This window comes from Xiphophorus hellerii, chromosome 8 (genome assembly GCF_003331165.1).
Source record: "Xiphophorus hellerii strain 12219 chromosome 8, Xiphophorus_hellerii-4.1, whole genome shotgun sequence".
Taxonomy (NCBI): Eukaryota; Metazoa; Chordata; class Actinopteri; order Cyprinodontiformes; family Poeciliidae; genus Xiphophorus; species Xiphophorus hellerii.
The window spans coordinates 24,740,416-24,884,594 of record NC_045679.1 but is presented as its reverse complement, the minus strand read 5'-3'; the positions used below and the strand labels follow the sequence as shown (position 1 = coordinate 24,884,594).

Below are 144,179 nucleotides of genomic sequence, written 5' to 3'. Positions count from 1 at the left end.
GGCAATTTCCTTCTCTTCCAAGTCAAACCAGTTTAAATATTTTGCCTCTTCTCGCCATTGTGGCCATCTGTAGTGAATAATTAACTGAGTTCTTTCTGGGTCTAAACAAAGGTCCGTGCACGAGGAAGCTGGCTATTGTTACTTGCTCCTGACAGTTTTCGGTGTTTGCCGCGGAGGAAAACGTCCTCCATCTTTCTGGTTTCCGCGGGAGCTTTCCGTTTCCCTCCGACTAATTGAAGTCGTTTTTTTAACAAATGACACAGAATCTTGTGGTTTGTCCTAAAGAGAACAGACTTTATGAGCGTCAGTGGAGGATAAATCTGAGATCATTAAGACAGAGCGGTGGAAGAAAGTCGCCCGGCGGGTACTTCTCAAAAGATTTACCAACATACCAGAGCTGATAGCAGAACAGACTCCCACACACCCATTTCCTGGAAGACATTCCTATTGCTGTAATGCATTTGGAAACCATAACTAACTAAAATTGGGCCATTGCCTGGACTCAGCGGGGCCCAGCACTATGTACCAAAAACACAAAGGAGCTTGTCAGCTGTGCTCAGGTAGTGCACCTTCAAGACTCGCAGCATGAGACGTGACTCCAGATGCACCGGAATGCGAAATAAGACCTTACAACCCAAAAGATTTGGCACATCCACTCCTCTGCACACTTCCGTCCAATCAACCGACAAAACACAGCATATGAGGGGCAAGCAGATGGCTCAGTAACAGGAGGTCAGGAGACAAGGTGATGTGACACAATGCAATAGGTGGGTTTCTTTCCTGTGACTTCAGTGCCAGTGCCAGAGGCAGGTTTCCTCCATTAAAACAACTTGGTCGAGATTAAAGTAAAATGTAAAGCAAGGAAGCTCGGAAACTTTCTGTAATCTTTGAAGTGGGGCTTTTAAACAATATAGGAGCGAATTATGCTGAGATTGTGCAAAACTCAGCTTAGGTTTGAATATGGAAATGGTAAGTGAATTAAAAACGCTGTGGCATGAAAATTGCTTGGCCACAACAGATTTACTCTGTTCTTGTTTTTTTTTTGTCATACTTAAATGTTTCAGATGATCGAGCAAATTTTAATATCAGACAAAGACAACCGAACAAAATTCAAAAAGCAGTTTGTGGATAATGAATTCATTTATCAGGAAAGAAAACCCATTCCCACCAATCTGACCATTTGAGGGAAAAATCAAAAAAACAAAAACTAATGGACTCCCTTGGTAATTACAGTTAATGTTGTTTAACCACAGTTTTGGGAAGAAGTGTTTCATTTTACTAGCTATCCCTACGTTACCTTATGAAAAATCTCATAATGATCTGACAAAAATAAATAAATAAAATCAAGAACTCAAGAGAAGCAAAGTCATTGGGGTTACAAACCATTTCTAAAACTTTGGGAAGCCACTGAACCCCAATGAGAGCCATCATCCACAGCTGGAGAAAACATGGGAAATTGTCAGCTTTCCCGTGGCGGCCCTGTTATCGAGGACTCATCCAGGATGTTACGAGCCCAGTGGACCTTACTTGACCTTGCATTTAGGGTCAAAACTCATGGTTCAACAATAAGGCCAAAAAAAGGGAGTCAAAGGAGAGTTCCCAGGCCGACCAATAAAAAGACAAAGGCCAACATAGCATTTGATCCACAAGAGTTTAGGGGAAAATATTCTATATTCATTATCTAGGCAATAATACACTGCAGATGTTCTGTCTGAAAAAAGAACATCACAGTGGTAGTATGATGGTCTTGAGTTACAATGCTTTTCAGGACCTTGATGATAAAACCATGAATTCTGCTCTCAACCAAAACACACTTGGGTTATGCTGCAGGACAACAAGCCAAAGCATAATGGTGAGTCTGGACCGTCAACGTTTGGACTTTAATGTAAGAGACATCCGGTGACATGAACTTTAACTTGAATTAAAGTAATTCTGCAAAAAGAAAAATTGGAGTTGATGACAATTGATGTTAGGATTTGATTGGTAGACAATATAGCCAATCAGAAGCTAGTGTTGCTAAGTGTGGTTGAAAGCACAAAGTTTCTGCTGAGTTTCGTAAGTTTAGTTTGTGGTGGATACGTCATGGTTGTGACAGTATGCGTCGTCAATAAGTGAGTATTGGTTTAACAGTAATAAAACAGTGAAAAATATATGTATAAAAGTTTAGTAATGAGTTTAGTAAAAGGGTGTTAGGACCATAATACTCATAAGTTTTATATGCTAAATGCTAGGATGTTAATGGTTGTTAAGCTAATTTACATTTCTACAAGCTATTCTAGTTTCTGCCATTATTGCATTGTTTAGCGATTACCAAGTCACAGTAGCCTGGAACAAAACTAACCCTGGAACAAAACTAACCCTTTGTTCTGCGCTTCGCTTCGTACAGAAGGTCTGGACCTTCAGCTATGGAGAAACGGTTGCTTGCTGGAGGCTTGGACTCTGCTGAAGTTGTAGCAGAGTTACAACTGACGTGTTACACGCTGTAACACTGCTACACTGTGGCCATTGTGTAGCCATTGATACACAATGGCTAACGTTCGGCTGTCACATATGTAATAGCTAAACTATGAAATAAGCTATGCTGTGGAGCTCATAGGAAATTGAGTGGCTGTGAATAGCCACATAGGAAGTAGAGCCTCGACATCTCTGCTAGCAATAAAGCATCTTAAACTTTCCCCTTACTTTGACTTTAATTGTTTGATATTTGGAAATGTGTCCAACACAAACTGAATGGCTTCGTTCACTTCCTCTGCTGCCATCACCAAGCTACAACCGTATACAGGCAGACTACAATTGTGAAAACAACCCGGAAAATCATTTGCAACATTCCCAACTCCAGGATGAAATGCATCGGAGTGGGACAAATCCCAGATGGTGTATTTAGTAGCGGGACAATATATATATATTTTTATATCTATTCAAGTTCTTCTGTAACGAACCATCCAGGAATCAATCAACTTTAATAAAGAAAACTGAATCATCCCGACTGTGCATTCTTGCCGACGCCCCCTGGTGACCACAAATTTTAAAGCTACGTAATTAGCTCTTTCCCAGAACAGCCCCCAAGGGCGGCACTACCAGTTATTAGGCTCAGGGGCAAATCACTTTTTTTCCACACAGGCGGCCAGGTGGGTTTTGGCTAGCTTTCTTCTCTTCAAACAAACAAATTTGTCATTTAAAAACTGCCTTTTGTTTATTCGCTCGAGTTAACGTTGACTGAAATTAAACTTTTGTTTGACCATTAGGAAAAATTCAAATGTGACAACACAGAAACAGAAGACATTTGTGAGAGGGAAAATACTTTTCACAGCACCGTGTGTAGCGCCCAGAGCACACAGTCCCAGGTACCCAGGTGCACTGACAACAGGCACCTGCATGCCTGTTGTCAGTGCACAATCGCAGCTGAAACGTCGTCTCACTAAATATGATTTTCATATCTACTGATATGAAAATCACTAGATACCTGGAGATTAAGTGCTTTGCCCGTCGACATTCGGTGGGGGAAACTGGAATCGAACTTACGTTTCCACTGAGCTTCAGCCAATCTCTTACTTAGCAAAGCTAATAAAAGAAAATTGACTTTTTAAAAATAGGTCAGAAAGGTAATAAAATCTTTTCTGACAGATTTACGACTCACACGAGAACGTGGAAAACCTTCAAACATTTAAAACACTGTACAGTGCAGTTACGCAACTGAAGTGAAAAATACCGTAAAACCTGTTTAGGTAAGGGGTGATTATAGGCTTAAAACAGGGCTGGGTTGTTGAAGAATAACTTCAAGCTCTGATCATCTCACAAAGCTCTGTTCAGTCGACCATAGAAGATTGAAGGAGTGTAGCACAGCTGCAAACCTGCCCAGACATGATTGTGTGTTTAATATAAAGCTGCCAAACAAGAAGATAAAAAGAGGAAGCAACTGAAGAGGCCCGTGGTAACGCTAGCTGGAGTGTCAAACTCCAGTCCTGGAGGGCCGGTGCCCTGCAACTTTTAGATGTGCCTCTGCTGCACCACCTGAATAGAATAATTAGGTCATTAAGGCTCTGGAGAACCGATCTACACAAGGAGGAGGTCATTAAGCCATTTCATTCCAGTGTTTTGTACCTGTGGCACATCTAGAAACTGCAGGACAGCGACTGGAGGACTGGAGTTTGACACCTGTCTAGAGAAGATGCAGCTCAGGTAGATGAATCTGTTGACAAGACAACTAACTCCACAATTTTGTGTCCTTAATAAAATAGTAAAGGTGTCGCGATACAACATTTTCACTTAGCGATACGAAACAAATATCGCGGCTTTGAGAATTTGACGATACTGATATTGGCCCAAAACGATATCAGCGTGAATCTTGCACACTTTTTACTACTTGTTTTTCCATGTGGAATGTTGGAAAAGGTTTGATCAAGTGATTTTATCCAACCAGAGAACAACAGTCAACAATGGCGGACTAAATACTGGAGCAGAGCGCTTATATCGGAGATTCTAGATGCAGACGTAAATAATCCGATACTCGTTTTTTGGCTGATAACATATCGATTTTTATATTGATATCAGATCGGGACAACTCCAAAAATCGCAGTCAGAAGAAAGTCTTATAGTTGAACAAACCAATGGAAGAAGGTGGACTGGTCAAATAAGACATACTGACACCGGACGTCTCCATGTTCACACCATCCACATGCTGAAACATGGTGGCGGCATAATGATGTTGAGGGAATGTTTTCTTCAATAGTGACAAAGAAGCTGCTCAGAGCTGATGGAAAGATGGGTGGAACTGACAAAGGAGTTGAAACTGGGGTCGAAATTCATCCTCTAATGGTACAACAGCCCTAAAATAAACCCAGAGTGACGGTGGACTGGTTGAGATCAAGTCATAAGTCTCTGAGTTGAACTGAGAATCAGAGACGTTAAAGTTGCAGGTCGTATGCTCTGTCAATCCGATATAAAGGGACTTGACACATTTTGCAAAAAAAAAAACAATGGCAAAGATTCTGGTCTCAGTGTGTTCATACCTCTAAATTCTTGTACCTGTAATTGTACAAAAATTGCAGGTACTGGATTTCAAATGCAAGTCACAGTTTTCAGATTTTTATTTACTAAATAAACATAGTCCTGAATCATCTTCTACTCACTTGACAAATGATTTTCTGGGGGGTTTTTTGTTGTTTTTTTGTCTTCCTGTCAAATGAAATCCCTGGAGAAGACGTTTCAGGTTTTGGTCGTGACATGGGGGAAAAGTACCGATTGTGTGACTACTTTTACTTTGACTCCTGTTGCTCAGCTCATTAGCACATGGAACTGTTTGTTCTCAGGCCACAGTCTCAACAGTGGACTCAGTCTCTGGGGAACTGTTTTAATATAGACCACACATCCCTGTTAGTGAAATGTTGTCTCTGTCAGCTGGAAGATTACCAAACATTTTCAGCTCTTTTATGGAACACCAAAATTAGTACAGTGAGAATATAAAAGGGTCAATTTGTTTAAAAAATGGAACTGCCTCATAGTAATATTTCACCAATAATATATATACATATATATATATATATATATATATATATATATATATATATATATATATATATATATATATATATATATATATATATATATATATATATATATATACTGTGTATACATATATATATATATATATACAGTACAGACCAACAGTTTGGACACACTTTCTCATTGAATTCAATGAGAAAGTGTGTCCAAACTTTTGGCCTGTACTGTATATATATATTTAACTTTTGTTAGACAAGAAAGAAACTCTTTTTCTGTTTTCATCTACCAAAACACATCTGAGATTTTCTCTTCTGTTTTTTTTTTTTTTTTTTTTGTTTTGGCAAAATAAAACACCCACCTTACTCCCGGGTACCAGGCGCCACGTGAACCGCCTCATCAAGCCATGTTGAACGTTTCGGCTCAGAGTTGTGTGAAGCAGCTCCAGTGATGTGAACACTGATACTTGGACGATCTGGTGTCATCACCCGAGCTCACCGACGTCGAGAAGAAACGCCGAAAGTGCTCCCATCTTTCCTCCCTGCTCCCCTACACTTTCTTTACGCGCAGAAAACTTCGGACCGCAGCTGAAACGTCGCCTCGCTGACACACATCATTGACATTATTTTCAGAGCCAGAGAGAGGGGAAAGAATCCAAACAGCCTCTTGGCCGGTGATGACTGCGCGTCCGCGATGCCATGAGTTGGATCACTGTAACCCGGAAAGAGGGAGGACCTACAACATGCACGTTGCGGAGAAGAAGATGTTGCGCCTCCGTTTTGCGGACCGACGGGGACGATCAGATGCGCCGAGGCGTGAATAAAAGCGCCGATCAACAAGTGGAGTTAGTTAGAAGGAAGTTCCTGAAGTCATCCTGAACTGGCCGAGGGAGAGACGAGTTGGTGTGACGCGCAGAGGAAACCCCAAAAAATAAAAAAGGTTTTAAGGGAAGGGAAATGGGTTGATGTTTGGGTAAACCATAAAAGGAACCAAGAGGAATAAAGCAAAAATAAGAAAAACAGAAGAAACAATTCGAAAGATTTTATTGGTAAATGTGGGTAAAGGGAGATCATCTGCAAATGAAGGAGAGGGTCTGCTCTCAATGCCCTCATTGTCTCCGGTCCTGACTGGGTCTTTGTGTGCGGTAGGGGGGGAAAAGAAACTGGAAACTTAACTGCAGACCCACAGGTATTTTATTATTGGGAATATTGTCTTACACACAGAGAGGAGCAGCACCAATCACGCCAACTTTTTTATTACCACACGTACATATGCAGCTCGGTCGATCAAAGAACGTGATATGGAAGTCGTTCATTTGCAGCTCCATAATTCAGCTCCATAACTGAATTGTGTGACATTAAACAACGGAGCCCTCGTTTGGAAAAATGAGAGGAGAGCAAGAACAACCAGAGGTTTCTTTTAGGTACAGTTACCAAACTTACAATGAGTCCATTTGTAAATTCCTCCGGCTCTATTCCAACACTTGATGGTGTTCTTTAAGAACATTCAAAAATAAAACTATTGATAACCCTGCCGAAAAGGGTTACCGTTGCTAAGACTCTCTCTGTCAAGCAGAATCAGTAAAACTGTGTCCTGAAACTGATGTAGCAATCAGGCGACGCTGATCAATGTAGTTTCATCATTGAAATCATATTTACCTATATATGAATAACTATCATTGCACAGAACTTGTGAATGTGGCCGTGGCGGGACCTTGAACCCTCTAGTGGCCAACATACTGTAAATGCAATTTTTCAAAAACCAAAGTTATAAGAAATGCTGAGAAATATTAATGTTTGTACAAATGTTCTAGACATAAATGAAAATTAATAAATAAAAGGCAATTTTCCCCTGAAATTGACTTATTTGTCATATATATATATATATATATATATATATATATATATATATATATATATATATATATATATATATATATATATATATGGAATTATTGTAGAAAACTAGATATAAGAACAAAATTGTGTAGCAATGGGGCCTTTTATTTTCATAATTTGATCTGTTTAATTTGAGTATAGTCATAAATCAATGTGTAGCCTACAGCATGTGAAAAAAAGTTTTCAGAAATTATGTGTAATGTTCTTCCTTCTTCAAGTAAAAACTTAATGGGAAGTACACGTCAAAATTCAGCCAAATGTATAAATCATAATCTCAAACCAATATATGATCAATGCATGTTTTGGTAATTGACTTTTCATATGAGAAACCAGTAATGACAAACAACAAACAAACAGCAAAATTATTTAAAAGAAGGTTATTTTTGTTTTCAAAAGCAAAATATTGAATTTGAAAGTTTTTTTTTGTTGTTGTGATATTATTGAGTTTTTTTCGATATTAGGTGCACGTGCATATTTTTAATTTTCATTAAAAATATTTTTTTTACATTCTTCTTTATTCAACAATCCTTAATCAAGCTCTACCACTCGCTTTATTTGTGAAAAATGTATGTGGCACAACACCTCCGCGGCTGAAATAAACAGCGCCTCCTACAGTCAGACTGTAAAACAATCAAAAAAAAATCTGATGCGTGTGAAGGAATATAAGAACTGTGACAATTTTTCGTTTTTCTCACCAGGAAGTTTTATTTTTTGTTACATCACGCATGAAAGAGAAACAAACCAAATTCAATGTGTACTTTATTTGTTTTTGGCCAACAAAAGGCTTTAATTTCGATCTATTAATTTGCTTTAAAACAGAAATCAAATATCTACTTGCACTTTTGTTTTTACTCTATACAGAACAAGGCAGTATTACAAAGTCGGAGTGGCGCAAGGATAGACTTTTGCGTAAAAATAATACAAAATGCAAAGAAAAAAATTGTACCTTTGATATTTTTTATTCATCTATTCTCTCGATAAAACAACTTGCAACAAAAACTGTTTTAAAGGTGAAAATAAACAAATAAATAAATGAATTCGAAAAATTGTTGACGTACTTCCTGTCCTTCAGGCCCCGCCCCGTCACGTCTCCGCGGTGACGACAGAATGAGGTCAGGAGTTCCGCGTCGCCATGTTGATTTTAGTTACGTCAGTCTAGCTAGCAGCAGCGCTGCCACCACTATGAAAGAGACGCTCTGACCGCGGCGAAACTCACCATTTGAGGTGCGTAGGAGCTCTAATGGCAGCGAACAGGAGGTTTTATGAACGTTTAAGGCTGTAGGATAAGCTTCCTCTGGTAACAGGTTATGTCAGATAAGTTCGGGTGTGACAGCTAATGTTGCTAAGGCTAACAGCAGGCACTGCCAGTATCTCTCAGATTTAGAGAAAATAGATACAGTTTGCTTTTTTTTGACTAAATAAAGAGGCGTGTGTACAGTGAAAAGAAAAGTTCCTCTGCTGCGTCAGTCGGCCATTTTTGGGCGTTTTAAACCTTCCAGTTAACCTCCGTCTTTTGGTTTCAGGGGTGATATTGGCGCCTTACAGATGAAGCTCCGGTAAGCAGGCATCTCCACATCCACGATGCTGGCCCGTCTTTTCCGCCTCCACGGCCTGCTGGTGGCCTCCCACCCCTGGGAGGTGATAGTGGGGACCCTGGCCGTCACCGTCTGCCTCATGAACATGAACAGCTCACCGACCAGCAGTCAGATGTGCAGCTGGAACAACTGTCCCAAGGTTGAAGAGGTGAGACGGCTGTGAACGTAGCATTTCTGAAGGCAGGAAGTTGTTTTCCTTCACGCTAACAGGAGGTTATATGTCCTGTTTTCTTTCAGGAGGCCCCCGGTAGTGATATAATCGTTTTGACCATCACTCGCTGCATGGCTATTATTTATATCTACTTCCAGTTTAAGAACCTCCTTCAGCTGGGATCCAAATATATTCTGGGTCAGTATGATGACAGACTGTGACCATGTTCTAGAATCACAGCGCTCCGTGTTGGAGTATCTCCATCACCTTCGTTCTGATTATTTCTTTTTGTAGATTTTTTTTTTGGCATATTTAAACAGCTATACCCTCTGGATTTTGGATGGTAGGGAGCTGGAAGGATTTTTTGCTCTCTCCTTTTTTCTTTCTTTCTACTTTTAAACAGTTGTTATGACGTGTAACCGAGGTAACAAGATATTGTTTTTACAATTGGAAGCAACTTAGTAGCGTCAAAAACTGATTACTACCGGAGATCCTTGCTGCCCACAGCATCACCATTACACAACGACTCCTTAAAGATATGAGTTATGACAATATTCACCTCGGGATAAATAAAGTATTTTTGAATTGAGCTAAATGACCGGCGGCTGCTTGTTACACATCCCGACACTAGTGCAACAATCTTTTTTTGGGGGAAAAAAAAAAAAAGAACATCCAAAAATATCTAAACACATTTATTTTTTGCTTGTTTCTGCAGGTATTGCTGGATTGTTTACAGTGTTTTCCAGCTTTGTTTTCAGCACAGTGGTCATCCACTTCTTCGGGAAAGAACTAACCGGTCTTAAGTAAGTGTTATTTTAGGTTCTGCTTTAGAAAAGTGTTCATACGCCTGGTAACTGCCTCACTTTAGTCATGAAGGAATCACAAACGTAGGTTAAATTTATCTGTATTTTGTCTACCAGATGAACACAAAGCAGCAGATTATTGCCGAGTGGAAGGGAAATGACACTTTTGTTTTTAAATGTCCTTCTTTGCAACGTTGCACAAGTTTAGTCATATTAGAAAGAGTCAAATTTAAAATTTTCCTAAAGATTTTCACCTTCGCCTGTGTCATTCTAACTCATGGAGTTACTTTAACACAAGCTTCTGTTGTGGTTCTGTCTGTATGTTTTGGCTTGTAGACAGCTCGTCTTTATCCCAGGTTTTCTCGCCATTGGTGTGTTCATGGTGATGTTCAGTGTCCGCTTTATGGCCATGTGCATCATCTAGAGAGAAAACCGCGCATTGTTTACCTTCTACTTAATAATTATGCTCCGCTTTGTGTTGGTTTTCAGGTAACAAGCGATGATGATGTTTATGTGTGGTTTTTGACTGTATCTACATTAGAGCCAATATGTACTAAATGACCCCTGACCTCCAGGGTTTAGCAAAGTCGTTTATAATACTTGCTAGTATTTTAGAGAAAGATCGCCTTGTGTTTCTGATTGAAAAACGATGAGGGGTGTAATTCAGTTCTAATCAGAGACGGAGTATTATTTATAATTTAAGAAAAGAAAATGACTAAAATAAAGTCTTAATAATAACAAGAATGAAGTCGTGGTATTTTGATTTCCTTCTCGTATCATTATGACTTTATTCTCGCATTTTGTTTCTTTATTTTTACATTTTTCTTAGTATGGCCTTAACGATCTGTCAAACTAATCAGACGCTCCCGTTCTGATCTCTGCCCAATCTCATGGCGTTTCTCTAGCCTCCTGGTGTGATGCTGGCTTCCAACTCTTTAAGATATTAGTACAAAAGGCTACTGCTCGGTTGTTTTTATTATTATTATTGTTGCAGAAATCTCACCCTGTCCTGTTTTTCCTGCAGTGAAGCTCTGCCGTTCTTTCTCCTGCTCATTGACCTGTCCAAAGCCTGCACTTTGGCTAAATTTGCCCTCAGCTCCAACTCCCAGGTAGTGTTTCACGCCCGTCGACGCGTCCGAACTTGCACCTCGACCCAGCCGTAACAATCTGGTCGTGATTCTGTGTAGGAGGAGGTGAGGGAGAACATATCCAAGGGCATGGCTATCCTCGGCCCCACATTCACCCTCGACGCTCTCGTTGAGTGTCTGGTTATAGGAATTGGCACCATGTCGGGTGAGAACGGCTTTCGGTTGGTTTTCAACTCCCCAAAACGTTTGCTGGTGTCAAACAGAGATTTTAATCAGGACCTGTTTTGCTCTCCAGGCGTTCCTCAGTTGGAGATCATGTGTTGTTTTGGCTGCATGTCTGTTCTGGCCAATTACTTTGTTTTCATGACGTTCTTCCCAGCGTGCGTCTCTCTGGTCCTCGAGGTAAGGGTGAACCCAAAACGTCCTGTTGAAGCAAGCTCAGTCTAATGACGAGAATAGTTACTATCACTGATATATATTGCTGGATTGGACGGCGCTATGGCTAGTGACGTACTCTTGCAAGCGTATGCATTGAGCCATAACAACAAAACTAAACTGTTCCGATGAGCAGGAATCTGTCACATAAATGGTCATGGCGCCCTTATTTCTTACCCAATTTCTGGAAAATGAGGGTTAAATTAAGGCTGAGAAAATTGCCTATTTTAATATGTAAAATATTTATACTTCCTAGAAATAGATCCATAAATAGTTTGGTTTCTGTCATTTCTAGGTTAATTTTTCATTTTTTTTAATATTGAAAAATAACTTAATTTTACATAATTGTTGCTGTAAGAGCCATGGTTCACTAAAATTGAACGAACTATGACTCCTGTGCTTTATGAAACATTTCATCTTATGTGGTAGTTATGAACATCTCCACTTACTGCGCACAACAAGGAAAATTAGTCCAGTTTTCGTCGTTTATTAAACTTTTAGGAATAACGGCGGCTGCAAAAAACCAACTCAAAACCATGTTTAGTCGCCATGGCAACTGACTGACAACAGCTCTGCTAGGTGACAGCAGAGATCATGTTCAAGTGCATCAGGAGTCGACGGCAAACAACACGCAGACGTTTCCCAAACAAAGAAAGCCCGTAAAAACCTCAGATCCAGATTTCAGACTCGATGCGAGTTTTGCTATCATTAAGAATTGGCCAACTAAACACTAGAGTTGGTAGATTAGCTAATTTACACACATCCTCTACTGATGATCTGTCAGAATCCAGGCGTGTGGTTTGCCTTATTTTAGTGTCAATTGAACCAAAACATACCGAATTCCTCAGCACATCTACATGTTAAAATTGTCAAGCTGGCATAACTGACCTACTTCTTACTTTCTCACAATTTTTTATTTTTTATTTTTTTAGTTGAAGCCTTTTCCTCTCCTGTGAAATGCGATTCACTTGGACCTTGTTATCTTAGCTGTAGTGTTGACAACTGCGTCCATTTTTCAGATTCTTGGCAAAGATCGTGCCATTTTACCAGCTGCCGTTATTCCCAGACTCGATGCGTAACGCACAACAAGTCACGCGACGTCCAATCCAGTCATTTATGTCAGTGAGTTACATGTTCAGCTGTGGATTCTCCTGCTTTAAAGCTGTCCAGGGAAAGTCGGGAAGGCCATCCCATCTGGCAGATGAGCCACTTGGCTAACGTTCTGGCTGAGGAAGAAGATAACAAGCCCAACCCTGTGACCCAAAGAGTTAAAATCATCATGGTGAGAACAAAAAAAAAAAACTTTCCAGAGTTTTTTGCTGCTGCCTAAAGATGGTTTAGTTTTACTTTCCTCATGTAAAGTTGGAACGATGAAGCAAGCGTTGGTCCGTTTCGCTTTCCCATCTTTCAGTCTCTCGGTTTGGCCTTGGTCCACGCCCACACTCGGTTAACAGCTGAGCATTCGGGTCGCAATCGCACAGCAGAGGGACCCGTAGCCGAGAGACTGGAATCAGCTGGGACCGCGTGGCCCCTGAAACTCACCAGGTAAACACAAAACCAGCTTTGGATCATTTTATATTTGTAAGAGACATTTAAAAACATAACATTTTCCTATATTTTAGTTTACCTTGTCCTTGCTGCAGGATGTAGAATGTCATCACAAAGAAGGTTAACATTATTAAATTATATCATAATAGTGAATTGAAACTGTTATTTGCATTGTTTTTATCTCCAGTTTGAAATTGTACCTTGAAAGTGCTTGAACTTTACAGATGAAGTGTCTTTCTGTGCATCTGGTTTGTCCTGCTCCGCTCACGTTTGCTGTTGTCCGTCTCGTCCCACCAGCATGGAGCTGGAACATGTGATAACTCTCGGCCTGGCGCTGCTCCTCGCCATCAAGTACGTCGTCTTCGAGCAGGCGGACACCGAGTCCTCCCTGTCTCTCAGGAGTCCCATTAGCGGCGCCTCTCTGATTCAGAAGCCCCGGGCAGCCGACGGCTGCTGCAGGAGGGACCAATCGGCTGCCAGGAAAAGCTCAGCGGGTGTCTTAGCAACCGGGGTTGCTTCCTCGGCGGTCTCAGACGTTAAACCGTTGCCTGAGGGTGATACTACCTGTAAAGGTGGGTGAGACAATGATGTCTTAGTTTGTTGGTTTGGTATACTGCCTTCCAATCACACCCTGTATAGTTCCTGTTAAATTCACAGTGATAGAACATCCAAAAATAATACCAACTTGGACATAGAACTATATTAGCTCTAATGTAAAACATTGTTTCTAATCAGTAGACATCTAAAACATTTCCCCTTTCTGGGTAACATAAACTTACAAATTATATAATATTTTTTTACTACATTTGATCCCATTTGATAGCTAAACTAGTTGAATTGATTAAATCTGCAGCACTTTCCAACCTACAGAGACATTTTTTTACTCTCAGGCCGGCCAAAGAAAACTCATTTTGAGCCGCAAATGTCACACGTTACATTTTTAAAATTATTTCAGATCGGAAATTTGTCATTTTCAAAGATGCACGATTTATCCCCTATTTTTTTAGAATTTAAAATAAAGATGAGCATAAAAGTTTAGCAAAAAGATGGTTTTATTTTCTTCTGTAAGACAGAAAATGATTTAAACACTAAAAAAGCACAGAGATTACCGACCTAATGAGCAGAAAAACGCATTTAAAAACGTGTTACTTGCGCTTTTATCGTCATACTTTGTGGAAATTCACTTCAAATATTGTAGGACTAAACTGAAAAACTGTCAAAAAGTTTAATATATCTAAATTTAGAAACGATAGCTGGTTCTTTTTAAATTTTTTTATTAAGATCCATTGTGGGAGGTCCAGAGAGCCACAGACCAGCACAGTAAATGAACCCCAACATGACGTGTTGCTCTCTGTCATTGAAGTGAGACGAAGCGTTTCAGTGGAGGCCGGCGGCTGTGGAGCAGAACCTCGCTCACTGGAGGAATGCATGGCCGTCCTCTCAGACCCTCAGGTGACTCACCAGACCACACTGACAGCTCAGGTAGTTTTTGATGACGTGGAAATAGTTTTTGATGCTTATAAAAAAAAAAATGTATTTTTTTTTTCTAGAGCGGTCCAAAAATGCTGACGGATTCAGAAGTGATCGACCTGGTGACGGCTAGGAAGATCCTGAACTACAAACTGGAAGCGCTGCTGGAGACTCCAGAAAGGGGCGTGGCCATCAGGAGAGAGATGCTGGCGCGTAAACTTCCTGTCAGCTCAGCTTTGTCTGGTCTGCCTTACAAAGGCTACGACTATTCAAAGGTATTTACAGGTTCCATCGTACCTTAAAGGGGCGGGCAGTATTATTATTAATATACAGTATATACACCCACATAGTGCCATTTTATAGTCTTGTAACTGTTATCTTCAGTTATAAAAATGCTGTATATCTCAAATATCACTTATAAGAAATTTGACTTTGTAGCTTGCTAATTGCTGCTGGCTAGTCTGAAGGAGCTGAGTAGGGGAGGAGCTTCATCCTCAGAGGCGGGGCTAGGTCCACCCAGCTGTTTTGCACAACTGAATGGTTGCCATGGAAATTAAAGGATTTCTCAAACATGCATGAAAGAATCAAAGCAACACTCCGGGAATGTTTTTGATGAGGGAATAACATAACATGATGTAAAACTCATAAAGTTGATTTTACATAACGCTTCCCCTTTAAGTTGTCCTGTTTTTATTTTGCCATAGAAACGGTTCCAGCATCCTCATCCGCTGCTGTGTGTTTCATTTTGTGTCACTTTAGGTGATGGGCGCTTGCTGCGAGAACGTCATCGGCTACATGCCGGTGCCAGTGGGCGTGGCCGGCCCGCTGCTGTTGGACGGCCAGCAGTTTCACGTCCCCATGGCGACCACGGAGGGCTGCCTCGTGGCCAGCACCAACAGAGGCTGCAGGGCCGTTTCTGTAAGTACACCGGCTCCTGCGTCAGTCGCGTCCGGGGCTCTCGGTTGCTAACCGTTAGCGTTCTTCTTCCCCCCGTCCAGCTGAGCGGGGGCTGCAGCAGCAGGATCCTGGCCGACAGCATGACCAGGGGTCCTGTGGTGAGGCTGCCCTCGGCGTGCCGGGCCGCAGAGGTCAAAATGTGGCTGGAGACCTCGGACGGGTTCGGCTTGGTCAAGGAAGCCTTCGACGAGACCAGCAGGTGGGAAACGGCCGCGGAGGTGATTTTTAATTTTTTTTTGTTTCACCTGAGAGGCAGAAAGATCAAAACTAGATGTTTGTGTTTGCAGGTTTGCCCGTCTGGAGAAGCTGCTGGCCTGTGTGGCAGGAAGAAACCTTTACATTCGCTTCCAGTCGCAGACGGGCGACGCCATGGGGATGAACATGCTCTCTAAGGTACAACCAGACGTCCCAAGCTCTCCTTGTTAGCAACACTGAACATTTTCAACACCTTTCAAAACCTTGAAGTATTTTATGTAGAGCTGAGCGATCGATCAAATGTTTGGTTTTATTATTGTTTAATTTTTCAAAAGTTTTTTTTATTTTTATGGTATTATGACTAAAATTCTCGTAACCTCACCCTGATACTTCGCCGTGCAACTCACAGGAGGGTTGATTGAACTAAGAAGTACACTCATTTGTAATTTATTATTATTTTTACTTTTTAGAAAAGAAATTGAGAAAAAATGATGTGATTTCAAATCGGATCTGAGATTTTTCACCAAGCTCTTGCTTGACTGTGGACTGAAATGAGTTGGGGGTTTTTTCCCCTTCATTTCTCGAAAAAGTTCCCAGTGTGTCCAACACCATAGATAAAGGTGTGTGTGTGTGTGTGTGTGTGCACACCTTTCAGGGGACGGAGCAGGCTCTGAGTCGGCTCAAGCAGCACTTTCCAGACGTGGAGGTCCTGTCTCTCAGTGGTAACTACTGCACTGACAAGAAATCTGCTGCCATCAACTGGATCCTGGGTCGGGGGAAGTCCGCTGTGTGTGAAGCCACCATCCCTGCCAAGGTGGTGAGGGAGGTAAAGGATCCAACAGGAAGCGATGTCAGCTGGAGCTTCCGTCATCCCCAGCTGAGTTCAACGTGTTGCGTAAATGTTCTGCTGCAGGTTCTGAAGAGCAGCACGGCCGCTCTGGTGGATCTGAACATCAGTAAGAACCTGGTGGGCTCGGCCATGGCCGGCAGCATAGGGGGCTTCAACGCGCACGCCGCCAACATCGTCACCGCCGTCTTCATCGCCTGCGGACAGGTAGAGCAGCACTGAGCGCGCTCAGACTGGAGCTGCTGTTAGTTTAGTGGTTAATGGATGGACTCGGCGTGGCCAGTTGTCATCCCAGTTCCTCACCGGTGCTGTTGCTATGGTGCAGGACCCGGCTCAGACTGTGGGGAGCTCCAGCTGCATCACTCAGATGGAGGCCGCCGGCCCAGACGGAGACGACCTGTACATCAGCTGCACCATGCCGTCCATGGAGCTGGGCACGGTGGGAGGAGGCACCAACCTGCCGCCACAGCAGGCCTGTCTGCAGGTACCACCACCACCACAGCCACCAGTCCTCCGTCTGAAAACCACCAGTTCATCTGCGTTAATATGCTTTCATCTTTTTAGTGGTTCACAGCTGTCAGACTGCAACTGTTTAATCCAGGGGTCACCAACACGGTGCCCGCGGGCCCCCGGTCGCCCGAGGGGACCTTGTCAGTCGCCCGCAGAGCAAGTTCTAAAAATAGCCATTGTCATTAGGGAGCACTGCCAACGAAATTATTTAATTTAATGTTTTTACATTGAATTAATAACATTTGTTTATATTAGAATTTTTTTTAAAGCAAATTACAAAAAAATGTTAAAATTAATTGCTTTATGCATAAAGTTTTTTTTCTATGGTTAAAGTTCAGAACTGCGCAGACGCCTGCAGGATTTTATCGGAGGGCAGCAGCGCCTGCAGCTGTACGGCTGCACCCAACTCTGCCTACCTTAAGATTTTCCTTGAAGTAAAAAAAGAAAATAATAATTTCTGAAAGTTTTATTATCGAACCCTCTTTACAATTCACAAAATTGTGGAGAAAAAAAAAAAGATCTTATGTGTCAAAACATCTTGTACGTAGCGAACGTCTGAGTCTGTGGGGGGAGGGGAAGGGCACGCCAAAGCTTAAATCTGATTGGTCAGTTTGATTTTGTTTAGTTGGCGGCTTGGCGCTTTAGATAAAAATGAATGACAGGAGTTTGAACCTCCCGTAGCTCTAAGAGCGGTCGTTTGGATCCCGGCGGAGCTTTTTACCGTGTCGGTTCTGGCGGGTCGTCGGTTTCTCAGCTTCTTTGATGTTTCCCGAACTGGAGAGCTGATGGTCGCCTGTCGGCTGACATCTGCTGCTCTTCCTGAGCGTCGCGCTAAGACTGCGAGTTAAACAATTTAATCTAGTCGAAACGTTCCCCAAAAGAGTAGAAATTAAGCAAACATTGTTGCTTCACCTTCTCCTCCTTTGGACGTCTGACACCACCTGAACCTGGGAATCAACATCCTCCTCTTTCCGTGGATCACACGGGTCGGCTTCGCTTCCATGTCTTTATTATTTAGCATCGTTTGTGTAAAACGAAAAAAAGGGTGCGCTGCTTTAGTGGTTTAGGTTTGTGCGGCTTTTGTGCGACGCCACATGATGAGCTTTGGAGAGGTGGTTGTGCTCTTGCAGGTCAGGTGCAGTGATAGTTTTGTACGTACCTTCCAATCTGTCGGACAGTTTTTTTTCCGACATCTGCTGGTGTCAGCCAGCTGGTGACCCGTCAGCTTTTAAGTTTGTGAAACCACAAACAAAGCTAATAAACCGGCGACTCGCCAGAACTGCACACTGTAAAAAGCTCAGGTGGGATCTTAGAACCATGGGAGGTTCAAACTCCACTCATCATTTTTAGCTCACAGAAAAAGCATACTGACCAATCAGATTTAAGCTTTCGCGTGCCCTTTGACCCCCACAGACTCACAATGATGTGCGCTACATACAAGATGTTTTGGCACAAAATAACTTTTTCTTCTCTCCACAATTTTGTTAATAGTAAAGAGGGTTGGATAATAAAAAAATACAATAACGTTTCTTTTTTTATTTAAAGGAAAATCTGTACAGCTGCACCAATCCAGACTCTTCAGTCACTTGTGGGCAATTTAGAATCACACAGAAAAGCTCCAAAAGGGAATCAAACTGAAAACTCTGAACTAAGAATTTCTGATCACATAATAGCAATTAACCATAGCTGCCATGGTAAATTATTACTGCTAACTATTGTCAGTAGTCCCCAACATTAATATGATCAGGCAGCATGCAATCATATGTCCATATACTCTTATTATAATGGCTGAGCCAAGAAAATTTATGTCTGTATCAAACAAGTAGCCCTTCGTGTTACTCTGTACCCGTGAAGTAGCTCCCAGTCTCAAAAAGGTTGGTGACCCCTGGTTTAATCTGTCTCTCACTTCATAAAGTGTTGTTTGATAGAAAACGCTTGAAATATTTTTTCACAAGGTTGGTGCTAGGACTGAAAGGATTAATTCAATTAATTGTCTGATTGAGTAATTGATTAATCGTTAACTGGAGCAAAGGCTCAGGAAAAAAAAGATAATTTGCTGAAAGAATAACATATTCATTATTCATTAAATATGCCCAAACTGTACAAATGTATATGTATATATTTGGCATTTATGATAAAAATAAACCTTTGCCTGTAAATATGTTCTACACAGAACTCTTTGAGCCATTATTGCATTTAAGGCAATAAGATGTTTTTCTCATTAAAAAATTAATTGTTTCATTTACACCTTTGAATGTATTTTCAATGTATAAAAAAGGGCTTTAATACAAAATATGCAGAATGTGCCAGTTTCTTTAATCTGATTTATTGTCAGAATAATCGATAACTAAAATCCTCATCAGTTGCTACTTGGTGCAGCTGCAGTGCAGGAAATGTTTTGATGCGTTTCATTCGTTCTTCCTCTGCAGATGCTCGGTGTCGCCGGCCCCAACCAGCCGGGAGAGAACGCTCGCCAGCTGGCCCGTGTAGTGTGCGCCACCGTCCTGGCGGGGGAGCTGTCTCTGATGGCCGCTCTGGCAGCAGGACACCTCGTCAAAAGTCACATGACTCACAACAGGTAGGGTTGTTTTTTTAGTTTTTTTAAAAGGTTTTGTTCCCAACGCTGCCTCCACCACCTTTTTCGGCCATTTCTGACTGCGTCTCTCTCTCTCCCCTTCCAGATCTAAAACCGACCTGCCGGAGATGGCTTTCCCAACGGCCGAGACAAACGTCCCCAAGCGTTGACTCTTCGTCCAAAACTGCTATAAACACAACCTGTGTTTAGTTGCTCTCTGACTGCAAATGTTTTTTTTTTTTTTGTTTCCCAGTCGAGATGTTACCGTTACTAACGTGTGCTATTTATTTGCATCTGACTTTTTTTTTTTTTTTTTTTTTCCCATCCTGGACGATCAGCTAACTGAATCAGAGATGTGAGAAAACCTGCATGGTTGTTAAACAGGTTTAAACCTGGCTTTGCATTTGCCAAAAGCTTGCTGGAGATGGCGCCGCGGACGTGTGTGAGGCCATTTCTGCTCACGTTTCAAACCCTGAATGTGTGATTTTTTCCTGCCAGTGTTACAAGCTCCCATTCGTGCCATCCTCCCTGACTAAAAGCGTGCTGCTGTATACTGTGTATACTGCGGAGCGGCCATGACTGCCGGTCTTCTTGGTTCCCGCTCGGATCCACTAACTAGTCGTTACCGCTGGGAGACAAGAAACTTAAAGCAATATTTATTTATTTTGAACATTTTCATGTGAAAGTATTAGATTCCTGTAGGTGGTGAATGTTGAAGAACGGTTGTGATGTCTCAGTGGGTTTTAGATCGGACAGATTCTTGTTTTGCCATCCTCAGAAGTGGCCTTATGTGTTACAAGTGGAGCTTTACATAGAATATCCAATTCAAAGAAATTTTTTACACTTGTAATCATATTTAAAAAATAAAACACTACCTTTCTACTTGAACTCAAATTTATAAAACAAGTGAAGCTCAAGTTCTTCAACACCTTTTATTTTTCATATGTTTTGTTTGATTTCATTTCAAGATCATTTTCTCTTCGATTAAAATAATTTTTCCAAGTAATTTGATGTAGTGAAACAGATCTATGATCAACGATGTTCCTGAAACATCTTTGACATATTATCACAAACATCGCGCTTGTATTCAGTATTTGGCAGGAGGTTTTAAGAAAACAATTTAGTGGAATATGATGAATAATCTGGTTTTAATCAGTTCACTCCATAAACTTTGATTTCATTTTAGGAGTTTGTGTTTTAGGCAAACCCCCAGTACCTTCTCTACATTTGGCGATCGCCATATTTGTTTTCCATCACTACATCTATAAAATTTACAATGCAGAAACAGAATTTCTACAAAAAAAGATTAATGTGCTTAAACTGTAAATTAATGGACCAGAGTTTGAAAAAAAAAAGAAACGGAGGATAAACGGCTTTATTTCACTTTCAAAACAGGGCAGAAGAGATGCCACGTCACAGTACATTTACAGGCCGATCCCAAAGCGTTTAGTATGAACAACTTTACAAAAGCCCAAGTACATTCAGTTTGACCAAAACACAGAAAACTAAACGTACAGGAAAATGTTTGCTTTCAGATTAAAACAGCCTAACCCTGGCATCTTTCCAATGAGCAGCGGGGTGAGCAAACTCCTCAATCGCATCTTTCAGACAGAACGTCTGAATTCACAAGCTTAGGAATAACCGGGAAAGAAAACGTAGAAAAACGTAGCAGAAGAGACAAGCCATATTTGTTTTCCATCACTACAAGGTAATGCAGTACAGAGAAACAAAAGAAAGCATTAAAAATCAGTAAAATAGAAATCTGTTGATTTGCCTCGACGTTACAGAGAGTAACATTCTTCCACATGACCAAGAAGAAAAAGCTGCTGTCCAAATAATTTTTTTAAATGACCTATTCAAATTGTGCCAGTGCAGAGCTTCATGTAACAAATCCCAGAAAAACTGACACTGATTGTGACACTTTTATTCTAGAGTTTGGAATATTGGAATATGCATTCATCTGTGGACAACACGACTAACCCCTCGCCGGGTCCATTTGTTCAGTCAAAAACACGGCAAGACCAGATTTGAGTCGAACAAAACGAACGCACCCAAGAGGCACTTTCTCTATCAGTGACCTTCTACGTCTTCCTGCGACACTAAGGCATCTGGGCTCGAGTCAAAGCTTTGCAAACCGTCGGCGGAAACCATGACAACTATTTACATTCGTAACAAAGCGCGGCCGCGGAGAACGAAAGCGCAACTGGAGCGGCATTGTTCACACTTGCTAAATGTACAGCCGTCGTGATAATCTCTCGCTCCTCCTTCAAACACCGGCATGTCGGGTGGTTTCATTAGAGAAACGTACAGCTTCTGTCATCGGGCTCGCACGCTAATGGGAAGCCCTCTGGAGATCACACAGACGAGATGTGGGGGGGAAAAATATATATATAATAATCGGCTCAAAATATGACATTATCCACACAAAAATAGTTTCAGTCTAAAAACTAAAATTTTCTTTGTTTTGTTTGTTTTATAAACTTCTTTCCAGAGTTTCTAGACATTTAGATGCATCAGGGGAAGCAGATGCAGACCGTTTCCCCTTCACTCTGATGGGTGGAGAGTCTTCTCAGTGTCATTATTAAATAATAATAATCACGTCTTGTCCAGTCAGCTTATAAACGTTCATTTTCTTTTAACTTAATTTTTTTTACAGGTTATTGGTGTTCTTCTCTCTATGATCTAGCTGGGTATTCTGCTGCTCTGTCTATCATGCACCTTCTCTATGTTTTAGCTACAAACCAGGACAAAAAAAAAAAAAGAAAGACCGTCTCTTTTCTTGGAGGGATGCCGTTTGTCCCTCCAGTCCTTCTGGCGCAGATCTGACCTCATTTGTCGATCCTAAAAAAGACGGAGAACGGTGATGGCATCATTCTGTAATATATATTTAAATGTAAAATGAAGAAAACTCATTTTACCCGCATGTCTCAGAATAAGATGGGCTTGCCGCTGGTTTTTTCTTGCACGTAGGAAGTGAAGCGCTTGAGGAACTTGGGGTACTCCCTCTTAGCTACGGCCCTGAGTACGGAGGCCGGAGCCCAGCCCCCCGGATTCACTGCACACACACACAACACATGGAAATATTTAAATTATTTATAGAATAATATCCAACTATTCCACCATTTTGACAACAAGTCAAAATGATGTCAAAGATTTTAAATAGGGAGGGAAAAAGTTCCCATCAAGAGCTTGTGCTTAAATTTGCTGCATTCATAGATTTTTCTCCAATTAACACTTTTGTTTCATTCACAGTTTGTGTTTATTATTACCATTTACATTAGATAGCATAATTGGACTAATTTCTCCAAGATTTGTCTGGAAGCAATTAGTTTTCATTTATCTTGTGGCATTTTATTTTGGCTTCCTGTCCTGGCTGCCTAGGCAAACAGCAGGGTGGGTCTGGTTTCCTTGTAGTGTCAAATATAAATGTATTATTTGGTTGGTGTCTCTGCTGTAACTGGATACAGTCAGAACAACTGTGTGAACAGACAAAAAAACTATTTCTCGAAAGTATAATCGAGTGATTAGTTTGAAAAATGTTACCTTTTATTTTTCAAAATATAAACTTTTATTTTTAAAAATAAAATTAGCAGACTAGAAGTTTATGTTTACAACTAGTACACAAAAATATTACAGTTGGAAAAGGTATAGAATAAGGTATAAACAAGGCCAACTAATACTGTGCTCTAAATTAAAGTTGAAAATGTAAATATTAGAAATAATGACGTTAAATAAATAGATAAAGGTGTCAGAAAACAAACTAAAATCTAAATGCAAAATTTGAAAACAACAAAAAAATTGAATAGACTGTATTCATTACCACATATATTTATTTATCATCTGCTGTGAAACTATTTAAGCTCTTACTGTGCATCACTAACAGGCCAGCAGCTGATTGGTTACCCAGTAAAACCAATTATCTATATCTGAGCAACGTTAGTTGAGTTGACTGAATATATTCTGCATCTATGACATAATGTAGTTTTTTTTTCATTTAGGTTATATATTTAATGTAACATACCCTATTCTCACATTGAATTTTAGTGGGCACATTAGAGTGACCCGTTACCGTTTTTTTATGATTATTTTTATTCACTGCATTGTGGCACTGATTGTCTTCCAGATAAATGAATATGCAGTAGTATTACCATTGGCAACATAGGTGATTTTGCACAGGATGTTGTCCCTGCCGATCTCTTTGTCTCCCTCTGGTGGACTGACCAGGGTCTGACAGATCATAGCGATGTTGATTTTGGCACGCACACACCTGCTGCTCGGCTGAACGAGGGAAGAAAAACAGAAGGTTACAGGAAGAACTCGGTTGTTGTGGTCTGTGGGACTTGGAGCGGATTTGGGTTCTGACCTGAGCCTCGTCGTGATCCACAGAGAAGTTGCACACCAGCCAGGTGTCGGGGTCGTTCTCGTTGTTGGCCAAAATCTTCCTCATGGAAGAAAGGTACAGCACGTCCCTCTGGGATGCAGGCCACACCCGCTGGAACACAGGTTAGCTCAGGCTTCAGATCTACAACACCAGGATGACTAGTTTGGGACTTGTTGCATCCCGGCCTCTGGCTCTTACCTTGTGCGTCTGGTAGATTATCGCTGCGCTGTCTGAAAGTCTCTCCACCACATTGAAGTTTTCAATAGTAGCTGCAGAAAGAAGAAAACAATAATTTTCCATTTCATTTCAGGAGCTGATTGTCTGAACACGGGGTTCATTCAGGGTGTTTTCACACCTGATAGTCCGGCGAGTCGCGAATGCACAATCAAACTCTGATACGGAGCAAAAACCTGGGTCTCAGCTCGGTTGAAGTGAACTCTCAACTAATTCAAATGCAAATGTGAATGCAAAACTGACCGGAGACAGCTAAAACAGCTCCAGTCTGCCCTACTCAGAATGGGCAGGGCATTCTGGGTAAAATACAACCAAAACAAACACAAACGTCTAGCGCTAGGAGGAAAATGGCTCACTGTCTTTTGCCAAAGATGAAAGAGTAATCATACAACCACTAGAACTTAAGTCCACTCCATTTTTGTTTGCTTTTTGTGAAAAAGGAATTTGCTTCCAGTTGTCTTCTTCAGAGGATTTTATGGCGTTTCCTTCGTTCTTGGAGCAGCGCCACCACAGGCGAGGAGGGTAAACAGGTTTTTTAAAGGGCTTGGTTCGTTTGACACCAAACTCTGTATATGTTACCAGCTGAAAATGTAACAAACGCTGTAGTCTACGGGACTGTCAGACCTCAGAGACTTACTTTCCCAGTCGTTGCGGTACATTGTGTCCCAAAAGTAGTGGCACACTTCATGACCTGTGACTCCCTTCACAGAGTGGGTGGCCTTCAAAGGATCCAACACAATCCCGTTTTCCTCCACTTCTCTCCTGTAAACCTGCGTTGCAAACATGTCGGGAAACCCTTTTTATTCCTTACACCAAACTTAAAATGAGCCTCTCATTTATTTATGCTTTTTGGAATACCATCAGTTTCTGTGAATATGGCCTTACCTTCATCTCTCCCTCTTCTACGACCAGTTGCCAGTTGGCGTCTCCACCGACATCCTGCAGCGAGTAGGTCATGTGATTCTGCACCATCTCCTCCACCTATAACACAAGGCAAGCAACAGGAAGAGGGAATGAATAATTTACACCGCCTTAGGACGCCTTTTTTTTTTTTATGTTGCCGCATTATCGACAAAGTTTTGTGCACATTTGTAATGGAAACGCAGCTGGTGATGCAACAGTAAAGATGGACAAAATGTGCGAAACGGGATTAGAGGAGGAGGAATGGAAAATGATTAAAGTATCTTGTAAGGAGAACAGTACTCCAACCTTATCGGAGAACCGGTGCGAGCCAGAGGTGGAGTAGATGTCTTCAGGGGGAGGTGGGCTGGATCGCTCTATCCTCGTCTTCTCTGCCTGAGACTACAGCCAAACAAACATTGGAACTTTAGTTGTAATCATGATAAAAACAAGAAAAAAGTGACAAATTGTTTTTTTTTCTGATGGTTTGTTTTACCTGTTCTTCAATTTTATCCTGTCTGTCGAGAGCAGCTTCCACCGCATCAAAAAATTCATCCTCATTGATTAAACTGTTTGGTCCTTCCTATCAAGGAGACAACTAAGTATTAACTCATACAAAGTCAGTTATTTCTATTGCACAATGGAGAAATATTACAATTATTTTACCTCATAATCTGGACCTCCAAAGTGAGACTTCTTCTTCAGCTCATTAAGGGCCGATTTATAGCTTTCCTCTATTCTTCTTCTCTTTTCCATTTCCTACAGAAACACACGTTACAGTTGCGGTAAAAGAGATTGGAAAGCAAAAAAATCAAACGTGACCTTTTAGACTTCACAGCAGCCCAAATGTTACAGACCTTGTCCAGTCTCTTTTGCCAGCTGTCCTCTCTCTTTGCCATCAGGTCGATGCAGTGGGACAGAGTGGCTAAGATCCCAGCCGTGGTGGCCTTGAATGTGATGGCCTCGCCCTTGAAGTCTATTCCATTGATTCCCTTTGGATTCAAGGACTGAAACACTGAGCAAAGAGCAGAGAAATAAAAGCAAATGCTATGAATGACAATGACTTAGTTTATAGGATCAACATGTAAAGTTTTCTGTTGTGTGGGGTGTTTTATTCCTGGTACACGTTCCAGACAGGAAGATTATTTGTGGCGCACTGCCTCTAACATACATTACTGTCAAATGCGATAATGGTTAAAAAAAAATGTTCTTTTTGGAAGATGGTGGAAGTTCACTTTGGCAATGCCATCTTTTGGATTTTATATATATATAAAAATGTTATCCAAAACTCGAGAGAACTAGTTTTAGCTTCACCCAGTTCAAATTTTGTAAAAGAAAATCTGTTAAGTACCTTTTGCTATAAAATTATTAATCGATTCATCCAATAAATAATCAATAGATCAGAAAAAACACTATTGATGATAAGCAGAAAGGGCTGTGCTTTTCACATGATGATGTTATAAGTATTTTGTTTATGCATCCGTTGCTACAAATGATCGTGTGTTCACTAAAGGAATGCTATGTTGTTATACTTTAGGCAATACAATGTTTATTTTCTTATGTAAAAAAGAAATTTAATTATTTATTAGCATACTTTAATGCATTTCTAATATATAAAAATGGTTCAAGTGAAGAATTTGCAGAATGTGCCATTTTTTTCCTGATTAATTGTCAAAAACAATCAATTAATCGATAACTAAAATAACTGCGAGTTGCAGCCCTATTAAAATTACAATAATTTATAATAATTACAATAATTTTACTGTAATTTGTTATACTGTGTCCAAAACAAAAAGATAAAATAGTCACTGAAGGACTTTTTAAAAAGAACTGTGAATTACTCACATTTTTCTTTGCTACCGTTGTTGTTGTGCAGAAACTCTCCGTCTGTGCGGGTGTTTGGGAAGTCGTCTTCATCGTCCTCCACAACTGAAACAACAAAGAAGGATTCAGGCTGGACGGCACAAACCACAAACAGGTTATTTGCTACACAAAGTCTTTTCTTGTCAGCGTCCCTTAAGGTCAGCGTTTCTGGACAGGGTCACGCCTAGTGCCCCGAATCATAACCGACTGCACAGCACAACAGATCAACGGGGCTGACAGCACTCTGCTGCCCTGGACAACATGACAATGGTCTGGTTTCATCCTCAGAATGGAGAGAGAGTCGGAGAGGAAGACCGGGAGGGAGGTCAGGAGAACAAAAGCCGGGTTTCATTCATTGTGGTCGTCCAAGTGAAGACTGCCATCAACGAATGCTAAGCCGGCCAAGATGGAGAAACAGTGAGGGGGCTGATCGAATCACTGCTGTCTGAGTCACAAAACACATTCCTTCCAAGATTTATTGCATATTTGTTCCTCCACAATATTTCAATCCCTCCAAAATGTTGCGATGATTCTCTTTGTGATTGTTGCGGCCTAAAATTATTGATTTTGAGGCATCTTTCTTCCTGGAGGGGCTGATATTTACAACATTTCGCTGTTAAGTGACAGGAACTCTTAGCCTTAAGTTAGTTTGAAGCAACTTGTACCAATCTGTACTTTCCACAGCCATTGACAAAGAAACAGTGGGTGGCCACCTAAAGGCTAACTCATACATATATTATTGTGTAAACTGTTTATTATTGCTTTTTTTATTGTCGTATTTAAAGTTCAAAAGCTCTAACTTTGTTGATTTTTTGGGGGCCAAAAGTAAAACTCTCTTATTTTTCTGAAGAAAAAGAAAATTGCATAAAAACAAGGTAGCAAATTACTAGGAGCAAATTAAAAAAATTACTAGTAGAGCACAATTTCCTGACCTCATATTTAACAAGAGAAAGAATATGCTTTGAATTCATCTTTATTGGAGAAATTAATTTCATAGTCCACCTTCCTGACCATTTTTAGAGCTCTACAAGTTACTCTGACCCTATAAAGTTCATGTTACTGTCACATTATGTTGCTTCTTAGTGGTTCTTACTTTTGTCTCTCTGCAGCTCGTCCTTGGACACATCGGCACAGCTATCAAAGTACTTCTGCAGCGTGTCCACCTGCCTGCACAAGATGTCTCTGAACGTCTCCATCTCGGCCAGCTTCTCTCGTAGACTGTGACCCTTCTGGGGAAAAAATTTTATACAAATTATGACCCATATAGAGCCTTTGTAATCTGGATGACTAACTTTTTTTTTGGTGAAGTTCAGGGAAAATCATGATTTTCTTTTTGCGCCAATTCCAAATTCTGAAGAACTATGACAGCACTTGTTTTCCTAGCTTTTTCTGTTCTAGATAAGTGTAGAGGCGATGAAATATCATTGTAAAAATAGGGTTTACTATTTAAAATAATTATAGACTTGCCATATTAAACTTGTTTTAGTATTATGTTACAATGCAAAAACAGTTTGTATATTTTACTGAATTTAGATGTTTAACTCTGGGATTGTCAACTTTGCATTACTGTGCTCTTGTTAGCTGAAAATCTGCCTCCCACTCTTTTGTCACCTGAACAAACAGCAAATATGTCTTAGAAAATACAGCTTACCAATAAATAGCTTCTTACATCTCTGCTCTTTGACTTTTCTTTTTTTTTTTGTCCTTTTTTGAAAGATCTGATCGATACTAAAAATAGTCAACTTTGAGTAGGTGCACGGAAGAGCGCACGTACTGGAAAAAACATCTGAGTTTTCACTTCAGAAGAGTAAATACCAATTTAAAAACCTGTCACCTTGAAGGAGGACGTGGAGGTGGCAGAATAGCCACTAGTGGCTGACGTGAGCGAAAGCATGGAGCCGTGTCTTCGCAAACTGGACTCGGAGCCATACCCAGAATCTGCCTGAGAAACATATGAAATAAAAAATATTGATTATTCAGGTATCAGATTTAAGTTGTGTTATTGCATTGCTAACTTTATTTTGTTTAAAATATTTTATTATTTCTGCTAGCTTTCTAGCATAATTTACAGTTCCAGTATTAAATACTAGTCATCTTTAAGTTGCGATAACAAAAAAAAAAAAAATGCTGACTACATTTGGATGTTTTTTTCATGAACATCTGACAGTATGAGGTGACATCAAAACACCTTTCCTGTTATACAACAGCCTGGCTTTAACATCAACAGCCCTCTGACAGAACAAGCAGAAAGCTACACATACAGTAGAAACACAGATGAGTCCAGTTTCTGCCACTAGGGGGCAGGATATGCAAACGCACATGACTGGGGATTTAGAGGAGATGGAGGTAACTATCGGTCAATGACCAAAAGTAGCTCTGTCTGTGTTCACATGGATGTCAGAGAGTGGTGCTTGCCCTTTATCCAGCATACTGCTGCCCTAGAGACTGATTTAGTGTTTGCATAGAGAACCCCTGATCTATTAAAACAGGAAAAAATAGAAAGCAAATAATGATGCATGATTAAAAGGGGGATTTATCACATGCTGGGTCAGCCGTAGTAGAGCTCCAACTCTGCAATAACATGCTAAGATGCACCAAAGCAAACTATGAGCAATGGTAATGACCACACTTTCCATAACGATAAATGTTTGAGGCATAAGAAAGCATTGTAGTTTCTCACAAACCAGAAAATACAGAGAGATTTATGTTTTTGCATTATTATTATTTTTCAGTCTCTGGGAAGCGAGTGTTGTTTCCTGTTTAAAGGTCGCAGGTCATTCTGGTGTTTGTTGTGTTCACGTTAATGTTTTGGGTCTCCAGGCGACACTGGCTGGTCTGAGTAATGGTGGCTGGGAAGGAAAGTGTGGGGCCTCTAGAAGGTTTTCAGTAGTGAGTCATGAGGGGAGGGATGACTGTGCAGAGCAATGTTGCTTGGATAAGTGGGGGGAGAAAAGAAAGGGGTTTCCCCAAAGCGGGCGGCGTATGTGGGCAGCATGTGGTCGTGATGTGAACCTTCACTTTCTGTCAGACAGACCAGGTCTGTGGTAGGAATTTTAGTTTGACTAACGGTCAAACTTTCTGGGTTGGAAATGCTGTAAAGGGTTTATTAAAAGTATTCACAACCCTGACATTTTTTTCATATTTTGTCACAGCAAAGCTACACATTATAATGGAGTTTATTGTTTTGTTTTTTTTAAAGGGCTGTATTATGCATTTTCCAGGCACATATTGCCATTTCATAGCATAACTATGTTGTTTTTAGTTCATAAAAAAAAGAAAGTTTACTTTGTAATCTGACACCTTGAAATTGGGCCTCTGTCTCTTTAAAAAGTCCTGCTCTTTCTGAAACTCTGCCTTCAGGAAGTCATCACAACAAGACTCCACTATTAACACTTTAACAACGTTTTTATCAGCGCTGCACTGAGGAGTAGCTCCTAAGATAAGCTCAACAAATGCACAATTCTACCAGGTGTTTGCTAATTGCTACTGGCTAGTCTGAAGGAACTGAGTGGGGGAGTCATGGGAGAGAGATGCTCTGTGAGTCGGAAGCTCAGAAGATTGGAAACTGCAACTCTGAGGAGCTTCGTTGTCAAAGGTCCACCCAGGTGTTTTTCACAGCTGAATGGTTGCCACAGGAGATTAAAGGATTTCTTAAAAATGCAAGAAAAATGTAAGGCAACACTCCAGGTTGTTTGTGATGAGGGAATAACATTTTAAAATAATGCAAAGCTCAAACAAGTCATAATGCCCCTTTAAGAATTTTTGTATGCGACTCTTATAATGTACCATAATGTTTGCATTGTGGGGAACATTTGTGCTACATGGATTTGTATTCTTTTTTGACATTTGTAACCAGGTATGTTTTTATTGATAAAAAAAATACTTGTTTATTATTATTCTGTTTTTGGTGGAAGAAACTTGTTAACTTGTCTGTATTACTGTGCAATATTTTGTATTTATGTTGATTGTACCCTGAGGGTACAGTTAACAAGCTGGTATGTGTTTAAATGCGCACAGACTCTTTGGAACAAACAAACTTTTTCGGAAAGAAAAATCTGAAAAGGGAGCTGTTGTTTTGTAAGGTACTTTAGTGTCAGACCAAAACTAGATAGGTGATATTTCCATGTTTCTGAAAGGGTTGGGTCATCGGGTTTCTCTTGTTGCTCGTCAACAACAGGAACTAGAAGCTGCTCCTTTTGTCAGCTACCCTAAATAAAAATGAAGACGGCACATTTCACACTCCCTTCCTCACCAGGTTGTTCACCCTTTACACCAACAATGAATCGGCAGAACGATAACGAAATAATCAAAACTCATGCTGCTCAGCTGGACTTTTTCCATTCCTTGCCACCTCAAAAAATCTGGGATTAAACTGCTCGATTATTAATACATGATTACGCAGTTGGTTTGTTATTAATATTTGATCAATCACACATGCTTGTTATCAACAGTGAACAAAGCTAAAGACACATAGTGACAGAACTCCTCAAACGCACCAGTGGTGAAGGGATGATTATTGTTCCCTGGATTCCTCCCTTCTGCCTCCTCCCTTCTCTGATACTCTAACAGAAACACACACACACACACACACGATGAACACACACATTCACAAATCCAACCAATGTATGATATGGTACCAACTTGGCTCTGGTGTTTTGTTGAGGTCGGCTGCGTGTGTGAAGGAACTTACCCTGTGTAGCTCGATGAACTCGATCCACTTGTTTCGGCGCTCGGGGTCTTGAGCTCGCAGGTACCACACGCTGTCGTTCACGCTGATGTCCAGCCGGCACTCGTCAAACTCGTGTGGCTAAACACAGAAGAAGAAAAAAACACACACACACACACAAAACAATAAATAGGTTAGTTACTGAGCCTTGTTTTGTTAATTAGATGCATGTCTAAATGATTTATATGACTGTAATCCAGAACCAGACCCAGTGGAGTGGGTGGAGTTTGGGGGGCATTGCCCATCCACAGCCCTGGAAGCATTTTTTTTTTTAAACCTCAGAATGGCCAACTTTTTATTATTTCTATCTTGATTTCAAACATTAAGGGCTCCCACACTTCCTGTACCTGTGCTCTCAGACACCAGCACCTTTTTTAACCGTTACGACTGTTTAATCCATTGTTATTGTGTCGTAGGAGGTTTTTTACGAGCCGCCTTTAAACGCAACATGAGAGTTAAGATGCTGCCGCTGGTTTTACACCTGTGTTATGAAGCAGCGACGGAGACCTGCTGCTGTTGTACAGTCGATGGACAATGTTAGCTAAATGATTACATCCACGCCATATCATGGATATATTACATCCATATATCATGTTAAGCTCGTTAGCAAGTGCAGGCTACTAATGTTATTTCTGATTGATTTTGAATTTAAAGACATTTACTGGAAACATTAAATTCTTAGATTTCTGCAATGTATGAGCTAATGTTTATGCTCATCTGAACTCAACTACTCAGCATTTTCTACATGTCACTGTATACACAACTATTGTTGATTTTGTATTAATTAATTAACATGGTTATTTTACTTGAAAGGCTACATAAATGTTGTTCAGATATACAGTGTTTTGGAGAAGTATTCATACCCAGAGAACTTTTTATTTTCTTCATTTATTTGTATTTTTTTACAGTAATAAATGTACTTCATACGTGCATTTTGCAGCTCATTAACATCTCTTCTGCCAAACGACTTTTTGTTAATTGTGATGTACATGTAATGCATCAATGAAGAATCGGTTCTTTAATCTGACTTTAACTGGAAGCACACAAAAAACAAAACACTCCATTACTGGAACTTGAAATGTATCTTGTAAAGCTTATCTTTGATCCTTACAGCATTCCACTGACAGAAGCAGCTATTTTGCAGTACAGAGCGCGTTTCTGAGCACCACTGTAAATCTGTGCTGTGTGCCGTGTGTGTGTGCACGCGGCCGCGTGTGTGCGTGTGTGTGTGTGTGTGCGTGAGCTCAGAGATAGAGGAGAGGGAGGAAGAGCAGTTATCTATTTAGCATTCAGAAAATAAACTGGGATGTTTGAAAGGACAGCTCTACCGTTAGCACCAAGGTTAAACTGCAGCAACAGAGCAGAATGATTTACGGTCGAGACCCTGGCGTGTTTAAGCACAGTCATGGACACAGAGAGGAAATGAAAACCGAACACACACACATACACATACTTTATTAGCAACTGTTAGCAAGGAGGGAATAAAAAGCAAAACTACTGTAAACGTAAAAAAAAAAAGAGGGACAGAGACTGAAATACTGCTGTTTAATTTAATTAATGTCCCTTTGGGATCAGAAAGGTGTTTTTGAATTGTTTTGGATTCATTTCACTGAGAAAGTCACTATGACAAATATCAGCGGTCCTTGTTTAATCATTGCTATCATCAGCTTTACATCTTAGCAAATCAATAGAATATTGACAACATTAAAATGATACTAGATGCTATTTCAGATATGCTGTGTGAGACAAGAAAGCCCATTTAATCTTTAGCATCCTTGCAGAGATGCAGGAAGGGGAAGAACAATCGAGGAAGGAAGCAGAGGTGACGGATCCACAATCGCAGCACAAATCTCCTTTTGTGCTGACATGTTAAAAATAATAGTACTAGCTGGTTGCAGACAGAGAAGACGTTGGATGTGCACTGTGGTGGAGCATTTGGTCGCTAGGTAACGGTGACAACATTTCTGCTGATTGATCATCTGTGGTTGGCACGGTGATAAACATCATGGACTGTAAAGCGTAGCTGGCGGACAAAAAGAGCCTTTTGCACATACAGTCGCATTGCAACACCACACTGTCACGGATTTTATTGATATTTTATGGAGGAGAAAAACTATTATTGTGTTCAAGCAGCTCTAAAAGACGTTAGCCTATTAGCGAAGCTATTCAAGCCTAAATTAGCAGATCAATGCTAATCATGTAGCAGCAGCACAGACACCTCCAACGCTAACTCCAGCGTCCACAGTTCACATTTCTAAAGTAGTATTTATGTCTATTTATGTAATAATTCAACAGCAAAAATAGTTTTTGAATTAAATATGTTTCTTATTTTGTCAATATATGGATTTCGATTAAAATGAGTTTAATTACAATTAATTAATTACAGACCCTGCAACTAACTTGATTAAAATTTTGATCAAGTCCCACCTCTAGTAAAAGCATTTGAGACCAATGTTTATTTTATTCTTTTTTCGCCTGGTATTTCTACGCTACCTTTTACATCAGATCCCAATCAAAAGTGAAAAAATTGAAAGGGTTATGCATACTTTTGCATGGTACTGTAAATGCACAGCAAGTAAAATCTAACACTAATAAAATAAAGGAAAATAAAAACAAAATCTACTACAAAAAGGCTACAAGATATTCCAAAATAACGCCTTTATTAATCTGTATATAGCTGTTGCACAAGTTTAAAGTGCAAGGAGTTACCCAGAAGAAACGTTGGTCTTTAAGGTACAAGGAAACAATCTGATTAATTCTTTTTAATGTAGAAATTCACATTTCAGACATGTATCAGTGGCTGAATTGGGACATGCTCCTGAGTAAAAAGGAAACAAATGAAATGAGGAACACATGCAAAGCAGGAAGCGATCCACAATAATGCCCATCTGACTCGCTTTGCAATGCCATTAAGCGTTACGCCCTCAAAACCGAATGAGGAAAGAGGACATTGTGACCATGAGGCAAGGTTTAAGAGATTTAAAACTCTTGTTTACCGGCAGACACATATCAAGTGAGAAGGAAACCTCACTCGTCCTCCCATTAAACATCCCCCTTTAGCTCACATCTAATTAGTATTAAAATTATTTAATGCTAGGCTCTAACTTTCTCCACCTGTATAGGAGGAAGTCAGGTTTGAACATTAGATGGTCGTGCTCGGGTATTTAGCGCAGGAAGTAGCATGATCCAAAAAAGTTAAATGATGAAGGTAGGACATCTTGACCCAGTCTCTGTTCTCTTCAGACATAAACTTCCTACTCGGCTTCAAAAGAACCCCCTCCTGTCCTCTCCCATCAAAGGGAGAGGACAAGACGCCGTCTTAAAGCAGCGTACGTGTCTGCAGTCACAAACAAGCAAAATGACAGAAACCAGAGTGGCTGAAATGGTTAAGGAACACAGACACACCGAGTTTAATAAATTATCTAAACTTTATAATTGTTATCTTGAAAATTTATTCAAACCTCCTAAACATTTTCTTATATTAAAACCACAAACTTTAGTGTATTTTATTGGATTTTGATGTGACAGACCCATACAAGTAAGTTTAAGAAAAATCTAAAAACTGTGCTGCTGGTTTGTATCCAAACTCTCTGGATCACTTAAATTAGATACAAATCCTCCTGGGTGTGTTTCCATCAGCACCTCAGTCATGCTAGATTGAGAGCATCTGTGAACAGCAATGTTTGATTCTTGCCACAGATTCTCAATTAATTTTAATTCTGGACTTTGATTGGGGCATTATAAAAACGTGCATATCTAAACCACCTCACTGAACGCTCTGGCTGTAGGCTGTAATGTAATACTAGGACCTCGTAGATAAAAAAAAATAGTAATAAAAAAAGAGGAGTAAATTTCTGCCAAAAACCTCAAAGTTTGAGACCAATTTCAGAAGTTTTCAAGAAAAAAACTTGGAAGTTTTCCAAGTTTTTTCTAGTAACTTTGGAAACTCAAACGTCTCTGACATTGATCTCGAAAATTCTGACATTTTTGACTTTTCAAACTTTTTTTTAGGCACAAATTTACTCCTATATTTTCATTATCTACAATGACCCTAATACACTGCCCTCACTATGGGTCACAGTGAGGATTGTGGGTTCCTGGTGATGTGCGGTTTTATTTGCTTCCTCCTAATCCTGCTTTAATCCACAACTCCTTTTTTAACTTAAAAAAAGTTACCATGCATCATTTTTCTTCCCCTTCAATTTAACAACTTTCTATTGGTTTATCACACAAAATCACCAATAAGAAGCATCAAAGTTTGTGGCTGTAACATGAAAAAAAATGTGAAACAGTGAAAGTGATATGAATACTATCCAAATGATTCAGGCTTCTCCATATGACAGAGCATGAGGAATATCCTTTTGCAGAATGCAGAACACTAAAATGGGATCATTACAGCTCTACAGGAGGGAGCAATGAGTCACAAAGAGGTCAAGAGAAAGATGGCAGAGCAATCTCCACACACACACTCACACTGAGGTTTGTTTATCTTGACCCCTGTTGTGAGGGGAAGTGCTATGAGGAACAATCACATTTCCTGGCAGAAGACACGTCACATATTTCCTCAAAGCCTTGCCCCGAGTATATCTGACTTCTATTTCATCTCTTGGTTTTTTGCCCCCCATTCTGCGAGTCTGTTTCAGAAACGTCCAAACAATCCAGGTCGAATCAGCCACAGATGGAGCCAGTCTGTGTTACTCACCAATTCCACTGAGGGGAGAAATTACAAGTAGGCCAGAGTGCTCCCGTTAGCTGACCATGGAGCTAAAAATGGCAGCGGCGGTTGTCAGGGTTTGTAGAAACCGTTGCAAACTTTTTCTTTTTTTGGCATCAACAGAAACATTCACAATCACATAAATTAACAAAAAAAAAAAAAAAAAAAAACTGAAACGCCAGCAAAAACTCTTCAAACTATAATTTCAGTGATTTTTATGACAGCCATAGTTTTGTAAACATTCAGAGGAACAGTATTATGTATTTTCCAGGCACATAGTGCAATTTTACAGGATAATAAAGTAACTATGTTACCTTCAGTTGTTATAAAATTCTATATAAATATATCAAACATGACTTTATAATTTAGCGCCTTGAAATTGGGCCTGTGTGTTTAAAACCTCCTGCTCTTCATGAAACTCTGTCATTACAACATGGCTCCTCTATTATTCCTTTAACTACATTTTTACCAGCGCTGCACTGAGAAGTAGCTCCTATAATAAGCTCAGCATGTTTGCTAATTGCTGCTGGCTAGTCTGAAGGAGCTGAGTAGGGGAGGAGCTTCGACCTCAAAGGTGGAGCTAGCCCCCCCCCCCCCAGCACGGTTGAATGGTTGTCATGGGAGATTAAAGGATTTCTAAAACACGCGTGAAGGAATCAAGGCAAGACTCTAGGTATGGTTTTGAAGAGGGAATAATATTATTAAAAAAATACATAATTCTTCCCCTTTAAAAAACATTTGTATTTTGATACAAGCTTCTTAAAACAGGTTTTGCTTGCTATATATGGTTTTTATTAGTCTTCCTGTATTTCTCAGTTTTTATGTATGAAATTGTACAAATGTTTGTATTTTGTGTTGTTTTTTTGTTGATGGAAATTAGCATTTTTCTAAATCCAGTGTATTTAATATGCACTGTAAGTCAAATGAATAAATGTTAAAACTTAAAACCACTGACCAACGTCCAGCCTACATAACTCACAAGTGAACCCCATCTTGTTTGGAAACTTATTAACCTAATTTAAAAATCAATTTCTTCGACACAAAACAGATTCAGACCTGGAAACTTTTTTAAAAAAGTTTACACTACCATTTCTAGTCTACAACTAAATAAAATATGTATTGCAAAAACAACTGTTATGCTCAAAAAAGCTACCATTACCAGGCGTAACATTTCAGTTTATCTGCTGCCGACGGGTGGAAAGTGGAGCGAGAGGTCAGGGCCACAGAGCAACACATGGGGGTTAATATTTACACATGCTGGGGAAAAGATAAAGCTGAACAAATACAGCCAATAGCCAAGCCTGCTTTTCAGTGCCTGGAAACAGTCATTTATTAATTTCCCTTCGTCACCAGACTAAAAAGACACATATTGGGTTTCTGTCAGGAAAAAATACAAACAGAAAGGCCCACCACACTATTCAACTAGTTTTAGGTGAATCTTTAGATGCTTGGAAATGTAGTACAGAATGATGGGATAAGCTTGTGGGGCTTAACCTCGATCACTACGTCATGCTAGCAGTCTGCTGCTACATTTCCAGCTTTATCCTGTGCCGTATTACAGCACACTGAATGTGGTGGCCGTTTCCAAACAAGCGTTGCCACATGCTCAGAACACGCCACCTGATGTGTTGCTCGTCATCAAGCAGAACTGAGGACATAATTGAGACTTCTTAGTGGATGTTAAAAACGGTTGCAGGCCACCTGCAGTTTGAGAAGCTTCCTGTTTGAGATTCAAGAGTTTATGGTGTGAGAGTGAGACGGACTGGCATGAAGGAAGAAACGTCTGTCTTCATTTTAAAAAATGCTGAAGGCCCATGACAGAGTATTAGGGCCATACAGAGGAAAAATAAAATTAAGAGAATAAAGTTGTAATTTTACCAGAATAAAGTCATGATTTTATGACTCTGGTAATTTTATGACTTAGTGAAAAATGGCAGGCGTTTTAATAAAAAGCGACCCAAACTCTGCTCAATTTGTTAAATCAAGGCCAAAGGAATTTGAAAACAAGATTCCTCTTTTAATGCAACAAACATTTAAAATCCTTTTTAAAATTTTGAAGCTACAATCAATAACTTCCCTTTCCTACAAAAAAAATAATAAAAGCTGGACTACATTTGCTTGATTTTAGTGGGGGGTTTTGTTTAGTCTTTTTCTTGCTGTAGACGGTACTCACGGTAATCACAGCTTTGCTCAGGCAGAGGGAACCCCGGCAGCCGTACTCGGTCTCATCCTGGGACTTGTAGTAGCTCAGCGTGTTGTTTTTCAGCACAACCCAGCGATCCTGCCAGCCATGGATGTAGTTCGTCCACTAAAAAGAAAGAGAAAAAAAAAGACACAAAATTATAGATAAACAGCTACTATATTTAAAATTTGAGAACCAAATTTGAGCAAACAATTAAACTGGAACACTTCAGTTCACTGAGCCTGGCCTCAAATGACATAATGATACTTTAAAATGTCTTATACCTTTGTTTACATGTGTTACATGTGCATGAAAATGCTATATTCAGCCCATTGCAACAGTAGTCACACCTGGTTTTTTTTGTTGTGTTTTTTTTTTTTCTTGCATTACAACCTAAACGTCAGTGTACTTTCTTTGAATTTTGTGCCAGATAAACACAAAGATGACTTTGATGGGGGGATTAAAACAATTAATAACATTCAATGATTTTTTACCACTACATGCAAAAACCAAACAAGAAGCTGGATTATGCTGAACACAGTAATACTGGAAGATAAGATGTGAATCTGTAGTAAGACTTGAATTGGTTCTCACAGCCGTTCTCCATCTAATTTGATTGTGATTCACATATTTATCAAGCAAGAATTGGTAAAAGTTTCAGTCTGTAGATGTGTCAAATCTAAAAATTCTCACATTTATATTCCAACTTTGTTGATCTACAAACTAAAATGCAAGTAAAATACATGCAGACTGAGGATTTTGGGTTGAACATGGCAGAACGTGATGAAGCCTGATGGATTTGAAATACTGCAGTATGTGTTTATGAGTTGGTTGCGTTTCCCAGGAACATGACATGGGCTTTCATGCAGCGCCCAGAGTCATTCATTTCGTTTGAATCTAAGACAGGCATCTTCACTTCCTCTTTTCAAATCTCTTTTAAAAACTTTTTTTTTCCATTTTGAGTTGATAAGTTCTTTTTCCCTTTATCTGATGTGTGTGTTTTGAAATGTGAGCGTTTTTAATGTTTTATGCCTCGACTTTTACTCCATTATTTGTCCTATTTTTGACCAGCAAATTGGTCATACTGTAAATGTACTTTATCAACAAGTTGGATTTGGCTGAAACTTTTTTCAGTACAACTTTTGAGATTTTTGTGACTCTATAGCGGGATTTAGATGATGGGCAGAGAAAAAAGGTGAATATATGCAGGGAACAACTGCTTTAGATTTAACATACGGCACGTCTACTCTACCTCTGAGCCATGTGGCGTAGATTAATCATTAGTCCTTACCGTAGTTATGACGTGCGTGGGGCTCAGACTGATCAAACAGGTGAGCTCCACTACATGTGGCTTTGCCTAATCTTACAATATGCTTGGTTAGCAGGTCAGCCTGCAATCTGTTTGGAGATAATCAGCGCATGGCGAGACTGATACCCCATTAGTTTCCTGGCAGCTTATCGCGTCAAAACTGTGGTCAGCCTGCGCAAAACTGAGCTTAAGACAACAGAGCAGAGGCACATGGGGAAAAAAAAACACAGCAGTGAGCTTCAAATGTTTGACACAGAAAAAAAGCAGAACAGAGGCTAACAACCTGTTAGTGTTGTTTTAAAGACGATACACTCACCTACATAGCCAATCCCTTACTGCAGCTCGCTATACGCCTGTCGCAGTGAATCAGTTAATCGCATGATGAATTAAAACAAACTCAATCTCCATTTGCATGATGAATCGTTTTCCTCTTTTTTTTTTTCTACAAAAACTATCTGACAAAAGTCTTCCGTCTGGGACCTTTGGCTCAGCTAGCCATTTTTTATTTTTTTTGAAGGACAGTTTTGCATCATAATTTACATGATTTGTTGTTTCTGTTTTGTTTATTTTGGATATTTAAAATGTCTTCCAGTTCCAGAGTTAAAGGTTCATTAGAATTTAAAATTTGTTGATCTTTGAGAATGCAATTTTGCATTATTATGCCATTATCATTATATTACTGGAAAATGGTTTCAGAACAACAATATTATCGTTTATCACAATAACTTCTGGGACAATTCATTGTCCAGCAAATGTTTTATTGTGACAGGCCTACGTAACTGCAAAGCCAATATCTACAGTATGCCATCTACTCATACCTAACAATGCGATTTGAGCGTTTTAATTGTATTTACAGTAGGGCTGAAATGATTAATCTGATTAAATGATTATTGAAGTAATTTTCAACTACTCAATTAATCGATTAATTGTTAACAGACTAAACAAAAAACACAATTCGCTGGACAAAAAAACAAATAAAAACATCCTCTGTCTGTAAATACATCTTACCCAAAATATTTCAAGTGTCAGTTTTAGCTTCACCTGTTTCAAAGCAATACTATGTTATTGTGTTTTAGACAATGAAATGTTCATTTTCATGTTAAAAAGAGGAATTGATGGGGTTAAATGAAAAATCTGAAGAATATGACAATTTCTTTATCTGATTAATCAATTAATCTAATTAGAATAATCGTTTACTAAAATAATTGTGAGTAGCAGCCATAACCTACAGCAGCCATGAAGCAGGGTTGTGACATGGATCTCTAGTAAGCCCTTAAGCAGCACAACAACCACATGATTAGCAAATATGAAAGACTTCAGCCATAGGTTTGGCTTACCTTTATTTTTCTGTGCCTACTTTAGCTTCTACAATTGTTCGTTCTACAAAATCTGAATACATCTGTTTATAGGCAAACGTCACATGAAAACACTGTGCCATCCCTGGCACTGCAGTTTTGTTTTGTTTTTCCATGTTGGACAGATATTTGACTACAGGCCTCCCACACTGTCTGAAAAAGTACGGAAGTTTTTACAGACCCGGAAAAGTTTCATTCCCTGTCCAAATATCTAAACATTTTATTCATCCGTTGTTTGTCTATTACAAATCCATCAACACACCCACTTTTCCTTCATTATACATCCATCCTTCATTAAGTAAAATCTACAAGGATATGGGCCCCTGGGCTGCATTTGGTTTTGGTGCCCTATCTAATACAGGAAAATACTTCTACTAATCCAATTTACAATGCATTAATAGAAGGTCCTATACATGAATATGGTAGATTTAATACCTCCCTTGAGGTAGCAGTAGCTCCATGAAATTCCCAAAGAAATTACAATAACTTCATAGTTTTCAGATATTTGAGTATTGCTTATGTTCATAAAAATCTCAAACTATTAATACAAGTAATGAGTTCAATATAAAATGCAATGCAAATAAATAAATAAATAAAAATGGGGCTAGTACTTTCTAATGTCTGGGCCACTATATATTTATCAGTCCCAGAGGTGGGTGAAATGGACTTAAGAATTTTATTGTAATGTTTTGTAGTAGCACAAAGAAAATATGATCAAAACGACTATTTATTGCTTCTGTCTTAGGTTTGAAATGCTGTTCTTGCAAAACGTTCATATATAAAATGTGTTTCTTCGGGACTCCTCTTACTTATAGAAGTGTGATTTAAATCACTAAGCCGCAGAAAGTATCTGTGTTTATTACATTTTTGAATTTACTGTTTTTTATTGGTGAAGATAGTGGAGAAAATAGCAAAAAAATAACATTTCCAATAATATTTTTATTTAACCTCACTGATTGAAATTTATCAAGACATCTACAAATCAAAATACAGGATAAATGCCCATCCTGGTCCCTCCCTCAGTTTATTAGCCCACTGTCCATCCATAAGTTTATTACACATTCATCCTTCCACCCATTATCCATCAATGCATTATCAATCATTTTGATCATTCTTCATCTATCCATTTTATTCATCTGTTCATTTTTTAAAAAATCCTACAGGATTTAAAAAGCCATCCATCGTCCAGCATCGATGCAATTATCATTCTTCCCATCTTACTCTGTGGTTTTTGCATGTCCCACTATAATAGTGATCTTTCTCGGGAAATTTGATCTCGGAAAACTCCGAAAATAAGATCTGCGCTGAATCCCTCCCTACTCACTGGGGAGCTAAGAGGCATGGCAGCAAGGTATATATTGCATAGACCGCTCATGTAAGGGCTCTGCTCTGTGATCAGAGGGGGATTACCAGTCCCACTCCGAGATAACCCTGCCCAGAAACAGACGGGCTATGATTTGTCATCGCTGTGACTTAATTTCCCCACTGATGTGAACCTTCCTGGACTTTGCAGTAATGGTACTCCCAGCTGGTAATGAAACTGAATGAATTGGGTAATGTGCGGTTTGTAGGGAAACGCGGCTTACCTTACTGAGTACTCCGCTGAACTCGACGACGCCAACAGGGTGCCCGTAGTCCTCTCTGGGCTCTATGTCCTCCTCCGAGCCGGAGGAGTTCCAACTTTGGTTGTCTGACATTATTTCTGAATACAACAAACAAACCCAACGAGGCAAATGAAAGTCAGAGGAAGCAACAGTTCAAGAATCCATGCTGGGCTGCTGTCGACTGATTAATAGCTCCGCGCGCTCGGCGAGTTAAGCAAAAAAAAAAAAAGATAAAATAAATACAAAATAGCCGGGAATAGAAAGAAGAGTAGCTCCCAGCGGGCAGCGTCTGCTAGCTTCAGAGGTTTCCAGCCATTTAGTGGTCAGAACAGCGCAGGTAATGAAACCATTAGCCGGGCGATAGCTGTCAACTCCGCTAAACAGACTCTCCTCTTCGGCGGAGAGAGGCAGAAATGAATAAAATTAAATGAAAACGCGTTGAGGGCACGCTTCGCTGGTCACGAACGATACGTCGCGGCCTCTCGGAGGAACGCAGTGTCCCCGGGTTTGTTTTGTTTGTGCTCCGAAAACCACTGACAGCTCTAGTCTCCCTCCGTCACGGCAGTCGGCGCTTCCCCCTTGACGGCTTGAAGGAGCGCGTGTTCCAACTTGTGTGTTACGCAGGGGCGCTGGCCCCCGAGTGACGTCACCAAATCCACTCCTAAATTGGAAGCAAGCTCCTCCCCCTTGTTTATGGTTCTCAAAATAAGTCGGAAATGCACGAGAATACACCAAGAGTTACTAGAAGGGACTCAAGAGGACGAGTGGCAATGATTACAAAACAAAAAAAGACAGAAAATGTATTTCAGGAGGATTTTTGTTTGACTGACATACACGAAGTGGTGCGTAATAAAAATTGAAGGACAGAAATTCAAAAACAACGTCTCAGAAATAAAAAAATATATAAAAGCTTTGCATTGAGCTCGACATTCTTTTGAATTGTTTTACTGAGAACAGTATCCTTATTATTTAAAGGACATTAACAGTGCTCCCTCTGAACTTCCAACACACTGGTCAGAACATGCTATTTTAAACCTGTTCTCAGTTTTAGAGTCTTTAAAAAATTTACGAGATACTAGCAAGACACTCGTTTCACTTATTTCAGAATGAAAAGGCAGCCACTAACATAATTTACTTAATCAATTTTAAAATTGGTTAAGAGGAGGGAAAAAAAAAACAGTCTGTGCTCTGATCACATGGGCTGAACCTTGTGGCACATAAGCAGGAACTACAGCTATCATGACTTTTCTGAGTTAAGCACTGCTGAACTCTGGTTCATGAAAACACATGACTGGACTTTATGCAAGTAAGTTCAACATTCCACAAGACCAATGAGAAAACTTGGCACGGATATCACATGAAAGAAATGACTGAAAGAACTTGCACTTGGTGTTGATTTAGAGATCATTAGGAAAAAAAAATATATATATATATAAATCACACGGCTCTTTAAAGCAGATAAAACGTCGACAATTATCTAAAGGTGTTCAAAATGGACAGTCACCCTAATCATACCAAGAAATTACTTGCAAAATGGCTTCAATATTTTTTTCATGGATTTTATACTGTACAACCACAAAACTGGTTGTAACCAAACTACAGTTTTTAGTCCCGTAGAAAATGTCTGGTCAGAGCTGAGAAGATCAGTTTGAGCAAACCAACCTTAAAATCTGACTCGATTCTTAACTAACAAAACCAGAACCTGTCATGGCGGAAAGGCCGTGATGTTTTTCAACATTATTTATCCCGTTGATCCTTTTCGTTTTCTCTACCATGTCATTTTTTTTTTTTATGTCCGTCGTTGCCTGTTCAATCCATTGCACCATTCATCACATAAAATTAACAGTGCAACAAGGATAATGTTGCATTTTTTTCTGGATCTGTCCTATCACTGCAACAAAACCAAACCTGGCATGCTGTTTTTCTAAGCTACAGTACAAAAAATGAAAAAAAAAAGAAAGAAAAAACTGTAAAAAGTTCAACAAGATAGTTAAATCAACAAATACTAATCATTGAAACGTGTCTTCTGGACACTTAAAGTCATATTGACAATTCATTGGACTTCACGGCTACTCAGTGGTGCCAGCAAATATATATTGATCCCATTTAGGATTTGTAATGGACCATTTGATGGAGAAAACTCTTATGTAATTTCTTGAAATATTTCTGGCAACATCCACGCAAAGCAGCTTATTGAGGACTGAAATACACACTGAGTGTGTAAACCATATTTAACGCTATAAGTCAGTGATGTAAAAGTTTCATCGACGACAAATGTTCATTTCTTTCTTGTCCTTATGCTAACCGCTGGTCATGTCATAAGCCTGAGGCGATTTACTCTGCAGCACGTAGACCAACTCATGCTTCCCAGGAAGCACAAGCACACAAGCACAAATGCATACGCATACACACGCACACACACACACACACACCCACACACACGCACTGTGTTTGGTGAATTTCAACAAATTAAAGGAGAGAAAAGAAAGAGTGTTCAGGCAGATCATGAGGTTTGTGGGATTGCCTGTTTTCAAGGAAGCCATAAGATTTCAATTAGCAGCACAAGTCGACTCCCTGCACTGGCAATAAAAGGAAGTTAGAGTGGGAGAAAGCTGAGGTTTCACCCACATCAGTGTTGTGAGTTTTAAATCACTTTGCCGGATTCTACGATGGCACATTAGGGCTGTTGTCAATGGAAAAGAAAAAAGGAGGAATTTCTGCAAAAAAAAAAAAAGACAACCAAAAACCCCAACAAAAAACAAAGAACTAGGAAATTGTGAGGTAAATCTCAGAAATTTTCTAGAAAACAAAAAAAGGACATTTCTGAGTTTGAAAAGTTGAAAATTGAAATTGAAAAAGCTCCGAAAGTTTCAGCTCAATCTCAGAAATCTTCTAGAAAAAAAAATATTGAAATTTCTGAGTTTAAAATGTTGAGCAGTTTCAACTTTTGGACATTTTTGAAGTTTGAAAAGTCAAAACATTTTTTGAGGTTAATATTAAAATTTCTGATTATTTTTTTTCACAAATTTCCTTTTTTTCAGGCAAAGTTTTGACTTTTGAAACTCAGAAATGTTCTTGTTTATTCTATAATTTTTCAGAGTTTTTCGGCAGGAATTTGCTCTTCCTCTTTCTCTTTCTTTGCCCAGTGGCCCTAACATCCCATCGCCGGATCCACTTCAGCTTTAAAGTGCTTGTTGTCAGCCTTTCAGACTCAGTCATTTGAACTTGAACAAACTAACAGGAATCAGAAGGAGATTAGAGCGTTCTGTTTGTTCTAGACAATCAGGGAACCAGATGGCCTGGCATGTTCCGACTCTCTATCCTCCAAATCTCACAGGTTAAAAAAAAAAAAAAAAAAAAATCAGATCTGGTTTTCCCTCAGCCAAACCTTTTTGTTTCACATTGCCAGCCTGTAAATCCTGCCGGTCGCCCCAGCAACGTGCCCTAACTGTGTTTTCTGGCTCCGGCTGGGGAAAAACAAACAAACAGGGCTCGCTGTTTGACTGGAGAGGATTTAGGCAGTTGATGTAATGACATACAAATGGTTCCTGACTCAGTGAGTCTGTGATTCATTTACAGAGCGGGAGAGTCAAGGACCATGACTCAGGCTGGGCTGATCGAGGAGTAAACTGATTAAATCACATCCTCTTTTCAGCCCCGTGTTCCCCTTGGGTCAGCAGCTCCGAGTGGCCAAAAAGGAAGGGAGCAAACAAACGGAGCGATTATCTTTCCTCATATCAATCTAGGTATAACTAGACACTTTTTTTTTTTTTTTTGCCACACAAAAAGCTAGTTTACTTTGAACCAGCTGTGTAAAGTGACTGCTGAGAAATGATTTCAGGGAAGCCAGTATCCATTTAGGTGTCTTATATAAGGAATCCTGGCTAAACAGAGCTGGAAGGAGATTTTTACTCCCACTGCTGGTGGATTTGGGTTATTGCACACAAAGAAATATTTTCTGCTCCCTAAACTCTTGTTTTGTTTTGGCCGGTCCAAGGTTAACTGCAAAAAAATATATATAAATAAATAAATACAAAACCTTACCAAGTAATTCTATGTCCAGTTTCTGGTGAAAATATCTTAGTACACTTGAAATAAAGAGAAAACCAACTCATAAGTAACTTTTCAGAAAGATGAGGAGCTTGTTTAGAGTCAATAATTCCTTAATATTGGTTAAAAAGTACTTGTTCCGTTGGCAGATTATTTCAATTATAACATAGGGAAGAAGTCTTGTTATAAGAAAAATAATCTGCGAATTTAGCAAGTAATTTTTCATCAATATTTAGGAATTATTAATGGTGAACAAGTGCTTTCATCTTGCTGGAAAGTTACTTGTGAGTTAGTTTTGTCTGATTGCAAGTGTACTAAGATATTTGCACTAGAAACTAGACTTATTTTTTGTTTTTAAAGAACAATCATTTCTGTTCTTAGAAGAGATGGTTTCTAAAATAAAGGTGAACATAAAGTTTAGCAGAAAGAGAATGATTTTTTTTTTCTGTGAGATGGAAAAGGATGTAAAATAATTGGACAAAGTCCACAGATTCCAACTTAATGACAAGAAAAACAAATTGAAAATCATATCACTGTTACCTTTAGTGTCATTCTTATTATTCAAAGCAAATATTGCAGGAAAATAAATAAAAATGGACAAGAACCTGAGCTTTTTATTATTATTATTATTATTACATCTATGTTTAAAAGATTTAGCCGGTTCTTTTTATTTTTTAGCCAAAGTTATTGAGAGCCACGGCGGAAGATCCAGAGCTTCATTCGTAAACAAAAACGGGAAGCTGTGGATAAACTGTGGAAGTTGTGGTACTGTTGGCACGTTTTGCTCCGACGGTCTGAGCAACTCTGAGTTACGCAAAGTTGCTTCTGCAACTCAAAAGCGTGCACGCCCCTGTTAAATTGTCAGGTTTTCGTAAAGTAAAAAAACCAAGAGACCAAGACAAATCATTTTAAAAAGATTTCTACATAAAATGTGACATATTTTGTGTCCTTCCTAAAAATAATTTAAAAAAGAAAATCAGTCTGGGAGAGTCATCATCTGATAATCCATTTACAGTCATAAATTCATAGCTGGCGGGATTTAATTATCTAGCATGTTCCTGTCATCTTGTAGGATATAAATCATGCAGTCGTTGTTTTTTTATCCGGCAGCATGTTTTATTTAATGAAAAATCAGTTGTTAATTTCAACAAACAGTGCCCAGATTCATATCATCATCATCATCATCATCATCATCATCATCATCATCATCATCGTCGTCATCGTCATCGTCATCATCATCATCGTATCAGACAGTATGCTCGTCAAAATATGCTCCGAGTATGCAGTCACTATGCAAATTATTAGCAGTTTTGTAACAAAGACATTCTGTATTTCTCTAAGAGTTCAACGTCTGTGTCTTTGACTGCTCTACCAAGCGGAAGGGAAACCAAAAGAGTAACAAGTAAAATAAAACATCTTCAAATTTGATCTGGCAACAACAACAACAACAACAAAAGATCCTACCAGTATCAATATGACGTGTCTGTGATCCAAATAAATGCTGTGTAATATTTTTTTTGGTCCAAATTATGAGATGTAAAACCAACAAATCTGCATTTCACAGAGATTGTAGACAAATGACGTATGCATAAAAAAGTATTTGGTAAAAAAAAAAAAAGAAGAAGAAGAAAAAGGATACACATGTACTAAGATATCAAAACATCAATCATTTAATAATAATAAAAAATACATAACATAGACAGACTGAAATCTAAAGTTATGTGGCGATGTCAGTATTTTAAAGTCCAAAATGAAAATAATTAATATCATTAAAATAATAACAAAATCAGGCAATAGAAAAATGTTTCCAAATCAGATTCTTTCAATATACAACTGAACAAAAGCTACACGTCTGTCTAGTGAATTTTTGGTTAAAACATTATTGCTCTTCATTCAGTGAAGTTAGTTAGGGATAGTTTACTCAAGCAAGAGTAGTGAGACTTCATAATAAAACAAAAAAAGCACACCATAGAAAAAACACTCCTAAAAGTGCATTTTGTTTCCAAAAAGTCACTCAAGTAACTGAGTAAATGTAACTAGTTACTACCCAATTCTGGTTTGCAAAATACTCACCGATTAACAAACAACCGAGGCAAAAACAGCTGGATTTATACTGAGAAGAAAGGAAATTTTAATTTTACATCAGAGTATCAGAGTGAAATGGGTCGAAACTAGACACTGTCTGAACATTTTGTAGATGTTTATCCAGAAAATGTCTGAAAATACCTTGTGTGGCCTTATCGCGTACTAATCCATTAAAACACACCAACGTGACAATACATGAAAAAGTTCAAGGGTTGTAAAAAAAACATTTGCAGGCAAATGTCAGCCATGCTGCTGAAAGGGAACCGTATACGTTAAGACCAGTAGGAGGCAGTGTGGTATTTTTGGTTGAGTAGCCTTAAGTAGCACAGCACTCCATTTAATAGCAAACCTAACAATTTTATTAAAGCTGCACATCTCTGTGTAAAGGCTGAGGGGTACTCTATGCTGTATCTGTGTCCTTACAAAACAATTCGCCTGAACCTTACAGAAAAACAGCAAACCTGCTAAATCATACCTCCATATTATTTGTTACATTTGATGACAAATAGTAACTTCATGCTTAGCCTAAGTCTCTTCAGCTTCCTATCATAATGGATTAGACCAGTTGTGTATTAATCCATATAAGCCTTGGACTCAGAGGCCCGCTGTATCATAACCCGCTGATCAATATCACACAGAGCACTGAGTCACTCACACTGGCAGTGTCTTGAGTCCTGTACTGAAAGACTTTGTCATGCTACACTTACTGAGCCATAATTGATGTAAAGATTCTGGGCTTGTCTCCTGGAAGAGGATGCATCGAGCCGTTGAGCTGAGGGAAGCGTCATAATGAAGAGAACCGGTGATAGATGTCATAAAGAGAACGGCTGTGTTCCTCAAAGAGGAGCTCAAAGTAAAATGGAGCCTCTTATCTTCATCCAATCAGTTATTGTAGGTTATCTGCTTCCTTGAGGTTCTTCTCATGTTAAGTATTTGACGTCACGGGCTATGATAAATTGAACACATGAAACTCTAAACTTGTGAAAAAGTTAGGACCCGTATGAAAGCTTGTGTAGTCTTCCAACATATTTGGACATGTAAAGTGCAATTTTAAAAAAAAGCAATTTTCGGTGAGGGAACCATAAGAAAACCATTCTTATTACTTAAGATAGCTAAGATTACACACTGGCTTACCATGTCAGACACTGAGCGCAACTTCCTTCTTCGCAAAATGTAAACAACATTTCAAATCTTTGGACACACAATCAGGATACATCTGGAATGGAACGATACAGAATATCAGGGGGAAAAAAACCTCATTCCAGCTGTCAAGCATGGAGCTGGACATGTCATGGTTTGGCGATTCTGTGCAGCAATGAAACCTGATCACCTCATTAAAGACGTTAAAAGTGATAAACATCATCATCTATCACACAATCCAATAACGTCCCGGCCAAGTCCAGGCCTCTCTCCCTCTCAATTGATCGCTGGTTGGTGCCCTTAAAAGACCTCCATTTGGTCTTAGAAGTGGTTCAACCACTTCTAATTTTCACACCTGCCCTTGTTGTCCTTTATGGGCTGCTTTTCACTTTTTCAAGCTTCTCGCAACAGTGCTCTGCTGTTTTCTGCTGTCTTTGGGTAGCCATCAACAGAGTCACTCTTACGCAACCAGTGGCTCCACCACCTCGCCAATCGGTGACTGACTATCTTAGCCAGAAAAAGCTCACTTGAGACCCCAGCCAAGCAGGTTCCAAAGAAGGAGCTGGTACTAAGTAGCTATTCTGAATGGAAATGGTATTAGTCTATTAGTAGGCACTGTAGTAGGCGACAAACTACGGTAGGTTTCAGAGGAAATGGAGTATGAGACTATCTGTCTTGGATGAATACAAGAACCGGTCTTGGATGGAGTCAAGAGCGAACAAGGCCAAGACCAGACTTTCAGAGACCAAAACTAAAACCAGACCTTTCGAGACCAAGACCAAGGCCAAATGTTTAGAACTTTGTCAAATATTTTAGGACATTTGCTTTTTGTACACCACAAAATGCAAAAAATATGGGAAAAATGTTTAATTACTCAACCAAAACTCATTTCATTACTCTACTGTCAGGATTCAGTTTGGAGTGAGGGTTCTTTTCAGAGACGAGCTACGCGGAGGAGTTTGACGCACCTGCAGCGGATTCCGGTAACCAGCGGCAGGCTTCTTAAGAAGCGGTGGAACCACCAGTCATCGCTCGATGGTTACCACTTGTTGGTCAGACTCAGCCCTAAGATCTCTCATAGTCCATGTCAAGTATTGTCAAGTCATTTTGTCCTTTTCTCTCTGTTACCTCACAGACCTTGATCACGTTTCCCGGAGCCAAGCCTGGAACTTCGCTGGTCGGGCGCGTCTCAATGGTTGGCCCTACCAAGCCGGTCCGATCCGCTGCTGTCCCGGACCCCCGAACCTACCTGGACCCTCGTTCCCCTTCTGACGTCCCCTCTTCTCGATTCCTGAACAATCGTTTAACTGATTAAAAGCAAACCCTCTTAACAGTAAAGTCTGTTCTTTTGTGCGCACCTGCATGTGGGCAAGGAAACTAAAATCCAACATGACATTTACGTGCAAGAAACTCTTTAAACATCTCACCACTGAAAGTGAGGAATGGGGCAAACTTTCCTCAAACTCATGTCAGAAACTGGCAGATGCCTACAAGAAGTAAACCTCTGAAGGGCTGGAAGGAGGAAGACCAGATATCAGAGGGTGAGGTGTCCTAAAGTTTTCTTGTCAGTATAAACGCCCCATGCAAATATAAGAATTTTACGAACATTTGGGTTGTGCAATATATAAAGAAACTCAAAATAAATTTTTAGTAAATACTTATCTTGATATCGGCATTGATAACATTGTGAACATGATAGGGGTCAGGTTGAGGAATTTGATTTTGACCAGGTTGGCTTCTCATAGGCGGCTACAGACAGTCTGAGGTGTGAAGCGAGACAAATAGTCTTATCAGCTGTATGTGTCGCTGGCCTTAGCCGATCCCGCAGAATCTGGACGAGCCGGATGTGGCGATCTTGTGGTGGAGTGGTCACACGTGACCGACGAGGATGAGGTCAACTTGCAGTAATGCCAGTCTGTTGGAAACAAACTCTACGGCCGATGGTCCGATTGTGGACATTGAGCAGTGCAGCTACTGCTCTGGTGGACATCCCTGCATCCAACACGCCAATTGCACGCTTCCGCATAACTTGCGACATCTGAGGCATTATTAGGACTTGTGACAAAATTTGACATTTTAGGACGGCCTTTTATTGTCCCAGTCCAAGGATTGTCCAGTTGTTGCTCATTTTGTCTGATCACCCAGTGGACATGCCTCACCCATGCACGGAGTAAAAAAACAACTCACTGAGCAATGCTCACTGACAGCAAGTTGGATTAAAAATTATACACAGATCAAGAGAAATATTACTTTTGTACAATAAAATGTCAGAAAATGCTCATTTTCAGTTGTTAACTCCACGTGGTAACAATATTTGACATGGGGGGTTTATATTTGTGTTGAGTATACATTTAGTTTCTTTTATTTGATGAATAAAACCAGATACTGTTTACAATAAAATAACTTGCAGAGCTAAAAAACAAAACAAAAACAAAACTAGATTAGTCAATGAAGTGGGAACACAAAAGCATGTGTTTGCGAAGGTCTGTCGCATAAAATCTAATAAAAAACGTTGAAGTTTGTGGCCATAAAGCGACAAAATGTTAAAAAGTTAAACCAATAATGATATTTTTTGTGAAGCACCATATGTTTTAGGCCTCACAACTCTCCTCCCTGGATCCTGGGTTTAACGGCAGCAGAGCAGAACGGCAGAGAGCAGCGGCCTGATATATAGCTCATTTGTCAGTGACGCGGGAATGCTTCGACCTTCCTGAGACAGGCAGGCTTTGCCAGCTCAGCACTTTCTCTTTCTATGGCCAAATTACAGTCATCACCCGCACAACTGAGCACAGGTCCCCCACATCCTGAACCGCTACGCCTTTCGAGACGTCAGACTCGTTTCTGCTGCGACCAGAATCAGAAAAAACACAAAGCAGGATGAGTTTGTGAGAAACTCCAGTCCACTGATGCGTTCGTAGAAATTGAGAGAGTAAGTAGCCGACAGTGCACTGAACAAGTGGTCATCTAAAGGCAAGTACCGGTAACCTCCTTTAGATGACAAGATAAAAAGGAAACCTGTCTTACTTTCAGACCAATTACAGTTTGTCATGGCAGACTTTGACTGCTGTCTCTTGGCTTTTTATTGTTATGATAGATTTTCATATCAGAGGAGAAGTCTTTGAAAAATGACTGCGCATTAAATGTGTTATGATCCTGCAGAGGGATCAGTCAGGTCAGCAAGACGCAGACGACTCTAAATCTACCAAACTGAGTGATGCAAATTACAGCTTTCACCGAAAATCCAAAAGTATTGATGCGATCAGCAGTGTGCACGGTTATGTTAGGTTATAAAACTAGATCCTGTTAACCTGCCTATTGTTGTCCACCTAAACTGACCTGCTTGGCAAAGATTAAGGCTAAGTATCCAGATATCTGGGGAGACTAATGCATTTTTATGTGTTTTGGCCTTTCATTCACACGTAAAAACTGTTTGTTATTGCTAAAAACGATTGTTTATAAAAACTCTGACCAAAATAGAGTTGAGAAAACTCAGTTTTTGTGTTTGTTCGTATGGTTCCCGGCATTACAGTCTGTGACAATTAATGTGCTAATATGTCCAGATACTTGCTTTTACATGATTCCAAATTGTTGTGTTGTATTTTAATAACTTTATATTCTAATACGATACTTAAAAGTACTTCAACCTATATGTCTTTCCACCCAAATGAGCCTGCTGGCAGAATGTTTAATTTCTAACAGGAAGTCGTGGTTGTTTTGAAGCGATCTGATAGATTTTAGTTTTGTGCTACACTGCCCCCTATGGGTTTGGCACGTTTAAAACATCACTCAGGGTTGGATTTCTGTGATTTCACATGGAACGAAACTGTTCTAAAAACCAACCCCGTGTCCACGATGATATTTTGTTAAACGAGATATTTGCTTTTATAAAGACCCGGCTACGTGTGGACAAAGCAGCCAAGAAGGCCCTTGATACACGGTGAAGGAACTGCTTTGGTGCACTGCTCAGGTGGAAGAATCTGTTATTTTAGTGATCAGCATGGAGGATGCAAAACTAAGCAAAGAAGTATTTTACAGAACAAATATGAAAGTCGCCTGCCTAGAGGCAACTCATGTTAAACTCTAAGAGATGCACTGCAAAAACAAGCCTCTTAAGCCACAGCGTCTGGACTGGAGAACAACCTTCACACCTCACCGGGCGTGCTGTGTTCTCACCATCACAGGCAGGTTTCTGTGAACACAAAGAAGCCCATGCAGCACTGCAAGGCCAGAGGAAGAGCACAGCGGTGAAACGTAATAAATAAAGTCCCTGGTAAAATAAACAACACTAACCTTAGCAGACTGCTCGCAGTATTTAGTTCTTTCAATTTTCTGGCTCTGAAATATCTCATGCAAAAAAATTTTTTAAAGAGTTTTAGCAGAGAATCAGCACGGTGTAATTAGCTAGATTAACTCATCCTGATTAATGTATGGTAATCTGTTTTAGGTTTCATAAAAAAATTAAAATAAAATTAGGGCTTTAAAGCTGCGGTGGGAAACTTCTACAAAAAATGTTTTTACATATTTATTAAAACCATCACTATGTCCTGACAGTATAATATGAGACAGATAAAAAACAAATCAAGCTCCTCTGGTGTTTTCTGGTGGACCGCTCCTGATTAAAAACAACCAATCAAAGCCAGCGGTGTCAATCACGCTCCTGTATGGGTTGCTTACACCCTGCCTCTTGTTCTGTGCTGCGCTATGGCTACTTCCCCTTAGCATAGCCACCAATGAGGATGGATAAACAGTTTTTCTGTAACGTTAGCTTGTTTCTCCACCATTAGCATAGGTGTAGCAAACTGGCAGTCTTGAGCTTGTACACACATACACAAGAATGATTGACAGCTCTTAGAGCCTCCTCCTGGTGCTGATTGGTTGTTTCTGACTGGGTGGTGTATTTCTGCAGATGGCAGTAGGACCAACAAGTCGAGCCAGAGGAGATTGTCTGTCTCATTCTACCGTCAGGACAAATATGTTTCACCAAATATGTAAAAAAACAAATTTTTATAAACGTTACCTACTGCTGCTTTAAAGCCCTCGTTATTCATTTTTTAATTAAACCTAAGCCCCATCTACACCCTGTAGTCCAGCAGTAAAATGGCGTTGGTGCTAGAATGAGGGGAACTGTCAGATTTTGAGTTAAACCACTTTCTAATCAAAACAAAGCTAATCTTATTTGCTCCTATTATGCGCTAAAATGTCAGGGAAAATTAATTTTAAGGGAACTAATTGCTCTAAATTTTACATCAAAGCTCATTATCTTAAAGTGAAGAACCCCGAACAGCTTTACATAACACAGAGGGTAAAAAATTCACGAGTCTGGGTTTATTTATGAGTTCGGCTTCCTGTGCCACAGCAGAGGTATCCTGCTTACATAAGAGGAAGCCCTGCTGTAAGCTTGCTTACATAAGAGGAAGCCCTGCTGTAAGCTTGAAGTAGGTGCCGCTTACGCATTAGGGATTCTGCTTGAAGACTACCTTCAGATCTTGGGAGAACGTCGCTCTCAGCTCTCGCTTCCTCAGTGACAGGCTGTGTGAACAGCACCCAGAACAGTCACGACTGGCCTTTCCTGCATGTTTGTGTCAAGCGACAGCACACTGATAATGAGAGCGCTTGTGAAAAGCAATGAATGATTAAGAAAACGAGAGGCGTCTCAAAGCTGTCAAAGTGTTTTCATGTCCTATTTGCGCCTGCTTGGTTTTAATGCACCTTTTTACTCAGATTCACAAGGATCTTTTACAGAAACAAAAGCAGGAAATGCTTCGCCTCAGAAGCATTTCTGAGGCGAAATGCCTCAGAAATGCTGGAAATGAACCTGCCTCTAAAGAATCTCCAGCAGAAGAGAGTCGTAAGATGGGAATTACATGGTGCTGGAGACCGAAGCTAAGGACAAACCCTTTATCCAAGTAAACAGAGGCAGGGAGAGAACCCCAAAATTGTACTCAAGTAATATATTGCTACTACAACATATTTTTACTCAAGTAAAAGTAAAAAGTAGCTGTCCAAGAGATTTGTATATGGTATAAGTACTCAAGTACTGAGTAACTGGTCAAATTATCTGTCAGTTAATATTTAAAAATTACATCATCAGACAGACCAAAATGACAATAACTCATGTAAGATATGAAAAATAACAAAATCAGGCAAAATAAATTTTTTCCAAATCAGTTTCTTTCAATATAAAACTTATTAAATTTGAACAAAAACTGCAGGCGTGTGTCTGTGTCTGGTGATTTTTTTGGTTAGAACATTGTTGTTTTTCATTCAGTGGGTAGAGAAAATCCAGAAACTTTACTCAGGTAAGATACTGTACTTCATAATAATTTGACTCAAGTAAAAGTAAAAAAAAAAAAAAAGTACAGAGTAGTAAAAATACTCCTAAGTGTTTTAGTTGCATTTTTACCCCTAAAACAGCCCTCCCATGTGCATCCCACTCGCGCATGGGAGTGGGGAAGCCGTTTTCAGGGAACCTTGGTTAAAATGGTCAACAATGTTACTCAAGTAAATTGTAAAATGTAATTGAGTAAATGTAACTAGTTACTACCCAAGCTTCTTAAGCTGTAAATAAAGTAAGTTTTACAAACTTAATTCAATTACATGGAACAAATTAGCAGATTTTTTTTTTCCAAGTTGGAGCTCTATTCTATTTTTTCAGTTCTTAGTAAAAAACAAAAAAAATTTGATCAGAAAATAAGATTTTTTTTTCTTTTTGGTAAAGTTTATCCTGCTTTACTTTTATGGTTTGGTTGAATCCATCCATCCATCCATTGTCTGTTCACCCTTGTCCCTAATGGGGTCGGGAGGGTTGCTGGTGCCCATCTCCAGCTACGTTCCAGGCGGGAGGCGGGGTACGCCCTGGACAGGTCGCCAGTCTGTCGCAGGGCAACACAAAGACATACAGGACAAACAACCATTCACACACACACACACACACACACACCTAGGGAGAATTTAGATAGACCAATTAACCTAACAGTCATGTTTTTGGACTGTGGGAGGAAGCCGGAGTACCCGGAGAGAACCCACGCATGCACAGGGAGAACATGCAAACTCCATGCAGAAAGACCCCGGCCGGGAATCGAACCCAGGACCTTCTTGCTGCAAGGCAACAGTGCTACCAACTGCGCCACTGTGCAGCCCGTTTGGTTGAATGTAATGTACAATTTCTCCACAATCTTATAAATCAAATATACCATATTTTTCGGACTATAAGCCGCTACTTTTTTTCCCCACGCTTTGAACCACGCGGCTTATCGCCCGGTGCGGCTTTTCTGTGGATTTTTCTTCAACCACCAGGGGGGGCTCTTTAGCAGGAAGTGAATCGTTGGAAGTCAAAATTGGAAATCAAAGAAGAAAGAGCTAAGTGTCATTTAGAACAAGCAGATGCTAGCAGCAGACACAATGTTCATATGAACATGAAGAAGTTCATATGATGCCGCTTTTAAGTTGAGGAGTTTCGACCTGGGAGTCCAGGAGGGAAACAGAGCCGCTGCACATATTCAGCTCGGCGTGAACGAAACCATGGTTCGGCGTTGGAGACGCAGGGCTGCGTCCTTAATAGCAGATTTGTGGAAAACCAAGAGAGGCGGAGATACCAGCGGCTTATAGCCCGGTGCGGCTTATATATGTAGGTTTCAGGGGTTTTTAAAAAAAAACTTTGTGGGTGCGGTTTGTACATATGAATAGCTTAGACATGAACAAACTATTGCAAGGGATGTATGGCTTCCCAACATTGCCAATGTAAACCCTAAGTACAACGGCTAAAGGTGTGAGTGATTCTGCTGAGATAGTAACGGCTGCAGAGGGTTTCCAGAGCTCATTAGGAGCCCAATAATGATTGTAAACCGGGTCTAATGAATGTGAAGGTCCATATTCATGCGACTGCTAATAGAAACGAAGAGTCTCATGTGCTTCGCCTGCGGCGTATAATTGCTGCCTGTCCTGGAAGCCACAAATACAACTAGTTTTACGTGCAGGCTAAACCTGTCAGCTGAAACTAGATTAAAGTGCTGAGGTTAGCTTGCGCCAGACTGCCCACCCGAGGATTTCTCAGCTATGAGTCACACATGGTTTATTAATGTGTCTGAAGCATGAGCGAGTGGGAGGGGAAGCCGTCTTGGGGGAACCTTTGATTTCCCTCATCATTCATTTAAAAGGAAAAAGAGAGATTCCCGGTGTGATGTGAATAAGCTCTGATCTGTCAGGGAAGAGAGGATAAAACAAAAAAAAGTGACAATATTTCCCTCTTATGCATTATTCTCCTTTTTTTGTGAAAAGGTTCCCTCCGACATTATGACCGTTTTTTTTTCTTCTCCTATAGTCTCTCTGCAGCACTTAACAGCATCTGCCATATATCTAAGCCGTCTTCGCTAGAAAGTCTGACTATTACTTAAATTGAATCCATTTGAACAAAAATAAATAGCAGGATGTAAAGCTTGGAGTGATAACGCCTCTGCTTTCAGGAAGGCTGTAAATACAATCCCGCCAAGGTGCAGTGAGCACGCTGAAAGCACCTCTGGTCTAGCTACTACTTGTGTACATGGATCACGTATCTTTTCAATTTCTGGCATGATCACACCCTTCAGCTTTTTACAAAGCCCCCCGGCTCATTAACTTTGGGGAGAACTTTGCAGAATAGCCTCAGGAGTCTTGGCCACCGCCGCCGCCGACACGAGTTCAGTTTGAGCAGCATTGTGAAACGTAGCAGATTGTCAACAGCGAGATTGCACATGGGCCTTATGGTAAACCGTAAATACTAAGATTCAAAACACATTTGTGGCTTTTTATAGTTCTTTTTGGAGATTTACATATAAAAAGCCTAAGGGTGAGCACTGAAGCATTCTGCTGATGTACAGTAATTATGAAAAACAAGACGCATCTCTTTCGATGTCGATAGCAGGAGGACTAATGCTAATGTGTTTTAGTGGAAAGCTCAAGATGGCCTTTCTGTGCAGCAAAATGTAATGAATGGTGGAATCTCATTAACCCCTTTGGTACAATTTAATGCAAAAACTATTGAGACTCATTTCAATTTTTAGCCTGTTTTTAATCTGAAAATGATTACTTATATATTTTATAAAACTATGACTTACTCCTAATTTCTAATCTTTAATTGTAAAACTCAAAATGCAATTAAATACAACACATGTTAAGGTAAAAAAACACAACACAATAAAACATTTTAGTCAGATTTCTGGATTTATTTTATAATACCTTGTGTGACCTTATCGCGTACTATATAAGATATATATATACACAGTATATATATATAAGTTCATGACTATTTGGTTGTTCCGCAAATAATTTGGAGTTCCACAGAAGATCAGCGAATAGGTGAGCCTGTGAATACTTAACCGCGAATCGGCAGGGGTCCACCGTCCACCGTATATTTAATGGCATTTGCTGGAAAGAAACTGCTAAACTCTGAAAAGTAAAGTGATAAATGTCAATGTGACTCGAACTCTCACTTCCACAAAGCGTATCTTTGATAACAAATACAATGCTGATACCACACCTTTTTGTGTACTTCTGGTTTTCGCTCTATCACTGTTCAGAAAACGTCAGATAAAGCAGAACGTCACTCACACTCTCCAAGGAATGAGTCACTGACACTGACTGTCTCCTGTTCCTCTAAGCTGCTGCTGCATCACTGCGACGTTGTTGAAGAATGTCACGAATATTGTTATAATAGGATTATCCCGTTTCTAAAAGGGATCTTCTCTGTAAAACTGGTCATGCTGACTGAATTTAATGTATTCACAAATTCACACTCCCGCAACTCTAACACGATCACACACCACCACCATGTTCCCTTTAACAGGGCAGCACCAGACAAGAAAATCTGTATTAGATTGACAAATGCCTTCCATTTGCGCTGACCTTCTTCGGTTTGTTTTCCAATGAGCAATGCTTGTAGAGTTTCTTTAACGCTCTTTTATGTTTCTTTCATAACACCTGGGGATTGCCTTGGACATTAAATCAAAGGTAAATTCCTCCGATGGGAAGTCAATATTTCATAGTTCTGCTGTCTCTCTGTGCTGAATAATTCACCCTTAGGTGTGCAGACCTGATGAGTAGGTTTTGCTGAATATTGCCTAACTGTGAAATTGGTTTTATTCAGGTGTTGGCAGGTGATTCTATTAAAATGACATTTCACCATCACAGTGTTTAAACCTATTGGGTTTTAAAATTCACAGACTTAGGAGTGATAAATGTGAGAAGAAGTAAATCTTTGGAGAAAAGGAAGTTAAGCTTGATGCAAAGCATTTTACAAATGTCTCCAGTTAAAACAATTAGCAATACTTTTTAATTACTGTTGAAAAATGTTCCTTTTAAATCATTTTTATACTTTGTAATCATACAAAAGCTCAAAATAATGCTCTATTGGTAAGTTGGCTTACTTATTGATAAGCTTGCTTACCAGTAATTTTGCTAACTTATTGGTAGGATAGCTTGCCAAGTTTATATGCTATCTTACTCATAAGCTAGTTTACTAATAAGCCTATTGGTTAACTAGCTTATTGGTAAACTAGCTTGCAAGCTTACCAATGATTTTACTAACTTAGGCCTTACTAATTTATTGTTTTGTTAGCTTACCAATAAGTTATTTTACTAGTAAGCCTATTGGTTAACTAGTTTATTGGTAAGTTAGCTTACCGGTAAGACATTATTTTTGAGCTTTCATATAATTGTAAAGTATAAAAATTATTTAGTAGGAACATTTTTCAACAGTAATTAAAAAGACTCTTTCAGTGTTTTAATTGGTGACATTTGTACAAGTTTAAGGTACTTTTCTCCAAAGGTTTACTTATTCTCACAAGCTTATTGATAAGCTAGTATAGCTGATGCTTTGTAAGTGTTAGCAATATGTCCAACTTGGCTACTTTCAACGAATAATGAACAGCTCTTTTGGGTGAGTTTTTCGTCCAAACTAAAGGTAGCTGAAGATAATGCCTGATCCTACATGTTTTAAGCAATTCAGCTCAGAGCTAAAGCTTGACACATAATTCATTTGCCCCTGCTTCAGCTCTCCAGAAAAGCAAAAGGTAAAAATCGACAGGTAGGCCCACTGCATCTTTTTAAGATGCTGAATGCACAGTGAACAGCTCCAGGCACTAATTCATAGCATCATTTTGTACCTACATAGCAAAAAAATAAATAAATAAAGCCTGATTCTCTAATGTGCTAATTTTGTGTCTCCTGTCTCCCAGATACACTAACTTAAGAATTTCCCTGAGCTTTTCACAGATTGTCCCTTGGCTCTGTCAGCAGCACATTCAACACCCAGTGGACGTCAATGCCTTCCTCTATGGGTCTGCTGGTTTTACTGCTACTTTCTGCAGCACAGTAAAAGGAGAAGCACAACAAATCTCAACACTAACCTATCCCAGTCTGCTGTAGTCTCCACTAATTCTCTAGCCATTCCTTTGACTCAGTCCACCTGGAAAGGCAAGTATATTAAGTACAAACTACCTATCAATATTTAAAGGGGCAGGCAGTATTATGTAAAATCAACTTTTTTGGAGCTTTATAATATTATTACATCATCAGAATCAAAGCAACAATCAAAGGGTTGCTTTGATTGTTTCAGGCATGTTTGAGAAGTCCTTTAATCGCCTGTGGGAGCCATTCAGCTGTACAAAACGCCTGGGTGGACCTAGCCCCGCCTTCAAGGACAAAGTCCCTCCCCCACTCTTCTTCTTCAGAGTATCCAGCAGAAAAGAGCAAACATTGTACAAACTACTTCTGCTGTGGGTATGTGGGGAGATTTTTCCCAATTACTCATTTTTTATTAAATATTTTTTATTGTATTGTCATTATTTTGTAGAAATTGATTTTCACTTTGACATTAAAGGGAGTTTTTTTTCTTTTTTTATACATTTTTGGTTTTGTCCAAAAAAAGCCAAATTATGTTGATCATGATTGATTTGTAATAGCAATAAAAAAATGATAAAACATCCAAGGGTCTGATTGCCTTTTATAGGCACTGCATCTTAATAGTAATTCTGCTAACATTAGTTTAATTAATGAGATACTTTACACCCATCCAGAGACGAGGGGAGTCATTACTGGGACCTGCAGCGTAGCGTAAAACACTCATTTAAAAACAGAACGTATGGGCAAAAGACGATGTAAAGAAGGCATTTCTCTTAGCGGCGTAATTTTGAATCGCCGTGGAAAAGCTCAGGTGTGGTTAAACTTTCTCTCTCCTTTACTTGTTTCCCTGCCTCCTACTTCTTCTGCCGTCTTTTCCTCCAACCTCTGGCTGACAAAGCTGGAAAAAGCAATTAGCATCACTGTCACTATCCATCTATTATCCACCGTCCTAATAGAAGATGACAAATTATAGCATGCAATATGGGACGCTATGCCCACCTCCTGCATGCGTGCGTGTGTGTGCGTGTGTGTGTGTGTGTGGGAGGATGGAGCAGAGTTGTTTCCGACTACGACTCAGATACTGTTCCATAAAAAAGCGGGCCTGTGCAATTTGTGCGACTGTTGTTGAAGATATCAGAGGGAATTACAAGGCGTGGAGGGCAACATCACCTGACATACAGAACCATCAGCATTCTCCAAACTTGACATGAAGCTGAATGAGAAAAAATGTCATAAATGACATATGAGTGATGCTGCCGTGACATTTCTGTGAGGTTAAAGTATATCCAATTGTATCCACCTCCAAAATGTCACCTAATCACCAATTGACAAGAATCTGGAGGATTTTTCCGTAATCGCGCTTAACCTGAAAACGATGGCGGCACTTTAATAAATAACGTAAACCTGCTGATTTTAAAGAAAGCGTCTAACTAAAAACTGAACCCAGTCATGTGTTGATTTTTCTGAAAGTTGACTCAAACAGCAAAAGTGTTGAGTGAATTTCCTAAGGACAGAATATGATATGTATTGAATATGTAAACACAAAAATTGTAGATTTTTAGCTTTGTGTGGACTTTTGGAATCTGAGGAGCCCTCTATTGATATTTTTCAGTCAATAGAAATATATGTTATTGTCCCAAATGATGGAAATTTCTGAGCAACAGCAACAATGTGACAATCAAACCAAGTACAGTCACAAATATTGACTATAAAAGTATCTATAAGCAGAATGAAGAATAAAAACCCCAAATTTCAACACAAATATCATGTGGCTCTAAAAAATAAAACGCTAGGAAAGTAGCAGTAGGATTTTTTATTATTCATTTACTGTTTTTATGATAAAGGATGTGCTTGCTAATTTTCAGTGTCAGTGTTGCCAATATTGTTCGCAATATTGGCAACAAAAAAAGTGCAACATTGATATCCCGTGAGGCTGGATATTTCTAGCAAAGGTAAACATAAAAACTGTGAAACACATAATATGAAATGTAAAGCTATTTTTGTTTGCATTGTAAATAATGTGTTGGCTTAATACCTTCCTGCAGGAAACATGAGAAATTGTGTTCCTCCAAAGTTTCACTTTTCTTCTATTTTATCTCGAGTCAGACTTCTTCGTATCCTGCCTGGTACATTTATTGACTGTATTCATGCCAGGTTTGACAAGTAGATAAAGAGAACAAAAGTTCATATTAGTGAATTAAAAATTTCCGAAGTGCTGTCTAACAAAACTCATGATACAAACCTTTTGCTTCTGAAGTTCTCCTCCAATGCTAACATCCTTTGATGCCGCTTCCCTTCCTCTTGTGCTAAGAAAGGTAATTAACCTTGCAGTAAGCAGATAGGCTCATCCGGAGGCCATTTATCTTGCTCCTTAACGACACCCAGGTTATCTCAATGCCTGCCCGCATTATCACACTCTTTTCTGAAAGGCAGGATATACTGTAGGAGCCGAGAACGTGGCAACGCAATAGCGTCAAACTGAGGCTAAACAGCTTTGTTTTTATGACTGTATCCGAGTTACACAACTGGAATTTCACAGTGTTCTTTTGTACTTGGGGACATGTATCCATTATGTCTCTTTTATTTAAAGATACCCACACATCCCTGTCTTCAGCTCATTGGAAGTATAAAAACAGCAACAACTACTATTCCAACACCAATTTGTTAGTGCAGTAAGATTTTTCTTACAGGCAAATCGTGGCAATTGTCTGTATACGACGTTGCGAGGGGGTTCATGGGAGTATTTGACCCTCATCCAGCAGAACATGCATGGAGTCAGGCACTGATGTTGGACAAGAAGGCTGAAAATACACGCCCACTCAGCAATTTATTATTGAAATCCCCATTTTGTTTCAGGAACTTCATCATTTGTGAAGCAAATTGTATAAGTACTGTACACACAGATGGATGTTTGAAGGACTTTATTTCTTTGAATGATTATCTGTCAGATTTTTCCTCTGATAGATAATAAAAACATGACATTTAAAAATAGAATATTACATCACACCAAAAAAAAAAAAAAATACAGAAATGCAGCCTTCATGAAAAGTATGCTTAATATCTAATTAAAGGTTGTCGATTTTCAAAGGACAATTTATTGAATATGGCAGCAATAATAACACAAATAATAACATTACTTGATCTTAGTCAATGTTCTGCCCTATGCACAGAAATAAAGATGCCAGATTATTGAAACTGAAAGTGAGACTGGAGGTATGACCAACTTTCTGATTAATCTGATTAAAAATGATCAGACTACTAACTTCACACTCAGAACATTGAAATCTATTCCCCAAGGGATGAGCAGATGCTTTGATATACACTTTACACATCCCATCCTGATGCACAACTTTGCTCCCAAGAGACGCGCACTATTCAAACGAAGAAAAACAAAAAGACAAAACAAAAGACACAAATTCTTTGAATGCATGACAGAAAATGATCTGTTTCATTTTGTCTCGTCGGGAACGGCATAACAAGTGTTTTTTTCCATGCAACAGCATTTATCGTAAAGTAGGAAACTGTGTCAGGAACCTAACCTAGCAAGAGCTTTTTTTTTTTCTTTCTCAAAAAAAGACAAATATGTCAGTGAGTAGGAGTTCTGCATTTTGCCCAGGTACGCTGCACACACAGAGGTACCAAGGTAAATATAGCGTCTCTCTGATTTCAAAATTGTGGTAAAAAAAACAAAAAAACAAGCGACAATGTATTTTTCAAACTTGCGTTAGTGTGGGAGGTATGAGCTGGAGGACGGATTCATAATTTGAAGAAAAAACAAAGCAGCCCGTCCTGATGCATTTACAAGCAGACCTCTCCAACAACCCCTCTTTGTTTTAATCCACTGAATTATGTGCTCTCTGGAGCACATAAATAGAAATCAATTAAACTCTATATAACCCATCCAACTAAACAACTCGGAACCAGGGTTTTCTTTCATTCCAGAATAACTCGTCTAATTAGACGTTTTTGCAGAATATTGCGTCGTCGTACAACAATTATTGAAAGAAAAGTTTCTGCATTTCTCACAGTCTTTCCCCACCAGCAGCAGCTCTAGTTTACTCATCCTAACAACACGCTAACAAAAGCTGGTTCGATTTTCCTACTTTTGTTTGGATTTAGGAGGCTGTTAGAGAGGGAAACATCTGCAAGCAAAGCAAACATTAGGCCAGAACACTGCTGCCGCTGGCAACGGCCAAACAGCTGCAGCAGGAGGAAGCGTCTCCGTAACGTACTGGATGTACGGTGCACAGACGTCGACTCATGACGAGCTGAAAGCGAAATAATCCAGCATCGTCCGATGATTGGACTGCTGTGTTTCAAACACATACATTTTTTTGTGTGTGAAGGAAATACGTGTTCTGCTTCAGGAAACACTGGGTGGCATAGATGATTAAGAGGAACTCACCAGAATAGTTTAAAGTCCAGGTATATAGCTTTTCTCTATGAAGCATTCGTTCATTTCCGTTGTAGTTTTTTTGTTGTTTTGTCATGTTTTGACCACAAAACCCAACATTTTGGAGATTAACGTCACTTTATAATGTTATTCCCTCATCAGAAACATACCTGGAGTGTCGCTGTGATTCTTTTATGCGTGTTTGGGAAATCCTTTCATCTCTTCTCCTCTGAGCTGAGATTTCCAAGCTCCCACCTCACAGAGCAGCCATTTAGCAAACGCCTCCTGGAACCCGCTGAGCTCTTTACGCAAACTACTCCTCAGTGAAACGCTGGTGAAAGTGTGGCTAAAGGGTTAATAGAGGAGCGACGCAGTCATGACTTTCTGAAGGCGGAGTTTCGGAAAGTGCAAGAGTTTCTTAAAGAGACAGAGGTCCAATTTCCAGGCATTAAATAACAAAATCGAATTTCTTTTAGCGCAAATTTTCTATTTATAGCATTTTTATAATAACTGAAGGTAACAGTTGGTTGTTTGTGTTATAAAATTGTACAGTGTGTGAGGAAAATACATAATGCTGCCCATTTAAATTACGGCCGCAGGTTATGAAAACATTTTTGTTTTGAACATCTCACCAAGCACCGGTCAAACCATCATCTTTAAATGTTACAGAAGGTACAACTGAACCTACCAATGGCTGTTCAGCTAATTATGCTGACCTTAAGCCCAAAGAAGAAATAAATAAAAAGTAGAACTAGAAAAGCAGATTCTTTTCTCCCTTTTTTTATCAGCTTGGTCCATAGATTTTCAGGTGAAGAAACAGGAAACTTCTTGCCAAGATCCGCACTCCAGTCCCGCAGGTTTCTCTCCTCCGCCAGCTTGTCACCCAACTCATCTCGTGACTCTTGTCAGCGGGTATTAAAGTGCATTAAAGGGATGGAGACCTGCTGATACTGATCTCAGTCTGTCCACTACAAACTATAGCTAGCCCCCTTCCTCCCTCTCTCCTCTCCTCTCCTCTCCCTCCCATCGCACTCACGCTTCCCCCGCAGCCTCTCTCCGCTTTCTTGGACTGCAGCAGAAAAATCCGCTGCATCGCACAGGAACAGAAAGCAGAGATCTGGCTGCGATGTCTGCTCCCTCTGTGTCCGTGTGAGCGAGAAGGAAATCGGGGAACGGAGCCGCCGGACTCATCGGGCTCGCAGCGATGCTTTCTGGTCCCCCCGGAAATTGTAAGTAAAAACGCTTCATCTTTTTAAAATCATATCCGCATCTATGAACTCATCTCCGTCCGTCCGCTGCATAGTTTTTTTCCCCCCTCAAAACTGTATTTTTTTTTATTACATATTTCTTATCCATAAACATATCCACCTGGATATAGCCTCTCATAATTTGAGAGCTAACTTGGGATTTGAACGCGGCTGTAAAATTAGGAGGTATAGTGGTTTGGTATGATTGACGGAAAAGTTGGTTAGAACTTTTCTCGCGAATGTTTGCTCGTGCTTTCGTGTTTTTTCCCCACACAGTGTTTATTATTATTATTATTATTATTATTATTATTATTATTATTATTATTATTATTATTATTATTATTATTATTATGTGCCACGCATTTCATCTGTCGGTTATCGAACCCGTCAAAGTTTCGACGAATATGCTGGTCGAGGGGGTTCATTTTCGGTGTTGAATCGGGGGAAATAAATAAAGAAATAATACCGAACCGGTCCACGCACGAGCTTCTCCGTCCTGTACAGTAATCACTGCAGGAAATCAGTTCCGTCAGTTCCGTTTGGTCGTAGTGTGGCGTCCTCGGCGGATTGATTCCCAGGGAAGCAGGACAGCAAAACCCCCCGGAAATGTAATTATGGGAAGCGCGCGACTCCCGCCGCGGTGATTGATGCTCCTTCGTGTAAGTGACGTGTTCCGCTCGCGCCCCGTGGCGCCGCTCTGCGAAGCCCGCAGTGGAAACGCTGGAAGTGGAACAAAAGAAGCTGGGTTGGAGTGGGAGGGGGTGACAGATGAGTTCAGCATTAAGCCTCCACCAAACTTCTCTGTCAGCTGTGTTTCCAGGTAGGTTTTTGTTGTTGTTAACCATTTGAACAGGTGTTTGTCCAGTAATGAATTTTATGTTTGCTCTGCGAGAGCAGTATTAGTTTCCAGTCCAGCCTCTGTGTTGTGGCAGTTTAATATCGGAAGGGAAACAACAGGGTGCAGTGGCAAAGAGAAAAAAGCGTGGAGAACGTTTGAACCTTTCCACAAGGGCGTAAATCCCATCTCATTATTTGGGGGCGGGGGGGAACCATAAACAGGAAAATTTCTTAAGACCAATTTTGGTTTAAAAACTTAAAAAAGTTTTTAAATCACATTCAAGCTACAGGACCAAAAATGACTAGTAATGCACATCAAATGTGTTTTTCTAAGTAAGCAAAGTGTTGAGAAATAAAACTAAAATTCAAATGTTGCTTAGATATGAGTTTTGTTCAGTCTGACTGATCTAATCTCTGCTACACCTTTACAAACATTTAAGGTTCTAAATAAAAAAGCTTTAAGGAGTAACTGCTCTTAATACAATTCCTCATAAACATTGATTTATTGAAATGGCTTCCAATAGAAGTCATGAGCTATTTAAATTAAAACTTAAGTTGCTTTATTTTTAAGCCTTTTTTACTTTTGCCATGTCCTGGATGACTGAGAACCAACAAGTAGATAGAAATTAATATCTGGGGGTATTATAACTAAAATGTAACATTTAATTTGTCATAATGGACTCCCTTGGCGTTGGTGGTTGAAACGGTCCATGGATCCACTGTGTCGTCCTCACCGGCGCCATCTGCTGCCGGGCCGCTGTTCGGCGCAGCATTGTTTGCTGACGGTGGACATCCTGCTTTGTAGTCCTGACCAGTCATCTGTTTGTAGTCCATTTTCAGCTTCAGTAGCAGCTGGACAGCAGCATCAACCTCAGCCTGCAGAAGAATAAATAAAACAGGGACAAGAAAAAAACAACAACAATATCATCAATTAGGCAAAAAATAAAACCAATTGAAAGAACTTATCAGTGCTTTGTGTGTTTGCCTTAGGTACCTGAGTTTGCTGTGGTGTGCTAGTTTATGTATGTTGTATTATGGTTAATAAATTACATTTTGAAAACTATGTTTGATATTTATCCTTACAGGACTTTAATATAAGGTAGCTATGAAAAGATAGTTTAAATCCCGAGGCCCCTTACCTTTGTGAAATGAAGAGCAAATGTTTCCAAAGCACAGTTAAACACTTCCTGGTAAATTAATTTATTCCCATGTTATAGAGTGGGAACGGATTATATCAGGTGGCTAAAATATTTGGTTCCCCTCCTTTAACTTTGGCAAATAATAATCAAATGTCACCAAATCCACAGGATTTGTTGTTGATGAAGAAAGGAGTCGACATAGTTAAAGAGTTTGTGAAAAAATAATAAGGTCCCATGTCATGGAGGGGGAAGGAATTTTTTCAAGTGGCTAAAATATATGGTCCCCCCCCCCAAGTAAGTTTGGTGAATAAAGAGTAAATATGACCAAATTCACAGGATTTGTTGCTGATGAAGATGAGACTAAGAACAGTTAAAGGAGATTGTGAGAAAAACAATTATCTCCCATGTTATGTATGGGGAACAGGTTATTTCAGGCAGCTAAAATATGTGGTTCCCCCTCACAGCTTTGGCAAATAATGAGCAAATGTTTTCAAACTTACATGATTTATTGTTGATGAAGAGAGGAATAAACAAAGTTAAAAACTTGTTGGTAAATTAATTTGTTCCCATGTTATGGAGGAGGAACGGATTATTTCAGGTGGCTAAAATATTTGGTTCCCCCCTCATGACTTTGGCAAATAATGAGGAAATGTCACCAAATCCACAGGATTCGTTGTTGATGAAGAGAAGAATAAACAAAGTTAAAGACTTTTTGGAGAATTAATTAGTTCCCATGTTATGGAGGGGGAACGGATTATTTCAGGCAGCTGAAACATCCATTCTCTACTCTCCTCCTCCCATAACTTTGGGAAATATTTATTCTATGCTTGTTCTAGAATTGCTTTATGTTAATTCTGATTTGTTCATTTTGTTGACGTCTGTTCATTATTTATTTATTTATTTATTTATTTATTGGTTGGGTCGTTGCACATTTAGACATTTATTCCACCAGGTTTTGGACACTGTTGTTGCGGATGGATTTCTGCTCCAGGCTACCAGGGCCAGCATGCGGATTGTTGCTCCTGAATAGTGTTTCCACTCATAAGTTGGGCTTAATTTTCCTTTTAACTTCGTCGTATTATCTGTGGGGTTGCACGTAGCAACATTCATCCTAGTGTGAAAAAAGAAAACCCAACTGTCTGCTCTTACTTCAAACTTTGGAATTTGCACCAAAGACCCAGCATAAGGTCGCCTCTGTCCTAGACCAGAGAAGTGCTTTTGTTAGCAGCTAGGGGCGGGCTCGCTGGAAACAGCAGCCAATCAAAACATTTTGTTTCAGATCGTTAGAATTTAAAGCATGAAAAAGTAAAACCGCCCCTGAAAATAAATCTGAACGTCCGATTAGCGTCAGAACGTGTAACTCTCGTCTCCCTGCAGTTTATTTTCAAATCAAACCCTCCCAGAGTTTAAATAGGTCAACGTGCCGCTTATAGCTGAGGATGTTCCGCCAAATCCATAAACTTTATTTCTGACTGTGTTCTCGAGTCCTGTTGGTCTTTCAAAATCACCAGGTGGCGATCATAAATCTCGCTCCGAAAGCTGTGTTTAGCTCCCGTTTCCCAGCTGTTGGCGCCGATGAGAGATTAGCCGATCGGGATTGTGAAGCGTTCACAAGCAGCGCTGGTGGTTTCGAAACAGCTTCACTGAACTGACGCTGTTTCAATTCACTGAAGCTGTTTCAGTGGTCGGGGATACGAGAGCATCTATTTGCAGGGACACAATGGTAATTCGTGTGGTTAAATTGTCTCCATGCACATCTCTCACAAAAATACAGAATAAAATTAGCAAAATAAAAGACTTATAGTGATGTAATGGCTTTGACTTGGCTGTCGGGTGACGGATAAGTCTTTTGGATCCTCACGATGTCTCTTGGCAAACGAAGGATGAATCCTCGTGGTTTCCTTCTTTAGTCAGTAGTTTTCTGGCCGTACAAGTTTTTGTCTAGTCTCTACCTAATGTGAGACTTGCAAAGATGTTGTTCTTGGTTCTAATTTGACCTCCAAGTTGATTTGTATGTAGCACATTTCAGCAACAAGGCAGTTCAAAGTGCTTCACATCAGTGGTTTATTACCACCACGGACCGGTCAAGGCTTGGGGGAGTGGAGGGAGGTGTAAGCAATTTTACTGCACCCCCCATCCCCATACCCCCACACCCCACCCCCCCACCCCAGACTATCACAGCCTGTGGGGGTTTTCCCTGACAGTGAGCGAGAAGGCAGCCTGTTCAATGTGACAGGCAGCCAATCAGACAGCGCAGTGACGTAAGAACGGAGGGGAATCCCAAACAGCTGACTGAGAGCCCGGTCTTGTGCGAAATTCTGCTCCCCTGTGAAAATCTGTCCCCCCCTGTCGGGAGCGCGCATTGCAGCCAGAGAGGCGAATCTGGCCGATCTGACCATTGTCACGGCTCTTCTGATCGATTTCTCATATAATCACGTCAAGGTTGTAACATTCAGTTTAATCGGCAGCTGTTGTTTTAAAAAAGAAGCAATAACAAAATGATAAAATAAATAAATAAACGAGGTCTTCTTGCGCTGTTTTGTGTTATTTTAAACGCCAAGAGAATCGGTCTTTTTCCAACTTTTGTCACTTAAGCCTGACAAATAAAAGTAAGTCACCAAACACAGTTTTCTAACACGTAGTGTTTTATTTCTAATTTTTCCTTGCTGAGGATGGAAGCTGGCTGCTAGCAGGGCACAAAAATTAAGACTGCCTGAAAAGATGAGAGTGTAGACTTTCTGGTAAATCCCATTTTAATGTAAAATATGACAGATTACAGGATTAAGGAAATTTCTAGTACACTACATGCTATCACACATAACATTTTTTGAGAATTTGGAAACAGTTGCTCTTTATTTCCCAAAGTTATGGGGGGAGGAGAGGAGAGATTGGATATTTCAGCTGCCTGAAATTATTTGCCAAAGTTAAAGGAGGGAAACCAAATATTTTAGCCACCTGATATAATCCGTTCCCACTCTATAACATGGGAATAAATGAATTTACCAGGAAGTGTTTAACTGTGCTTTGGAAACATTTGCTCTTCATTGCACAAAGGTAAGGGGCCTCGGGATTTAAACTATCTTTCCATAGTTACCTTATATTAAAGTCCTGTAAGGATAAATATCAAACATAGTTTTCAAAATGTAATTTATTAACATAATACAACATACATAAACTAGCACACCACAGCAAACTCTGGTACCTAAGGCAAACACACAAAGCACTGGTAAGTTTTTTCAATTGGTGGGCTTCCGACACATGCCTGATGGAACCACCTCAGGCACATGTCACACTGGATCTAGGAAAGAAACCAAAAATTAAAAACCTTTTTTTAGAAAAATGTCTTTTCAATTACAATATTCAATCAATAATTTTAGATTCCCTTGTTTTCTACTGCTGGAGGATCACGAGGGGAAATAACCAAAATACAAACACAAAGGAGTAAGTAGACTAAATCAACCTAAATAGAACAAACAAAAATAACAAGAAACTCGAAATAAACATAATTAGACTCACCAATGAAGAACAGATGTGAAAAATAAGGCAGAATTAAATGGAAACAACAAAGGAACCACAAAAGAATCTGAGAAGGACGCTGGCGGAACAGCAGTCTTGGAAGATGCTGGCGGAGGAGCAGAAACCTAGGAGGATGCCGGCGGCAGAGCAGGAACCTGGAGGCCGATGGGACTCACGACGAAGCCCTGGAGGTCAGCCTGGAGAACAATAGGACTCGCTACTAAGCCCTGGACGCAGGCCGCGAGACCGACAGGACTCGCTACGAAGCCCTGGAGGTCAGCCTGGAGACCAACCGGACTGGCTACGAAGCCCTTTACGCAGGCCGGGAGACCAACAGGACTCGCCATGAAGCCCTGGAGGTCAGCCCGGAGACCAACGGGACTCACTATGAAGCCCTGGTGGCAGGCCGTAAGACCGACAGGACTCGCTACGAAGCCCTGGAGGTCAGCCCAGAGACCAACAAGACTCACTATGAAGCCCTGGAGGTCAGCCTGGAGACCAACGGGACTCGCCACGAAGCCCTGGAAGCAGGCCGGGAGACCAACATCGCCACGAAGCCCTGGAAGCAGGCGGGGAGACCAACAGGACTCGCCACGAAGCCCTGGAAGCAGGCCGGGAGACCAACAGGATTCGCCACGAAGCCCTGGAAGCAGGCCGGGAGACCAACAGGACTCGCCATGAAGCCCTGGAGGCAGGCCAGGAGACCAACAAGACTCGTCACGAAGTCCTTTAGGCAGGCTGCGAGACCAACAGGACTCACTATGAAGCCCTGGTGGCAGGCTGCGAGACCAATAGGACTCGCCACGAAGCCCTGGAGGTCAGCCCGGAGACCAACAGGACTCACTATGAAGCCCTGGTGGCAGGCTGCGAGACCGACAGGACTCGCTACGAAGCCCTGGAGGTCAGCCCGGAGACCAACGGGACTCGCTACGAAGCCCTGGAGGCCAGCCCAGAGACCAACAAGACTCACTATGAAGCCCTGGAGGTCAGCCTGGAGACCAGCAGAACTCGCCACGAAGCCCTGGAAGCAGGCCGGGAGACCAACATCGCCACGAAGCCCTGGAAGCAGGCCGGGAGACCAACAGGACTCGCCATGAAGCCCTGGAGGTCAGCCTGGAGACCAACGGGACCCGCTACGAAGCCCTGGAGGTCAGCCGGGAGACCAACAGGGCTCGCCAAGAAGTCCTGGAGGCAGGCTGCGAGACCGACAGGACTCGTTACGAAGCCCTGGAGGTCAGCCCAGAGACCAACGGGACTCACTACTAATCCCTGGATGTCAGCCCAGAGACCAACAAGGCTCACTATGAAGCCCTGGAGGTCAGCCTGGAGACCAACGGGACTTGCTACAAAGCCCTGGAGGGAGGCCGGGAGTCTGACAGGACTCGCTACGAAGCCCTGGCCCCAAGCTCTTCATCCAACGCCTAACTAAAATAAAAACAAAACTAGAGTTTATAATATAACTCTATGACCCTGGCGACAAAGGAATCGTCTGGTGACGAAGGAGACCTGAGTTTGATGGCCTCAAGTTCCCATGGCACTGCAGTCCTGTGGGCCTCAAACTCTCCTGCCAACATCTTTCAAGCATTAAGCTCTTCCGCCATCAGCCCCCATGTGTCCCTGACACCGCAATCCTGTTGTCCTCTAGCTTTTCTGACACCAATAATCAAGCAGGAAGCTTGAAGCCCTCATGACTCTTCTTAATTTAGAAGTTCAATCTTTCAAACCAATACCTGATAGTGTCAATACACATTTTCAGGAGTTTATTGGAGAAGCCTCCGATCACGCGACTCAATATAGACGGCTGCTCCTGTGGCTGGTCTGAATCTGACTGAACCTGAATGTCTTCGTGGATTTCTTCTTCAGATCCCTGCTGGCTCAGCTGTTCCATTCTGTTCCTCAGGCTGTGGCTCAGCTGTTCCACTTCGAGCTCCAGGTCAATGGTCATATTCTCCAAGGCAGCGCTTTTCTGCTCCAGGGCAGCGTGTTCCTGCTCCAAGGCGATGATTATATTCTCCAACGCGATGCTTTTCTGCTCCAGAGCGGTGGTTTTCTGCTTCAGGGCAGTGTTTACCTTCTCCAAGAAGGAGCTTTTCTGTTCATGGGAGATTTTTTCCTTCTCGAAGAAGTTGCTTTCCTCCTCCAAGATGGAGTTTATCTGTTTCAAAGTGCAGTTTTCCTGCTTCAGGGTAAATTTTTCCGTTGCCATGGCAGTGTTTTTCTGCCTCAGGGTGGTGTTGTCCTCCTCCAGGGTGGTGATTTTTTGCTCCAGAGCAGTCTTTTCTGTCACCAGGGTGGTGATTGTTTGCTCCAGAGCAGTCTTTTCTGTCACCAGGGTGGTGTTTTCCTGCTTCAGGTTATTCTTTTCCCTCTCCAGGGCAGTGTTTTTCAGATGCAAGGCAGCAATCTTTTGCTCCAAGGCAGTGGTATTCGGCTCCAGAGCAGTCTTTTCCATCTCCAAGGCAGTGTTTTTCTGCTCCAGAGCTGTCATTTTCTTCTCCAGGACGGTCTTTTCCTGCTTCAGGGTATTTTTGTCCTTTTCTAAGGTCGTCTTTTCCTTCTCCAGCGCAGTGTTTTTCAGATCCAAGTCTGTGGTTTTGTGCTCCAGTGTGTTGATATCTTCCTTTAAAGTTTTGATTAGGTCGAACAGTTTTTTTAACTCCTCATCCTTCTCCCGAAGCTGCTTGTCTTTTTCATGTGTAGCTTGTTCTGTCTTTATAGCTCGGATCTTTAGCTCCTCGTTTGTTTTAATCAGAGAATGTCTCTCAATAGACATCAAGTTGACCTCTTTCAAGATGCCTTGGAGCTTCTGAGTCTCTCTAACTAAGGTCTGCTGGTCGGAATCGGAAGACGACGCTTTGCTGCTCTGATTCATTGTTGATCTTTTTTGTCAAAAGTTGCTCCAAAAGTCCAAAAGTTGCTCAATGGTTTTCTTTATTTGTTTGTTAGGATTTGCCTTTTTAAAAGCTTTTGTTGTCAATTTCTTGTTAAAAGAACAATCCTTCTACGTGCTCTGGCTCTCTCGCTCTCTCGCTCTCTCTTCTGTAGTGGTTATGACCGTAGAATTCAAGAGTGCAGCTTTGTGATGCATTCTAGCTCAAAGTGTGCATCACTCTTTGTGACATCATTTTGCGTGATGTCACAAACTGATGTCACTACCTCAGCAGAACAACTAGAAAACTGCCGAAGTTTGAATAAAAACAGACTTTATGGCTTAATGCAGCTCGGCTTAGCTGATGGCTATTGGAGACAGTTCAGCTGGTAATATGTCACCAAGGCCGAAATCCGCGCTTGGGAGACAGCGGCTCTTGAGGACAATGGACTGGCACAGCAGGGTGCGAGGACCAACGGTCAAAAGGAAACATTGTGCCCGAAAACAGAAAAAGGGGAAACGGGCGGGCCTGTTGACCCAGCTGATGCCTAGGAAGCCACCGGTTCCGACTCTCTTTCTGACCAATGTCCGCTCACTGGATAAGAAAGTGGATTTGCTTATTCTTTTATTATGTCTATGGCTCAACCTCTCTCTAGCTAAGCAAGGTTGGTGGAATCAAATAATGTTCTCACTCTTTGGTTACCTAGCAACTCACTAATTCTTTGGTTACCTAGCAACAGCCTGTTGAGTCACTTACGCAGCAGCAGTTTCTGGTTTCACCTCCATCCCTCATAATTGCATAGAAATAAAAAAAACAGAAATAAAAAAACATTGGAATGTGAAAACTATGAATAAAACAAGAAAGTATTCCAAATATTTAAGATAGAAAAACTAATAAAAAGTTATTGATACAAGTATAAGACACTTATTTCATGATATTGTAATATTTTTCCATCCTTACCATAATTCGACTATTTCTGTGTTTAAAATCCATTTTAGTTAGTTATTATTTAGGATTATTTTCTGAGAAATTGAGTTTGATTAGTTTGAATGTAATTACTGAAATTCGTGGTTATCATTAACCAAATCTATATGACTCACAACAACATTTAATTTCCCTCTGGGATCAGTAAAGTTGAATTTTGGAGGCAAAATTTTACCAAGTATTTTTTTTGTCCAGTTTCTAGTGAAAATATCTTAGTACACTTAAAATAAGACAAAACTGACTAATAAGCAACTTTTAAGCAAGATGTAGAAGTTTGTTTAAGTAAATAGTTCCTTAAAATTGCTGAAGAATTATTAGTTCCATTGACAGAATATGATACTTAAAACAAAAAAATTTTCCCCAGTTATAAGTGAAATAATCTGCCAATAGAACTAGTATTTTTTCATCAATATTAAGGAATCACTGACTTAAAACAAGCTCCAATACCTGAAAAGTTACGCATAAGTTAGTTGTGTCTTATCTTAAGTGTACTAAGATGTTTGCATAATAAACTAAACCAAAACGACTTGGTGAGATTTTGTGTTTTTGCAGTGAGGGAGCTGGAAACAATCGGAAATCATTTTTATTCCCAAAAGATGTAAAAAATTATGCTAAATGATGCACTAAAATAGAGCATACTGAAGTTCATAGTTATAATGTGAAAAATTTTGTATTAATATGTCAGTTATTAATTGGAAGAACAAACACCTGTGTGAGAAGAAAACTCCTCTTCGTAGGAAGCGATGGGGCTTCTGTCCGGGTAAATTAATTTGTTCCCATGTTATGGAGGAGGAACGGATTATTTCAGGTGGCTAAAATATTTGGTTCCCCCCTCATGACTTTGGCAAATAATGAGGAAATGTCACCAAATCCACAGGATTCGTTGTTGATGAAGAGAAGAATAAACAAAGTTAAAGACTTTTTGGAGAATTAATTAGTTCCCATGTTATGGAGGGGGAACGGATTATTTCAGGCAGCTGAAACATCCATTCTCTACTCTCCTCCTCCCATAACTTTGGGAAATATTTATTCTATGCTTGTTCTAGAATTGCTTTATGTTAATTCTGATTTGTTCATTTTGTTGACGTCTGTTCATTATTTATTTATTTATTTATTTATTTATTGGTTGGGTCGTTGCACATTTAGACATTTATTCCACCAGGTTTTGGACACTGTTGTTGCGGATGGATTTCTGCTCCAGGCTACCAGGGCCAGCATGCGGATTGTTGCTCCTGAATAGTGTTTCCACTCATAAGTTGGGCTTAATTTTCCTTTTAACTTCGTCGTATTATCTGTGGGGTTGCACGTAGCAACATTCATCCTAGTGTGAAAAAAGAAAACCCAACTGTCTGCTCTTACTTCAAACTTTGGAATTTGCACCAAAGACCCAGCATAAGGTCGCCTCTGTCCTAGACCAGAGAAGTGCTTTTGTTAGCAGCTAGGGGCGGGCTCGCTGGAAACAGCAGCCAATCAAAACATTTTGTTTCAGATCGTTAGAATTTAAAGCATGAAAAAGTAAAACCGCCCCTGAAAATAAATCTGAACGTCCGATTAGCGTCAGAACGTGTAACTCTCGTCTCCCTGCAGTTTATTTTCAAATCAAACCCTCCCAGAGTTTAAATAGGTCAACGTGCCGCTTATAGCTGAGGATGTTCCGCCAAATCCATAAACTTTATTTCTGACTGTGTTCTCGAGTCCTGTTGGTCTTTCAAAATCACCAGGTGGCGATCATAAATCTCGCTCCGAAAGCTGTGTTTAGCTCCCGTTTCCCAGCTGTTGGCGCCGATGAGAGATTAGCCGATCGGGATTGTGAAGCGTTCACAAGCAGCGCTGGTGGTTTCGAAACAGCTTCACTGAACTGACGCTGTTTCAATTCACTGAAGCTGTTTCAGTGGTCGGGGATACGAGAGCATCTATTTGCAGGGACACAATGGTAATTCGTGTGGTTAAATTGTCTCCATGCACATCTCTCACAAAAATACAGAATAAAATTAGCAAAATAAAAGACTTATAGTGATGTAATGGCTTTGACTTGGCTGTCGGGTGACGGATAAGTCTTTTGGATCCTCACGATGTCTCTTGGCAAACGAAGGATGAATCCTCGTGGTTTCCTTCTTTAGTCAGTAGTTTTCTGGCCGTACAAGTTTTTGTCTAGTCTCTACCTAATGTGAGACTTGCAAAGATGTTGTTCTTGGTTCTAATTTGACCTCCAAGTTGATTTGTATGTAGCACATTTCAGCAACAAGGCAGTTCAAAGTGCTTCACATCAGTGGTTTATTACCACCACGGACCGGTCAAGGCTTGGGGGAGTGGAGGGAGGTGTAAGCAATTTTACTGCACCCCCCATCCCCATACCCCCACACCCCACCCCCCCACCCCAGACTATCACAGCCTGTGGGGGTTTTCCCTGACAGTGAGCGAGAAGGCAGCCTGTTCAATGTGACAGGCAGCCAATCAGACAGCGCAGTGACGTAAGAACGGAGGGGAATCCCAAACAGCTGACTGAGAGCCCGGTCTTGTGCGAAATTCTGCTCCCCTGTGAAAATCTGTCCCCCCCTGTCGGGAGCGCGCATTGCAGCCAGAGAGGCGAATCTGGCCGATCTGACCATTGTCACGGCTCTTCTGATCGATTTCTCATATAATCACGTCAAGGTTGTAACATTCAGTTTAATCGGCAGCTGTTGTTTTAAAAAAGAAGCAATAACAAAATGATAAAATAAATAAATAAACGAGGTCTTCTTGCGCTGTTTTGTGTTATTTTAAACGCCAAGACAATCGGTCTTTTTCCAACTTTTGTCACTTAAGCCTGACAAATAAAAGTAAGTCACCAAACACAGTTTTCTAACATGTAGTGTTTTATTTCTAATTTTTCATTGCTGAGGATGGAAGCTGGCTGCTAGCAGGGCACAAAAATTAAGACTGCCTGAAAAGATGAGAGTGTAGACTTTCTGGTAAATCTCATTTTAATGTAAAATATGACAGATTACAGGATTAAGGAAATTTCTAGTACACCACATGCTATCACACATAACATTTTTTGAGAATTTGGAAACAGTTGCTCTTTATTTCCCAAAGTTATGGGGGGAGGAGAGGAGAGATTGGATATTTCAGCTGCCTGAAATTATTTGCCAAAGTTAAAGGAGGGGAACCAAATATTTTAGCCACCTGATATAATCCGTTCCCACTCTATAACATGGGAATAAATGAATTTACCAGGAAGTGTTTAACTGTGCTTTGGAAACATTTGCTCGTCATTGCACAAAGGTAAGGGGCCTCGGGATTTAAACTATCTTTCCATAGTTACCTTATATTAAAGTCCTGTAAGGATAAATATCAAACATAGTTTTCAAAATGTAATTTATTAACATAATACAACATACATAAACTAGCACACCACAGCAAACTCTGGTACCTAAGGCAAACACACAAAGCACTGGTAAGTTTTTTCAATTGGTGGGCTTCCGACACATGCCTGATGGAACCACCTCAGGCACATGTCACACTGGATCTAGGAAAGAAACCAAAAATTAAAAACATTTTTTTAGAAAAATGTCTTTACAATTACAATATACAATCAATAATTTTAGATTCCCTTGTTTTCCAACTGCTGGAGGATCACGAGGGGAAATAACCAAAATACAAACACAAAGGAGTAAGTAGACTAAATCAACCTAAATAGAACAAACAAAAATAACAAGAAACTCGAAATAAACATAATTAGACTCACCAATGAAGAACAGATGTGAAAAATAAGGCAGAATTAAATGGAAACAACAAAGGAACCACAAAAGAATCTGAGAAGGACGCTGGCGGAACAGCAGTCTTGGAAGATGCTGGCGGAGGAGCAGAAACCTAGGAGGATGCCGGCGGCAGAGCAGGAACCTGGAGGCCGATGGGACTCACGACGAAGCCCTGGAGGTCAGCCTGGAGAACAATAGGACTCGCTAGTAAGCCCTGGACGCAGGCCGTAAGACCGACAGGACTCACTATGAAGCCCTGGTGGCAGGCCTTAAGACCAACAGGACTCGCTACGAAGCCCTGGAGGTCAGCCCAGAGACCAACAAGACTCACTATGAAGCCCTGGAGGTCAGCCCGGAGACCAACAGAACTCGCCACGAAGCCCTGGAAGCAGGCCGGGAGACCAACATCGCCACGAAGCCCTGGAAGCAGGCCGGGAGACCAACAGGACTCGCCACGAAGCCCTGGAAGCAGGCCGGGAGACCAACAGGACTCGCTACGAAGCCCTGGAGGTCAGCCCGGAGACCAACGGGACTCGCTACAAAGCCCTGGAGGTCAGCCCAGAGACCAACAAGACTCACTATGAAGCCCTGGAGGTCAGCCCGGAGACCAACAGAACTCGCCACGAAGCCCTGGAAGCAGGCCGGGAGACCAACATCGCCACGAAGCCCTGGAAGCAGGCCGGGAGACCAACAGGACTCGCCACGAAGCCCTGGAAGCAGGCCGGGAGACCAACAGAACTCGCCACGAAGCCCTGGAAGCAGGCCGGGAGACCAACAGGACTCGCCATGAAGCCCTGGAGGTCAGCCTGGAGACCAACGGAACCCGCTACGAAGCCCTGGTGGCAGGCCTTAAGACCGACAGGACTCGCTACGAAGCCCTGGAGGTCAGCCCGGAGACCAACAGGACTCGCTACAAAGCCCTGGAGGTCAGCCCAGAGACCAACAAGACTCACTATGAAGCCCTGGAGGTCAGCCTGGAGACCAACGGAACCCGCTACGAAGCCCTGGAGGTCAGCCGGGAGACCAACAGGGCTCGCCACGAAGTCCTGGAGGCAGGCTGCGAGACCGACAGGACTCGTTACGAAGCCCTGGAGGTCAGCAAAGAGACCAAGGGGACTCACTACTAATCCCTGGAGGTCAGCCCAGAGACCAACAAGGCTCACTATGAAGCCCTGGAGGTCAGCCTGGAGACCAACGGGACTTGCTACAAAGCCCTGGAGGGAGGCCGGGAGTCTGACAGGACTCGCTACGAAGCCCTGGCCCCAAGCTCTTCATCTGACGCCTAACTAAAATAAAAACAAAACTAGAGTTTATAATATAACTCTATGACCCTGGCGACAAAGGAATCGTCTGGTGACGAAGGAGACCTGAGTTTGATGGCCTCAAGTTCCCATGGCACTGCAGTCCTGTGGGCCTCAAACTCTCCTGCCAACATCTTTCAAGCATTAAGCTCTTCCGCCATCAGCCCCCATGTGTCCCTGACACCGCAATCCTGTTGTCCTCTAGCTTTTCTGACACCAATAATCAAGCAGGAAGCTTGAAGCCCTCATGACTCTTCTTTATTTAGAAGTTCAATCTTTCAAACCAATACCTGATAGTGTCAATACACATTTTCAGGAGTTTATTGGAGAAGCCTCCGATCACACGACTCAATATAGACGGCTGCTCCTGTGGCTGGTCTGAATCTGACTGAACCAGAATGTCTTCGTGGATTTCTTCTTCAGATCCCTGCTGGCTCAGCTGTTCCATTCTGTTCCTCAGGCTGTGGCTCAGCTGTTCCACTTCGAGCTCCAGGTCAATGGTCATATTCTCCAAGGCAGCGCTTTTCTGCTCCAGGGCAGCGTGTTCCTGCTCCAAGGCGATGATTATATTCTCCAACGCGATGCTTTTCTGCTCCAGAGCGGTGGTTTTCTGCTTCAGGGCAGTGTTTACCTTCTCCAAGAAGGAGCTTTTCTGTTCATGGGAGATTTTTTCCTTCTCGAAGAAGTTGCTTTCCTCCTCCAAGATGGAGTTTATCTGTTTCAAAGTGCAGTTTTCCTGCTTCAGGGTAAATTTTTCCGTTGCCATGGCAGTGTTTTTCTGCCTCAGTGTGGTGTTGTCCTCCTCCAGGGTGGTGATTTTTTGCTCCAGAGCAGTCTTTTCTGTCACCAGGGCGGTGATTGTTTGCTCTAGAGCAGTCTTTTCTGTCACCAGGGTGGTGTTTTCCTGCTTCAGGTTATTCTTTTCCCTCTCCAGGGCAGTGTTTTTCAGATGCAAGGCAGCAATCTTTTGCTCCAAGGCAGTGGTATTCGGCTCCAGAGCAGTCTTTTCCATCTCCAAGGCAGTGTTTTTCTGCTCCAGAGCTGTCATTTTCTTCTCCAGGACGGTCTTTTCCTGCTTCAGGGTATTTTTCTCCTTTTCTAAGGTCGTCTTTTCCTTCTCCAGCGCAGTGTTTTTTAGATCCAAGTCTGTGGTTTTGTGCTCCAGTGTGTTGATATCTTCCTTTAAAGTTTTGATTAGGTCGAACAGTTTTTTTAACGCCTCATCCTTCTCCCGAAGCTGCTTGTCTTTTTCATGTGTAGCTTGTTCTGTCTTTATAGCTCGGATCTTTAGCTCCTCGTTTGTTTTAATCAGAGAATGTCTCTCAATAGACATCAAGTTGACCTCTTTCAAGATGCCTTGGAGCTTCTGAGTCTCTCTAACTAAGGTCTGCTGGTCGGAATCGGAAGACGACGCTTTGCTGCTCTGATTCATTGTTGATCTTTTTTGTCAAAAGTTGCTCCAAAAGTCCAAAAGTTGCTCAATGGTTTTCTTTATTTGTTTGTTAGGATTTGCCTTTTTAAAAGCTTTCGTTGTCAATTTCTTGTTAAAAGAACAATCCTTCTACGTGCTCTGGCTCTCTCGCTCTCTCGCTCTCTCTTCTGTAGTGGTTATGACCGTAGAATTCAAGAGTGCAGCTTTGTGATGCATTCTAGCTCAAAGTGTGCATCACTCTTTGTGACATCATTTTGCGTGATGTCACAAACTGATGTCACTACCTCAGCAGAACCACTAGAAAACTGCCGAAGTTTGAATAAAAACAGACTTTATGGCTGAATGCAGCTCGGCTTAGCTGATGGCTATTGGAGACAGTTCAGCTGGTAATATGTCACCAAGGCCGAAATCCGCGCTTGGGAGACAGCGGCTCTTGAGGACAATGGACTGGCACAGCAGGGTGCGAGGACCAACGGTCAAAAGGAAACATTGTGCCCGAAAACAGAAAAAGGGGAAACGGGCGGGCCTGTTGACCCAGCTGATGCCTAGGAAGCCACCGGTTCCGACTCTCTTTCTGACCAATGTCCGCTCACTGGATAAGAAAGTGGATTTGCTTATTCTTTTATTATGTCTATGGCTCAACCTCTCTCTAGCTAAGCAAGGTTGGTGGAATCAAATAATGTTCTCACTCTTTGGTTACCTAGCAACTCACTAATTCTTTGGTTACCTAGCAACAGCCTGTTGAGTCACTTGCGCAGCAGCAGTTTCTGGTTTCACCTCCATCCCTCATAATTATGTAGAAATAAAAAAAAAAGAAATAAAAAAACATTGGGATGTGAAAACTATGAATAAAACAAGAAAGTATTCCAAATATTTAAGATAGAAAAACTAATAACAAATTATTGATACAAGTATAAGACACTTATTTCATGATATTGTAATATTTTTCCATCCTTACCATAATTTGACTATTTCTGTGTTTAAAATCCATTTTAGTTAGTTATTATTTAGGATTATTTTCTGAGAAATTGAGTTTGATTAGTTTGAATGTAATTACTGAAATTCGTGGTTATCATTAACCAAATCTATATGACTCACGACAACATTTAATTTCCCTCTGGGATCAGTAAAGTTGAATTTTGAAGGCAAAATTTTACCAAGTATTTTTTTTGTCCAGTTTCTAGTGAAAATATCTTAGTACACTTAAAATAAGACAAAACTGACTAATAAGCAACTTTTAAGCAAGATGTAGAAGTTTGTTTAAGTAAATAATTCCTTAAAATTGCTGAAGAATTATTAGTTCCATTGACAGAATATGATACTTAAAACAAAAAAATTTTCCCCAGTTATAAGTGAAATAATCTGCCAATAGAACTAGTATTTTTTCATCAATATTAAGGAATCACTGACTTAAAACAAGCTCCTATACCTGAAAAGTTACGCATAAGTTAGTTGTGTCTTATCTTAAGTGTACTAAGATGTTTGCATAATAAACTAAACCAAAACGACTTGGTGAGATTTTGTGTTTTTGCAGTGAGGGAGCTGGAAACAATTGGAAATCATTTTTATTTCCAAAAGATGTGAAAAATTATGCTTAATGATGCACTAAAATAGAGCATACTGAAGTTCATAGTTATAATGTGAAAATTTTTGTATTAATATGATTAATATGTCAGTTATTAATTGGAAGAACAAACACCTGTGTGAGAAGAAAACTCCTCTTCGTAGGAAGCGATGGGGCTTCTGTCCACAAACCTTCTTTATCCATCAGCTCCTGGTCGATTTTACTGCCCCCAAACTTCACTAAAAAAAATAAAATAAGAGAAAGCATTGTTTATCAATCCGCCACGGTGGATTATCCCTCCCCTCAGACTTAAAGCTAACTGGACTCTCACCTATTAAAGCACAAGGGTTTATATAGAAAAATATTCAGATTTTATTTTGTGCTTTTGAAGACAGTGAGAAATAAAGGCATAGCTTTTCTTTTTTTCTCTCTTCTGCCCAGACTCTGAGCTGGATCCACCTGCTCAGCCTCTTCCTCCCGTTTCAAACTCTTCTAATTAACTAAAAGTTGAAGAGTTAAATGTGAATGAGATGTTTGCTACCTTTGACAAAAAAGCTAAAGTCTATGAAAGCAGTGTAGCAGTTTTGCTAATGAGGCAGTTTATCATGATTCAGCCAAAGTAATGAAACAACAAACTGCAGTCTGATCTTTATTGTTAATGTGTTTCTTCTTATTGAGCAGTGAAAGTAAATAAAAAGTATTATATGTCTTTTGTTTTAAGTATTTACTTACTGGAGGGTTTTATGTTTGTGCAGCAGAGCCACAGCTAACAGCTAACAGCTAGCTTAGCATATAAACCAAGCCTGTATCGTTCAGCGCTGCTGTTGCTCCTCCTTCAAGTTGGACTGAACCATTGTTCTAATAATGGTAGAGGGGGCCTAAAAATTAATTCTTATTTTTCATTAGATAAATGGCATATTTTGTTCGTTCTTTGTTGATGTTTTTTTGCCTTTTGATATTGATATTATTTAAATGCAAACGTTTCTTCAATGATTTTTTTTGGGTGGGACAATTCTAGACTTTTCCAATATGGAGGGGCGTCCGTATGTGATGAGATAAACTCATCCATACGTTTACCTTTAGTTACTGCAACAGCGGCTGCGTTTTCATTACAAATATGCACAAAACGTTGTAAATTTTCCATTAATGTTGAAAAAAAACCCACGAGTTTGCAATTGTGGCGTTTTCATTAAATAAGAAACGCAATTACAAACACGTGTGAATACGTTTGTTCACGCAATAAGTCATTAAAAAACATTGTCCTCCAACTGCTTCCTGTTGCCTTGTTTTTCGTGGTTTTGCGCCAGCGGCAACATCCGGTTGTTGATCATGTGACTTGTGTGGCGCGGAAAACGTCTTTCCCTTGTAGTTTTGCAAAGTAAACCAAATTCAATACACCTTATCCTTTCAGCAAAAACATTTTTTTTCCACAAAAAAAAGTTTTTCCAAATTGCTGTGTTTTCCGTTAGGCAAATGTATTTTCAATGTATATAGTCAATGGAAAAGCAGCTAGTGTCTCCACATCAACCAGACAGCTGCAAGTGATCCATCCTAATTAAAACCAGGAAGATAGAGTATAGAGTATCTTATCCCAGTTATAAGTACTTCCACTGGCTTCCTGTAGCTCAGAGAAGAGACTTTAAAATACTTCTACCATAATAAATACCTTAATAAATCACTAAACGACTTAGCACTGCTGTTGTATCAGTCTTCCAGACCTCTCAAGTCTTCTGGTACTAGTCTTCTGTCCAACCCCAGAACCAAACATGGAGAAGCAGCTTCCAGCATCTATGCACCACAAATCTTGAACAAACTTCCGGAAAACTGCAAAATTCACGAAACACTGAATTCCCTTAAATCAAGGCTAAATCCCCAGTGTATGGTAAGCCTGGCGGGCCACCAGGATTTACTTGACCCCCCACCAGGTTAAACTTTGTTTATTTATTTAAATACATCAGTAACAGTGATGGCAAAGACGGGTTTAGCTAGGCTTATATGTAATAAAACATCATATCTCTTTTAAAAACATAATGGCATTTGATTATACATACAAAACCAACAGGAAGACTAGTTTTATTTAGTGCACTGCAATATTTTCTTTATTGTTGATGTTTTATTTTTCAGATTTCCTGTCAGTTTTCAGCCTGTTCTTTTAAGACAAAAAACTCGGTGGAGTGATTTCCCTAGCACCACCAGGCTCAGCTAGTTTTCTGGAGGAAACCTTGTATATTGCTTCGTTCTTAATTGGTTCATGTATTTCGTTTCTATGATGTTAGGCACTTTGAATTGCCTTGTTGCTGAAATGTGCTACACAAATAAATTTGACATAGTCAGTCCTTTGTGGAACCATTACAGGAACGCCAAGATATTTGAAATATACTGCTTTCTCACTCAGATAGGATGCATTTTTAAATAATTTTTTACGTACTCCCACAGATTACCAACTGGATTTAGGTCTGCACTTTGACTGGGTCATTCTAAAAAAAAAAAAAAAAATGATCTTAACGATGCCGTTTGTTCTCAATCTTCTCTAACAAACCTCAGAGGCCAGAAACAAAACAGTTTTACACTGAGAGTAAATTATACATAAGTGGACTCTTTTTACTAATTGCATGACTTCTAAAGGAAAATGGTTGCTCAGGATTTTAATCAGGAGCACCACGGTATCCGGGTGAATACAAATGCACACGACTCTTCTAGTTGTTATTTTGTAAACCATTTTAAACACTACGCGTCACTTCCATGTCAGAATTACGCACTGCTTCATGTTGGCCTGAAATCACTCCTGTTGTTCTGTTTTTGCCTTTTGAATGAATGGATGTGCAATTTAAGCAACATGGTTTAGTGTGTTACTTTTATTTGCATTCATCCTCACCGTACAACAGTAAAAATATCATAATTCACTTGAAATAAGGCAAAACTAACTTGCATGTTACTTTTCAGCAAGACGTAGGCAGATTTTTCATTTATTTTTTTTACATGGGAAAACCATCTTGTTTTCTAGGTTTTCTAAACTTGTTTTGAGAAGGTTATTTTTTTTGTAGCGTATAAGACACAGGAAGAAATTTTGGTTATAAACTAAGTTTTCTTCTATTCTTTTCATCTCTAGGAGACCAAAGAAAATCTCGATTTTCTAAATCATGGTTAAATGAAACAATTATTTTAACTCAGAGCAACAGAAGTACATGCAAAACCTGCGAAGTTTGAGTCAAGAAAAAATTATATATGAGTGAAACATTCACACAGAAACCCCAGAGCAGCTGAACAATCTCCTGCAGTGTGTAAACCCTCACAGCCATATTGACATACATGCAATCAAGCAGGTCACTGTGTGTGTGTGGGGGGGTGCGTGTGTGTGTGTCAGCATAAACAGGGGAGACCCCCACTAAGCACTGGGTTGTTCAGCAGCTCCCTCTGCGTCAGAGCAGCTGTTAATATATGAAATCGTGCGCTGCTGCCCTTCATTTGTACTCAGTGGATCTCTGGACCTGGAAGGCATGAAGCCCGTGGTTAACATAGTGTGCATCCATCGCTTTTAATCTAAACCGCCGCGCCGCTGGCACTCTGCTTCTCTTAAGGATGGTTGAGTGTCAGATGCTTTCCAACACGATAAACCTGCAGAGTGCTCCGAAACCTGAAAATGCTCAACTCCCGTTGTTTAGAGTTTTGATTTCATCGAAGGAATCAACCTGCGTTCGCATCAGATGTCCCGAGGTGTATGTTAATCAGTTGTTTTTTCTCCAATATCCAGAGAGAACAACTCATTTTGCAAAGAGTGTAGCAAAACGAGGATGTTGTATGAGATAATTTAGTTGTAATGTTGGTTCCATGTACTTCGTGTCTTTATTTTTTCAATATGTTTTGCTTTTTCATGTGCAGAAGTGTTTTTAAAACCTCACACTAGGATTTTTTTGTTTACCTTCATCAACCGTAATTTTTTTATTTTCTTCTCTAACTAATGGGCAGCTGTAGGGATCTCTCTACCCAGGTGTTATGTTTGTTTTTGTCCTTTTGTGTTGTTTGGATGGGCTATACTGAAAAATCTTTCGCTGTGGCAGTTTTTTTCATCCACTGTATTTTACAGTGCATGAAGAAGATTGACAAAATTGTATAACATTTGTCAAATGAATTAAAAAATTGCAAATGCCTGCCACATGTCCACCAAGCTGGACTCTACATGTAGATTTTTCACTCTGCTGTTCGTACGCTTATTTTCAAAATCATCTTCACCTGTTAATGTCAAGAAAGTGAGAATTATGGCTCTTATCTCTTTCACTCTTTTGAATCTAATATAAGGATTTGCTCTTACAGACAGTCGTAAATTCATTCTGCATATAAAAAAATAGTCTTACTATTGTGTGATTTTAGAGCAAACTTTAAGCTGTGTGGCATCTGGAGAGCCGGTTGTGTAGCTTTATTCACACGATGTGCATGAGTAGATGTTCACCCCAGCCATCTGGGGGGACCCGACCCGAGAAAGCCTGCGGGTCTCTGTACATGCAACTGCACGTACATATTTTCATCTAGTGTAGCCCAAGCATATGGAGGATTTCATCTGGGTTAAAATTACATATTTAAAACCACTGGTTTCTTTTGATTGAGATCGTTTGTTTGCTTAAACCAGAAAAAAGGAAGAATGTAGTACGGATTTCAGGAGGAGAAAAGATTAATCGGTTGTCCAATTAACTGGTTGATCTTTGCTCAATAATTGGCATCAGAAACACAGAAATTCACTAATATCATCAAAATGGGAGTGGAGTGTTGCATTTCTTAAGATGGCAATAGGAGGAGGAGAAGTCCTTTTTTTTTTCACAGATCATCTCTTATATTATACATACTGTCATGACATAGTGGCAGTTTGAACAAATTGGTAAAAAAAATATATTTTAGCAAAAGTCACATACTGCAGTTTTAAGTGCTGAATAATTGGCAATTAAGCTTTTTAAGCACAAAATAGATTTTTATATATGACTATAAAACATGTATACTCATGGGCCAAAGTAAAAAGAAAAAAAAAATGGATTCACAAATCAAACATTGGCTGCTCGATAATCTAGATTTCAGAATGACAAACCCAAATCGATGCGTCTCCAGTCCTGGAACATGTACCAGGCGACTCTGTGAGTGTATAAATGGCTGCGTCTGCTGCATTTCTCTGTGTTATGGAAGTGATTTATGAACGCATATCCAGATAGTGTCAGCAGGCCACGACTGCACGACTACTGGAAAATGGTTTCTCCGCAGCGTATAAACTGCTGATTCAAGAGAGTTCTGCTGATTGCTAAAATCCTATCAGAAGAGGGCTATTATAAGGTTAGCATTCGCTTGTAATAACCTCAATCACAACAACACGACGGGTTGTAAAGGGAATTGCCATCACAATGAAGTGAAGTGGCCATAAACAATATTAGCTTGACTTTTTATGGGAAAAGACCAAGGAGTTGGGACGGAACGGGGTTGCTTCTTACGGGAAAGTGCTGCCTAACTTGGTATACAAAAAAAAAAAAGAATAAATAAATAAAAAAAAGACTGGACACTTGGCCTGCACTTGCAGCTGTATCTCAAAATGCAGTGAAAGACTTGAAAATGTCATCATTAGCAGGCATTTCCATAAGAAGAAGAAGAACGTCTAGCCAATCGTGAATAGTGAAATGTCAAGAGAAGAGGCGAGTCTTTCATATTCTGAGCCTCCATCAAGACTCACACTTTGAAACTCTTGGCACAGTTGGATAAGAATGTCAAAAGACGAACAAAGGGGAGAAAAAAAGACTGCGTGAAAAAGAAGAGAGACTGCGAGACTGACAGTCGCAGAGAAGGGATAGGATGGGAGGGATTTACGCAGACCTGGCTGCCTGTTATGCACCATTATGCATTTTCTCTACATCATTAAAAGTTTTCTTAGAACTGCAGAGCAGCAAGTTGATTTCGTATTTTCTTCGTGGCCATATGCCGCAGAATCTCGCAAAGCATATCGTGATGCACATCTCGGAGACAATCCTTTGGTTAGAGATGTGAAGCACTCATGTAAAAGAACTGCGCTGGTCGATGTGAGATTGCATAAGATTGCAGAAAGGAGAATATTTATGTGACTTCTGTACAAAATAATAAAAAAAAAATTCAATCATCCTTCTTACAGAATGTTTATTCTACTTTGCCTTTTTTTGAAGAAAAAAAGTACAGAAAAATAAACAGAACTGAGAGAAAATGACCAAATTTAATCATATAATCGGCATTGAAATAAAACGTTAGTTGATAGACTGTTCACCTCCATTTGCAGATAAAATTCTTAAATCACACGTGATAAAACTATAGAAACTCCTCTGATTTTTGTCACCGCTTTGCAGGTTGGTGTGTTAAACCTGAGTCCATCCTTCAAATGCATACCGTTGTGCACAAAACAGCGTTTATTTTCGCAAGATTTGCTTGCATTTTTCTCAAGAAAACCATCGAGAAAAATGTGCATAACGTCAACTGTGGGCTTCTGTAGTTTTCTGGCTCTTGCTCTTACATACTGCTTGTGATTCAGCAGCGCAAAATGTGATCACATGGTCTTAAGATTTTGAATTGGCATATATGTAATACAGTGTTTGGATGTGCATATATTAGAGGAAAATACAGTTATTGTTATTGCTAACACAAGTTAGCACAACAGTTAGCAAATCCCATTGGATTCCTGAGCAGTGCAGAACTTCATGTAGTCGGGTGTGATAAAGTTTCCAGGCGCGGTACAAGTTCAGACTTCTGGGTAAATGGAGTGTCGCTTTATACTGAAGATGAATCATCGGTTTCCAACAGCGACAGAGTTGATGTCGAACTTGAGTTTAGTGCCGGTCCCATGACAAATAAAAAGAAAAGCACATTTACCCAGCAGCTGGCGATAAAGGACTGTAACTCACATAGAAGAGCAGTGAATATTTCCAATCTTACTACACACTTATTCAGGAAATTAGAATATTCTTATTAAAAATGAATTCATTTTAGCAAGTCACCTCACTAAGAAACATAAAAATAAATTACAAACTTATTTTGAAGCGTTTATTTCTGTTAATTGTGACGATTTTTCATCACAATTAAAGCTAATGAAAACACGACATGAAAGGTCACAACAAAAACCAACAGAAAGACCTTTATGAATATAGAAATGTGGGGTTGTTGAGAAGTTTGCTTAATACCCGCTAAAAGGCAATTTATGGATGTTGCCGTAGAGTGAAAACATCTTGGCACAATGACTTGGCCAGAAAAAAAAGTGTCAACTCCAAACAGTCTTTTCCACAAACAGAAAACACACGTTATGTTCTCATCCTTGGACAGTATTACTGGTACGAATGAAAAACTAACAAACAACGTAGGCCTAATTACTCAAGCACACCAACAAAAACCTTGCTAAACGTCTCCCGTCTCACTTTCCACTCAAATTCATTTGCTTACCTTGATACACGCGTATAAAAAAAAGTACATTTAAAGCCGCTGTTGTCTAAAACCTGCTGAGCACTGAGAATTCTCTCTTTGGCTTCACGCACAGATGCATTCATAGCCTCAAGCGGTTTGTGTCCCATCATCTGGCGACACACAAAGTTAGTTAGGACACTTTTCATTTGGCTGCTGCATTGCGCCACGCCATCTCGGGGCAGCTTTATGCCCAGCCCCTGGTGCTTGGATGTTCAATGACAGATCCCAGCCGATGTCTTATCTAATCCTGCCGAGCAACAGAGGTGACCAGAAACGCCATTTATCAACCTGCCAAGCCCCAACTGGAAGCTAAACCCACGCTTAGCTCCTGTTAAAGACTTAAGATTCTTCTGGAAACATTGAATTGATTCTGAAGGATTCAGCATTTGGTAAAATACTAATCAATTTTTTTTTTGCACTAGACCTATTCCTAAGAAGGGGAATTACTTGATTGTTTTACCTGCCTTCCATCAGTAATAAAGTAATGCTGATGTTCCAGATTGCATTGCAGTGTTCCACCGTGGGAACTAGGAGACACACTGATGTATCGACTTGGCAGGTTTTCTAAGAGACCATGCCACTGTCATGGTTCAGAAATCCCTGAGGGAAACCACTCTTACAGACTGACATGCATTTCCAGCTGTGACATAACCCAGAACAGAATTTTACAGATTGGCATACTTCTAATAATTTCATAATTATATTAGGTATGGCTTAGAATAGGTTCTCATATATGCTAACTTGGCAACCTGCAAGACAGAACATACATATTTTTTTCAGGTCTTCACTTTAGACCATGTTAAGACTTTTCTTAATTGTAATTGGTCTGATGAGAAATTGGTCATAAACCATAGTTTAAGTCTTCATTTATAGCTTGATGCTTTAATGGCTCTGTCTTAGTTTTTGTGATACCTTTGCATTTTTCTACAAAAGGCACAGAAATGTTAGTAATAAAAGATAAAAGTTTCTTTACTACTGTTGTTCCCCAGGCAAATATTTTCTTGAACAGATGTAGAAAAGATTCTATCCAAGCAACTTGAAGGGTTTCCGTCAGTGCAATATGAGTCTGGCGGGCTACCAGGCTGAAGTTTGAACTACAGGAGGCGACGTCACTCTTTCAAATGCACTTTTCTAATCAACTTGCTCAATGAGGTGACAATCATCCTCCAGCCAGCATGTGAAGTTTTGGGCTTTCACACGTAGACTTGTACAGAGACGTGACGCAAGAAAATAGAAAAACGTTCAACTTGTGCCGCTGCCGCCGCAATCGTCTATTGGGTTTCACCCTGGGTGGCTAAAACCGTAACCTGTCGTGTCATGTATCAAGCTCATTAAAGTTGATGCACTAAACTAGGCAAGAGCAATCACAACGTCTGTTCCCTGGGACGGCCCGTTGTCTCGCAGCCTGGTCATGCATCCTCAAATTTTTGTAACTTGGCATGAATCGTGGACGCCATCTTTGAATCGAGATAGACCATTTGGAAAGGGGCTCAGGAAGCTCATTTTTGCAACAACAAAAGCATTTCTAAGCAGTTCTTATAAATGCTGATGGAGGTGAACCTGCTCTGCAAGAGCTCCTTCCAATTAGTCCATTTTGACTATAAAGGTGATGCGCCTTTATGTAAAACGGATTTAGAACAAGGACAACACAAGAAAGCTTTATTCAATAAATTACATTTTAAGAATATTTAATTTAGAAAACAAAGAAGCATACTCATTATTGTCAATTTTATTTCATATTTATTTTACTTTTAAATGTGACCAGAATTACATAGCGTGTTTTAAAAATCCATTTAATTAGAATTCAACTGAAGTACAAATAATGGATATTTATTTGTTTTAATTGTGCGTTTTGTGTTTACCCTTTTAAGACTATAGTTGGTGTTTAAGTATTGTCAATAATTACCTTGTTCGTATTTTAACATTTCCTGCCAACTTTAAAACATTTTTTTAAAACACAAGAACATATTGGGCCTCCGGTCGGCTCCCCATTCGCTCCTCCCACTGGGTTTAGCAACTTTTTAAGGGGACGCCCTGAACATGAAACTGAAACTTGAAAAATAAAAAAGTAAGAAAGGCGATCTCTTTGAATGTTCTCATCCCATCCAAATGTAGACTCTTCATTTAGAGAGTGAGTTTGATGCGGATCTTTGTCTGCATCATCATGTGAGGAATGCCAACTTTGGACAATTTTCGGATCTGGTTGGACAGAGCTGAATTTCTCTGCTGATGCTCGTCCCACACTTTAAGGCGTCTAATCCCAAAGTGATAGTTCATTGCAGTCTGTGATTAGACCCTCTCCCGTCACGCCAGCAGCAAACTAATAATGTGTGAACGGAGCTCATCAGCGAGCTGAGCACAAAGTGCCGCTTATGAGTAATTTTCTGAGTGCTGCGTTCCTGGAGACGTTCCAGACGTACTTCCAACACACCAGGTGTGATTAGATCGAATTTAGTTCTTGGACCACAAGTTTTACCGACATGAAAGAAACTTATCATTAATCACAGAGGTGCCTCGCTTATTGGCTGTCAGTCACAATTTTGTTTGAAATTGCTTCTCATTTTGATTTGATTCTAATTGTAATATGACATTGTTACAACTTGTGTAATTTGTTTTGACTCTGTAATTCAAAACCTGCCTGGATTCACATTATTTAACCACCATGTATTTGTATACTGAATTATAAAAATGTCAATGTAAGACCTTACAATGCTGCCAATGAATGTGATATTAAACTTTTTTGAGCCGTGGTCATCTTGAACTGCATTTTTATTAGTCTAATTTGAACTTTGTCTAGGTGAATTAGTAAAATACCATCCAGCCATTCATCCCCCACTTGATAATATAAGGTGCTCACAGAAGAACACAAAGATACACACAAGCAGACGACCATATTTTCACACACTCAGACACAAGGGCAAACGGGAAAGACCAATTAAGCTAAAAATATGCAGCTCTTAGAGTGAAGGAAGAACCAAGAGTACAGAGAGAAACAACCTTGGATCCACCAAAGCTCATTTTTTTTATGATTTGTAACCCTGTACCTACTGTCAAGCATGGTGGAGGCTGCTTCATATAAGGATCTGTTTTTACTGGTTCATTGCACAAAATAGGTGAAATAATAGACATGGAGGAGTATGTCCAAATTCTTCAACTTTGGATCAGCACTCCAAATGTTAAACGATAAGATCTGGGTATTTCATACCATTACCACACAATTACCATACCATTATTATTACCATCACATACCAGACCAATAACCATATCATATCATATCATATCATATCATATCATATCATATCATATCATATCATATCATATCATATGATTCCTAACTCTACCCATTGAAAATGCATGGACTTTGCTTAAAAGTTCATTAAAGGAAATTAAATCCACCCATTTAAATGGGCTCTTCTGCTCTTATGAACAAGAGTGTGAAATATTAATTTCCGATCCATAAAGTTGTTCTCACACAACCTAAAAAAAAGACTGTCAATCTATTTTTTTATTTTCACCAAAAAGTCAATGACTCCACACATTGTGTTCTCAATGACTCATTTCATACAATATGAATTGCTGTTAGACGGCTCTTTCTATAGATTTCAATTTAAGGTTTGGCTTTCTGAGTGTAAAAATGCCCCTGCAGCTATTATAAGAAAGAAAAGCTGCAGCTACTGATTATGGAAGCACTTTAGTCAACATAAAATCTTTCTTTCTTTCTTTCTCTCCCCACAGATTCCCCCTGCTGAGTACTGAATTCGGATAGGGTCTCCGTCTGAACTCCGTCTGGTAACTCCCATCCAATGGAAGTAGACATGATTGTTTAACCATTAGTTACCTGGCTGCTGGTTACTTTCTCAAAAGCTTATACAGCATCTCACCCTATCTTGAGATAAATCATCAGTAATAAGTAAAGAGGTACTTTAAATTTACATTTAGTGCCAACTCTCCTTGTGCCAAGATGGATGAAGCACCTAACAACAGGACTTCCTTGGCCAAAGGTGCCAAGGACATCGCAAAGGAAGCCAAGAGGCATGCTTCCAAAAATTTCAACAAAGCCGTTGATCGTGCCTCTGACGAATACTCTGCCCAACGCAGCTACAACCGCTTCCAAAACGAGGATGAGGACAACTACAATGCATACAATCAGCCGGACGGCCAATACGGTGACAACGCAGCCAACGATGAGGACGGGGCGTCCAGCGACGCAACCGAGGGCCACGACGACGAAGATGAGATCTACGAAGGAGAGTACCAAGGCGTGCCGGCCTCCAACAACGAAAAGCTCCGGGACGGCCAGGTGTCTCTGGGCCTAAAGAGCCTCAAGAGCCAAAAGGAACAGGAAAACGAGAGGCAGGCCGACGAGGAGGAGCTGGCTCAGCAGTACGAGCTGATCATGCAGGAGTGTGGCCACGGGAGGTTCCAGTGGCAGCTTTTCTTCGTGCTCGGACTGGCGCTCATGTCTGACGGCGTGGAAGTGTTTGTGGTGGGGTTCGTCCTGCCCAGCGCTGAGACGGACATGTGCGTCCCCAACTCTGGCGCGGGATGGCTCGGTAAGTGGTCTTACTGAATGAATGTGTGAAACCACTGCAATACATTCTGCTTTATGTTACTCAGTGGGTTTTTAAACCTCCAGTGTTTTGTAAAATTGACTTTTACATAATGTTATAATATTATGAATTCCTGGGGTGAAATCCTTTAATCTCCCATGGCAACCATTCAGTTGTGCAAAGCACTTGGGTAAAATCCGCACGACTCCAGAAGGACTTGACACTTTCAACACGAGTCTTAAATTCTTTTGTGACGATATCCCTTTAAATCATGATGTTGCTCTTGGATTTCTGTTTTACAATACTATTACATAGTGACACATGGATAACTAATCACTAATTATTGTGTCATGATGGATTTACTATTTTCAGACCCACATGCAGAACACAATACAGGAGAGGTATGTACGGTAATTGGTTTATTGTGAAACGGCAAGTAAAGGGTGTAGAAGCTCTGGTCTGGTCCAGGGAGGAAACGGGTTCACGGAGCAATCGGCTCTCTAAAGAGGCAGAGCAGAATGGTGAGTTCAGGGTTATCGGAAACGGGAGAGTCACAGAATAAACGGAGCTTACTTGTGGTTCGATGGTGTGAGATCCAGGAGGGTTTACTGTGAGGTTCGGGGTCTTTGTCTTTTAAGTGGTCCAGATGGTACGGTGCCTGACGGCTGGTGTCCAGGAAGGAAACGGGGAAGTGCGTCGGAGGGCGGACAGGTAGGCTCGGGCTTGGCGGGGACAAAGGAGCGATGCAACTGCCAGTCGTGGAATCCGGGGGGGAACTTGTAATCAGACTGAGGAGGTGAGTCTGGGAGCTCGGGCAACCAGTGGGTAGGACCCACGGCGTCACGAGGGGAATCTCGATCAGAGATGCAGACAGGATCCGTAAGGGCTTCTCCGGAGGGAAAAAACCTGAAGGCCGAAAACAACAGGAAAAAGTCACTGGGGAATTAAGGTCAACGAGAATTCAGATCAACGAGGAAGGATAAGAGGCTAGTTCTAGGAGGCTCAGAGGTACCGTTTCTGGCTAACACTCGGGCACTGAAGGACTGGCAGGAGCCTCCTTTAGTACACGCTGCTGATGAGTTGATCAGGTTCAGGTGTGCTTGATGGCGGTCTACACACACACTCCTGTAGGTGAGTATGGCGCCATCTGTCGTGAAAGGTGAGTGTATGCACAGAAAAACCCACAAAAGAACCAAAGGACCCCCGAACCACAACAGTACCCCCCCCCTTAACGGCCGCCACCTGGCGGCCTCGAAGAACCGGACGTCAGTGAGGAACGGTAGTCGGTGATGAGGGATGGATCCAAAATAAAAGAACCCGGGACCCAAGAACGCTCCTCCGGACCGTAGCCCTCCCAGTCGACGAGGTACTGCCAGCCGCGACCTCGCCGACGGGAGTCCACGATCCGGTGGACGGAATATGCAGGGTGACCATCAACGTCACGGGGGGGAGGAGGGGCGTTGGCTGGAGGGCAGAGCGGGCTGGTCCGGACGGGTTTAATGTGGGACACATGGAAGGTGGGATGGACGCGGAGGGAAGTGGGCAAACGGAGACGGACAGCGGATGGACTGATGACGGCTTCTATAGTAAAAGGACCAATATAACGGGGAGCTAATTTTTTAGACATAGATTTGAGGGGAATGTCTCGGGAGGACAACCAAACCTGTTGACCGGGTGTGTAGGTGGGAGCAGGAATCCTCCTGCGGTCAGCCTGGCGTTTAATCTGTTCGACAGTGCGGTTGAGATTGTCTATAGTAGCCTTCCAAACCCTCTGACAGCGACGGATGTGATGACGGACGGAGGTGACAGAAATATTCTCTTCCTCGGCTGAGAGTAGAGGTGGTTGATAGCCGAGGGATGCTTCGAATGGGGACAGACCTGTAGCAGCGGAAACATGGCTGTTATGGGCATACTCCACCCAAGGGAGATATTGAGACCAGTCAGAGGGGTTGGAGGATGAAAAACAACGAAGGGTGGTTTCCAGATCCTGATTGAGACGTTCTGTTTGGCCATTGGACTGCGGATGAAAACCAGATGTGAGTGAAACATTGGCGTGTAATGCTGAACAAAAATTCTTCCAAACCTGGGAGATGAATTGTGGTCCTCGATCCGATAGGATGTCCTGCGGGATGCCATGAAGCCGGAAAACGTGTTTGACCAGAAGTTGTGCTGTTTGGAAGGCCGTGGGTAATTTACGGAGGTAACGAAATGGCAAGCTTTGGAGAAGCGGTCAACAATGGAGAGGATGGTGGTCATGCCTTTGGAGGGTGGCAACCCGGTGACGAAGTCTATCGATATGTGGGACCATGGGCGCTTTGGAATAGGAAGTGGCTGAAGGAGACCAGCCGGGGGTTGATGGGATGTCTTATTACGGGAACAGACGGTGCAGGCTCGAACATAATCCCGGACATCTTTGTGAACGGACGGCCACCAGAACCTTCGGTTGACTAGGGCGACGGTGCGACTGATGCCGGGATGACCAGAAAACTTTGATGCGTGGATCCACTGAAGAAAACGGGCCCGGGCGGAGGAAGGAACGAAGGTCTTATTGGGTGGACAGGAATCAGGAGCTGGGTCGGACAGTTGTGCTTGTTTTATAATGTCTTCTATTTCCCAGGTTATTGCTGCAACTGTGCAGCTGGGAGGGAGGATGGTGGCTGGAACCTTCTCAAAGTCATCAGATGAGTAGAGACGGGAAAGGGCATCAGGCTTTATGTTGCGAGATCCTGGGCGATATGAAATGGAGAGGTTGAACCGGGAGAAGAATAACGACCAGCGTGATTGTCGTGGATTTAGCCGTCTCGTGGAACGTAGGTAGGACAAATTCTTGTGGTCGGTCCAAACCAAGACTGGAAGCTCTGCCCCCTCTAGCCAGTGTCTCCACTCCTCCAGGGCCAACTTTATGGCTAGTAGTTCCCGGTCCCCCACATCATAGTTCCTTTCAGGTGGTGTTAATATGCGTGAAAAAAAGGCACAGGGGTGAGTTTTATTGTCTTGGGGTGATATCTGAGACAATACTGCTCCAACTCCGGAATCAGACGCATCCACTTCTACGATGAACTGCCTAGAGGGGTCCGGTTGAATGAGGATGGGTGCGGTGGCAAAGAGGTTCTTGAGACGAGAGAAGGCAGCCTCAGTCTCCGGGGTCCAACTGAAAGGAATCTTGGTAGAGGTTAGAGCGGTAAGAGGTAAGGCTGTAATTGCGGATAAAACGACGGTAAAAATTGGCAAATCCGAGGAAACGTTGTAGCTGTTTGCGGGTCTCTGGTCTTGGCCACTCCAGGACCGCCCGAATCTTTTCCTCCGTCAGCCTTACCTGTCCGCCCCCAAGAATGAAACCCAGAAATGACACAGACGACTTGTGGAATTCACACTTTTCTGCCTTGACATATAGCTTGTTTTCTAAAAGTCTCTGCAAAACCAGACGGACGTGATGCTTGTGTTCATCTAAGGATTTAGAGTAAATCAGAATGTCATCGAGATAAACGAATACAAAAATGTTTAGGAAGTCTCTTAAAACATCGTTTATCAGAGCTTGGAAAAAGGCAGGATCATTCGACAATCCAAACGGCATAACAAGGTACTCAAACTGCCCAATGGGTGTTTTAAATGCTGTCTTCCATTCGTCTCCCTTACGAATGCGCAGAAGGTGGTAAGCATTTCTTAATACCAGCTTGGAGAAAACTGTTGCTCCATGGACTGGTTCGAAAGCTGATGACAGCAGCGGAAGGGGATATTTGTTTTTAACTGTAATATTATTTAGTCCCCTGTAATCAATGCATGGTCTCAATGAGCCATCTTTTTTCCCTACGAAGAAAAACCCTGCTCCCAGGGGTGACGAAGATGGGCGGATTATGCCCGCGGCTAACGACTCTTTAATGTACTTTTCCATGGTTTCTCTTTCAGGACGGGAGATGTTATACAATCGGCTGGAAGGTAATGGGGCACCGGGTAAGAGATCTATGGAGCAATCGTACGGACGAGAAGGAGGTAGAGAGAGAGCCTTGGACTTACTGAAAACGGGAGTGAGATCATGGTATTCTGGAGGAATGATGGACAGGTCGACTGGATCAGCCTCCTGCGGCTCAGCCGGCGGAGGACCTGGGGGAACAGCTGAGCGGAGACATGATGAGTGACATGACGTGGACCAAGATTCTACACGCCTGTCTGACCAGTGAATTTGTGGGTTGTGTTGTTGCAACCATCGAAACCCAAGGATTATAGGCGAGTTGGATGTGGGAAACACGAAAAATGAAATGAACTCACTGTGATTACCGGAGATTATGAGGTGAAGCGGTTTGGTTTGGTGGGAGATCTGTGGAAGAGTCTTCCCATCTAGGGCAGTAACTCGCAATGGAACAGACAAAGGTTCGGTTTCTATGGCCATTTGTTTAACCAAGGACTCGTCTATGAGGTTCTGTTCGCAGCCAGAGTCAACAAGGGCAGACAACGGGACGGAATGATTGTGATAAATTATTGTGGCAGGTAATAATAATCGAGGAGAGTCTTTGCTTAACAAATGGTCCGCCAACCTCCTCGTTTCTAAAAGCGGACCTGGGGGTTTAAACGGACAGGGCACTGAGCGAGAAAATGACCAGGGGAACCACAATAAATGCATAGGCGGGCTGATATGCATCGTTGCCGCTCCTCAGGAGTTAGCCGAGTCCGCCCCACCTGCATGGGTTCGGGCTCCTGGGGAGCTCGGGGAGGAGAGACCCCCGGAGTGAGAGTCAAACCCCCCAACTGTTTCGCTGGCAGATTTCTCCGGCTCCTTTCTCTAGCGCGAGACCGGATTCTAATGTCAAGACGAATAGTTAAATCTATCAACTCCTCTAACGTTTTTGGTTCGTCTAGTGTAGCTAGTTCGTCTTTTAATGATTCGTTCAGGGCATTAAAGTATGCACTCTTTAATGCCGCGGCATTCCAGCCAGTCGCTGCAGCTTTAATGCGGAAATCCACCGCAAAGTCAGCGACGGTTCGGTGACCCTGCTTAATGTTCCATAATTCACGGGAATTAAAGGATTTGTCAGAATCGTGGCTGAAAACTTGTCTGAACTCCTTTAAAAAATCTTCAAACGAGCACCCATACTGAGCTGGATTCGGGAAACGGGCTTCTGCCCATAATAATGCTCGTCCAGACAACAAAGACAGAACGTACGCAATCTTTGCGCCGTCTTGGGAGAAACTTTGTGGGGCATGGTTAAAGATGATTGAGCATTGAAGCAGAAATCCATTACATTTACTTATATCACCTGAGAATCTCTCCGGAGTTGGAGGACGGATGTCGGAAAACGTAGGCTGGATTGCGGGGACCGGAGCTGGATCGGGTGCGGGAGCTGGGGTCGGAGCCCGAGGAGTGGAACCCTGGAGAAAATGTGCTAATTCGGTTAATCGTTGATTAGTCTCTGCTTGCTGTCTGCTTAGCTCTCTTAATACGGTTTCGTGTGTTTGCAGAAGTGACTGTTGGTCGGACAATGTTCTCCGTATTGCGTCTGCTGGACTGAGTGTTTGGCCCGAGTGTTCTGTCATGATGGATTTACTAATTTCAGACCCACATGCAGAACACAATACAGGAGAGGTATGTACGGTAATTGGTTTATTGTGAAACGGCAAGTAAAGGGTGTAGAAGCTCTGGTCTGGTCCAGGGAGGAAACGGGTTCACGGAGCGATCGGCTCTCTAAAGAGGCAGAGCAGAATGGTGAGTTCAGGGTTATCGGAAACGGGAGAGTCACAGAATAAACGGAGCTTACTTGTGGTTCGATGGTGTGAGATCCAGGAGGGTTTACTGTGAGGTTCGGGGTCTTTGTCTTTTAAGTGGTCCAGATGGTACGGTGCCTGACGGCTGGTGTCCAGGAAGGAAACGGGGAAGTGCGTCGGAGGGCGGACAGGTAGGCTCGGGCTTGGCGGGGACAAAGGAGCGATGCAACTGCCAGTCGTGGAATCCGGGGGGGAACTTGTAATCAGACTGAGGAGGTGAGTCTGGGAGCTCGGGCACGGGAACCACAACACATTGGTGATGTCACATTCAACATGTTCTAGAGATAACATAAGTGCAATAACAAGGCATTTTATTAACAATTTGTGCTTTTCTGCCGCACAGACACTTATTTCTAAATGATTTTCCTTTGAAACTTTTCTAAAACTTGACAAATGTTGTGAAACGCAGCCCAAATTTTAACAACCTGCTCAAAACCGTCTCTTTTTTTTTTCAACCAAGCATTTTCAAAAGTCAGTGTTGCTGATATGGCAGCACTAGGTTTGACTTTAGCCCTGTAAGTAAAACATGGAAAACACTAGACTGAAGTTTGTCAGAAAGAAGAAAAACAAAGATCACGACTTTAGGAATAATGTTTCGTTTTATACAGATAACATAAAAAATTGACACTTGAGTCTATAATTTGAATAATGTAGAAGCAGCCATGGAGTTGTCATGGCACCAGGTATTTGGATACACGAGTAGGAGGTGTGATCACTCTGAATGTGTGCCGCTTGTCTTCCTATTTTCTCACCGAGATCAAAAATAGCTTCAAGCACGATTTTTTTTCCTTCAGTTTACACTAATATTAGAGTCTTTACACAGACAACAAGACAAACGGGGACCATTTCTGCCGGCGCAGTGTTTTGATTTTGAGGTTGTTCCGACCGAAGACGGAGGCGAACGCTCCCCTTTCAAGAGCGGGACGGTTGGCAGTTCACCCAGACTGATCCTGTGTTGTGACTCATCTCTCAGTGGGAGCCAGGAGGGAAAGAATAGAAGGGATGAGTCATTTTACCAGCTGGCTTACACACAGCATAAATAATGGATGTGCGTAACACGCTCACTTGTGAAGGGTAAACCGTACACAATGGACTCAATTGGCGCTTTTATCACCGATCCTCTGAGAAGGTCAGCGACTCGAGAAGCAGTTGATAAGAGCATCTTCTGTCTGAAAGGAGTAAACAGTAGAACTGATAGATTACAGGGAAAGTCAGAGTTCATCCTGCAGGAATGTTGGCTTAGAGTCAATGTTTAGCTAGTGTCTAATATTAGCCTACAGTTCATCACAGGAAGCATTTTTAAACAATAAGTTGTTCTTGTTATATCTCAGTCCTTTCACACATCCTGAGGAATCGACGCCGAATTAGTCAATCTTTGTTTCGTCAGATCTGAGGATTTTTGTTATTTGTGCTGTAAACTTGACAGTCGTTTTTTTTTTTTCCACTATAAAGACGATAGCGTCTGGTCTAATAGTTCAGATCTAACTATTTCCTCCAACAATTTTTCCATCTATGGATTCAAACGTCATTTACATCATTTTAACTGAGCTTTACTGTTGTTTAGTGCGCCACAAATGCTGCTTAAACGCCACTGTATTCCTCTTCAGAGGTTTGTGTTTAGACAACTGCGAGCACACTTTTTTATGTGAGCTCTTTAATAAGGCAAAATATTAGATCTACTAGAATATTAGATTACTTTGTGGTGTAGCCATCTTGTCCAATTCTGTTTTTATTCTTTCTTTCTTTTTAAAAGAACTATAAAGGAGGACAAAACCTTTGTTTGATGAATTGGCAAGAGAGAAAAAAAAGTATTCATTTGTCTTGTCATAGGCATGCCTTTGTTACACCGCAAATCCTCCAGGTTATGGGACAGAGGTGACTATAAACAAAGCAAACAAAATTAATCGAAACATTTCTAATTTTCTATGTTTAAAACTCTAACATAGCTCATTAAATGTGTTTTTTTATGTGTGCTCATGATTTTATAATTATTCATGAAATCTAGTTGCTTTGCAGAGTAAATAAATCAAAGAGAAAAAAAATGATCTAAAACATTCTTTTTGTCCCGTGTAAACATTCATCATGAATTATTGTAAGGGATTATTAGCATTCATTCCTAATCGTTTTAAGATATGAATAAAATGCCTCTTCCTCACATTATAATCTAAATTGAGAAACCATCAGATATCAGATTGTTGTCTTCTTCTTCTTCTCTTGTTTTTCCCCTCCATCACCCCCACAGTATAATCCACTTAATGCTCTCTCAGAGCTTCTCCGTCTCTCATAGCCATGCTGGTGATCTGACGATACGGGCTCGGGTTAATCTCTGCAGCATTGTGCTTTACTGCAGTTTAGCCATGGTAGACTGGCTCACGTACCTCCCTGGAGAAAAGGGGGAGGGAGAGGGAGAGCGCTGCTTTCACTCCTCCTTCTCTTCCCCCCTTTTTATTTGGTGCTCCACGACATATGGCTCAGATGTGGGTGTTTTCCTGCATCGCTATAGTCTGAACCAAGAGGAAGAGCCAACTTTTCCTTTTTACAGAACTGTACATGTAATATGGCATTGATTTAAGTGTGCTCTTAACCATAATAGAATATAATAATTTATCTCTGCCTGCGCACAACAAAAACATTAATCAGGGGTGCACCAATTTGAACAATCCGGCCAGTATCAACAACCTATATTTAGATAAACGATATTTATTGACATCTATAAAAATATGTTGCATGTTTACGTCCGCTGGAATTACTTTCCCCACTTTTATTCTCAATAATCATTACATTTGTTAAGCATAAATCCCTCCTTCCTCACGCCTTTTGATTTTAGTTGGCCACGCTACGCTAGCTTGAGAAGCAAAGCGGCTCGATAAATTTGACTGGCAGCCGGTCAGAAAGATAAAACAATAATGTTCGATAAAATCTGAATTTTTTCAATAGTGACTGAAAAAGAGATTAGATTTTTTAAAAAAGTTAATGTGTTGGATTAACTCTTTATATTTTTGCATTTTTTCTTCAGGTTTTCCGAGACCGCCCTCCAGCGCCCTCCGGTGGCGCCTCTGCTTAGGAAATTCATCTGTAGCCACAATCTCTCACTTTTTAAGAAAACCTGGATAAAAGTTACACAACAATCTGAAATCATACTCAATGTATTGCATATGTGTGGATTAGCGCTGCTGCACATGCTATCAATGGTCAAACAGTGCATTGATAGAACTGAGAGGGAGAGAAAACAGTAACTAAACCCCAATGAGGGGAAAAACAAATCAGCAGGTGTTAAAGTAATTAATATCTGAGGACTGTGATTTGCTCCTGAGGGGTTTCTCCTCTCTCTCTCTTACCGCCACTTCTCGTCTGTCTCACCGCCTGCATCAGCTCACTCATCAGTCACACGTGGTCCTCTGGGGTTCCCCTCAGCGCTCGCTTAATGTCTCCAGCGTTCCAGCTGAGGAAGTAAGCGCTCGACTCGCCTGTGATGCAGGCCGTCTGTTTTTCTGTCTGTCTGCCTGCGCTCTCCTCTCATCCATGCCAGGATGCTGCGTGGCTGCGAGGAGAGAAAAACAGAGCAGAAACTGAGGCGTCGGGAGAGACTCGCGCTTACACATAAGAGCTAATTAAAGTGGAAAAAAGCAGCACACAGGGAGACCACTGAAGTCAGCTTAAGAGCCGGCAAACACCCCCCCAAAAAACAGAGCTGTTTAGTGTTAATAAAGTTAACAAATGCACCCCTCCTCTTGCTTTATGAAAATATTAACTCCATCTCTACTCTTTTTACTTGCATAGTAACGCTTTCATAAAGTCCTAGCTATGTGGAAACAAAACAGCATTTCTTTGTTTTATTTCTGCTGTTCTTGCTCTGCTCCATCTCACTGGCCTCAGTTAGATTTTTCAAGGGGCAGTACTATGAGTTTTCCATGCGCAATGAAGTAACTATGATAACTTCACTTGTTGAATATTAAATATGATTTAAAAGAAATTTCACTTTGTAATTTAACTTGTAAATTGAGCCTCTATCTCTTTCTGAAACTCCGCCTTCAGGAAGTCGTCACAATCCTCTATTGACCCTTTAACTGCATTTTTACCAACATTTCACTGGGAAGCGGCTCCTGTAATGAGCTCAGCAGATGCGCAGTTCCGCCAGGTGTCTGCTAATTGTTCCTGGCTAGTCTGAAGGAGCCGAGTGAAGGAGTGGAAGGGAAAGGCTGCTCTGTGAGGAAGAAGCTTGTCATCTGCAGCTCTGTGGAGGAACTTCTTCCTCGAAGGCGGGGCTAGGTCCAACCAGGCGTTTTGCACAGCTGAATGGTTGCCATGGGAGATGAAAAGATTTCTCAAACATGCATGAACGAATAAAAGCAACACTCCATGTGTGTTTTTGATGAGGAAGTAATATTATAGCAAGATGTAAAGCTCAAAAAGTTGATTTTACTTAAAACTGCTGAGGTCACCTGTTTTAATCTACGTGATTTACTTAAATTATACATGTATGAACGGACTATTGGTTATCCAGATGATCTGGAAAGGTTATCTGCTTTATAGATGTGATGGACTTTATAAAACAGACACGGTAAAAGTGTTTGCTTAACTGCGTCAAACACGTGCTACTGCCACCGCCACGCTCTGCTGCTTTAAACTGACCCTCACAAATCTACATAAAAGCTGTTGAGGTCTGACCCCAGTTTGAACCCTAACAGGAAATCACAAATCCAATCTCAGAAGCCTTTTATGCTGCGTCTCAGATGCCCCATCGCTATAACCACCCTGCCGTCCTTCCCCCTCCCCACACACCCATCCTCCCCCCTTCATTACACGTACAAACGGAGCAAGAGAGCAGCCATAAAACAAACGAGGCGGTGCTCCGCAGATACCATCTCTTCCCGAACACGCACCCGCGTGTATCTACACAAATCAGAAGGCGCCAGCGGGTTTTTTTTGTTTGTTTGTTGGTTTTTGTGCAGAATGCAGCATTTTCAGACACTCCGTTTGATACCGTATCACACGGCCTCCTCCTCATATCCTGAAGGAGGCTCCTCCGCTGCCGCAGTGCATAGATTTTGTGACTGTCACCTGTAATGAATCGCTCGCTCTCGGCGTGCCTGCGCAGCGTGATAAGGCCCCCCTGCTCCCGGTGAATCTGTCCCATCACCAGAGCGCAAAAAAGAACAGAAGACCTCCTCTCCCTTGCCAGCTTATTTTCTTTGCTGCCTCATCAAACAATCGCATCTCCACTTCCACTAGCATTAGCATTTTTATTAGCACACAACAGAATAAAGTGGACCATTTACAGGCCTGGCAGCTCTCGCCCCTGTCCACAACCACCCTGTGTGTGTGTGTGTGTGAGGGGGGGGGGGGGCCTCCAAACTCCTGTGGAGGAGTTGCCGTATAGAGAAATTGCTAATTTATGAACACTACAGCAGCTGTGTTTCCTTTACAAATGTGCTCAAAACGTTGTCAGTATTCTGCTAATGTCAAAAGACAATTGCGGTGTTTCCGTTACATAAGAAACGCTATTAAAATCACACTTTAATAAGTTTGTTCACGCATGAAGTTATTAGAAAACATTCCATGCCATCGTCCTCCATTCACTTTCTGTCGTCTTCTTCGTCTTTTCCACCAGTAGCAACGTCCGGTTGTTGATCACATGACTCGTAGGATCCAAAAAAAGTGTCTCCATTGCAGTTCTTTAGCTCAACTTTAAGCGTTTCAATTACAAATATATGAAAGGAAGGATAGAAATTAGGAACATTAGTCAAGTCAAGTTACACATCAGCACATTTCAGCAACAAGGCACTTCAAAGTGATTTACTCCACAAAAGCCCGTTATGAAACAAAGCAATAAACATCACATTTTGTCAAATGTCATCAAAATAATCAAGCAAATATACATCAAATATGTTGATCAATGTTCCAGTTTTTACGACTCAGAGCCAAATATAAACAGGTGGGTTCTTAGTCTAGATTTATAGGAACTCAGTGTTTCAGCTGATTTGCAGTTCTCTGGAAGTTTGTACTAGATTTGCGGTGCATAGAAGCTGAAAGCTGCTTCTCCATGTTTGGTTCTGGTGTTGTAGAGAAGACCAGAACCAGAAGACCGGAGTGGTTTGGAAAGTCCTTAATGAAAATACTCCTTGAACCTTTCAAAGTGTAATAAAAATATAATAAAGTAACAGAAAAAGAGCAACAAAATGTTTTAAAAAAGGATTGCCTATTTTATTTAAAATTTCTATGCTCCAAAACAATTGAGTGTGACAGAAAAGCAAAGAAGATAAAGAATCTCAAGGGGGGTTAAAGTTTTTCTCACAGTCTTTATTGCAATCTAACAAAATGCCAGAATAATTAAAACCTGGCCAATAAAAATCGAACCTAACGCGTCGTCGCTGCGCCGTACAGAAGTCATTGTAACACATTCCTTTGTATTTATATTGTGGCTGTAAAGGCTGGTTATCTGAAACCTGATCGTCCCGTCCTCACACTGCAGAGTCGATCCAAACCCAGACACATCGACTGTCATTAGACTCTGGCAGTGTAATCGCAAAACCCCCAGCGTAGTTAAAACACTGTCGGGGTGATCTACAGCGTCGTGGACTGGAGTCACAATGTGGTTTATTTTAGTGCTATGAGCCGAGCTCAACTAATCGATCCTCCGTGTGCCATCAGTGTAGACCTCGATAGGCTTAGTCTGCTCTGTGTGTGGCTGGGAGCAACTCAGTTTAGTTTTGTTTTTGAAAAAGATACCAACATCTCAAATGTTGCAGAGATGACTTCCCACAATAAGTGGGCGATGTGGACTTAAAATTTTATCTCGATATTCTGTAGTTCTATTGTGGCAGCGATAAAAGTGACGATAAGAACTATTTACTACTGCTTTTTTAGGTAACTGTATGGCGGTGCCACAGCAATGATAGCTCTTGAAAATCATATCCATTTGTAACTTTAAGTCACCAAGTGTCATGAGGTGGTGGAGTGAAGTGGTGAGGCAGACACTGAGAATCCAGGTAGAGGTGTGAATGATGGTTTTTAATGATGAACAGTCCAAAATTAGTCCACAAAACCAGGCAGCACGACAGAGCGGAAGCCAGGGCTCAACATCGGTAGCAACTGGTACATGGAAGACGGAAACAAAAACGCACACACAGGACAGACGCCAAAATGAGACGACGACCTGACAAAGACACAGACACACAGGTGACACTAAATACACAGGAGGTAATCAGGGAACTCAGAGACACACCTGGGAACTAATCAAAGGGAGAAAGGACAACACAGAGACACAGGAAACTCAAAATAAACACAGATCCTGACACCAAGTCACTTAAAGGATGACTGATTTGTGTCACTACACTGCACACAGTAACTACATTTAATCATGTTTTCAAATTTATTGCTGCTTATCAATACTTTCATTGAACAAACAGTGGAGACAAACAGCAAAGCTACCAATACGGACAGTTTTAGGTGGCTTTAGACATATTTAATCGGAATTTATCTTGACGGCAATAAATCAGAATTCCTATTTTGATAAGAAATTTATTGCCATATATGATACGATTCCCACCTGCTTTGCTTCTTTGAGTCTTTGCTTCAGCATTCCCGGTTGTACTGCTAGTGTTCGGTTTTATTGTTCTGATTAGCTACCAGCTTCACTGCAAAAACACAAAATCTCACCAAGCATTCTTTTATTCTTTTATATCTAATATCTAATGCAAATATCTTAGCACATTTCAAATAAAAGGAAAACCAACTTACAAATAAGTTTTCACCAACACATAGGAGCTTCATTAATTTTGTTGAAAAAATACCAGTTCCACTGGCAGATTATTTCACTTGCCAGTAGAACTAGAACTTTTGAAATATTACTTAAAACAAGCTCCTATAGCTTCTTGGAAAGGTTACTTGTAATTCAGTTTTAGTTTTCAATTGTACTGAGATATTAGAAACAAGAACATACATTCTTGGCAAGATTTTGTGTTTTTGCAGTGTTAATGTTTCTAAAAGCTGAATATGTCGAGGTTTTAGTAATTAAAAACATGTCTTTTTGCTCTCTTTCTGCCTCCTCCTCTCTCTGCAGGCAGCATTGTGTATCTGGGCATGATGTTCGGAGCGTTTTTCTGGGGCGGCCTGTCAGACAAGGTGGGCCGCAAACAGTGCCTGCTCATATCCATGTCCGTCAACGGCTTCTTTGCCTTCCTCTCTTCCTTTGTTCAAGGCTACAGTATGTTCCTCCTCTGCCGCATGGTGTCTGGCTTTGGGTGAGTGCACGTAACCTTTACTTTTCATTACTTTCCCCGCTCTTCTTCCCTTCATCGTCAGTGTGAATGAGATTCTGAAGGCCCCTGTGAGGATTTTCCCCCTCTATGCAGCCTGATCCTTCCTTCCGCTGCTCATTGCTCTGTCGTCTCTTCTTCTTTAAAGAAACTGCACAAAACCGACACGTTTGCAGAAACAGGTCAAAGACAATAAGTGAACATCTGCAAGCTGTTGTCAGCTCATCTGCCAGCTTCCTTGATAAATGGTTTGCCGTCCCTTCGCAGTTAACCAACAGCATGTTCATACAGTGAATGAGCCTTTGGTGGCGTTGACGTGAGCCGATAAGCTGCCGAAAAAGCAAATAGATTTGGTTTTAGCAGACTTGAATGGGTTTGTCAGATTGGTTTGAAAATGTTCTGTTCAGTTTATTTATATGTGGACAACAAATGTCATCTTAAGGCACTTCAAAAGTTAAACAGGCCATGTTCGCATAGCGTTAGCTTCTTAGCATAATGGCCAAAGTCATATTTTAAAGGGTCAGTATTATGTAAAATCAACTTTTTTAAGATTTACAGCACATAATGTTATTCCCTGATCAAAAACATACATGGAGTGTTGCTTTGATTCTTTCATGCCTGTCTGAGAAATCCTTTAATCTCCCATCGCAACCATTCAGCTGTGCAAAATGCCTGGGTGGACCCAGAACCGCCTTTGAGTACGAAGCTCCTCCTCTAAGCTCCAGTTTCCAAGTTGCTGAGCACCCCTCCCCAAACTCAACTCCTTCAGACTAGCCAGCAGCAATTAGCAAACACCTGGTGGAACTTCTGAGCTTATCATACGAGGTAATGTTCAGAGAAACGCTGGTAAAAACGTTGCTAAAGGTTTAATAGAGGAGCCATGTTGTGACTTCCTGAAGGCGGAGTTTCAGAAAGAGCAGGAGTTTTTAAAGAGACAGAGGCTCAATTTCAAGGCATTAAATTGCAAAGTTAAATTTCTTTTAAGTCATGTTTTTATGACTGAATGTAACATATTTACTTGCTTGTTCCATAAAATGGCACCATGGGGCTGGAAAAAGGCAATACTGCCCCTTTAAAGTTTTCAAAAAACATGCATAAAATATGGAGAAAAAAAAAATCATATTTTATAAAACATGATAGGGATTTTGGATTGTTAAGAAGTATCCTGATAGGTTGAGGACATAGGCAATTAGGCAGGGGAATGCAGCTGTGTAAGGAAATCAGTATTACGCAAATATCTCATTGAGGCCAAATTATGACTGAAGCAAATATGCTATGAAGCTAACGATTGAATAATATAACAACAAGCTAAATCCAAATGTAATTAACACACCACAACATAAGCCTTTAATTATTGGTGCATTAAGATCAAGTTAGATGAAATCCAAATCTGTCATAATGACAGCACATTGAAGACAAATTCAACTATTTACAAAATGCAAAGTGGTAAAAATGTCAAGGAAACCTGCTGACTGCTTTGCTATTGTCTTATTCTAACAAATTGGGAAAAATGAGTTTGGCTTGAACGAAAGAAACATTTTTTGCTAACTTCAATGAGCAACACTTGAGAAGTGGTTTTACAAATCCTGTGAGTTTTGGAAGAATGTCAAAAAAGTGCAAAATAAGACTTTAGATTATCTTGTCATGAGACAGTATCTCATTATTACAAGCCATCGCCAGGGTAATGAAATCCTAATAAGTAGCGAAGCTAATATGTGACGTTGGATGCGTTTTGCATCATTTGGATCTGTGGTGGCCTTTTTCCGGAGCCGGGGACATGGATGGAAATGCTGAGGTGTGGAGTTTTGGAGGGTGGTGTCTCCACTTTAACTGGATGCAGCTTGTTTCATTAAGCTTTTCCTTACCTCATTAACTTCGATTCCATAAACTGCCTCAGCAAAACAGGAGGGAAGACTTAAAGAGCCAGATGGAGTAAAAGAAAGCACAGATTATGTCTGCGAAATCTTTTGTAATTAGGCTGAAATGAGGGAACAAATTGTCTCTAAAGAATTAACCAACAGATCTGAGTAATAGTCGGAAAAGTCCACGTTCGCCGAAACCTGCTTTGACATCCATCCCTCCAGACCAGGCCTGGCACGTTCGGGTGTTCCGGCATGTGTAATATTCACATCTATGTCTGGAAAAACGTGAAAAAAAAAGTGACTGTTTTCACTTCCCTCACGCTCTCGCGAATTAACTTCCACTGCAAGGATGTAGTTACAGTAGAAATGACAGCGACACAGTTGGTTGCTGAAGCGAGCTGAAATACAACAGCTGGTTGTAAAGCCCAGATCAGGCCATACAAATGCAAACCGGCCACAGCACAGTGCACTGAGAACGGTTTAGGCTGTTGGAAAAATTTAAGTATTTTAAAATTTGACAGGTTTTTGTCAAAAAAATAAATGGAACACGCCTGAGCGGATAGAAGCCGACAAGGGAGAGAAATGTACCTGGGTACAGACTCACAACCCTTTCAAAAAAAAAAACCCGAAACAACACCAGCACCAGTAGGACCTTCTTCCACATTTCATCATGTTACAACTACAAACGTCCTTGTCCTTTTTTACATGTTAGAAAGTACATGTGAAAAAGTACATTGACAATTATGACACTTAGTAGGGCATAATCGTGAAGTGAAAGAAGGATGACACAAAACAATGTGTACGAAGGTCTGGAATACGTGTTTATTCACCTCCATTCGCTCTTTTGTCCCTACATAAAATCCAGTGCAACCAATTGCCCAGCAGAAGCCACCTAGTTAGTAAACACAGTCCAGCTGCGTGTAATTTAATCTAATTTAATTTAATCAGTGTATATCCAGCTTTGAGGTGAAAGTCTCAGAGGTTTGTTGGAGAACAAAAATGATCATGAAGACCAAAGAACAGCAGATAAGACCGGGAGAGTTAAACAATAAAACATCATCTAGTATTGGACAACTAACAGAGCACTGCTCAGTTTGTTATCTGAGAATGGATAGAACAGGTTACATTTGTAACCTGTCGTGTCAGCTGCCCGTTATCTTAACTTAATAAAGTTATATTCAACTTTATTCTCTTAATATTACGACTTTGTTCTTATAATATTATGACTTTATTCCTGTACTTTTTAATTAGTTAATTTTTTCTTAGTGTGCCTTTAATACTCCACTGTAAGCTCACATGCAGATGAAGACCAGCTAAACTGACCCCAGGTTTCCATTAAATTGATTCTAGCTGCGTTTCCATTGACGACATAATTGTGCAAATTGGCATTGCGAAAATAAATTTGCGTAATGGAAACACGGCAATTTCGTAAAAACGCTGCAAAACGTTTGTGCACTAGGATTAGGACGTTTCTCTGCGGTATTGAATTTGGGCTATTTTGCAAAACTGCGGGTTTTTTTCGCATCACATGAGCCATGTGATTGTCAGCCGCATTTTACTACTCTGTGGAAAAAACGAGAGAAAGTAGTAGGAGGAAGATGGTGCAGCACGTTTTAATGACTTATCACGTGATAATGGAAACGCCGCGATCTCAAAATTATGTTTTTTGGCACTAGCGGAATAACAAAGCACATTTGTAACAGAAACGCAGCTAGTGTTGGAGACGAATGCTGAGTGAAAGCTCCTCATGATGCACAGTGATCATCATACATCTTGTCTAAGATGAAATAACATAAACATCTGCAGCATGTGCAGCTGATGGCGGTACAATGACTTTGCAGGATTGGCGGCGCGGTGCCCATCGTGTTCTCGTACTTTGCGGAGGTCTTGGCCAGGGAGAAGCGGGGCGAGCACCTGAGCTGGCTCTGCATGTTCTGGATGATCGGAGGGATTTACGCCTCAGCCATGGCCTGGGCCATCATCCCACACTACGGTGAGTGTCAGCTCTCTCTCACCTGATGTACCAGGATTATTGAAGAGTCACTTTTATGCGTACATTGAATGTAGAGCTGGACTATATAGCTGAAAAACGTATCACCATATAAACGTTTCAGATCGGTCAATATAGACAATTAGTGATTAGATTTTTGTTTTAAATATCTGAAATATCTGGTGGTGTGACCTTTTTTATGTTTAAGCAGTTTTGAGGCCTGGTGACAAAACCAGGAATCTCTGCTGCGCAAGTTATTCAACACTTTGTTGCTAGGTAACCAAAGAGCAAGTGAGTTAGTCGTTGTCGCCAACCTGGCTTAGCTAGCCGGGAGAGGTTGACCGGTGAAAGTCTTTTCTCTGCCTATAAATCTCCCAGAATGCCGTGCGGTTCTGGCTTGGAGTTCAGTGAAATTATGCATAGTTCCCACATGTCTGAAGCAGAAGTGAGCCGTCCCACTGAACCGCCATTTTGGTAGGCAAGAGCAGCACAGTGGAACCAAGGCTTTGAGGCCAATAAGAAGAAAGTATATTGACACTCCTGAAAAATGTGCAAGAGAAAAACGCATGAGACACAGAAATGTGGCTTGTTTATTATTGTCATAGCAACTCCATAGCAACTGTCATGACAGTTAGCTGCAGATACCTACCAAGATGTGTGTCAGCTACAAAGTTCCTGGGAGTGTGACATCACATGTGAACGATGTGTTGAATATCCTATCAGACATATTATCCGTTGATATTGATCATGTGTCTATCGCGATATATATATATATATATATATATATATATATATATATATATATATATATATATATATATATATATATATTTATTTATTTTCCAGCCCTAACTGAATGTATCTCTGCTTTTATAGAAATTATTTCCTCAAATGTTGATGTTTGACTTGAATATGTTAAACTGTGGAACTGTACAGAGGTTTGAATTGAATTCATAATGAAGTGCTCAGAAATTACAGCTGAAATTAGACTAAACTTTACCTGGTTTACATCTGATAAGATTACTTAGATTATTTCTATTTGCTTCGTACCAGAATGCTAAGAGAAGATTTAGAGATGTTTAGTAACTCTGTTCAAAATTCAGATTTTAACTGTGGTCAATATGGTCACAATGAAGCATGGATTAACAAAAACAGGATGCTAAGACTAAGTTAAAACATACCTGGTGTTACTTAGGGGTTATTCCGGCTAATGTTCCCGCTAAGCTATCGGCTTCCCACTTGGTTGCACTCTTGTCTTGTAGCAAGTAGACCCGTGACAGGACAATGACTGTTTGGTCATTTGAAAACTCTAAATTATACAGCATATCGCCTGGATTAAAACTGGTAAACGTTTCTGATATTTTCAACATGTTGTCAGACTTAAACATGTTTTTTTTTATTAGGGATGTGTAGACTTTTGAGAGCCGCTGTTTATCAAATTGCTCACGGTTCCTTCCTCGGCTTCAACCGAAGCGAAGAAGCAGAGTGTGAAAGTTCGAGTAAGACTAACACACAAGTCTTTTCTTCTGCAGTGAGCAGCATCATTCTCTGTCTATTGTGTAGCATCCCCTGGGGTCTCCGTCCTACACTGTAGAGATCTTTTACGCCATAATAAAAAGCCATTACACTAACCAAGTGTGAGGGGTGGAGGTAAAACTGTGGATGACTTTTTATAGATCTGCAAATGGGTGAAATACCTTGAGCAAAATAAGACTGCATTAGTTAAGAATCAAGAGACAGAGAGAGAAGCTGGACCGTTGGATAAGAGAGCCAGCGTGGCTCGAGCCTGCAGGAATAATTTAGGACATAATGAAATGTTAATGGCATTTCTAATGACTAGGATACAAACAAGAAAAAACAAAAAAAACAGCTGAATGGGTTTTAATGTCAGGCAGAAGTCCATACATTATTATATGACACATAATATGTGGAGGGCATTGCATATCATTTCCCATTTGCAGGGATTATTTACAAAGCAGGCAGCCTTCAGGGAGCAAGCAGATAGCAGGTGGCTCTGTAGGTGGAGCAGCAGCAAAAGGCAACGCAGCAGACATGAAACAAAAATATTCAGACCTTGAACTTTTAAAAGTTAAATTAAATTATGTAAAATCCAACTTATCTGAGCTTTACATCATGTTATAATGTTGTTCCTTCATCAAAAAACATACTTGGAGTGTTGCTTTGATTCTTTCATGCATCTGAGAGAAATCCTTTCATCTCCCATGGCGACCATTCAGGGTGGACCTGGGTGGACCCAGCTCCGCCCTCGAGGACGACGCTCCTCCTCGAAGCTGCAGTTTCTAAACTTCAAAGTAACCCTCCCCCGCTCAGCTCCTTCAGACTAGCCAGCAGCAATTAGCAAACACCTGGTAGAACTGCTGAGCTCATTATACGAGCTGCTTCTCAGTGAAACGCTGGTAAAAATGTTGTTAAAGGGTTAATAGAGGAGCCTAGTTGTGATGACTTCCTGAAAGCGAGTTTCAGAAAGAGCAGGAGTTTCTTAAAGAGACAGAGACCCAATTTCAAGGTGTCAAATTACAAAGTCACATTTCTTTTAAGTCATATTTTACGTATATCGCATTTTTTGACGACTGAAGTTAACAAACTTTCTGTGTTTTAAAAAAAGGAAGTATGACCATGATTTTTTTTTAAGTTTGAATTTTAATGAGCTGGATCTGAAGATTACTGTGAGGTTTGATCACAGGAAAATGTGAAAAAGACCTTTTCTCCAAGGGTTTCGACATTTGTTATTGTAAATTAAGTTAAGAAAAGAAAACATGTGGAACACATAAGCATCATTCAGGTACTGTGAAATCTTCAGTTAGAGAAAAATGTTTAATGTCATTTATTCCTAATCAATATTTGTTATGTTGATTTCACGGCGGTTTATGGAGCAGAACCAAAAAATATATATATAAATTTATACCTCAGGTGTTTGTTGCTGCAGGGTCACGGATGAGGTGTGCGTCAGCTGATCAGAGCCAAACGAGCAAAATAAAATCAATCTGGTGCGGAGGGCTGAAAATCAAGGAAAAGAAGCAAAGGAAAAAAAGATTAGGAGGATGAGAGCTGTAGCGTGTTCCTGATTTATGTGGCCTGTGTCAGAGATAATCGAAAGGTGAGGGTATACTGCAGAGGACTGAAGGGACGTAAAGAGAAAACAAAAGAGAGAGAACCTGTACAAGGAGAGGAGGGGAAAGTGATGCATGAGGAGGAGTCTTTTCTGTTTTCAGGGCTGCGTTGATAGGATATAATGAACTCGGTTCCTGGATTCTCGCCAGCAGCACGCTGACTCCGCTGGGTCTGTTATATGGACGCGTGACTGTATAGATGTGTTGACATCGCCGTGATAAAGCACCTTTAGTGGGAAGTGTTGAGTAAAAAATGTCTGAGGAAGTTTTCCGGGGGCTGAAACAATGCCTGAAGACAATGTTACATAAAAATAGCTCAAAGTGTCGGTGGCAGGTACTTTTTGCTACTAGGTGTTCTGTTTTCTACAAGAAAGCCAATTAACTCTAACATCAACAAAACATGATCAATGGAAGAAAAAAAAGAGTGAATACAGTTTTACCCAACTCTCGCATGCATAACCCAGGTTGGGAAAGTTTTGTGCCAACAGATTCAAAGAATTAATTTTCTCACATCTACTCAGTTTCCTCTGAAAGGAGTACGATTTCAAATAATCTTGGTCATTTTGTTTAATCACTGATCATTTTCAGCAGTTTTGATCCCCATTTGAACACACTAGCGAACTCAAACGGGGATCAGAACTGCAACTGGAATAAGAGTTTATTACACTGGTTATAGAATATAAAACTAAACTGAGTCAATTAAGATTTTTATTTTTAAATATTTTATTTTTAAATTTTATTTAAAAAAATATTTGCTAAAGTACTTCATTAACAAGAGGAATAAAGTGTTATGCAATGGTTACAGTTCACCGCCTGAACTATTTGTGGTTCAGTTTTCATGAAATTAACAGTGATTTCTGCATTAATTTGCAGAAAATCCACATATTCTCAGTTCTTTTTGTACAGTGTGGCAAAAAAATATGTTAAAAAAAATGCAGCTTGGGAAACTGGAATACCAAAGCTAATGGTCCATTTGTTACTGTACCATAATAAATGGAACATTGACCAACATGTATGATGTCCATAGATGTTTTTAACGACGACACTTGATAAAGTAGCAAAATGTAACGTTTGCTACTGGTTTCTGATCGCAGGTTGTTTTTACAATTTTTTACTTTTGTGTTTTTATGATGTAAAGCACTTTGAACTCCCTTGTTGCTGAAATGTGATATACAAATAAATTTGGTTGATTGAGACGCTTATTGGCTGGTGGTTGCGAAGTAGCCAATATAGGAGCACTATTTATTTTCCTCGGTGCTGATTAGCTTTTACTCCCAAGAGCAGTGATAAGAAAGACTGTAGATATTATGCGCGTTTCATCAACTTTGTAAAGGACGTAGGAACTGTTTTGGTGAATAAAAAGGTTCTGGTGAGTACATGTAGTAACAAACACGAAGGCTCCGTGTCTGTCTTAGCTTACAGATAAAATTTTGCTAGTTCGGCAGTAAGTGCTGCAGTACATAGCACTGAAATTGAGTAAAGTATTCAAAAATTGTAAGAGCTAGTTAAAGCTTGTGGCTTATTATTGTCATAGAAACTCCATAGCAACCGCCTATCAAGATGACTGTCAGTTACAAAGTTTAATGTCACATGAGAAGTGTATACACTTGTGAGGCTATATAGCATCATTTTTAGCACAAGTGACATCTAATGCATCTCCAGGGTCTTTGTAAGATGTTTACTTTTTCTTGTCTGTGTCAATATACACACACACATACCAACATCCTCTACAATCCTCATTTTTGTTCAATCTTCAAACGAGAACTTAGAACCCCCAAAAAATGTGAGCCATGTTCCCTGGTGTTTTTAGCTGACTAAATATAAAAAAGGCACAGACGCACGTAAAGATAAAATGTTTATTTTAGCTGCAGCTCTGCGCCATTTAACCAAACGTACAGGCTTCGTTTAAAAGCGCGCTAACTTTGTTTGCGTGAGTGACGGCGGGAAAGCCGAGAGCGGCTGCTGATGGAGGTCAATTGATCCGACGCCGGTGTTTTAACACGTTCTTTTTTTTTTTTTTCTCCAAGATGCAGTGACGTGTGGGTAGTAGGTTCCGCCGCAGTGCTCGCTGCATTGACTAGTGGATAAAGGCCAAATAGTATCCGAGCAAGTTCGAGAGTGAGAACCGTTTTGTCTTTTTTTGTTCTTTTCTTTTATTATGTTGAAACTCACAGGAAACAAAAGGACAGAGTCATTTCAAGAAGCAAAACATCAAATGTTCTGCGTTTAAGGTTGCTTTTTTCTGCCATTTCTCTGACGAACACCGCAATGATTAGAAATTAATCTCATACCGTGAACAATGGCCAAGGACAGTGTGCGTGCATGTAGGGGTGTGTGTGTGTGTCTGTGCTTTAACTACGCTCACTTCCTGTAGAGTCGGGGACATAAATCTTGCTGAGTTTCGGAATCAGTCAGCCGTTCCCTCCAGTCCATTATAGCTATAATTCCCCTAATGAGGTTTGTACTCTTACAAGCTGCAGCGTGCACACCGATACGTTTCACTTATATTGCCTACATGTTTCTGTGCTGCAGCTATTTTGGTGACGTGCAGGTGGATTAAATCCAGACAGAGTTATTTTAAAACGAAAAAACTCGATGTGGCGTCCAAGCCGTCAGAGGTGGACCCCGAGTCGGGTTCCATCATCAGAGGTCACTTTAAATGAGGCACTCTAAAACTTAATCGGTTCTCCTTACTCGAAATATATATTCAAACTTGTTGCCTTTCAATCATTAATTTTTTTGTTAAATTAACTTGTGAAATTTTAGTGAGCATGACTTAATAAATGTGAGTATGTTATTACTTAAAAGGCACCTTTTTATGAAAATAAGCTCTGAAGCTTTCTGAAGGCACTTTTAAAATTATTATTATTTACTGGAAACTGTATATATAAAAATAAAATTGCTTGATTGAAACAGTTTTTTGCTACTGCTATTTATTTATGTCTCTATTTAAACTTTAACAGAATATAAAACGTGTGATATTTTGCTTACTTTTCAGTGAGCAAGGCTACACCCTGAGGCAGAACGGTCATTAAAAATTAAAATACAACTCACTGATGGTGCAGTTTTATGCAATGTAAATGCTAAGAAAAACTAGCTAATAGGAGCTGCACTGCTCTGAAAGTAGTGCCTTTTTTTTAAGGCAAAAAAGAGTTTACCTTATTGCCTTAAACATCTTAAAACACATTATTGTGACATATAGATGTAACCCCTCAGGTTATATATATATCACTCTTTTCTCCCACACTCCTTAAACATTTTCTTAAATACAATGCATCGTAGCTCTTTTCACTTTAAACAGTAGTAATCACGTTTTCTTAACTTGGTTAATGTTTTACACTCACATATTGTTATTTACTACCGCCAGTAAATGCATCAGTTTTACTTGACTCTACCTTACTGGTCAGTCAAGGGCAAAATCAAGTTTAAGCAATTTGATTGGTTGTGATGGACTGGGGTGAGAACGGTACTGGAGGTGTACGTGCCGCTGCTAAGCACAGTCAGTCGGCCGGCGGCCGTTCATGGACGAGGTTGGACCTGTGCCGCTGTGGACTATTATATTTTTTTATTGCTAACCTGTTGGAGCTACCAACTTTTCCTGAACGTTTTGCTTGGTTTTTCGAGCCACGGATCCGGACCACGCTCAACGTTTTGCTTGGACTTTGGAGCTGCAGATCCGAACCTCGCTCGTGAGCCGGAACGGACGGTGGGACCGAAGTTGGAGCGGTTTTATTGCAGTTCGGTTTAAAACTGGTAATCCATGGTGGGGTGAGTAACCCATTCCTCGTGGTTGTTCTGGGAGCCGCCATCATTGGAACTGCTATTCCGAGGACGAATGCTAACAGAGTCTCCTCAGGCCTGCAACGTTTGAAAAGCCAACGGACTGCTTTAATAACTCAAGAAACTGAATAGTGTGGTTGATGCCAACAGTATTTGTATTTCATACATTCAGCTTTATTGTTTTTGTTTATTGAATACCACTTGTTTAAAGGGGTTGTTTTGAACAGTTCTGGTTCTGAGACAGCACAGTTGCACTAAGTGTGCTTAAAATCTTATTACTAATCTATTGGGGTGGTAATATTGAGGGTAGCACTTCCTGCGATTAATATCTAATTAATGGGTGGAATACCTTCTGTGCTATTGTTCCATGGTCTTGAAAGTTATCTGTGCTCTGTTAATGTGCATTGCCCTTGGTTTATTACTGACCAGTACGGTTTATTAAACTGGTACACATTCAACTTTACCATCTTCCTTCCTTATTTTAGTATAAGGTCACAGTCACACTGCATTTAGATCTTACTTATAGCTATCTTAGTCTTGCTCTTGTGCTCAGTTACGCACTCTATTCACTACATATATTGTTGCCAATTAATACATTATTTTCTCATTGTGAGGTAGTTGATAGAGTGTAGGTCAGAGAATCTGGGCGCTGTTCATCGGGGAAAACTAGAACAGTGGTTACATAAAGAAGTGGTTTAATTAGTTGCTGCTGTTGTTGGCACAATGCCTTGTGGGATACCTTCCTGGCCAATCCTCACTGTCACATAAACTAAAATAAATACATTTTAAAAACATTTTTACCCCCAAAACTTCTCAACTTATTTAAATCAAGTGATTTTTACAACTACGTTAAAAAAAAAAGAAGAAAGAAGTTCAATCCAGTGAATTTATTTGATTAAAGCCAACATTGAAATTCAATGTGACCCAGAAATTCACTGGACTTTGACAAAAGTCAAGTTATATTCACTCATCTTTCTCAATTAAATTCAATGTTTTGATTTACAGTGTACTTGGTCCTTCTGGTCTTTTCTTGCTCAATGAGCGGTTTAAACATTTATACACGTTCACATCGAGTTACCCGCCGTCATTTAAGGATAAATATTACAGTGAACTGGGGTTTTTTTTAACATCAATTTTAAAACCTGAGTTATGGCCACTGATCCATGTTAGAATTAATTGGACAGATTTGTGATTGTGATGAAATTGACTGAAACAGATTATTCATTTCTGCATTTATTTCTCTTTGCGATTCCTGCTTGGAGCCCTGGACATACTGAACCACTTTGTTTTTTTTGTTTTTTTTGTCCCACATGACAATGTGGTGGGTCTGCTTTGAAACCAATATCCACAGGCCTTAGAGAACACCCGAGGTAAAAATAAAGCAGGAAAGGAAGTAGCAGAAGCAACTGCAACCCTTGAGTCAGTGCCGCCAACGCAGGTTCAGTTCTGTCGAGACTGAACAGGGCAGACGTTGCTGACCAGACAGTTAAACTGATTTCCTTGGTGAGTTCGGCATGTGCTGCTTCTCTCCAAAACGTAACACCATCCGTGTTCTCTAGAGAAGAAAAACGCTAATTCATTCTATTGTTTACCAATGTCTTTCATGTAACAATGAATTACACGCTAATACCAATAGAAATTCTATTAATTTATCAAACTTTGTTATGAATTGTGGATCATTAGATGATGGCCTTCATCTCCTGGGTGCAGAAGGTGTTTGGGGAAATGGCAAACTGGACTTAGAGACATTTTGTTCTGATCACGTCTTACAAAAATCTACATGGTACATATGATTGAGATAGAAAATTTGACTTTATTACGCTGTTCTTAATACAACTTAGGCTTCTTATTTTAGTATTTTTTTTAAGCAATGTGTGCATCCTTTGCATGATTTCAGAATGGGTTTTGTTGAGCACTAACATGCGTCTTATGTACAGGACTTGCGGGACATGAAGGCGCTTCTCCCGACTTGCTGAAAAAGTTTCAAATTCTCTAAAGTTCACTGCCTGCTTTCCTTAAATTGTGTTTTGAAATGTTTTCTACATGCTTGCTTAAAGTTCATTTATTGATTTGCTCGGTACAACATGGTGTCATGGTAGCAAAGCATCTCTATTCTTACAAAAATAACCTTGATAAAGGTAAATTTCATGTTCATGTGCAATTTACATCGAATGGATATTTTTATAAGCTACTTTCATTGATGTATATTTGCATGAAAAACCAGATTAAAGCAGAAAAAATTATTAATTTTTTTTACTGTTTATACATTATTTATGTTGAGGAGTCGCATACAGCTCCGCAGCATCAAAATCACCGGTTTGTTAGTTTGTGCAAACAGCTGGAATAATCACTTTCAAAACCAACAACAACAGATTGATAACAGTAATAAAACATCTGCATCAGGCCTGACACTGTGAATCTAAGGAGAAAATAAAAACACTAAATGTGCTGATTGTCTGCATGGACACAAAGAAAGTTGCTGACTTAAAGGTTAATTCATCCGAGGACGTTTCAGAAAACATCTGTCTGTTTAGGATTCACGTTAAAATTTGCAACATTTAAAGGAAATGAATGTTTTAACGCTGGTGTTTTCTGGTATTATCAATTTTGCTCTCAAATGACATTCTGCACATGCCTGGCTCTGTGTGCAGGGTGGAGTTTCAGCATGGGGTCAGCCTACCAGTTCCACAGCTGGAGAGTGTTTGTGGTGGTCTGTGCGCTGCCGTGCGTCTCCGCAGTGGTTGCTCTCACTTTTATGCCCGAGAGCCCCCGCTTCTTCCTGGAGGTAAAACTCACCCAATGTTGTTCTACTAGCAGCACCGACGTTTTGTTTTAACATCAACGAGTTTCTATGGAATTTTCTTTTCTTTTTTTTTTTAGCATCAACAACTTTTGCGAAAAGGCTAAATTCAATGAACCAATAGTACTGACAGTTATTAGCCGCGCTTCCATTACAAATTCACGCAAAACTGGGTCGATATTACGCTAATGTGGAAAACCCCCACAATTTTACAACTGCAATGCTTCCATTAAGTGAGAAACATAATTAAAATCACACATGAATAAATTTGTTCACGCTATAAGTTGGTAAAAAAAAAAAACTGCTGCAATCGTCATCCAAGTACTACTTCCTGTCGTCTTCTTCTTCATTTCAGCCAGTAGTAACATCCAGTTGTTGATCACATGACTTATGTGACGTGAAAAGCGTGTTTCCTTTGCAGTTTTGCAAAATATACAAATTTCGATGCGGCTGAAAAATCACCTTATTATCCAAGCGCTAAAACCTTTCACTGAAAACCAGAGTTGTTTCCGAAATTTCCATTGTTCCATTAAGAAAATTTAGTAAGTCGTCATGAATATTTATGACTGTTGACATAAAGTGTCATTCGGAAAATCATGACACTTTTAACAATGTCTTTGTTATAACAACTTGACATTAACCAAGAAATCATGATCTGACATAAATTTGTTATAAAAGTATTACTGATTAAACTTTAGCTTTAATAACATAAAGCCACATCATTTTTAAAGTTTAATCAGTAAGACATTTTGAATAATGTCAACTTTGTATTAAAAGTGTCATGATTTACCGTATGACACTTTATGACAACAGTCATAAATATTCAGGAAGACCTACTCATGTTCATGGCAGGTATTATGTCATGTTTATGACGGTGTCGTGACAGTCTTATTCACAACCCGTCAAATAAAGTGTTACCAAAAAATCTAACTCCTCCACATCCTTCCAGTGCTACTATTGCAGTCTGCAAAAAGTCACCGCTCCCGGCCGAAAACAACCAATCAGAGCCAGGAGGAGGGTCTTAGCGCTGCCAATCAACTGCGCTAGGACCTGTTGCTAACAGCAGAGAAACAACTTATCATTTTACAAAAGCTATTTAACCGCCGACATCAGTGGCCACGCTAACTAGCCTTAGCATTCACAGTATGTGTGCTTTTACCTACTAAATGTGTCCGTCTCCCAGACGGGGAAACACGACGAGGCCTGGATGGTTCTCAAACACATCCACGACACCAACATGCGGGCCCGAGGAGAGCCTGAGAGAGTCTTCACTGTAAGCATGCTCACCGTCCCCAAGCACTTAGCGTCCGCTGCAGCGCTCAGCGGCTGACAGATGGGTGTCGCCCCCTGCAGGTGAACAGGATAAAAGTCCCCAAACAGCTGGACGAGCTGGTGGAGATGCCGAACGAGTCTGCCAACCCAGTGGTTAAGGTCCTCTGCAAGATCAAGGCTGAGCTCAGAGGGGTATGAAGCTTTTTTTTTTTTTTACTTGATCTGGTTCATTTTGAACCTTTAGGATGTGAATGATGTCAACTTTTTAATTTTTGTTTTGCCCTGGAAGATCTGGTTGACTTTTATGAGATGCTTCAGCCACCCAGTGAAAGAAAACACAATGAAGCTGGCAGCAGTCTGGTTCACTTTGTCATTTGGGTAAGAAACGATCTCCTCCTGTTTTCCTTTTACAGTCTCTGTGTTTTTATTGCTTTGATTTGATTATGTCTAATGGTGCTATCTATGGCTCTGGGGTTGATACTTAACTGTAGCCATCACTACTTCCTGGCTATTAACAGTTTGTGTGAAAAACTTCGCTCTAAGGTAGTGAGTGCATCACTCATACGCTGACCATGGATGCTGATAAGTGATTTTATACAGAATTTGCCTCTTTTTTTTTTTGGTCTGTTTACCCACATGCTGTTATTCCCAACACTAAAGGAAGTCATGTAGCTATTCCTTAAGACAATCAACAAAACCATAAAATCAACTTTAAAAATCTGGAGCCTATAGACACATTGCATGTCATCGTCTACACCAGGCATGTGCAGGTGGTACCAGGTGGTACCGGGGGGTACCAGGTGGTACCGGGGGGTACCACCTGGTACCTTCTGACTGTTCGCTCTGCTTCTCCTTAACGTTCCTACCAGGCAGGTTAACACAAAAATTACACCATATTGTAGCCATGGTAACACAACAATCAAACTATCAAGATGATTCTTTAAACTTTTACAAAGTAAACTTTCTAATTAAATCCTAAATGTACTATTTATTTTTCTCAGCTGAATGCATTAAATAAAATGTAATAACATTGTTATTCTCTATAAATGATGCTACAGGTTTAGATCTATGGTCTGTGTTACAATTAAACCATTTCTAGGGGCCCCTGAATGTCTGGAGGCCCCTGAATGGCCCCTACTAGCAGCTACTGCGTTTTCTTTGCCTTGATATCTCAATTTTATAATTCTAGATCTCAGAGGTTTAACATCAAACTATTATATAGAGTTAACCCCTTTGAGTTTTTTGATCTATAAATCAGTCTGCAGCCAGGTTGTTCTAGAGGTTAAATAGATAATATTAGGGCCTAATTAGTAAAATGGCAGCAAATTAGCTTATTTCATAACTTCATAACCTTTGACCTTCTCTCCTCTGGTCTGTTTAACAGCTACAGTCTCAGATCAGCTCAGCCCTCCAGGACTGTCAGCAGCAGAAACAGAAACTTTTTACCTGTTGGGGAAAATATAGACTAGATTTGCTTTGCATTGTCCCTCATGATGGCAATGATATAGTAGGATCCAATTAAACTCTTGATTAATATGGGTTGTTGCTATGTTGTTGTACGATGTTTTAAGATCTTGTTCAATGTGCCCTTGTTTAACTTTGAGCCCCTGCCCCTCCAAAGGTCTCTGCACAAAATTTTGTGCATGAGCACAACGCAGGAGGGCAAAAAGATGATTCTGTTACTTGCTGCTGCAGTAAAACAATTCTGTTAACAAAATGAAACCTGGAGATGTAGGTGTTGTTCATTTAGAGCAGTGTGCCATTGCAGGTTTTACGGGCTGTCGGTGTGGTTCCCGGACGTCATCAAACACCTTCAGGCTGACGAGTACGCCTCCAGAGTGAAGATCCATCACAACGAGCGCATTGAAGACTTCACCTTCAACTTCACACTGGAGAACCAGATCCACAGAAATGGAGTCTTTATGAACGACAGGTACAACTGAGACACAGCCTCATCCACAGACACTGGACTGCCCACAGTGTTTGGCCTTTGGTGGAATTACGTCAGTGGTGCCCAAACCTTCTGCACCATGGGAGAAAATCGCCCAATTTAAAGCACTCAGGGGCCAACATTTATTTATTTATGTTCAGTCAAAAATGCAAATTATTTTCTGCTGTAACTTCTTTTGTTTTCTCAACCTGCTCAGCAACAAATTCACAAGTATTTTTAACTAAAAAGGCCAGAAAAAGAATGTGAGTTGTACAGTTTCCTAACTTGTTGGTCAAAATGATCAATTTTTAGTTTATTCCCTGCAACAACAATGAAAACCCTTAACAGTATGTAGTTCATTTTAGTTATTAGGTGTGATTAAGTCTGTTTCTGCATAAAAAGGCAAAGCAAAAAAAAAAAAACTTGGTTCATAAAACAAAAACACCTCTTCTGTACCTGAAATTTTCTATTTAAGATATAAATTTGTCATTTTAAAGCAAAGAGCATTAAAATTGATTAAAATGAATTTGCTATAGAAAATGTGGGTAATGTTAATTCCTAAAGCTTCATGGAACGAAGTGTCGATCACTAAACAGCTCCAGTCTTACCTAACCGAGTACAATGCAACGCTTTGGATGCATTAGTGTAAAGCATGCTGCTACTTTACTATAGAGTCTATAGATCTATAGATGAACCCGATAGAACCACTTTGGAAAATTTTGGTCGGAAACTCTGAGCCAGAGCTTCTCATCCAACAACACTGTCTGACCTCACAAAAGCAAAGTGCATGTAGACATCATGTTATTCACTTTGGGACATCATATTTTGTCTTTTGTCAGAAAATTTGTTTTAAAATTCCACATTTGTTTTTAAAAGCTCAAAAAGGCTGATTGTTATTTATCTCTTACATACTTTCCAAGTATTTAATGATTTCTGGTGCTGAAATAGCACGTTTTCCCTTCAGATCTCTCTTTACTAGAGGTTTGCGATTGAAAGCGCCGGATAAAATCTTCTGTTTCTTGACGTATTCCCGTGTCAGATTTCCATGGCATTGACTGAAGTCCTGAGTTTACAGTCCAACTTCCTTGAATTAAAAATAAATGCAGCCGCAGCGTAGCGCACTGCGCCGTCGCTAAAGGTGCTCGTCCTGAAGTGGGACAGCGGCGCTATTTGTCATTCCCTCGAACGTCCACAACAGGTAATATTAATCCTGCCTCCTTTATCTTCCCCAAACACCAGGAAATTAAAAGCCTTGTAACATACCCGGTCCATTTCTCTGCCCTCTTCCCTTTCTCTCTATCTCTCTCTCTCACACACACACACACACACACACACACACACCTGACGACAAGGTTCATTTATACAAAGGGCAGAGAGAAGGTGATACGGCAGGGTAAATGCACACCAACACAACCGTGGTGGGGAACGCTACATGCAACAGATTGTATTATTAAATAATAAAAAGTTGCTTTTAAATATTGACTTATTTAAAAAGGTCAATGCATATTAATGGATGTAGAATGTTGTAAATATACCAGACTTAGCAAAATGCTAATTTACCTCCGTTATTAGTTTAAAAAAAAAAAATAAGATACAGACATTTATGTGATTTCATAAGGAAAACAGCTGCAACAAATAAAAGCTTCATAGAGACTGAAACATCTGCTTCAAGAAGCTCAAACCAAAATGATTTTTTTTAAATCCTAGTACATCAAATTAAAAAGATTTAAAGACGCACTAAATAAGGAATTAAGATATAAATTATGTTTGAGTATAAATAATGCCTGAAATATTAGATATACAGTTAAATCACTGAAAACATGAAAGTTACATGTAATCAGCTACATAAAATAATGACATATAGGTCATTTTCTGACGATAGTGAGTTCTCTTTGTTTGTTTGTTTGTTTTGAATAAAGCTTCTTTTGTAAAAATTTTTTTTTTGTTCCCAAAATCAGTTTTGGCAAAAAAAAAAAAAAAAAGGGGCAATTTTATTTTAGGAAGTTGACAACATTGAGGGCATTTCCAGTGGTTTTTAAAATTATTCACATCTCTTGGATCTTGTCAGGATCTGTGTTTTTCTGTGTTTATTTAGAGTTTTCTGTGTCCTTAGTCTCTTCGTTGTCCTGTCCTCCCCTTGATTGTTCCCAGGTGTGTCTCGTTTCTGTGATTACCCTCTCGTGTATTTAACTCCACCTGTGTTCCTTGTTCCTCGTCGGGTCCTCGTCAATTTTTCGTCTATGTTTCGTCAGTGTTTCCTTGTGCCTGCTGCTTGTTCCTGGACTTATTTTCTATTAAACATCCATTATTCATCTCATCTGGGTCAATAGCGTCTGCCTCACCACCAACCCGCACCACACCTCATGACAGTAGGACCCGACCATACCGAACGGTGAGGCTCGCTTGGTAATGGACGCAGCTGGAGTGAGGTTCCCTCCCAAAAGGCGGAGCGGACCGAGGCGGAGATCCGGCAGGGAGGAGAGGGAGCTGACTGAAGCCCTCGCCGACCTGCAGCGGGAGCTATTCCGGGGGACAAGACTGGTGTTAGCACCCCCCGGATACGGCCCCCGTAGATTCCTTCGTCCGGGAAGCCAGCGACGTGAGCCGCCGGTGGAGCCGGCCCCTCGTCGCTTTCCGGAGCCGCCACCTCCGCTGTCTGCCCGGAGACAGCGACGTGAGCCGCCGGCAGACCCGGCCCCTCGTCGCTTTCCGGAGCCGCCACCTCCACGGTCAGCCCGGAGACAGCGACGTGAGCCGCCGGTGGAGCCGGCCCCTCGTCGCTTTCCGGAGCCGCCACCTCCGCTGTCTGCCCGGAGACAGCGACGTGAGCCGCCGGCAGACCCGGCCCCTCGTCGCTTTCCGGAGCCGCCACCTCCACGGTCAGCCCGGAGACAGCGACGTGAGCCGCCGGTGGACCCGGCCCCTCGTCGCCTTCCGGAGCTGTCACCTCCGCTGTCTGCCCGGAGACAGCGACGTGAGCCGCCGGCAGACCCGGCCCCTCGTCGCTTTCCGGAGCCGCCACCTCCGCTGCCCGCTCGGAGACAGCGACGTGAGCCGCCGGTGCACCCGGCCCCTCGTCGCTTTCCGGACCCGCAGCCGTTTCCCAGGCTTCGCTGCGGCTCGCCCCCGCAGCCGTTTCCAAGGCTTCGCTGCGGCTCGCCCCCGCAGCCGTTTCCAAGGCTTCGCTGCGGCTCGCCCCCGCAGCCGGTTCCCAGGCTTCGCTGCGGCTCGCCCCCGCAGCCGGTTCCCAGGCTCCGCTCCGGCTCGCCCCCGCAACCGGCCCCGAGGCTCCGCTCCGGCTCGCCCCCGCAACCGGCCCCGAGGCTCCGCTCCGGCTCGCCCCCGCAACCGGCCCCGAGGCTCCGCTCCGGCTCGCCCCCGCAACCGGCCCCGAGGCTCCGCTCCGGCTCACCTCCAGCCGGCGCACCCGAGGCCGAATCAGCCGGCGTTCCAGCCGGCGCACCCGAGGCCGAATCAGCCGGTGTTCCAGCCGGCGCACCTTCCGAGACTCCCAGTGTTCCTTCCGAGACTCCCAGTGTTCCTTCCGAGACCCAGACCCCCAGCGTTCCTTCCGAGACTCCCTGCGTTCCGACCCTGACCCTCTGTGTTCCTCCAGAGACTCCCTGCGTTCCGACTCAGACTCCCTGCGTTCCTCCAGAGACCCTCTGCGTTCCACCCGAGACCGAGACCCTCTGCGTTCCTCCAGAGACCCTGACCTTCTGCGTTCCTCCAGAGACCCTGACCTTCTGCGTTCCTCCAGAGACCCTGACCTTCTGCGTTCCTCCAGAGACTCTGACCCTCTGCGTTCCTCCAGAGACTCTGACCCCCAGCGTTCCTCCAGAGACCGAGACCCCCAGTGTTCCGACCGAGACCCAGTCCCTATCCGTTCTGACCGAGACCCCCAGTGTTCCACCCGAGACCGAGACCCCCAGTGTTCCACCCGAGACCGAGACCCCCAGTGTTCCACCTGAGACCGAGACCCCCTGTGCTCCGACCGAGACCCTGCCTCGGGGGGCTCGTCGTCGCCGTCTGTGGGCGGCCCCCGGGACTCATCATCGCCGCCTCCAGCGCCGCGGACGGCCGCCGGACCGCCTCCGTGGTTCCCGCCTCCAGCGCCGCGGACGGCCGCCGGACCGCCTCCGTGGTTCCCGCCTCCAGCGCCGCGGACGGCCGCCGGACCGCCTCCGTGGTTCCCGCCTCCAGCGCCGCGGACGGCCGCCGGACCGCCTCTGTGGTTCCCGCCTCCAGCGCCGCGGTCGACCGCCGGACCACCTCCGTGGTTCCCGCCGCCGCGGACGACCGCCGGACCACCTCCGTGGTTCCCGCCTCCTTTGCCTCCGCCCACCCTGTGGGTAGTTTTTTGTTTCTTTTTGGACTCTTGGCCCTTCCCGTGTTTCCGCCCGCAATGGTGGGTTGTTTTTTGTTATTTTGGACTCTGGCCCGCCGTCCAGCGCCCCTCCGCCCGCCCTTGTTGTGTTTTTGTTTTTTGGGCGTCTAGTAGCCGCCCTTGAGGGGGGGGTACTGTCAGGATCTGTGTTTTTCTGTGTTTATTTAGAGTTTTCTGTGTCCTTAGTCTCTTCGTTGTCCTGTCCTCCCCTTGATTGTTCCCAGGTGTGTCTCGTTTCTGTGATTACCCTCCCGTGTATTTAACTCCACCTGTGTTCCTTGTTCCTCGTCGGGTCCTCGTCAATTTTTCGTCTATGTTTCGTCAGTGTTTCCTTGTGCCTGCTGCTTGTTCCTGGACTTATTTTCTATTAAACATCCATTATTCATCTCATCTGGGTCAATAGCGTCTGCCTCACCACCAACCCGCACCACACCTCATGACAGATCTGTTCACATTTTTCAAGCTTTAATTTATTTACTTTTTTTTTTTTTGTAAAGTTTTCTCTTGGTGCATTTGACGTTTTGTGGTTGTCGCTTCACAAAACGTGGGGAAGTTAAAGGAGTAGGAAAACTCCTGCACTGCATTCTGCTAGAGTTCCTGTTCTCAGTTAGCATCACGACAAAGCTATGCTACCTCTGAGTCACGGGCTCAAGTCGATCGATGAGTAGGGAGAAAAACTGTGTTTCTGTGGGGCAATGGCAGAATCAGGACAGAGCCGTGCAGAACATGAAGGCAACGTGTTCAATGTGGAGCCTTTAAAGAAACGCTTGTACTGAAGAAATGCTATCTGTTGTTCTGGTTCCACTGACAAGTCACGATGCGGTTTTCTGCACCCGCAGCAGATGAGACAGCAGAGAGTGAAACATAGATTAAAGGTGAAGTTCAAAGTCCAACTTTCACTCCACGCAGATTGTGTTCTGGAAATGATTGTTTTTATGCAGTCCATCAAAAGGCAAAATACGTTTTTCATCTTCACAAACATGAACTCAGCTTTAAGTTTCAGTTCCTTGTCCAACAAAAACGTACAGCAACTGAAATGTCCCTTCAATTTTGGATATTTTAAAACATCTTCTAGTGGCCGGTAAGATTAATCTTCCAGTATTAGTCTTTGAGAGGGTGAATTTACATTATCATGCCATTAACAATATATTACCTGAAAATGGTCTCAAAATAATATTATAATTGCCGGGGCAATGTATAATCCAGCAACATTTATCATCATAACTTTCCATTTCAAATTCAAAAATACTTTATTGATCCCAAAGGGACATCAAATAATGTCTTTCAGTCTAGATGTCTAAACAGTAAGCTTTTAGAAATTCAATACTCCAGCTACACAGAAGCAATTTATTCAGAACTCCGTGTTTGAGGTCGGCACATTTAGCGAAAAAAGCAACTCTGCATGTCGGTGATGCTAGTAAGACCAACATGCTTCTTTTCTAGGGGAAATAATTCTGTATCAGCACCGGCTGGCATCAGGAGAATGTTAGATATCTTTTTTTTTTATTCTTGCTATAATGGATTTTACAGTTTTTCTTTCTATCTCCTCCCAGGTTTCTCAACATGAAGTTCAAGGCGGTGACGTTTATAGACTCGTCTTTTATCAACTGCTATTTTGAGGACGTTTCCTCAGTGGGATCCTCCTTCAAAAACTGCACCTTCGTGGACTCTTTCTTTTACAACACCGGTGAGTCGGTTCCTCCAACTTGGGCTGTTCCTCTAAAAAGTGCAGTAACTCAACTGAGATGTTTAACCTTTCTCTTAGGGAAAGCTGTATTTGACATGTTGGATTCAGGGTTTTTTCCCCCTTCACATAGGTAAGGGAGGTTCCATTGGGGTTTAGTATGTAGGCCTGTCACAATAAGCAATAAATCAATTTATTGCATGATAAATTAAAGCGAACGCAATAATTTCTATTTGCACGATTCATCGTTTTTCTCTTTTTCTACCAAAACTGGATGACAAACGTCTTCAGTCTCAACGAGCCCCCTTTTTTTTTTTTTTTTTGAAGGACAATTGTGTTTCCAGAGATTTCATATTTCATTTTACTTATTGTTTCTATTGTTTTGTTTATTTATTTTGGATATTTAAAATGTCTTCCAGTTTCAGTGTGAAATGTTTGTTATTAATTTAAAGTTTATTGATCTTTGCAAATGTGTTCTTGCATTATTTTTTGCCATTTCCATTATATTACTTGAAAAAGGTCTCAAAACAGCGATATTATGGTTTATCACAACAACTCCTTGGACAATTTATCGTCTAGCAAAATATCGTGACAGGCCTATCAGTACGTTCTCCTTCAGGGAGACATGAAGGCAGCCTAAACCTAAACGGAAACATTGCCGAGTGAAAACATCATCAAAAGATGGAAAAACAAGAAAGAAACCAGACCATCCCAAATAACATTCCAGACAATAAAGGCTAATTTTAGCCTCGTTTGTATAACCTTCGTTTGTTTTCACCAAGACAAATTACTCATTGTTCACAGACAGCAGATGAAAAACAACCTTCTGGCCAATTCTGGCCGTTAATTAATGTGCATTGTCCCTACCAAAATAAATGAAATTAAAACGATGACACCTTTTTATGTCATAGTTCTAGATTTTGGAATTTTCCTTTATTTTGGGTGTTAAGATGCAGTTAGTCAGCGTGGGGTGCAGCATCCTGTCGCACTTAGCACATGCATATAAACGGTTGTTTGCAAAGTTTGAAACAGACTGGCCTTAGCGGTATTAGTTAATCAATTGGAATTCATTGTAATATAAGAAGTCGATAAATCGTTTGCATACCTAGTACTTTTGTCTCAAAGTGGCTACAGAAATTACACATCCCTGTTAATTCATCACTTAAATTTCATGAAAGTGACCAAAATAAAAGTCAAAAGTGAATTTTTTCTCTGTTTTTTGAGGTTCTGCCTAGTCATTTAGAAGCTTGTGAAACACACACACACACACACACACAAAACTCTGGACTTGAAGCAAAACGAAAGCAGCAGAGGCATGAAATGATCTGAGAGAAGCGGAGCTGAATCAGACCTTGTGGGAGCACCATGCGAGAAAAACAGTTCCCTCCAGCGCTCTGTGAAAGCGCTGAACATGGAAACTGTGAGGCCATGTCAAGTTTGCCGGTAAAGCCCTCTGGGAAATGAAGTCTCATTGCTCCCAGCAATATGTCTGGAAAAATGGTGAAGAGAAAAAGACGAAATGAGGAGAGACGGGATAAGAACGGACGGTGGATGGTGTGTGTACATGTGTGTTTGGGTTTGGAGAGAATGTTTTCTCACCGCAGCAGCTGCTGAAGTATAATGATGTTCAATTTTGCAGCAGGCAGGTTTGTTTCACTTCTTATAATGATGGGAGGGAAAACACCTGCACATTACAGAAGATCTATAAGGTTCTCTACATTCTGTGAAATTAGGGTATTTTTCATTGAGTTTACTTTTGAATATGGTTTATAAAAAAAAAAGAAATGGAAGGTCTTAGTTGGCCTTAGTTGCCTCAGAAACTCATACGTATAAAAACGTGCACCTTTAATAAACCGTTAAGCTTGGTGGAAATGCATTTTTCCTGGACTCAATGCCAGAAATTCATGTTGATTTTAATCCATGGACCTTTCAACTGATCATTTATGCTGCTTTCTACAGACGTAGATGATGCCAAGTTGACAAATTCAAGAGTGATCAACAGCTCCTTCCACCACAACAAAACCGGTTGTCAGATGACGTTTGACGACGATTACAGCGCCTACTGGGTCTACTTCGTCAACTTCCTGGGAACGCTGGCCGTGTTGCCGGGGAACATCGTTTCCGCTCTCCTCATGGACAAGATAGGGCGCCTCAGCATGTTAGGTAGGTCCAGGATCTGCTCTGACTTTTGTGCAAAAATGACCCGTTGGTCTCTGGACGCCAACCTAGGCATCTGTAATGACCCCCAGTGACACAAATGTGGGCCATTTATAAAGGATGTTCTATACGCTGTCCTCCAGGAGGCTCCATGGTGCTATCAGGAATCAGCTGCTTTTTTCTTTGGTTCGGCACCTCTGAGTCCATGATGATCTTCATGCTCTGTCTCTACAACGGTCTCAGTATCTCTGCGTGGAACTCCCTGGATGTAGTTACCACTGAGTTGTACCCTACAGACAGGAGGTGAGTTACACTACTCAATTAAGTTTAGTAGTACGACTTGATGAATGAGTGCCAAGCCTTGTTTTGTATATTTTAAGTACAAGTGGTTCACTTACTGATATTCTACGACAGTAACCCTAGTTTTCTCACCTGGCGACAGCAGGATATCAAAAGTGACAATATGAAAGACAATAAAAAAAGAGAAAATGTGAGAAAATTCAACAAATCTGCAAACTGACCATTAAACTGGGGCAGCATTGGGCCATATCAGTTCACCAGCCAATGTTGTGATAGGACAGAAAAACTGAGGAGAGTGGGTTGTTAATCGATTGATGGCTGATTATTGAACAGATTGTCTCAGTTATAACACAAGATAACCAAAGCACTTGTTTCATAACCTGTGGTTGAAGGAAAGTAAAAGGCTGTTCTGGTCCACTACGGTGAAAGATGGAGAGTGGTGTAAGCACTGATGTGTCTTTGAGACACACACTTTCTGTCCCCAACAAAGGTATAGGTATTAATTGGAAACAACTAATGGCTTCAGTTCTGGTTTGTAAAACTTTGTCATCACCCCCCTGTATTCTGTCATGGATTTTTTTTAGTAGAAGTCTAAAATATTTGAAAAAAAAATTTAATTCAGCTTCGCAATGCAATGCTACTTGACATGCTAATGTCTGATGTTTGCAAAACAGCCAATTTTTATATTTTCAGACTTCAGATTCTCTTCGTAGGTAGTTGTGGTCGCTGGCCGCTGCGAATAACGGTGGTTCCACTACACACCGTCAACTCTCATGGTATTCAAACAAAGTGTAACCAGTTGAAAACTCATCAGTTCAGCCTCAGAGTGTTAGGCTAGCTAATATCACAGAGTGGAGAACAGCCAAGTGCAAGGCACAGTGAGCAAAAATCAGCAACATCAAAAGTTGCCATGCCAGTTCCTGCAGATCTCCGAACTATATGTGACTTTCAGATTAGCTCAAAAACAGCGTGCAGAGAGCCAAACTGCTTCATTTAAGCCTTGCATCACCAAGTACAATGTAAAGTGGCACATCTAGCACTGTAAAGCATATGACCCAAGAAGAGTGGAAACAAGGGAAATTCGTAGCTGCATTACCACACTGTGTGAAGTGTACAATTTGGGAAAGGAGGAATTACAATGAAAGGTTATTCTTGAAGTCTTGTCTTGGTGAGTAGTCCCCTTACAGGAACTACTCACTACTCACTAAATAAGTGAGTAGTGAGTTACTTTGCTAGGTAACCACAGAGTGAATCAATTTGTTGTTGCCACTTTAGAGATTGAGCAGCTAAAGTTTGTCTCCTTCCTACATCCCCCTGAATGCTGTACGGATTTGGATTGGAGTTCAGTGAATATTTTATATATCTGAACATTCAATCAGACATATTAGCTATTGGTCAAGTGTCTATCGCAACATATATTCCTATTGATTTATTGTCCAGTTCTGTTGCTCCCAACTTTGTGGGAAGTTTGGAGATGGTCCCTGCAGTTCCAACATAACTGCACACCAGTGCACAAAGTAAGGTCTATAAGAAAATGTGAGGTTTGGTGTAGAGAAACTACACTTGACAAATCCCTCAACCTGTTGGAGGATCTTTGGGATGAACTACAAAGGGAACTGTGAGCGTGGGTTACTCACTGACCTCACAAATGCTCTTCTGGAGGAATGGCCAGGTGTTCCTAGCAACGCAGTGAAACTGAATACTCATCGGATAATTATTAAATACAGTCACACTAAAGTGATGTCGGAAAAACAAAAGACACTGGCTACCCTTACTTAAGTCCTCAGTAAGTAGCTGGTACTAAATATAAGTGAGTGACTGAACATCTGATCTTTTTGATTGTAGCTAAGGTACACATTTTGTTCATGGCTGACTGCTTTGTTTGTCTCTTGATCTTCAGGGGCACAGGATTTGGCTTCTGTAACGCCATATGTAAGTTGGCAGCAGTTCTTGGCAACCTGATTTTTGGCTCCCTGGTTGGCATCACCAAGGCAATTCCTATTCTCCTGGCGTCAGCTGTTTTGGTTGGTGGTGGACTGGTGGGCCTCCGACTACCAGACACACGTTCCAACGTCCTCATGTGAACGGCGGCCAAAAAAACAGGTTTACCAGGTTTTTACTCAGCCTACTGAACACTTGGTTTTCAGCTATTGTTTATTTAAACATCACTGAAACAGTTATTGCTGCCATTTCCCAAATGCATTTCATTTAAAAGAAACAATGCTAAGCATCACAACAACTCAAAATTACAGGTAATGATTGTTCAGTTGATTCTGAGTAAAATACCTGGTTAAGAGTCTAATGCAGTTTTACAGAGAAAGCTTGTATGGAAAATTGTCTTACAGATGCACCAGATGCCAGTTTAACTTTTTTCCAGAACTGTTGGTGTTTAAAGCAGAAGGCTTCATGAGTGGAGATGAAACAGCAGCTCATTAGCTACAAGCTTTTTCACACATGCAAGCCACAACGGTGTGTACAAAAGCTGCAAAAGGCTTGGTGTTTCAGCAACCTTTCATATCTTCCCCAGTACTGCTCAGAAAGAAAGTATATACAGACACAATTACATGCTCTATGACTAGTTAATGAGTTTGCACTTTGAGAAACAACACGGCTTTTCAATTAGTGCTGCAAACGATCACCAAAACAACATAATCATCAAACATTGGCCTTTATGTCTCTTAAATTATTCATGCATATGCGCCTTGGAAGGCAGAACCTACTTCTGTTGTGCAGTCATATTTTGAAAAGTCAGCAGAAATAAATATGGCTGTGATGAACCATTTTTTTAAAACTAGCTTAATATATTTTGTTACTTTTCAAATAATAATTTTCCACATATTGTTGAAGTATATTAAGTTTATTTTTTATATGGTATCCTACAATGACATCAGTAGTGACCGTTATATTAATATCGCAAATGTTCATCAAGAAACCAAAGAAGATTTATTAGAAGTTGGATAGATTAAAATGACAAGAGATGACTAATAGCGTCAGTCTTCTTACAAAACCTTTACATTAACAGCTGCTCTGTTTTATTATTCATTTATTATTTATTTGTCATAGCAGGAGCAGCTGTTATGGTCAAAATAAAATCAATATAACAAAACTTCTCCAAAGCGGTTCTTTATAAGGAACCTCTAGAGTAAATTCCATATGCAGAAATTGAGCTTTCATAGTTTTGCACTGATGTAGCATCTCATCATTTGAAAAGACGTGAAAGTTACAGTTTGGTGAAAAGAGAGACTTTTCCACATGTCTCTATGTTCAACAGCCTGGCAAAGTGTTTACTGGCTGCTGGAGCTCCGTGAGTGAACGTTGCTGTAACCTGGTGCTTTTGCATAGTACACTGCTGCTCTAGTGTGACACCCAGTGGTTGTTTTCTAGAATTGCACGTTATGCCCTCAGATTTGAAAAAAATAAACTAAAAGTAAAAAAAATCCAAACTAGACCCTGGAAAATTCAACCTGAAGTTATGATTAAAAGAAAGTACACGACTGAAATTCAAGGGTTTTACTCTGTTGACGTATTAGAGTCATTGTAGATTAAGTTCAGAAATTTTCTACAAGAAAATAAAACAAAACAAAAAAGGAAATTACTGAGTTTGAAAAGTCAAAAATATGCAACTTTGGAAATTTGCTGAGTTTCAAAAGTTGCAAATGTTTGACTTTTGGATCTTAGAAATTGTTTCTAGAAAACTTGTTCATCTAAAAATTTCTCCGTTTTTGGGCAGAATTTTTCTTTGCTTTTTCTATTTGTAAGGACTCAAATACACCATCTTATTTTTACACATTTATGGTGTGTTTTTTTCACAATCGTTCCCATTTTGACTTCATTTGCTTTTGTTTTGTTTTATGAATACTGGTGGAGTCATTTATGTATTAAAATCTTTAAAACTGGGGTGTTGCTACGCTGGATAACATGGCGTATGTTGTTGAGAATTATAACAATCCTTTCATGTTTCATGCAAATCCAACTGCAAGCTCCAAAACCTCTCTTAACAACCTTTCATAGTTTTAGCATTGGGCTTCTTGTGCTTCATTGTGTCTAGTCACCAGTTAGAAACTGGAAATATGTTCTACATACATTTGGTGATGAACATATAATGAAAGGTTGACGATCATCAAGCATTTTGACGCAAATTGCAAGACTGACAAAGTCATAAGGTAAAAAAATAATAAAATGAAACAATAATAAAGTAGTTTAGTCAAAACTGGCAACTTCTGCAGCTACATTTCTAAATACTAAAAAAAAGTTTACATTTTCTGCTTTTTACTGTGGAGACTTTTGGGAGTAGAGTCCTTTTTGTCTGAATGCTTCCTGTCTCTTCCTCTCTTCGTGTCTCTGTACGTGTCGCGGCGTCAAGCTCGCCACGAAGGGCTTCGCTCTTCTGTAAAGAATCTACGCCACAGGACATTTCTGTCGGTGTCTAAACTTGTGCTTCTCTTTCTTTCTATCTTTCTCCTGTCGGTTTGCTCACGGTGTCTCTTGGTCCTCTGTGTCCTGTGTTGACCTCCTCTGCCTTGCTGCTGCTCCCTGTGAAACTCAAAAGCCTTTCTCTGAACTTGTGCCTCTCTCTCTGTCTAGCCCAGCTCTTCTTCCAAACCTCTGCTGGATGCTTTGCTGCTCTTTCTTGCTTTTATTTCCTCCTTTGGTTCCTTATTGATGTGTGTGTGCGTGAAGGTTCTGACACTCAAATTTTTTCCTTTGTTTTTTAACCATTCAAGTGTGCTGTACAAAAGGTTTAGCTAACATCCTTTACCAACAATAAAAGCCATGTCTATGCTGTTAGCTCTCAAAAATTTTAGCAGATTATATTTGCTAAACGGCCGACTGTTTAAGTCTGTTGTGCAATTTTTATTTTTATGTTTAGATCTCAGCACAATGAGAGCAAATGTTTCAACGGTCTGCGAGTCTCAAGCAAGTAAATAATTTTAGAAATGGTGTTTTGAAGTTTTAGGAGTTTCCTCTAGATAACCGTAACAACTCAATTTGAAACGCTGCTAATGTACTCTTTCTAGAGGGATACCTCCATTTTTATTGTATGGAGGGCATTTGAGCAAACTAAAATGATCAACAGCATCGTCTGAACGTCATGCTTGCTGCTATGCTAACAGTACTTCGATTGTGCAATGGGATTTAAGGATAAACCCTCATATCTGGAAATGTTCAGTAACACAATGCATTTCCCAATTTGGTAGTGCTTTCATTCTTAATAGTTTATTTATTTATTTGTCATTAATAAATCCTACTACAGCATGTTAGGGCCATGGTAGTTAGAAAAAACGGGAGCATATTTCCATCAAAACACTCGGAAATTTTGAGATTAATGTTAGAAATTTTATAGAAAAGTGAAGAAATTTGTGAGGTCCAGTAAGTCGAACATTGCAAGGAAAAACTCAGAAAGTTTTGACTTTTCAAAGTTTTCTCTGAATTTTTTGGCGTAAATTTACTCCTTCGCCTATAATGGCCCTAGTAAATTGGACGGCTTTTCTGTCTTTAGGTGTTTTACCAGATTTAAAAACTTCTCTTTACCGCGTTTAGCGCTTTTTACCCTTGCAGCTCCGACTTGTGCCGAACAAACGTCTCACAAAAATCCTGCATGTTTGTTACTAAAGTCTCCATGTTGTGTGTGTGTCCCCCCCCCTCTCGCTCTCCAGCCATTTTTCTGTATCTTCGTTGTTCCTCTGTGCGGGTTAGGAGACGCGTTTTCCCGGGTTAATGAATGTACCGCTGCTGCGTGTCGTCAGATGTGTTGTGGACGGATGCCCACGAAGCCGTGAGAGCGCGTGCTGGCGCTAAAAATGTACGTCCCGCAAACTGTTCACCCAGCAGAGATGCTCGAATCTGCGTCCAGAGAGTTTTTAGTTAGACGAATTATAACATTTGGGAGCCGGAAATGTTGTTGCCGGAATTGAGCAACAAGTTACGGCAAGCGTCAGATTCGAGGACCTTTGCTGCCGAACAAAGTTTGGGATTGTGTGTAAAACAATTTACGTGTCCTTGACATGATTTATTTTGATAAGAAAAGAGAATGAGGCGTTAAAGATGGATTCCACAAACTGAATAAAGAGTTTCATTTGAAGAGTTGTGGGGCTTTTTATTACATTCTCCGAATAAACCACCAGGTGGCACCATTTGAATACAATTAATAGAAATAGCTTCCTCTTCGTTTTACGAAGCTCTTTATTGACAATTATGGGCTCGTACTCTCTACAAGGACGGTAAGCCACAAGGAGAGATTGCTAAGGAAGCTAGCTGGCTGTCCTAAGATAGCTACAGCTGAATGGAAAGAAAAACTAACAACTGTCCATTTTCTTGTGTTAAGCCACCTCATGAACAAGATGGAACATCATGTCTTATATGGGTTAGAAGAAAAATGGCTGAACTGTTGTTGGTCCAAAGTTTAATTTAAAGATTTAATGTGAATTTTGTACATCATTTGGGAATCCAGAGTCTAGAAGAAGAGTAGGAGAAGGATGTGTATATAGTTGCCTCTTGCCAAATTACTAAATTTGGTGTAAAATTTGGCCTTCTAATATAAGCAATTTCTGCCATTTTCCCACAGTCTCTACTTTTTCTTTCCCTCATGTGAAATATTCAGGTGTTTCTAAATGTTTTACTTGAACACTTAAAGGGAAGTCTGTTTTGTCTGGTTAGGCCGAGTTTTGGTTCTGCTTCGTACCAGAATAGCTCCAACACATTTAGAAATCACCAAACCAAAACATATTCATGAGCTGAACAGGAATTCATAGTTTTGTGTTTTGAGGTTAAGACATGACACAGAAATAAACAAGTTTTCACTTCACGTTCGACAGTTCTACAAAATAGAATAGTCATAAATAGAGAAATGTTTCATTCCTGGCTGTGCTGACCAACTGCAGGTCCTTAACTACGCCTTGCCCTTTAACGAACCTTACACAAACTTAAAGCTGAAGCACATACGTGCTGTAGCAGTGCAAAAACACATAATTTTTTCCTCTTCTGAGCAGTGCTTTCAGTCCCACTTACATAAGAGCCATTCTCCTCGGACTGGTGATTGGTCAGAAAAGGGGGAGGCGCGAGGAAGATGCTCATTCTTTTCCTACAGAGCCAAACTACCATGGAGACGGACATTAAAAAAACTTGTTATGCAAAGTATTGTGTTTGAACAGCACTGCAGTGTATTGTCATGACATCTTTTGTTCTGCGGCACCAAACAGTTTCACATATAGACTTTTGGCTGCTTCGTTTAAAATACTATAAAACATTAAGCAACAACAATTTATCTGCAAATCATGATTTAGTAAATCTAGCGTGCAGTACAAACCTCAGGAAATAAAAAAAGATTAATTGATGGTAAAGATAAGAAACTACATTTAGACGAAAGGGTTAGACTATTTGAAGGGATTCTGCAGTTCTAAAGCTACTTTCATATGATTTACTTTACTGTTTCACACTTGGAAAAACGTGTTACAGAGGCGCAAAGTGGATGTGTGTTGGGATCCAGGATGTGGATTTCTCAGAGCCAAACTGCATGGATTACTGTGATCTGGGCATTTTGATGGTTTCTTTACATATTTAAGGATCGAATGACCCGGGAATGGACTTTCAGTGTCATTGCCAGAAAATACCACTGAGCTCCAGGTGGTCAGATAATTATTGGCTTCAAACATTTCAATCTTTCAAGCATCTTTGATCCTGAGGTAAGTGAGTCTTCATCAGCGCAGACAAAGTGCTTGCACAGTGTTGAATGAGATAATTTACTATGATGATTTTTAAGTAGTAGTTGTGTAAATGGTATAGAAGTGCAGCACATGCAGAAACACATAAGAGTGAGGAAGTCCAAGAAATATGTTTTCTTAGTCTGAGATTAAATGATGCAGAGAATACTACCATGTGAAATGCAAAGAAAGGCCAATATCTGACAGTATTTCCATTAAAATCAGAGGAAGATATGTGAGAGATTGATAGCAAAAGTTGACAAATATTACATATCAGCCCACGGGCGAGAAAAGAAATGTTTAGTCAGAGAGATGAGGAATGAAGAAGTTAGTTTTGAGGAAATTCAAAATGATGTTGCATTAAGTATTTTTGCTGCTATTGCAAAAATTCCTCCTGCTGTGTCAGGAAACAGGCCTAAGCTGAACAAGCATTTACAACTCTTGACCATTTTCAGGTGTTTCACATTACGAGCCTAAAACTCCGGTGTGTGTTCTTGAGATTTTATGAGACAGACCAAATGACACGCCATGAAATCAAGGTCACAAATGGACATGTCCCAAAAGTTTTTAAAAAATCAGCACACACAGTCAGTTCACTTTTTAACACTCTGAAACCAGGGCTGCAACTAACGGTTATTTTAGCAATTGACATTTCTATT

At 40.8% G+C, this 144,179-nt stretch overlaps 4 protein-coding genes and 3 long non-coding RNA genes across 13 annotated transcripts in view; 3 read left to right on the top strand and 4 right to left on the bottom strand.

Annotated features, from left to right (window-relative positions):
• The window catches only part of LOC116724942 (beta-1,3-galactosyl-O-glycosyl-glycoprotein beta-1,6-N-acetylglucosaminyltransferase 4), a 9,867-nt gene extending 3,517 nt beyond the window's left edge, over positions 1-6,350 (bottom strand). The window contains exon 1 of the mRNA XM_032570738.1: positions 5,861-6,350. The gene's annotated coding sequence lies outside the window, so the exon portion shown is untranslated. The remainder of the gene's footprint in view (positions 1-5,860) is intronic.
• Positions 6,351-6,368: 18 nt separating this feature from the next.
• Positions 6,369-7,351, top strand: LOC116724943 (uncharacterized). The gene is made up of 2 exons (XR_004340294.1): positions 6,369-7,041; positions 7,115-7,351. It is a non-coding gene; the product is annotated as an uncharacterized LOC116724943 (long non-coding RNA).
• A 1,146-nt stretch (positions 7,352-8,497) lies between these two features.
• LOC116724027 (3-hydroxy-3-methylglutaryl-coenzyme A reductase-like) lies at positions 8,498-20,453 on the top strand. Of its 3 annotated transcripts, none has more exons than XM_032569321.1 (20): positions 8,498-8,621; positions 8,921-9,140; positions 9,230-9,341; positions 9,859-9,946; positions 10,971-11,055; positions 11,134-11,239; positions 11,330-11,436; positions 12,632-12,751; positions 12,881-13,014; positions 13,315-13,589; positions 14,381-14,469; positions 14,568-14,762; positions 15,247-15,405; positions 15,486-15,643; positions 15,732-15,837; positions 16,295-16,465; positions 16,553-16,693; positions 16,812-16,970; positions 19,426-19,574; positions 19,678-20,453. In XM_032569321.1, exons 2-20 carry the CDS (start codon positions 8,979-8,981, stop codon positions 19,739-19,741), a joined length of 2,580 nt encoding a protein of 859 aa, XP_032425212.1. In that variant the 5' UTR covers positions 8,498-8,621; positions 8,921-8,978; the 3' UTR covers positions 19,742-20,453. The 3 variants fall into 3 exon arrangements, with proteins under 3 accessions (XP_032425212.1, XP_032425214.1, XP_032425213.1); XM_032569323.1 differs by having other exon boundaries at positions 8,499-8,621; positions 8,943-9,140; XM_032569322.1 differs by lacking the exon at positions 8,498-8,621 and adding an exon at positions 8,675-8,694.
• A 478-nt stretch (positions 20,454-20,931) lies between these two features.
• Positions 20,932-43,448, bottom strand: LOC116724028 (ceramide transfer protein-like). Of its 4 annotated transcripts, none has more exons than XM_032569326.1 (18): positions 42,822-43,448; positions 38,563-38,697; positions 31,640-31,756; positions 31,446-31,511; positions 28,784-28,891; positions 28,043-28,175; positions 26,932-27,015; positions 25,944-26,101; positions 25,753-25,845; positions 25,583-25,669; positions 25,396-25,488; positions 25,072-25,167; positions 24,824-24,956; positions 24,151-24,221; positions 23,935-24,063; positions 23,720-23,849; positions 22,494-22,626; positions 20,932-22,412 (listed from the first exon to the last, which is right to left on the bottom strand). In XM_032569326.1, exons 1-17 carry the CDS (start codon positions 42,930-42,932, stop codon positions 22,499-22,501), a joined length of 1,872 nt encoding a protein of 623 aa, XP_032425217.1. In that variant the 5' UTR covers positions 42,933-43,448; the 3' UTR covers positions 20,932-22,412; positions 22,494-22,498. The 4 variants fall into 4 exon arrangements, with proteins under 4 accessions (XP_032425217.1, XP_032425216.1, XP_032425215.1 ...); XM_032569325.1 differs by having other exon boundaries at positions 22,490-22,626; positions 28,043-28,178; positions 42,822-43,447; XM_032569324.1 differs by having other exon boundaries at positions 28,043-28,178; positions 42,822-43,447.
• A 20,948-nt stretch (positions 43,449-64,396) lies between these two features.
• LOC116723806 (uncharacterized) lies at positions 64,397-66,599 on the bottom strand. Its single transcript, XR_004340040.1, has 2 exons — positions 66,054-66,599; positions 64,397-64,861 (listed from the first exon to the last, which is right to left on the bottom strand). It is a non-coding gene; the product is annotated as an uncharacterized LOC116723806 (long non-coding RNA).
• Positions 66,600-66,951: 352 nt separating this feature from the next.
• LOC116723803 (synaptic vesicle glycoprotein 2C-like) lies at positions 66,952-141,902 on the top strand. 2 transcript variants are annotated; one of them, XM_032568956.1, is made up of 13 exons: positions 66,952-67,112; positions 95,698-96,515; positions 110,332-110,512; positions 114,231-114,382; positions 123,942-124,075; positions 125,274-125,363; positions 125,444-125,554; positions 125,652-125,740; positions 127,131-127,295; positions 133,233-133,366; positions 135,323-135,526; positions 135,664-135,823; positions 137,721-141,902. In XM_032568956.1, the coding sequence occupies exons 2-13, from the start codon at positions 95,924-95,926 to the stop codon at positions 137,902-137,904; spliced, it is 2,196 nt and encodes a 731-aa protein (XP_032424847.1). In that variant the 5' UTR covers positions 66,952-67,112; positions 95,698-95,923; the 3' UTR covers positions 137,905-141,902. The 2 variants fall into 2 exon arrangements, with proteins under 2 accessions (XP_032424847.1, XP_032424848.1); XM_032568957.1 differs by lacking the exons at positions 66,952-67,112; positions 95,698-96,515; positions 110,332-110,512; positions 114,231-114,382 and adding an exon at positions 121,177-121,278.
• Positions 102,096-102,499, bottom strand: LOC116723807 (uncharacterized). The gene is made up of 2 exons (XR_004340041.1): positions 102,263-102,499; positions 102,096-102,189 (listed from the first exon to the last, which is right to left on the bottom strand). It is a non-coding gene; the product is annotated as an uncharacterized LOC116723807 (long non-coding RNA).
• Positions 141,903-144,179: the final 2,277 nt, after the last annotated feature.

Coding starts and splice junctions, on each gene's coding strand:
- LOC116724027 (XM_032569321.1), top strand. CDS start 8,979: ATGCTGGCCCGTCTTTTCCGCCTCCACGGCCTGCTGGTGGCCTCCCAC. Junction 11,240..11,329: donor AGGAATTGGCACCATGTCGG/GTGAGAACGGCT, acceptor TTTGCTCTCCAG/GCGTTCCTCAGTTGGAGATC. Junction 12,752..12,880: donor AAAGAGTTAAAATCATCATG/GTGAGAACAAAA, acceptor CCCATCTTTCAG/TCTCTCGGTTTGGCCTTGGT.
- LOC116724028 (XM_032569325.1), bottom strand. CDS start 42,932: ATGTCAGACAACCAAAGTTGGAACTCCTCCGGCTCGGAGGAGGACATA. Junction 38,698..42,821: donor TCAGCGGAGTACTCAGTAAG/GTAAGCCGCGTT, acceptor CTTTCTTTTTAG/TGGACGAACTACATCCATGG. Junction 28,179..28,783: donor CCTCCACGTCCTCCTTCAAG/GTGACAGGTTTT, acceptor TTTTTTCCCCAG/AAGGGTCACAGTCTACGAGA.
- LOC116723803 (XM_032568956.1), top strand. CDS start 95,924: ATGGATGAAGCACCTAACAACAGGACTTCCTTGGCCAAAGGTGCCAAG. Junction 114,383..123,941: donor GGCCATCATCCCACACTACG/GTGAGTGTCAGC, acceptor CTCTGTGTGCAG/GGTGGAGTTTCAGCATGGGG. Junction 135,824..137,720: donor TTGTACCCTACAGACAGGAG/GTGAGTTACACT, acceptor CTTGATCTTCAG/GGGCACAGGATTTGGCTTCT.